The sequence below is a fragment of the Drosophila grimshawi genome, unplaced genomic scaffold (assembly GCF_018153295.1).
Source record: "Drosophila grimshawi isolate 15287-2541.00 unplaced genomic scaffold, ASM1815329v1 contig_311, whole genome shotgun sequence".
Classification (NCBI taxonomy): domain Eukaryota; kingdom Metazoa; phylum Arthropoda; class Insecta; order Diptera; family Drosophilidae; genus Drosophila; species Drosophila grimshawi.
In genome coordinates, this window is record NW_025063098.1 from 23,194,434 (window position 1) to 23,303,093 (window position 108,660).

The 108,660-nt window shown below is 37.9% G+C and overlaps 15 protein-coding genes and 1 long non-coding RNA gene across 30 annotated transcripts; 10 read left to right on the forward strand and 6 right to left on the reverse strand.

The window, feature by feature from the left end:
- The first annotated feature begins 645 nt into the window (after window positions 1-645).
- Window positions 646-2,191, forward strand: LOC6568410 (kunitz-type protease inhibitor 2). Its single transcript, XM_001994687.3, has 2 exons — window positions 646-957; window positions 1,866-2,191. Exons 1-2 carry the CDS (start codon window positions 831-833, stop codon window positions 2,051-2,053), a joined length of 315 nt encoding a protein of 104 aa, XP_001994723.1. The 5' UTR covers window positions 646-830; the 3' UTR covers window positions 2,054-2,191.
- Window positions 2,192-24,917: 22,726 nt separating this feature from the next.
- On the forward strand, window positions 24,918-26,037 carry LOC6568409 (low molecular weight phosphotyrosine protein phosphatase). Its single transcript, XM_001994686.3, has 4 exons — window positions 24,918-25,001; window positions 25,062-25,243; window positions 25,305-25,472; window positions 25,561-26,037. Exons 1-4 carry the CDS (start codon window positions 24,968-24,970, stop codon window positions 25,879-25,881), a joined length of 705 nt encoding a protein of 234 aa, XP_001994722.1. The 5' UTR covers window positions 24,918-24,967; the 3' UTR covers window positions 25,882-26,037.
- A 59-nt stretch (window positions 26,038-26,096) lies between these two features.
- On the forward strand, window positions 26,097-28,366 carry LOC6568408 (opsin Rh2). The gene is made up of 6 exons (XM_001994685.3): window positions 26,097-26,260; window positions 26,726-27,364; window positions 27,420-27,530; window positions 27,595-27,761; window positions 27,818-27,851; window positions 28,024-28,366. Exons 1-6 carry the CDS (start codon window positions 26,153-26,155, stop codon window positions 28,114-28,116), a joined length of 1,152 nt encoding a protein of 383 aa, XP_001994721.1. The 5' UTR covers window positions 26,097-26,152; the 3' UTR covers window positions 28,117-28,366.
- Window positions 28,367-29,056: 690 nt separating this feature from the next.
- On the reverse strand, window positions 29,057-29,908 carry LOC116805835. Its single transcript, XM_032740554.1, has 3 exons — window positions 29,903-29,908; window positions 29,523-29,587; window positions 29,057-29,457 (listed from the first exon to the last, which is right to left on the reverse strand). The coding sequence occupies exons 2-3, from the start codon at window positions 29,565-29,567 to the stop codon at window positions 29,134-29,136; spliced, it is 369 nt and encodes a 122-aa protein (XP_032596445.1). The 5' UTR covers window positions 29,568-29,587; window positions 29,903-29,908; the 3' UTR covers window positions 29,057-29,133.
- Window positions 29,909-32,013: 2,105 nt separating this feature from the next.
- LOC6568407 lies at window positions 32,014-32,719 on the reverse strand. Its single transcript, XM_001994684.3, has 2 exons — window positions 32,596-32,719; window positions 32,014-32,528 (listed from the first exon to the last, which is right to left on the reverse strand). The coding sequence occupies exons 1-2, from the start codon at window positions 32,647-32,649 to the stop codon at window positions 32,109-32,111; spliced, it is 474 nt and encodes a 157-aa protein (XP_001994720.3). The 5' UTR covers window positions 32,650-32,719; the 3' UTR covers window positions 32,014-32,108.
- A 1,645-nt stretch (window positions 32,720-34,364) lies between these two features.
- LOC6568406 (sorbitol dehydrogenase) lies at window positions 34,365-35,987 on the forward strand. The gene is made up of 6 exons (XM_001994683.3): window positions 34,365-34,512; window positions 34,610-34,643; window positions 34,713-35,182; window positions 35,247-35,465; window positions 35,521-35,642; window positions 35,704-35,987. Exons 1-6 carry the CDS (start codon window positions 34,459-34,461, stop codon window positions 35,885-35,887), a joined length of 1,083 nt encoding a protein of 360 aa, XP_001994719.1. The 5' UTR covers window positions 34,365-34,458; the 3' UTR covers window positions 35,888-35,987.
- A 612-nt stretch (window positions 35,988-36,599) lies between these two features.
- LOC116805825 lies at window positions 36,600-37,839 on the reverse strand. The gene is made up of 2 exons (XR_004365413.2): window positions 36,818-37,839; window positions 36,600-36,758 (listed from the first exon to the last, which is right to left on the reverse strand). It is a non-coding gene; the product is annotated as an uncharacterized LOC116805825 (long non-coding RNA).
- Window positions 37,840-37,843: 4 nt separating this feature from the next.
- On the forward strand, window positions 37,844-40,888 carry LOC116805824 (muscle M-line assembly protein unc-89-like). Its single transcript, XM_032740381.2, has 2 exons — window positions 37,844-39,904; window positions 39,961-40,888. Exons 1-2 carry the CDS (start codon window positions 37,882-37,884, stop codon window positions 40,563-40,565), a joined length of 2,628 nt encoding a protein of 875 aa, XP_032596272.1. The 5' UTR covers window positions 37,844-37,881; the 3' UTR covers window positions 40,566-40,888.
- Window positions 40,889-41,690: 802 nt separating this feature from the next.
- Window positions 41,691-43,024, forward strand: LOC122322542. Its single transcript, XM_043215252.1, has 2 exons — window positions 41,691-41,799; window positions 41,854-43,024. The coding sequence occupies exon 2, from the start codon at window positions 41,875-41,877 to the stop codon at window positions 42,910-42,912; it is 1,038 nt and encodes a 345-aa protein (XP_043071187.1). The 5' UTR covers window positions 41,691-41,799; window positions 41,854-41,874; the 3' UTR covers window positions 42,913-43,024.
- Window positions 42,064-46,034, reverse strand: LOC6568386 (arrestin domain-containing protein 17). Its single transcript, XM_001994682.3, has 4 exons — window positions 45,802-46,034; window positions 44,806-44,961; window positions 43,946-44,743; window positions 42,064-43,874 (listed from the first exon to the last, which is right to left on the reverse strand). Exons 1-4 carry the CDS (start codon window positions 45,914-45,916, stop codon window positions 43,720-43,722), a joined length of 1,224 nt encoding a protein of 407 aa, XP_001994718.1. The 5' UTR covers window positions 45,917-46,034; the 3' UTR covers window positions 42,064-43,719.
- A 457-nt stretch (window positions 46,035-46,491) lies between these two features.
- Window positions 46,492-51,105, forward strand: LOC6568385 (PAX3- and PAX7-binding protein 1). Of its 2 annotated transcripts, XM_001994681.3 has the most exons (9): window positions 46,497-46,830; window positions 46,897-47,240; window positions 47,891-48,125; window positions 48,182-48,364; window positions 48,520-49,188; window positions 49,251-49,799; window positions 49,867-50,059; window positions 50,123-50,446; window positions 50,519-51,105. In XM_001994681.3, the coding sequence occupies exons 1-9, from the start codon at window positions 46,563-46,565 to the stop codon at window positions 50,568-50,570; spliced, it is 2,817 nt and encodes a 938-aa protein (XP_001994717.1). In that variant the 5' UTR covers window positions 46,497-46,562; the 3' UTR covers window positions 50,571-51,105. The 2 variants fall into 2 exon arrangements, with proteins under 2 accessions (XP_032596275.1, XP_001994717.1); XM_032740384.2 differs by lacking the exons at window positions 48,182-48,364; window positions 48,520-49,188; window positions 49,251-49,799; ... (1 more) ...; window positions 50,123-50,446; window positions 50,519-51,105 and having other exon boundaries at window positions 46,492-46,830; window positions 46,897-47,245; window positions 47,891-48,005.
- Window positions 51,013-54,216, reverse strand: LOC6568384 (E3 UFM1-protein ligase 1 homolog). The gene is made up of 6 exons (XM_001994680.2): window positions 54,014-54,216; window positions 52,939-53,939; window positions 52,301-52,772; window positions 51,926-52,236; window positions 51,486-51,833; window positions 51,013-51,418 (listed from the first exon to the last, which is right to left on the reverse strand). Exons 1-6 carry the CDS (start codon window positions 54,088-54,090, stop codon window positions 51,276-51,278), a joined length of 2,352 nt encoding a protein of 783 aa, XP_001994716.1. The 5' UTR covers window positions 54,091-54,216; the 3' UTR covers window positions 51,013-51,275.
- A 272-nt stretch (window positions 54,217-54,488) lies between these two features.
- Window positions 54,489-60,111, forward strand: LOC6568383 (E3 ubiquitin-protein ligase RNF123). 2 transcript variants are annotated; one of them, XM_032740675.1, is made up of 11 exons: window positions 54,489-54,779; window positions 54,844-55,090; window positions 55,323-55,468; window positions 55,588-56,328; window positions 56,428-56,710; window positions 56,774-57,089; window positions 57,139-57,563; window positions 57,882-57,995; window positions 58,054-58,704; window positions 58,771-59,377; window positions 59,438-59,855. In XM_032740675.1, exons 1-11 carry the CDS (start codon window positions 54,622-54,624, stop codon window positions 59,755-59,757), a joined length of 4,008 nt encoding a protein of 1,335 aa, XP_032596566.1. In that variant the 5' UTR covers window positions 54,489-54,621; the 3' UTR covers window positions 59,758-59,855. The 2 variants fall into 2 exon arrangements, with proteins under 2 accessions (XP_032596566.1, XP_001994715.1); XM_001994679.3 differs by having other exon boundaries at window positions 54,587-54,779; window positions 57,154-57,563; window positions 59,438-60,111.
- A 787-nt stretch (window positions 60,112-60,898) lies between these two features.
- LOC6568382 (soluble guanylate cyclase 88E) lies at window positions 60,899-105,514 on the reverse strand. Its single transcript, XM_001994678.3, has 13 exons — window positions 105,303-105,514; window positions 103,795-104,083; window positions 80,122-80,161; window positions 64,982-65,246; window positions 64,425-64,912; window positions 64,230-64,353; window positions 64,020-64,152; window positions 63,586-63,917; window positions 63,215-63,512; window positions 62,100-63,105; window positions 61,785-62,024; window positions 61,392-61,676; window positions 60,899-61,333 (listed from the first exon to the last, which is right to left on the reverse strand). The coding sequence occupies exons 4-13, from the start codon at window positions 65,147-65,149 to the stop codon at window positions 61,156-61,158; spliced, it is 3,252 nt and encodes a 1,083-aa protein (XP_001994714.1). The 5' UTR covers window positions 65,150-65,246; window positions 80,122-80,161; window positions 103,795-104,083; window positions 105,303-105,514; the 3' UTR covers window positions 60,899-61,155.
- LOC6568381 (proteasome subunit beta type-5) lies at window positions 71,439-72,266 on the forward strand. The gene has a single exon (XM_001994677.1). It carries the CDS (start codon window positions 71,439-71,441, stop codon window positions 72,264-72,266), a length of 828 nt encoding a protein of 275 aa, XP_001994713.1.
- Window positions 74,259-83,713, forward strand: LOC6568308. 13 transcript variants are annotated; one of them, XM_032740681.2, is made up of 8 exons: window positions 74,259-74,325; window positions 75,705-75,852; window positions 76,414-76,623; window positions 78,167-78,236; window positions 78,315-78,424; window positions 80,884-81,087; window positions 82,084-82,314; window positions 83,197-83,368. In XM_032740681.2, exons 2-8 carry the CDS (start codon window positions 75,762-75,764, stop codon window positions 83,214-83,216), a joined length of 936 nt encoding a protein of 311 aa, XP_032596572.1. In that variant the 5' UTR covers window positions 74,259-74,325; window positions 75,705-75,761; the 3' UTR covers window positions 83,217-83,368. The 13 variants fall into 13 exon arrangements, with proteins under 13 accessions (XP_032596572.1, XP_032596569.1, XP_032596570.1 ...); XM_032740678.2 differs by having other exon boundaries at window positions 74,310-74,408; window positions 78,173-78,236; window positions 80,884-81,252; window positions 83,197-83,713; XM_032740679.2 differs by having other exon boundaries at window positions 74,315-74,408; window positions 83,197-83,713.
- Window positions 105,515-108,660: the final 3,146 nt, after the last annotated feature.

Here is a 108,660-nt window from a genome sequence, read left to right on the forward strand (position 1 = left end):
TGTCAAATGGGTACTATGTAAAAGGGTGTGACACTGAAAAATATAAAACAAATGCCGCCCAATTGTAATTAGAGACAATGGAAATGAACCCTTGACTGGGTCGACAGTCGACAGTTGACAGTCGACTGAGAGACAGAGAGACCGAGAGACCGGCCGACCCTTTGGCCTTTTCTTATCTTATCAAAATTAATTCAAATGATTGCAAAAAAGAGAGAACACAAATAATTAAAATTAATTATGTGGAATATATTCAATAAGTTGGAAATTATGCAAACGAGCGCAAAGTAAACGCCTCTAGATAACGCTAAGTGCAATTGCCGGGCCCCGCAAAATATATTTGTGGACCGAAAATAGCCGCCCCTTCTTAGCATGTATGGACACAAAGCGCTTGGGCGATTGCACGAGTGGCTAGATTGATGGATGGATTGATGGATGGATGCATGGGTGAATGGATGAATGGCTGGCCAGATGGACAATTGCTCAAAGTATTTTCGAATTTTCGAAGCAACAAAAAAATGTAAACCACAAAAGTATCACGAGAATGGGACCAGCCACATGCTCGTTGTGAGTTCGGGCCAAAATATCGTCAAAATTTCCGGCATTTCGCATATAAACTAAAAGTATGTCCCAGACAGTCTTCAGTTCACTCGACTCGTCGGTCCACGTCGCGGCTATTGTCAAAGTGGCGCAAAGTACTTAAAAATATACGACGAAACCATTGGAATAGCCACCAAAATCCGTATACAGTCAAGTAGATTTCTCTTGTCGATCTTCGTTTGGTTGCATTCTGCTACTTTTCGCTGTGAGGTGTTTGGTGTGAAAAGAAAAAAATGAATTTGAAATTCAATTTGACGTTCCTGTCTCTGGCACTTGTCTGCCTCATCTCTGTCATACTGTTGACTCATACTGTGGAAATTGAGGCAGTTGGATCTGGAGACGCCGCATGCAAAGAGCTAAGTACGTTAAGAACATAATTATTGTCTAAAAATACCATTAAATAGACCCCATGCAAAGTATAATGATTACCGGCAATTTTGAAATTCAACTATAAATTCCAATAATGAGTTTTATGCTGACGTCTATTTGCAAAAAAAAAAATTACATAATTCTATAAATAACATTGACTACTTTGTGGTATGTGGATTAGTCATTAAAATATTCATTCCATTGCGTGGTATTCACAACGAGACCATGTTGATGTTGCCTTTATTGTATTCTATTATCTATTTAGAAATTAGACATTAAGGCAGATGACATTTAAAAGTAATTAATGTACAAAATTGCTCATAAATTCCGTGCATTTAATTTTGAGAAAATACCGTTAAAATATTTGTCAATTATAATTTTTATTATTCTATAATATACGTTCCGTGGAATTTTGTTATCCATTGTAATAACATTTTGTGAGAAATAACAAGAGATTTGAGTTTTATGTTAATTTTGATTTTAATAGCGTTTAATCTAAACACTGCCAAAACTAAAAGTTAAAATAATATTTCAAATCAGCACTCTATTTGCTATAGCTAACGATACGCTGTGAACAATTTTTGGAAATCTTTTGAAAATAAACATTGTTCCACCTAATTTCTGTTACACGCTTAAAATTTTCGACGCAATTGTGGTTAGGAATCACTGCCAAAATTATTGTCAGTTGGCTTTGACTTGTGCACTATTTTGCCAAAATTGTAAGAGCAAATATGTTGCTTATTCCTAGGGAAATCAATTTTAATTGCACCAAATGGGCCCATTTGGTTGGAATAGTCATTGAAGCGTTGAAATAATGCATCATTTATAAGCACTTGAAGGAGTCGATTAACCAATTAATTGCTTAATTAAACAGCAAGTTCCTTTTGCGACATTTGCAGATAATGTCAACTGCTATGTGGGCCGCAACGAGGGAAATTACTGCAGCAGCAAGGACCAGACAAGGACCCTGACCCGCTGGTACTACGACAAGGGCGCCTGCCGCCCATTCACCTACAAGGGTTGCAATGGAAATCGGAATCGCTTCTGCACGCAGAAGAGCTGTGAGTCGCGTTGTGGCGACGAATGAATAACCAAAATCGCACACTCACTTATGCACACAGTTTCAACATTCAGTTACACATCCACTTAGTTCATAAGTTTATATGTACCATACATAAAAATGTATAGGCTAAGTATTGAGCACAAATACAAGCAACAGAGCAAGCCAAAACTGTTTCCCACCTTTGATCGAGGACCAATATGCGGAATGCAGCCGCCAAAATAGACAAATTTGACAAGTACTTGTTGTAAGCTGTTAGTACAGCAAGTGAAAGTGCGGCACTTTGCTGCTGCCACTGGCAACTGCCACTGGCCGAACGAACGAGTTATGAAAAATGTGGAAACTGTCAGCGCATTGACAGCTTGCGTATCAAATAACGCCTTGACATGCCCCCATGACAATGTCGCCAATGGCCCCCGTTGACTTTGATTTTGATTTTGATGCCGATGCCGATGCTGCTGCTGCTGCTGATGCTGATACTGGCTCTTAGTCCACGGACCCGTGGGCTTTTAGCGCTGACGCACTGCCCGAGTATACTGGATGTCAGCCGGGCATTGTCAGTGCAAATGTCAAGACCACATCAAAGGCCTGTCTACGGGTCGATGGCTGCTAGCCATTTCGAGAGCTGATCTTTTTACTGCTAATTAAAATAGTTTAAGCACAACAGCCACATTAACTTAATGCATATATATGTGCCGTTCAACAACAAACTGCTAAACGGATACCTCTTAAATGGCAGACCAGGCAAACTGATCGACCGCAGCAATTGCATGGAGTACTGCGATGGCTTTTGACAGTCGATTGTTTTACCTGTCACCACCAAGCAATGCACACGCACACTTTAAAGGCTTGTGGAGAAAGTGAACGTTGCTGTTCGATAGCTATGCAGAAACAAGTGCCAATCAAGTACATTACGGCATCGCCAGACACGTTGCCGTTGACGGCAGCAGCACATAAATGTGTTAAAGTGACAGCAACAACGGCAATACCACTAACATCCTCATTAAACCACATCACACATACATTAACACAGACACACACACCCACACTTGAGTCATATGGTGCTGATTTTAAAATTGTATGCTAAAAAAAAGAAAAGAAAAAAATTTGCACCACGAATATGATTGGCAGTAGAAAATTCGCACACCTTGGGTAATTTGCATGAAATTAGTTAGTTTTAATTGGAAATTTGAAGCGTTTAAACAGCGACGAGTTGACCGCAATATGGTCCAAGGATGCCTGTCACAAATGCCGGGCATGTGAATGATAATTGAAAACGCAATTGAATTCATTGGCCTGAACCACTCGGGCCACTCTCTCGTATCATTATCCAAATGCCTAACAGGCCTCATAATCGCTTTACCAAAATCAACGCCTGGCCATAAATAATGCGCCTCGTCAGCAGGCGAGCGCACAAAAATGGAAATCCCACCAAATAATCCCAAATTCGTTGGCATAAAAATTCAAAAACGCCAAATCTTGGCAAGCATCAAATGCGTGTAATTTGATTATTTATCACAATTTTTTTATTTAACGACCCAATTGAGTTTTATATGGCCATTGAGCAAAACAGCGCAGAAAAAAAAACACAAGATAAAATGCTCTAGTCGAGTGTGCTTAACTGGAAGATACCCTTTACGAACAATGGTCCAACGAAGTGCACAAAAAATGTGAACTTCCATAATTAAATGTGTATAGAATGTTAAATTGTAAAATTATGTCAATCAATTCAGGTTAGCTAACAAACGTTTCCGCAGTAATTGGCAATCGCACATATATAAAAATAAATTAAACTTAGTCCATAAATTCTTAAGCCCACATTTAAGCCGAGCTTCTTGGGCGCAAAGGACACGCTGACTCTGATCAACAATATATATGAGAATACATAATTTTTTTTACTTGTATTATGCCAATATGTTGATGATGTTTTATGAGTATAGGGTATAAATTGAAAGTAGCCAGAAAACGCAGAGCAGGCACAATGAGAGAGGACAGTTGTGGGCATCATTTGCAAAGAAAGCTCAGTAAGTAGGTGACCTGTGGAAGACGTGGCCATTTTATTTTTTTTTTTTTGTTGCTTTAATATGCCAAAGGTCAATCAGCATGTGCCGCATTTGTCAAAATGCTCTCGCCGGATAGACCTCTGGCGAACATCAGGCCAAAACTGTACTCTATAAAAGTGACACCGTACTTTTTGTCAACCAAAAAAGTTTTCTTCTTGATGTGCCACATAAAGTCATCCAAATGTGTATCTGTGTCTCTCTCTGTGTGTGTGGTGGTGTTTTCTGTCCAGTAGTCTACACCCCGAAAACATTATTTCTGAGAGTTCCCCGGCTGCCCGTCTTGTCTTTGACAAAGTGAACAAAAATGTGAGATGCAAAAATGATTTTCTCAAATGAAAAATGTAAATGGATTTGTAAAATGCCGCTGCTACCGTTTGTTTATATTCTGCAAGCAAGGACATATTGGGTATATTCATTCCATTTATTCTCAAGTGGAAACTCCAACTGTTCTCACAGTTCTAATGGTATTTTCGAATATTATATATCATTTTCAATTTATGTTCTACTTTCACTAAATATTAAATTGGATTTTATTATTTATCTAAGTGCATAACAGATAGTTATTTCATAGTCCAACTATGCTTATGTCAGTATATGTATCTATTGTGCAAAAGAAAATGAGCTTTTGGACTGGGTTAAAGCCATAAACCCAATTTAAGTCTAAAGTAATTCATTGAACGACCCTATTGCTTTTGTTACTGCACACGAATACAGATTTAGTTAAATTTGTGACATGGAGTAAAGGAAAGATGGTGGTTCGAATGCAAGTAGACCATGTGTTCCCATGTGTTCATATAAATTTTGTGTTTATTCGGGTGCATTTCCACTGCGGCGCACATTCAGCCGCAGCCGCAGCCACAGCCACAGCCACAGACGCCGTTGCCGTCACCTTCTATCACATTGAGTGGGCAAACGACCTTGCTCACACACGTACACACCTTGCTCATAAGCACACGCACAGCTGCATTGGTCTGCACACATGCAACTCGCAGGACTTGGCTGTTGCATGCCCCACTGACTTTGGGCTTCATTTATGTGGATCAAATAATGTTAGTCTCTCTGGCCCAAGCCGGTTAACCGTACAGCATTTGAGTGCACCGCACAACAGTATAAGCACACACAAACACACACACACACAGAGAAACTACCACTATATATACATCGGAGAGCTTTAACTATTTTTCCGTTTAAATAATTTTGGAATGCTTTTCTCTGAATGAACCAAAGCTATGTTGCTAGGTTTTTTGTTTGATTCATCTTTTGGTTTTTTTTTTTGTGGGTCAAATTGAATTAAAATTCCTGTGACAAGTTCTTATGGCACAAAAAGTTGGCTGGCAATTTATTACTTTTGACTTTGCAACGATTTAAAAAGTTTGTTTTTGCCAACACCAAACCCTAAACCAGAAACCCCAAATCCAATGCGAACTTAAGGCAAAGTCGGCCGACACCCCTTTGGCCAATTTCATTTCTTCTCTGTTGCCTTTGTATTTTCACACAAATTGGTTTCTCATTCTGCTTGATTTCATGCACAAGCTGAAGTACAGTTTTTGCAAACACACACACACCAACACACACACACACACAAACACACACAAACGAGCACACACCTGGCTCTCAGGCCACTTGAGTTGTTATCTGCACTTACCTGATCAGCCGAGCAGGCAACTTACACTTGTTGGCACTCAAGCTGCTGCTATTGCTTCTGCTGCTGCCACGCTTACATCCCAATGCAGCACTTTATGTCTCTAGCTAAAACTGTGATTTTCGTGCGCATACACCGTCCACTGGTGCGTATACGCAACAGAGTATTGTGTCAACACGAAGAAGCAAAAACTGCAGCATTATTCGAGGTCGACATTGTTGCATTCGCTTCGACATTGTGTCGCCTTACACGCATCCTTACAGAGCTTACAACGAGAGTCACTTTCCACTGGGTCTGTAATGGGAGTGGCACTCTTGGAAGCATGCCTCAAGAGCAGTCAAGTGGATTTACCCGTTGTTGTATGCTGATGTTGTTAGTTTGTTGAAGCTTCTTGCTTGCATACAAATAAATTAAAATACATATGTATTTATGGAAGAAAAACACGGACACAGACACAGACACGCACATACACTACACTCGGAAATTAAATTAAATATAAACCTACGTCGAATAACATCAACATGCTATTCCTATTTAAATTTGAAGACATGGCCAGACATTGCTGCACGTATGAGATAAAAAATATATGCACATACACATACCCGCACACAAACATACATCAGCAAATATTAAGAAAGAGCAGTGGGCTATGGACAGTCGAATAGTGGATACCCTGGCAGACTTACTAATGAATCAATCAAAAATGATTGTTAACTTAACATGAATAATTAACAATATGCAATAATTGATTCGAGCGCTGAATTATTAAACAATCTTAAAAACCAAATAAAAGTTTCAAAATTAAGCACTTATACGTATTGTTATATATACGCACTTGTTATCAGTACAGATGATAATTGATGTAGCGAGTAATCCAAAATAAATGACAAAAAACACGGAAAAAATATGATAAATTCACATTATTGTCACACAGTTGAAATGATAAATAGACAAATATTAAGTCTTTTAATTAAATACCTAAGTTGTCCAACGAAACGTTCAATGACAGCTCAAACTGTGATCCAGTTCGATTCACTTTTCAAAAGTTATTTTAAATCTGAGAAACACATTCTTACCAAACTTTATCTTATTTATATTGTGGAAACTATATAAAATGAGCAAATCAACTTCATCAAAATAATATGCTTAAGAATGTCGAGTATTCCTTAAAATACCCTATGTAAGTATGTAAAGAGGTGTACGTGTGCAGCTGCCAAGGGAGCTGGTGCTTTTGCCGCTGATGCTGGAGCTGATGTGGGCGTGGCAAGCAAACATATTGCAGTCAGTGTTAGGCAACAGCTCAGACGCAGGCAAACGGAAGCCAGAGTGTTTGTATATGAATGAATGAATGAATGAAGGGCTGATGATGCGTGCGTGTGTGTGTGAGTGTGAGTGTGCTTGTGCGTGATTGTGAGTGTCGCCTGTGTGTGTTCGTGTGAGTTAGTGTCAAGTCAGGGACATTTAGTAATTCCGCAGGCATATCAAGGACAACGTACTCATAAATACCAAAGGCAAATGCCGCTCAGCAACAACAAGAACAAGAACAGCTGCAAGCTTGTCTCTCTGTCAGACGCTTAGCCATCTATCTGTCTGTCTGTCTGCCAGTCCCTGCAGTCCGTTCATCTGCCCGCCTGCCTGTCAGTCATTTTGTGTTTGAATGTATGGAATTTTTAACTTCATTATCGAAGCACAGGCTACCATTTGTCGCTACGCATCGCTGCTCATCTTTGTCCTCGCCACTTGATCGTCCTTGTCATTGTCTCTGGGCGCATTGCTCAGACCCATGGCTCTTATTCCGCCAATGCGCAATGGCATGCATACCTAATGCCCAATGATGTGCACGTTAGAGATGACAGCTCGCCGAGTCGCTCATTTGAGCTATCACAGCAGGCCAGGCAGTCCCGAAAGTCCCGACATTACCGACATTACCGACGAGTCCCGCCAGTCGGTTTATAAAACTCCAATACCACCTCATTTAAAGCATCAGCTGCTTAACACATATTTTCATTTGGCTTGTGCCATATGAAGGTGCCTTTAAAAATGTCACTTTCTACCTCCTGGCCATAAATTCAGCGGCTGTCCGCCAATGTTTGTTATTTATTTGACTTAGGCACGTTGTGGCGCGTGGCATTTGGTGCTAGCTCTTGCCCAGCGACAACCTTTAAAATACATGCCACGCCTAGTGAAACCCGTCTGGCCATCGCCCCATCGCATTGCCACACAGCTGTCAGCATTCAAGCGTTCCCAAAACGGCGCCCGAGCGTCACCAAAAACTGAAGCAGCTCGCGATTTATAGCGCTCCTCGGCGAAAGTTTTTTGCATTGTGAGAGTTAACGATATATTTTGGGCACGTTCTGCAGCTCCATAAAAATGTTCTGGGATCTCTATCTATCTATCTGTCTATATTGTATTTGTGCGTATGTCAATGCCAAGTGTCAGAGTGAAGTCCAATACACAACATATCGCGTATGTGTGATATTTTTGTGCAAAAGTGAAATTTAATTAATTATGTGCCGCCGCTGCTTGGAGGAATTTTCTACTCAGTGCGCCACAGCGTATGCAATGATTTATTGCTACCAGTCTAGCAGTTGAGTGGTGCCAGTGGTTCGTGGGTGGGTTGTTGCTGGTTGGATATTCAGTGTCTGTAAATGTGTCTGTTTGGCTCTGGCTTGGCTTGGCTTCCGCTCTGCAATTTTGACGGGCAGCTTCAAAAGCGCAACATGAGAATTTATTTTGCGCGCATTTGTCTTGCCATAGCACAGCACTCACATGCACTCACCCCCACTCAGGCTCCACTCACGCACTCATCGCTCACTCAGCAGCGTCTACGCGTACATTCACATGGTGGCCATTATTAATAGTTCTGGCGGTGGCGGCTGAATCCAGTCAAATTAATTTCAATTTAATTAAATTTTTTCGTTTTGCCCCCGTTGAAATGAGCTAAGCAAAATAAATGAAAATTTCTGTCAAATAAATGTTAAAAAATTGACTCATTGTGGCGCATTCGATGGAAAAATAACGGCATAGAACCAAGTATAACCAAACGCAATACAACCCCCATTTTCCATTTTCTTCTCTATTTATACTTCCCTCATGGCGTTGTGTGAAGGGAAGGGAATCACAGCTGCAGAAATATTTGCAAGCATTTGTTTCTCAACCCGTGTGTCAGGATATATATATATATATGTGTGTGTGTGTGTATGTGTGTACGTGAGTGTATGTGGCTGAGTATATATGTGTGCATATAGCGAACGTTGGAAATTCGCACGCTTGGCACTAAAGTCATTTTTCGCCAACATCGCAGCGACGTTCGCTTCGAGCCATTTGCCATTGAAATAGTTGAATGCTTCGTTGTTGCTGCTTGCCTTATACACCAGCCCCAAAAGGCGCTTCACAAATGCGCTCATTTATCAATATGTCCGTTGTTGTATAACTATTTATGCCAAACGCAGCCCTTATTCCCCTCGTTGCTCTCCGTCGTGTACGTGTCGTCAGCCAAAACTTAACGCCAAACTTAGGAAACGTCAAATGCGATTTAACTAATATTCAGCAATTCATTTTCATCTTCGTATGCATCTAACTGCCAATTGCCGTGCTGCGAAATTAATGCGAAATGCATTAGCCCCAGCCACATGAAAGTTGGCAGTGTTTAATGCTGCCTTCAATACACATTGGCAGCTGCATTCAAATTGAAACCGGGCGGATGAGTGATGTGAATTCAAAAAGTTAAATCAAATAACCATGGTAAAAATCAGTGCCAACTTTGACAGCAACAGATAAATCTACTTCTTAATCACACGCAAAATCAACTATGTATGCTTTTTTCGTATATAAAAATATTCATTGTAGTATATATATAAATATATACTACATATCAACGTAGCTGTCATTTCTGACTCTGTCTGGCATTCCATTGGATTGCAATAAATATTGCATCCAGAAATGCGAGATGCTGATGGTTGCATGTTAATATATGTTTATAAATACCACATTTTCTTGAGCAGTGTAAAAATATCAACGAAAGTGACTAGGTTGACTTGATCATATTTCTTTCTCAGTGCTTTAATGATGTCATCGATCTCAAATAAAATATAATATTTCTTACAGGTAAGCACTTTAGAGTTATTATAAGCTAAGGCTATAGGCCTTGACAATTTTCTAGAAAATATAAGATAATTATTGACTATATATGTAGTTCAAAACTAAAATATCGATGTTTTGTCTTACAGGAATAAATATGTTAACAGAATTAAGGAAACAAATATATGAGTTCGTTACAGGGCATCGTCAAGTGCAGCAATATCGACGACCAACAATTTTTTTGTAATTTTCTTTTGCTCAAAAACATCGCATGCGATTTACTTGTCATGCTCATCTGTTGTAGCACTCACTGGTTGCACGGGTCGTTGAGGGCTGGGACGCAGCTGTCGTTCGTATGACAGCAAAAAAAAAATTACAAATTATGGCAAATGGGCGCAAATTTTAATGAAATTCAACAACAAAAAATCGAATAAAATATGCAGGGTGACAGAGACAAGATAGAACAAGATAGAGCGAGAGACAAATAGAAAGTGAGGACAACACACACGGCGAGATGTCAACAGCGAAATATTAAAAAGGCGCTGACAGGCAAGCGAGGATAGTGCCAGAATGTGCTATTTGCCAAATAACCAGTTGGCACCCCAAGCAACAACTCAGTAAAAAATTCCAATGAGCTGGAAATATTTTATGCAACACAAAATCTTTTTAACCATCAATAAACTAAACATTTTCCGTAATATATCAATGTTAATCTATGGAAAATCCGTTGTTTTTATTAATAAGCGGGCATTGCGCTTGAGGACGGGAAACGAGAAATCAATTGCATGATAAATAAGAGCAACAGCATCTCAACAACAAATACATGAAATATCCGTAACTACGTATCACATTGCAAACGGCGTTAAGCCGCATTAATTCATGAGGTTGCTTGTTTATTACCATTTCCGGTTTACAATATCCGCTTCTGCCGCAGTTTTGGTGACAGCAACCGCATATAAGCACACCACATACCTGCATACAGACACAAACACACACACACACACACATACACACACACACACACGCACACGCATGCATAAATAATTCGCAGTTAATCTGAAATCATTTACCGAGTGGCATAAATTTCTCTATATTTGTACATACGTACTTTTGTATGTGTGTATATATATTTTGAACACTTTTTAATTATAAATACGTATACGTATTTTTTATATCACACTGGCATTGCATCAATTTAAAAACAACATTAACTTGTGTTCTTTTTAAAGCCTACCAATTTAAATGTAAATTTAATTTTCAGCTATCAACATTTATTGAAAAAGAGAGAGGTGGCCAAAGTGTGAATTAGAAATATTTGTTGGCATGGAATTTTGAAAAACATTTTGTGTAGGTGCATATAAATATATAATTTAAAGTGTCTTAAAATTTAAAGCTTTTTGGTTTGCGCTTTTTTTCGTCAAAAATGTAACAGTTGCAAGAAATCAGCAGGAAAATAAATAGCATTAAATATTTAACACATCTTATTTGAACAATGAATATTTAGCTAAATTAGAAACACAACCAACTCATTTCAATGAAATTTTGAAGGTGTATATTAGATATGTGACATTATTTTAGCTAGAGATCAACGTGTGAAAATGAGTTCCTTAAAATACATCTTCGAATATTCAGTTCTAGTTGATGAAAATTTAAATTTCTATTGCATCGTCTAGATGTTGGATAACACCAAAATTGTGTTGCTCGAGAAAAGCTATTACATTAAATGAGTAATTTCGCTGTTATAAAAATGGCGTTTGCCCAACCACTGCAGATATTTTGTTATCGTTATTAAAATGGCTCTGGAAATAACCAGAATTAAAAGTAAACATTTTTTCAACAACGAAAAATTTAATGAAATTCGGTATGTTGAAATACTCTTTACATGAAATACTCTTTCAGACAGGTATATTAGTAGATGCATAAAATGATATATCTTCTTAACTTAAGTCTCTCAAAATTTAATTTAATTTAAAACTAAGATTCTGAAGATCAGTTCTAATTATCTTAAAATTTTCAACTGATCACATGGCCGCTAAGAAGCAGAGGACAGTCTTGAAATATTATGTGGTACAGGGTAAATACAAAATCAACAAGACCAACAACAACACACACATACACGGGGCGCACAGACACACACAGAACTCTTAACATGCAAAAATATTTGCTGAAACGTATATTGACTTGCCAAAAACAAAACCGAACGAAATTGATTGGCAAACAGTGCGAATAAGGGCAACAGGAACAGAAATACAAAAATCGCTTATCGAAATCAATTTTGCATAAACCAGGCGCAGCGTATCCCACTTCCAAATATCATAAAACGCTGCAAACAAATCAAAATTAACAAATACAAGTTAGCGAGGCGGTGCAAGAGTATGAGGCAAGGCATACAACAGTGGCAACGAGGACAACAACAGGCCACTCTTGAAGGTAGATGAGAATCCTTAAGCCTTGAGCTGGGTACAGCTGAAAATTTATCAGCAGTGAAAGAGGAGAGAGAGGAGGGGGGGGATTAGTGTGTCTGTGCCCGCAGTTGTCTAACCCCAATTCGGTGGCGCTGCTCGCGGTGCATAGCCAATTTGCATGCTATGCATTTTAAATGGTCAAAGGGACTTCAAGAATTGCAGAGGGACGTCGACGGTTAGTTGACAAATTGTCGGCGCAAATGCGTTTTAATTACCAGTTGCGACTAGGACAGAACCTGCATTTGCAACCAGGCCAAACAAATCACTTATAAGCTGACCAACGGACAAATTTTGGCCAGTTTCGCCACCTGTAACTCCAACCAACTGGCCGCCAATCCAAATAACTCACCTTAAGCCCCAAACGGGCCCTGTGGTGTCGTTCGTCGAAGGATCTGTTTGTGCAAGTTATCACTTGATGCGTATGTATGTTTGATGCGGTCCCTGTCGTAATTTATGATTTCAACTGGTTAAACCATTCAAGCACACGTGTTGTGGTTAATGTTTGTGTATATGAGTGTGTGTGTGTGTGTGAGATTGTGGCAACATTGCTCAAATGATTTGTGGGTGGGCGTAGCTTTCAGCCCTTTAGGGCCATTAAAGGACTCGGATTTGACAAAACTAATGTGCCCATTAAAATCGCATATTAATGACAGATATTTGCTGACTGCCAAAATACGAAATATAATAGATCAAAGCAAAAAAACGAATAAAGAAACTTTTTTTTTTGAGGGGCGATGAGCCGCATAAGTTATTTTTTTCGAACTCATCGATGAACTGATAAGTGGCAATTGAGGCGACACACGTGTGTCGTTATTGTTGTTGCTCTGGCATATGAAGTGCCAAAGTTGAAAAAGTTATTTGCATGTAAATTTGTTGCGAGGATCGCAAATGTAATACGAGTCACAAGCACAATGGGAAATGAAAGTAAAGCAAAGCAAAGAAAAATCTGGGAAAACTTTAGACAAAAGTCGAATGGGAAAAACGAGAAGATAACGCAAACAAAACACCCACAGCAATGATAAAGCAATAAGAGTAAGGAAAAGGTGGTTTATGCTTGAGGGGTGAAGGGGTAGGGGTGGGGGGAGAGAGGTGGGCAATAAAGGTCGTTGCCTAATGACTGCGATAAACGCTGGCAAATGAGAAAAACCAAAGAGCAAGCAAATGAAAAGTGTTTCAATAAAGACCAACACAATTGAAAACTTTGCAATTGCCACGTAGAAAATCCCAATACACTCACGCACACACACTCAAACAAACACACACACATACACACACTCACGCATACACGCGTATGAAGCGTTTACTGTTTTGTTTAGCTACACATTACGAAATGTTGGCGCATTATATCCGTTTCCGCTCAACTGGCAAAATTCATTAAGCTCTACAAAATGGCGGCGTATTCAGTCAGCAACGAGAGAGTCACTCAATTCGTCAATCCGTCAATCACTCAGCCGTTACTCGAGTGGCTGCCTTGCGCTCAATAAAGTTTCATTAACTTCGTTCATTCATCTGCCATTCAGTCAACCAATCAGCCAGCCAGTCAGACCAGTTTGTTCCGACCTCTGTGCGACTTGTAAGTGTTTTGTAAACATGACTTATAGAAATGGCTGCCAATAATTTTGTGCTCTTGCTGTTGTCGTTGTTGTATGGATTTTGGAGTTACGCCCACAGACATATCACTAAACCTGCAGCACGGGCACCGTTCGAACTGCAGCTGTAAATAATTCATGAGGCAGCGAAATGTTCGAAATTTAACCGATTTGCCAATAAAGTTGCCTGAGCAGCAAATTGTCAAGGAGGTCGCGACGTCAAACCGTTGTCCTTTAGTGGCCAACGGACAAAGGCCAATGCAAAAAATTGGGATTTTCAATCGGCAATCGGCAATCGGCAAACGCCAATACCCAATTACAATTCAATTCCGTTCGTTGGTCGTGGGCTTTGCAGTTCACAAGTTTAATTGAGCATTCAAAGACGCACTGACAAGTGCGAAAGAGACGATGGTGGCGAAAATGCAGAGCAATCCAATTCGCCGGCTAGTGCCATACATGAAATCCAAGCTCAAATTGCTGCTGTCAGATGAGAACGAGAATGTTGCCCATTGCCTGCCAAGATTTAACCCACAGTTTGTGTTTGTCACTACGCTCAGCCCGGTGGGGTAATGGAAAAGGGCAGCTTGTTATCGTGCCTGTCTCCACAAGTCCTGCTTGACTGGCAGTTCAGGTTACCGCTTCCAGTTACACTGCTATCACAAATATCCCAGCTCTCCCATATTTTCGCTCAACGACTATTTTCTCACGTTTTCCTGCCATTTTCCAGACTGTCAGCTTACGCAAAGCGTTGTCAGAATTGTCTCCAAGAAAGATGCAATTGCAATTGCAATTATCTGGAATTGGCGATGAAACCGAATACCATTCACAAAACATAGGTATATATAGGTTTCTTTATGCATAAGTATAGCCGGTCGCATAGTAGCCCATTACCATGCTGCGATCCACCTACCATTAATTAACAAAAGCTTGCCGTCAGTCCAGTTAACTCCAGAATTAGTGCCTAATATCGCTCTAAAAGGGTTAAGAGTATGTTGATTATTAAAAGAAATGTACAAATGCTTCAAATGTCATACACAAGTGATAATAATTATTATTAAGATTTTCATGGGGACTGTTATCTGTCAACTCTGGAGCTGAATAGTTCAAAGGCATCACGTCTTTAACTAATTGTTAGCATAATTAGAAGTCAACGTTACAAATCCCGGAGGGACACTGACTGATTGGCAAATTGGCAATTGGCAAAAATGTTGTGGCTTCTTTTGGAGGCATGGCCAGGCCTCTAATTGAATCACGTGCGTGGGTTGAGAAATTGGCCAGGGCACTGCAAATGGAGCTGGGACTTAAACCGGGCACTGGAGCTTAACTCAATCGCTGACTCTTCCAATAGTTGTATACGGTCACGCCCAAAGGCGTCGCCCACGAGGCGCCATCGATGCGCACCCAATGGGACAACAACTTAATCATCATCACGTCGACATTAGTCACACTCCTGGCGCCTTATCCCTTTACCCACACTCACATTTGCCTATGACACTGGCTATAAGTACGTGTGTGTGTGTGAGTGTATGTGTGTATGTGTGTGAGTAGTTGACTCACTTGTCATTTCAAATGCAATTTACAAGTCTCTTTTGTAGCCACGACAATGGAGACATTTGCCGAGACCACTCGTATTGAATCACTCGCTGATTAGTTGCACCAATCCGATAATTATGCCATATGCCAATGTGCTGATTGTGCGTGGCCAAGGAAGTGGTCATTTGGGTTGTAGTTGAGTGGTTGTCGGGTCAGTGTGGGGTGACTTCCATTTAAATTAGCTGCACCAATGTACCTCGTTCAAATACAAACGTGCAACGTTTGTTTAAGCTTATCTCATCAGCAGCATGAAGCTATTAGGCACGGTATATTTATGTTTGCTTTAGATCTGCGTATGTTACTAAATGGCATTGTACGTGTAGGTATCGAGTTCAAAAATTAAATTGTACACGTTTTCATATCACGTGTCCTGGCGTCTCTCTCTCTCTATTATCTTTTCTAAATGGATAATGTTGATGGTGCGACGCCATTGCTGGTAGTCGGAAATGGGTGGCATGGATGCTGTTGTGTTATTGTTACTGCTCAATGGCATTGCAATTTAATTAAGTCACGCAACATTTCGATTTGGAGCTTTAAATTGAATGTGAGTTTACATTCGGCAGATGGTTACGTATTTTCCTATTGAAGTTGGTCTCGAATTGAACTCACTAATTGCAAATTCGATTGCCATACAAATATATATATATATATATATATATATATATATATATGTGTGTGTGTGTATGTATGTACATCTTACCAGCGTATCACCATCAGTTTCGGTTCGTGGCTTTCTACATTCATGAACTTAGGTTCCAATTTGAAAATAAATCAATGTTTTATAATCACACGTTTTTACGTATATTTTTAGTGGAAAAAGATATTGCGTATTTTTAGGCAGTGCACAAAAACTGCATTTGCTGCTTCATGCAGCATATTTTTTTGGGAAAAGCTGATTTTATTGCTGCTGGGATTATGGAGCCAAATCACTTTAAATATTGAGCGGATAACTAACAAGCATACAGGGCCACCTATTTGAAATGTAAAGCGAACGCTTATGTATTTGTCTAGTTTGCATTGCCTGCTTAGAGCACAACAACAACAACAGCAACAGCAACAACAGCAACAAAAGCAAAGAAAAAGCACAGCAGCAACATTAATACATAGAGTTGGCCTGGAGCACAAATATGCAGGACAAAATTTGACATGGTTCTGGCCAGGTGGCGTGAGCTCAGTGCAACTGCTCGAGACAGTTAGTACCACTTGCCACCCATCTGGGCAGCCACCCAACTTGCTGCTGGCTGTCTTGTTAGCTGACTCAGTCGCTGCGTTGCCGTGTCGCATGTTTGTTAGGCAGCCCAGGGAAGCGTAAGACATTTGCCTGTGTGCCTTTGGCACGTGCATAGACTACGAAAGGGTCGGAGAATGGGAAGCGGTTGGGCTACGGTAGTATCTGTTGGGTTCTGTGTTAGGGTGGACGGGAATAGAAATATGTTTGCATACATGTATTTGTCGTAGTTATATATGTTGTTGTTCTTATCCTTTTCAGCGCATTTGTCGTATTCTCTTATGCAATTTGCTTTGCAGACGACTCGTTATTTTATTGTTTACCTGCGCACACAGCAAAAATAAGTAGAACATAAATTACAGCTCCGCAATCTGGAAAACTGCATTTGCTTTTTGTTGAACAGACGAATTTCCATAGAACACACATATGCCCGAGTCTTTATTGTAAGTAGGTAATATGGCACAACCTGTCGTTTGGGAGCCCAGGTAGGAAGCAGTGACTATATAATTTCAGTTGATTTCGTTTTGCCATTACCATGTAAATAAAAACAATTTCACCCGTCGTTGCCTGTCAAACTTATGACAATTAAAATGCTTCTTGAGTTGACTACAAATTTGGAACGATACTGCATTATGGCAGCAAAAGCCTTTTAACGCCAATCAGCTAAGCACATTTCAATTGGCTTTTTGCCTGCGACACATGTGAGTTGCGATCCGAGGGCAGAACGCTTATATCGATACAAAAAAATAAAAAATAAATAAATACAGGGAAAAGACTCTGTGGATGGGGCAGGGCGGTGCTGTTTGCTAAAGAGCTTAAGTGAAATTACACTTGGAGCGCAGCGATTTCATCCACAAAATGCGCAGTGCGCGGTCCAACGAGAATTCTAGGGAACCGACAAGGGAGAGGGTCGTGGCACTGCTAAAATGCTCGCTAAAAGCTTTTGGCCCACTCAAATGAGGAAAATTTACGAAAATTCTAAAGTGACATTGCGATAATCGCGTAATCGATGAAGTCTGTCATTATCGTGAGCCCTTCGATGTTGCTGCCACTGCATCTGCAGCCCCTGTCTGCCACCACTGTCGGGCTTGACACTGTCAAAAGCGAAGTCAATAAGTAAAAATGTTCAACGGCAAAATGTCGAAGCTGGCAACAGAAAACACTTAAGCGGAAAAAATAAAACGGAACAAAAAAAAGTGTTTACTATAAACGTCGCACGAAGGCCACACTGTTCGTTTAGCCTTTGCCGCTCGGCGTTGTCAAATTTCCTCAAATCCTGCTGAAACAAATAGTCGACGTTGTGTGGATGGGGAAACGGCGGCAGTAGCTTTACCAAAAAGTTGAATCCCTGATTTTATGTTTCAGCAGGAGGGCTAAAAGGCAGATTCAATTTGACAGTTGCAAGAATTCAATTTTCTTGTCATCATGTTGCGGATTAGTTTCGTGCTTGTCCCGTGCATGGCCAGCAAGCAGTCGAGTTGGTATAGTTGGACATCATTTGCAAAAGTGCAACTGCAGCAGTGCAACCAGTAGACAACAGAAAGTAGACAGTAGACAGCAACTTACAAATGCACACGCACAAATGAGAAAAGTTGCAAGTTTCGAAAACTACAAAAAAGTTTACCATCTGCTGTTGCCCCTATTCCAACTGCAGATCTGCCAGAGACCTTCACTATGAACAGGACCAACATACAAACGATGTTCGAGGTGCCTGTCTCGCACAAATAACAAAGTTTGTGGCCACGTCATGTGCGTGTCCTATTGAATTTGATGCACGTGGTAGGACACTAACAGCTGTAGTTACAGAATGGAATCATTTGTGAAACTTTCAACTTGCACCCGGAGATCAGCGCGGGATATGCATTTCGACAGCTTCATGATATCGTCTTAGCCCATTTTTGATGACGATGAAAAGATTGCTTATAGAAATCGGTTTAGTTTTAACAAAGTTATGTTTCCGAATAATGATGTGCTATTATTTTAATGTTCAACTTTTGACAAAGTTATTGTAATGCAAGGCTTTTTGTTCAGAATGCTGATATGCATTTTTACAATTGAATAATGTTAAAGTGTCCAATTAGAAAGCCATATCTTAATAATTGTGGCTTTATTGCTTTCGGTAGTCGATATTTATCGATATTAGCAAACTGACTGAAATGAAATAATCATGATCCATGTGTATTATACGAGTACTTGGAGTCTCTAGAGCGGCTCGATGGTTGATACTGTTTCTTATGGCACCTCTTACATACCTTGAGACAATTATATGATACCCCTTTTACCCGTTTGCAGAGTATGCCCAATAACATAAAAATCCTTCATTGAGTTCATCGCATTCTAGGAACCGGTCTCTGAGATCAGCGCGCTAAAACAGACTGACACACAAACAAACATCTACTTACCCTGTAAAATGTCAAATGTCTGTCTCTCTTTCGCTCTCTATCTCTCTCTATTTAAGTAATTATATTGCTGTCACTACTCTATCCGTTAAAAACATTTTATATTAAACTTTTTCTATCGCCTGACAAGAGAATTGGAGGGTCAATGCCAGGCTGTCAGTCAAATAAAAAGTACATCCATTAGGCCATACTTTTGACCATGTCAGCGACACTCGCTAGCTGTCTCCGGGCCACTTGCATTTTGGCCAGACGCAAGCTGTCCGCAGCAGCAACAACAACAACAACAACAACTAATTAAAGAAGAACTTCAACTAGCAATAGTAGCAGCAGCGGCAGCAGCAGCGGAAGCACCCTTAAACCGGCATTGACTTTGGACTCTAATTTGTCACATCTCCAACATTCCTTTGGCACAAAAGGGCAGACAAGAAAAAATATGAAATGTCAACTGGAATGACTTATAGACTCCACAAAACGAGACGATCCATCTCCGACCAACCGGCTAACTGCTTAAATGCTTAATATAACAACAAAAACAACAACAAGAACAACAATGTGGGGAACAATAACAAGAGCAGAGGAGTAGGAAGAAAAAACAAGCAGGAATAACAACAGACAACAACAGGAATGGCATGACAACAGCCAAAGAGTGGAAAACAATTTGCTGCCTACGGTTAGGCTTTCTGCTTAGCTCCTGTTTACTCATGCTGCTGCCTGCTGCTGACTATTGTTGCCGTTGTTGTAGTGACAGTGGCCCGAATTCTGAACCGAAGCCGCTTGATGGATTACAGCCAAAAGGCGGCAGCTCCTCAACAATTGGGAAGGTGTGGCCCAAACCAGAGAAGGTAGAAGAAGCAGCAGCAGCAGCAGCAGCAGCAGCAGCAGCAGCAGCTGCACGATTAGGCTTTTGTTTGGCTGCTTGTCAAAATTCTATGGCCCCACCCACGGAACGCCTTAGATTTGGCTTTTGTGAGTATCTGCGGCAAAGTGATTTGTGCACCCCAAAGGATTGGAAAATACGTTTAATGAAGTGAAGGGTTAAATTTGGCAAAAGGTTTGCCAAATAGAAGAGGCTTACACCAAACACACGCACACTCACAAAATACGTAGAGTACAAGGCACAACAAATTCAATCGCATCACACACTCTTTCACACTCACTTCAATAGCCAAAATAAAAGTATCGATGAATGGAAAGTTTAAAGCTAGGGACTTGCCCAAGATGGCTTAAAGCAAAAGCCAAAAAGCAGCGCTCTTGCCAATTACTCTCTAATGCCTTTCGCTGACCTTCACAAACGAATCCCGTTTGTGTTTAAAATGCCAATGGGCACCAGGCAACGGGCAGCTGACAACATAATCATTTATCATAACAAATGGCATTTCTCAAGTGGCACATATGATTGTGCCAAAAGAAGCGAAGCCAAAGCAAACCAAAATCAAGGCCAGTTCTCGAACGGAATCTGACCGATCCACAAAAGCCTGCATTCGCCACTCAGTGGCCCATAAATCTGCAGCATGGCCAAAATTTGCGGATATGCGAAACGGCAACAGCAACGGCAACGGCAACGGCAGAGCCAATGGCAACCATTTGTCTAATTTTAATGGGCATGCTAATAGAGCCATTGGCTTGTCGTTCGAGCGAGCGGTAGCCAGTGGATTGGTCAGCTAACACCTGGCCCGCAAACTGGCCCATGACTGTCCGGGTCAGTTTTTTTGGAGGACCCGTCGGACTTTTAATTTATGTGCGGCAAAAACTTTTTGGCTCATTAAATACCTCAAAATGTTAAATGACTTACGAGCTGGCTGCCCCGGAAAGGAGTCAGCAACGAGATGTTGCAGACGATTGACTACCGTCTGGAACGTGCCCCAGCTGTGCCTTCATCTTCCGCTCAATAGCCAGTCCATTCTCCACCACATACCTCTGCAGCATTCATTGCATCATCATTTACCGAATTGCCGTTACGTGCGGCATTATCGGCCAAGGCAAATCGCAGTCGGCCTCGCAATCTCAGCAGGTCAAGTCAATGTTAGCGATATTGATGAACAGGCCAGCCAATGCTTTTAAATGACCTACTGCTTGTTATACTCTTATTTATTATAGCTCATGGGCGCACCTTTCTCAAATCTTACTAAATTTCTTCTATATACATATATAACTTAACTGGAACAATTCGGATCGGGTTACAATATTATAGAATCAGGTTTTAAAGTTAAAGTTAGTTATAAAGTTAAAGCAATTAAATCAATTAATCAAAGAACCGATCAATCAAAGAAAAATATTAACATCAGACAGTTAATTGGTTCTAAAGTAAATTCCTATAAAATGGTCTTTAATAATGTATAGTTATAAGCTTGGAGATTTGAATCAGTTAATGATAGAGTAAGCGTAAGCGCTCAACTTCTTAATTTTTTGTTTAAAATTTGCATTTATTTTGTCTTGCTGATGATTCATTAATGATGCGAATCTAAAGAGTTGGCAGCACAATTCAGTTGAGCTAAATGACAAGCCAACAAAACAGGCTCATTTATTTCCTGCTATCACTTCAACTGACACGAACTACCAACACCGAGCCAATAACGGTTTGTATTTGCCAACAAGGGGACCCAGGTGTCAGACCAGGCGTCAGCGCCTGTGTCGGAGATGGCCAATTCAATCATGGAGCTTAACGCACATAAAGCGACAGCTCTACTCTGGGCCTACCGGCTGACCAACTCTGTCAACTGGCAACCGATTCCCACAAGTGCAAGTGAGATCATAAATATTTATGAGTGTATCCTGGGGCAAGGGACACTAACTCAATTCCTGTTCGCAACGCAATACAGCATATGCATTTTAATTTATTTATTAGACTTGGGCGAACACAAATAAATGCGTTGCACTGGGATTTATTTAGAAGTACAAGAATTGCATAATATGCTGCACTCAAAAGCAGATGTCGAATAGTGTAAGGGAGCAATGGCTTCAACTAGGGTTGCCTGATTTACACACAAACACAGACGTGCACACGCCTCTGGGAAATTTAATTTGGAACGCAAACCCACAAATTCGATGAACCTCAATCAGCAGCGTCGCACTCCAAGCACATCCCGGCAACCCACTTTACCCATTTTTCGCAGTGGCTGCCATTGCCTCTTATATTGTGTACAAATCTGTGAGTGTTTGTGTGTGTGTGTTTGTGCGTGTGTGTGTTTTGGTCAGAGCTATGATGCATTCAACACAATTGAGGCCAATGCCACAACCCCATGCTGGACCTGCACACCACGCCCAATGCCCCGCGGCCACTCGGACTGGTCAGTTAATGCAGTCACTGGCAGTGCTGCTTTTTATTGCTGATGACAAAACAGTTGTTGTTGGTGTTTTGCAGAACAACGGGAACAACAGCTGCAACAAAAACAACTACAACAACTGCAGCAGCAGAAACAAGAGCAACATTTTTTGTGTTTATGTTAGTTTCTTCTTTGGCGTTGCTGCTTTTTGCTTTTGCCACTGATTGTTGCGCTGTAAATTGCATTTGCGGTCAACAAAGTGCAACAACAACAAAATCAACAACAGCAAAACACACGTTGTCAGCCAGGCTTCCCTTTTATTTCTGTTTATTTTAAAATTTTTGGTTGATTTATACTTTCACTTTAATTGTGCTGTTTGCTTAATTTAAATTGCCATTAGTTACGACTTTATGCCAACTTCTGCTTTATCACTGTCTGGCTTTACTTTGGCTTGTGTTTGGCTGAGTGTTGGTGTGTCTGAGTGTGGATGTGAATGTGTGTGTGATTGTGTGTGAGTCGAATTAAATAGCCACAGCACTTGGGTTACGATTGTTCGCACAAATAAACAATCACACACACAATCACAAAGGCGCACTCTATCAGTTTCAGATTTCTGGTTGTCTGGTGACTGGGCTTGCTCCTGTGTTCAGTCATTTTTGTGCTCTAAATATTCAACAATTTTCTTTCTGTCTATATACCGGATTCTACTGGGTGCTCACTTTGGAATATTTCATTTTTTGTTTCCATTTCTGGTGGGGCCAACAACTCTCGGTTTGGTTTTAATTAAAACAACAATGTCGTGCCACACTCAAAGAATTCCTCTTACCTATCCAATAATCGACTCACACCCTCACACACAGCCACTATTATTGTATTGCCTGGGCAGCCAGACAGCAATTGGTGATGTTGTTGTTGTTGCAATGTTTTACTTTTTACAATTTCATTTCATTCGTTTTGTATTCATCCGCTGTGACCGAAGCACCCTCTCTCTCTCTCTCTCTCTGTCGGACTTTCCGCTTTGTTCCTGGTTGTGTTTTGTGTGAAAAGTGATAAGTGAAATATGCTTTGCAGTTTTCAATTTAGCCGTTCAATGCAATTGCAATTGGATATTGGCAAAGGGGAGCAACCAGCCGGGATTCAGTTTCCAGCCGCAGTAAGTTGAAAAGTTCCTGTTTTTTTTTTTTGCCGTTTTTAAAGGGGGAAACATTCGGAAAATGTTGGCAATCAGACAGTCTCTTAATAATAGCCTGTTTGCATAAAAATAACAAAGAGGAATCAAAGTCCATTGCATAGTTGGTGTGCACACAAATTCAGTTAGCACCTTTAAATGCATACATAGCCCGGCAGAGTATATCACTATAATATCAGCGCAGGGGGATAAACTACAGAGCTGTACATTTGCATATTTGGGTCACGGCATAGGTCCAGTGCGGTGAACCCGACGGTTATCCGTCCACCGCCCTCTGGGAGCCAATTTGGAAGTCGCCTCACGTCGCGGGGCGGACATCACGCTGGAAGGTGACACTCCTTGTGGCAAGAGTCGCCCACCTGTCAGTCTAATATTTTTAATGCCTTTGACTTTGCCACACTGCAACACGAATGGGTGAGGCAAGTGGACGGGGAACAAACGTTTGCCAAGTCAACAGACAACGACTTGCAACTAATTCTCCTACTCGCACAGTGCCTTTAAATTATAAAATGTTGCCGCCTGATAATCAATATCAAATGTTATTGAACCAACTAAGTATAAATTCAAAAGGTTAATTCAAAATGAATTTAATTCAGAACTGTTGTTTAATTCGAATTTTCAGCAATTGGTTGAACTTTCAACTCTATATTGTCACTCAAACCTAAAGATTGACACGAATCAGTTAGTACGATTTATCTGTTTCAAACTTAGTTTGTTAATTATTTAAACATTAAACATTTCAACATTAACAATTACCAGATAAATAAAATAAATCTCTTTTTAAATTTCCAAAAAAATAAAATGCACCACAAATATTTATGTTACATCGGCCAATAGATGTGAATGTAACAAAAGACTAACTCTACACAAACTCTACACAGTCACCAAATTTATATCTCAATAGAAACCTCTCAAATATAATCTGGCACACTGTGCGCTTTTTGCTGGGACGGAATGAAGTTGTAGATGGTCCAGAGGGCAACCAGTGAGGCGGACAGCAACAGGCAGAGAAGTGCACTTACACATACTTACTCACACTTTGGTGACACACACACACACACACACACAACCACACACAAACTCAAACTTGGCTACGACAATGGATATCATAGAAAATGGAGTGTACAATTTGGTGCGAGAGGAATGCTTGCACCGAACAGAGCAGAGTTCACGAGGCGGCTCTGGGTGTCTGGGGGTCGCAGTTAGAGTCTTGTTCTACATTATCTGGGACATGGGTCATTTGTGTTAATTTGAAACTGGTGGCAACACCAGTGATACGCCTAATGCAGCACGAATTGAAAGTCGACTCAGTAGCATTTCAACTAAAAAAATTCAGTATACAAAAAAATCGGAATATTTGACATACGTACATAATACTTACTTAAAAGTAAACTCATTACACGAGAGCCAAATTCCCAGTTCCAAGAACAATGTCATTTAAGAAACTACTTTTCGTGTGCATGGGTGAGTATCCCTCTGCTGAATAAACAAAAGTATGTCAATCATTGACCTCTTCCGCTGCAGGCAACTCTTGCAGCTCCCCGATGGCGGAGACCATCATGCAGAATCTAATGGTGAAGACCAGTCTGTACTGGGAGGTCGATAGTGCCGCATTACGCACCTGGAACATCGGAAGACGACCAAATGCACAATGCCTGCGCGTTTTGCGAGAGCACGGACTGCGCTCAGATCACTTTTGCCGGCTGGTAAATATGCACGTTGGGTACACACAAGGTTTTCTCTAAATGAGCGTATTCCTTTTGGCAGTTGTCGATTCAGGATTTTTACTACTTTGATTACATCATAACCATGAACATGCACGTACACAAGGAGTTGCTCGTCTGGATGGATGCCAATCACGTCGACAGATCCTCCCAGGTGCTCATGCTTGACTCTTTCGGGCCGAATGGCAAGTCGCTCATCAGTCTAACGCCGGTAAGTAAGCGCACACATGATGTACATAGTATATATAAATAAATAAATAAAATAAATATAATATATTTGTTTGCATATTACCATCTAGGCACATAAGATGAAATCCTTTCGGAATGCCTACTATCACATCAAGGAGTGTTGCAAGAAGCTCATCATCGATCAGCAAGTAAAAATTGTGCAGTATCATTTGCCCAGCTCCGATGACGAAGATGAGCGTAAATATCAAATGATGAGCCAAACACAAACTGTGGACTCCAGTGAGAGTCCCGAGTCTTTAAATATCGAATGCAAGAAACAGTTTCCCTCAAGGAGCTCCTTCAACATTTCATGTTCATTATGTTCGGTGCCTAAGTCACATCAGAAAAAGCTCTGCCAAAAGTGTGGCCAGAAATTCTTGGCAAAGCTCTAAATAGACGCAAAACACAAATGGTAATACGACATTGAAAGACGAGTACAAATAATAGCCCTATTGCACAAGTTTTGTTAATAAAAAGAAAAACCAAAGCTGACTTTAATCTGACAATTGTCAGATTTTGTTCATAGTTTTGCATATTTTATTGATCTACGCTTAATTGGCTCAAATATTTGCCTATATAAAAGTCACTGTCAACTATTAGCCAGCTCTATTGGCCCGGGTCTCTTAATGTGTGCCTCCAAATCGCAAACAGTTAGAACTGAGCATGGTGCACAGTTTGATGCCAGAGACAATCGCGGTTGCCATGTTTGGCACTCAACTTGGGCCGCGATTCGAGGCCCAGGCGGGCGGTAATGGCTCCGTGCTGGACAATGTGAGTTTGAGTTGAATAATTGGAAAACTTGCTAAAATATTGCAGTGTACGCATATTATTGGCATTTCAGAAATTATATGTTCATTATTTGGGCGCTTGATATTTAAATGATTTCCCTTCAATTAAAATAAAACAAAATGAATAAAATTTATTTTCATAAATATCAACGATTCATCGAGCATGCAAGCTTATCCAGCTTTTCTTATAGAAATTGCAATTTTATGCATACAATTTCACAATAATTTCACAATAATCTCTGCAATCGACTTACAAAAATATTTGGTTCAAAATATGCAGATAAATTCTTCAGTTATTTATTTAATTTAATTTATTTATTATGTTTGTTTGGTACGGTAATTAAAACAATTCAAAAAAAAAAGAACTACAATTAATTATCACCATTATTTTTTAACTTAAATTTTTTAAAGCAAGATGATTCACTTTTGTTTATTAAACCATTCACAGGTGCTGCCGGACATGGCGAGCCTTGTCAATCCATATTGGAGCCGTTTCGCGCCCATGGATCCAACAATGAGCAACATTTTGGGCATGTTCACCTTTATTATCCTAATCATCTCCTGCTGTGGCAATGGTGTAGTTGTCTACATTTTTGGAGGCACCAAATCTTTGCGCACTCCTGCCAATCTCCTCGTTTTGAATCTCGCGTTCTCTGACTTCTGCATGATGGCCTCACAATCCCCGATAATGTTGATTAATTTTTACTATCAAACATGGATTTTGGGGCCATTGTGGTGCGACATTTATGCCGTGTGTGGCTCAATGTTTGGCTGTGTATCGATTTGGTCGATGTGCATGATCGCCTTCGACCGTTACAATGTCATTGTGAAGGGCATTAATGGAACGCCGATGACAATTAAGCTGGCTATCATGAAGATTCTGTTCATTTGGCTGATGGCAACATTTTGGACAATCATGCCGCTAATCGGCTGGAGCAGTTATGTCCCCGAGGGTAATTTGACCGCATGCAGCATTGACTACATGACAAGGCAATGGAATCCACGTTCCTATCTGATAACTTATTCGATTTTCGTTTACTATGTGCCACTATTTCTAATCTGTTTCTCGTACTGGTACATAATTGCTGTAAGCTGCAATCATTAATCAATGTTTGCTATGCAACTAAAACCATAATTCATAGGCCGTTGCTGCTCACGAGAAGGCGATGCGAGAACAGGCCAAGAAGATGAATGTCAAATCGTTGCGCAGCTCCGAGGACTGTGATAAGAGTGCTGAGGGCAAGCTAGCCAAGGTTAAATCATATAATCTGTTTATTAAGTTAACAATTGTAGAATGTTTTTTTATTTACCTTTTAGGTGGCTCTGACAACTATATCGCTTTGGTTTATGGCCTGGACTCCGTATCTGGTCATCTGTTACTTTGGTTTGTTCAAGATCGACGGTCTGACGCCGTTGACAACCATTTGGGGCGCCACATTCGCCAAGACCAGCGCTGTCTACAATCCCATTGTCTATGGCATAAGGTAAGTGCTCAACACTGCTACTTAAAATATTGTTAATATATCTCATTTTTCTTTAGCCATCCCAAGTATCGTCTCGTGCTTAAGGAGAAGGTATCTGTCATTATATACACTCGAAAGAAAAAATACCAAAGAATTTAAAAAATTGGCCTTTTAAAAAACTAAGAATCATGATTATCTAAATTCTGAGTCATATATATATATATATATATATATATATATATATATATCTTATACAATTTTCGGAAACCTTTCTTATTTATAGTGCCCACTGTGTGTTATCGGCAATACTGATGAGCCCAAGCCAGATGCACCCCCTTCAGATACAGAAACCACGGCGGAGGATTCAAAAGCCTAGGCAAATAAATAAATAATTAAGGCAATTGCCCAAAAAGGGCACAAAAATAAGAGATAAAAGAAAACCAAACCAACTTATCCGTAAATGATGCAAAAATTTAAAAAATATATCTATTTCCAACCGAAAATTAAAGTGAGTCAGGTAATATAAAAAAAAGATTGTTATTATTATTGAAAAATAAACCAAATGCAACTATCTGTAAATGATGCAAAAATGTACAAAAAAAATATATATATATGTATGCAACGAAGAACTTCTAAGTCTGGTAAATCTGGTATTAGAAAAAGTAATAATGTTTATTTATCAAAAGGAGTTTTTCGTTCGAGTTGATCGGTTCATTTCAAAGATTTATTTTCGTGTTAAATGAACGGAACGCGTTAAGGCTGAAACAATTGCGTCACCCACACAAACTTTCACTTAAAACTTGAAAAAGTCTGTTCTTGATCCCATATCCGGTTGTTCAACTTGCCTTGCTTTTTTCATCTGCCTTGGCACCCATTTCCACTTCCACAGCGTTAATGTCGCTATTTGCTTTGACTGCTTCGCCTTGTGTTTAATGATGATAATTACTCAGTTATATGCGCCACACGGCGACGCCTCTTTCCCCCAAACATCCCGCACATTGGCTCTAATGAGCAAAAGCAGCATACACACACACACACACACACACACACCTACACAAACACATACACACCCAGAGTGGCGCACACTCAAAGCGTCTAATTAGAATACAACAAAGCAAGGAGCAATGCTAAATTTTTGCCCGTCAGCAATTTGGCCAAAAACTTCATCAGATGCTGCCACCAAAATGCTGATTCTAAAGGCGTCTCTCGACTCGATGGGTTCTTCTCCTTCTTTGTTTCTTTGTTATCGTGGCAACATGATGTATCTTGAATATTTTGATGACGCTAAGCTAAATAAATGAAAGAGTACTACAGCATTATGACCATCACCTCGATTGAGCATTTATTTATGTAGCTGCTTCAATTACTAGTTATATTATTGTAATCTGCATTCCTACCAGAACAGTGTGGGGCGTGATGCTCCAGATTTGGCCCAATGCTGTCCAGCCAATTCGCCTATTGAGGCCATAGCCAGTCCCTGAAGGGAGCTAACGCATGTATTATAAGCATCTAAGCCAACTAACCCGTTGCTTCGCAGTTGCTGGTCACACGTTTTTAGGCCTTGATTCAATGTAGCTAATATCTCTGCCCCCTCCCGGCGAGCCTCTGAACTCGGTGGCAATTTTTTCTCGAGTGCCAGACTCACAGCTTGCTCCGCTTGTTGAGAGCGCTCCAGGAACTTCTCAATGGATCCTTCTTGGCCGAACGCCAGCACATGCTGCAATAACAACAAAAAAAAAACCCTTGTAATAGATGGTTATCCAATTAAACTCGAATTCTTACCAGACACACCAAAACTGAGATCACGAGCAGCATAGAAGGAGACATTCTCTGGCAGCGTTTGATAACTAAATGTGTGGACAATTTATCGACAGAGACATAGAGAAAGCATCTATTTAGCAGTATATCTTATCTCATATTCTATAGATAGTTCAACAAAGATAAAGTTGTGACATTGTTAGCGGCTTTAACCCAATTACATTTTTATAGCCGCTTTACATAACCGTGTTAAGTGAGTTTATTCTTATAATTTGTTTTGTTTTTTTTTTGTTAAGATATGACTACGTGTCGGTGGGGAACTACAAGTGGCAAATCGAGTATAAATTTAGCGCTAAGCTTTAGCAAATATAACAGCTTTGATAACAGGTGAGAAAATAACATACGCCGAGTAGCGAAAACCGGATGTGAGTCACTCGTCAACTCGCATTGGACTGCTGCTCCATTATGGCTAAATTCATTTTGACCAAAACGACAACACGCCCATACAAGCCACACCCACACTCGCAGTTAACAAAGCCTGACATGCCCAAGCCGCAAAAACTGTTGTTGCCTGCTTTTTGGAGCGCAACTCCTGCATACAAATCCACAAGCCCAAACCAATTTACATACATGCGCTTACAGGCGGCGCATGGTCCCTGTTCTCTCTCCAGCTTTCTATACTCTCGCTGGTAGCATTTTAAATTTTTCACTCACGAAACGAAGCATATCCGTACATTTTGGATGGCTATTAATAGAAACAGCCGCATGTCTGTCACTATGCAAGAAAGTGTGTCTATTTTGAAAACATCAAAAATCGTTTGCTGCAGGCTAAAAATACCAATGCCGAATTGAGTGAATTGATGCACAATCAGCGCGATTTTGAGTTTGTGGTTTTATGACATAGATATGTATCAATATGTATGAACGTCTAAAATCTATAATAGATTTAATTATTCTTATCATTATACGATGATAATATTATTGTTTACATTGATCGAAACTGGAGTAATAAGAGCAACGTAGAATATTATATTGGTATTGCTAAAATGCAAATACAAATGAAGTACTTATCTACTTAGGGTATTAAGTCTTCGGCATCAGAAAACCAGCTCTTTCTTCTTTTTCTTTTGCTTTGTTTAACATTTTAGCATATATTTGGCAGAAGGCTGCCAAGTGCGGCCTGGTTTTATTTTGTCCACTTCTCTCTTCAGCACTGGAAATGCGGCAACTTTTGCATTAGCAGAAATACGGGGGAGCTGGTCGGAAATGGGCGTGGTTGGTAGTACCAGAAACCTTAGTAAAGTTCATGCCACACGCACACACACACACTCTTAGACACTGGCATATTTGTTGTATTTGTAATGACACAAACAACGGAACGCAAGTTTCAATCTTGGGGCAAATATTTCAATTAAGTGACAAAACTTTGCACTTGCCCTAATCCTTGTAATTCGCCTTGTCATCGTGCTCTGTATGTGCGCGTTTATGTGTGTATGTGTGTGTGTGTGTGTGTGTGTGTGTGTGTGTGGGAAGCAAGTGCTTCGCTGATATGGCCAGCGGCTGTTTCAAAATTTACATTTAATTACATATTTGAATTTGAATTTGAATTTGAATGTGCTTAGTCGCATTTGGAACGTCAACGAGGCGTATGCGTCATTTGGCTCAATCCTCCATGGACCTTGGTTTTGGTCATTTGCGGCAAATCTTTGGCTCGTTAAGCCAAACCATTTAATCCCCTTAATGCTACCGGTTCGCTCTCTCTCTCTCTCTCTCTCTCTTTCTCTTTTTCTCTCTCTCTGTTTCTACGTGTGTTTGAAAATTTAATTTTCCTGTCGACAGACATGGCATCAAATCAAATTCTGAGCTGCCACACAGAGGAGAAGGATGTATTGAGAGGACAGACGACTAGGACGATGACTATGACGATGACCAGGACAATGATAATTGAAACTGCATTGGCCACATAAATCAACATTGGGGCTTCGACACAACCACAGAGTAGCACTTTGAGTTGAAATGCGTCCAAAATCATGCGCCGAAAACACTTTTTGGCAGGACATAGCCAAGGCAAAAATGATGAATGTATAAAAGGGCTGTCTGTCGCCAGCGGCGTTCCCAACAATTTACACAATGTGTACTCGCACAGAGAGTATAAAGCATTAAGGGGGCGAGGGTGGGGCGTGAATGACAAAGAAATGCCGGAAAGGCGAGCAAATAAAGTGAAGGAATTCAAATATTTGGCAAAAATGCGTCAAGTTTTTTGCTTGGCCTTGCCGAGGACAGTTGTGAACTAAGCTGCCTGATGTCGTGTTTTTGGGAGGGACAACAAAATATTTGCAGCCAATTCCCCTAAAACGTATACGGTGGAGGCTATGCTAAATTTCGTAAAAGCAGCAAATTTAATATAGTACAGCTATGCAAAACGCTTGACCAAACTGAGCCACATCAAAGCGTGTCCTGGCTCAGGTCAAGGATGCCATCGAACCCCACCCCAATATTCGTATCCACTTGAAGCTAAGGTGCTTTCAAAATGTTTATTTAAGCATATCGAATCTATGTTGGTGTATTGCACTTAGTGTTTCATTGGGTGTTCAAATTGGGAAGCTCATCTTAGACAGTTGATGCCGCTGTGGACGCCGCCTGACGTGCCTTCCATTCGTCATCGATGGCCTTCAGCTGGTCCTTGGCAGCGGTCACTGCGGGCTTGACGCAGCGGATTTGCATCCATGGCAAAGTGGCAGTGTCGCAGTTGGCAAAGCCCACCTGGGAATTGTCAAGCACGGTCTGGATACGGTCGGCCAAGTCGGCAGGAAAGTTCACCTGGTTGAGCTGACGGTCGGCCTCCTTTTGCAGCACCACGGACTGAAAGAAGACGGAGACAGAGAAGCCGCCAAAGGATGATGATGGAAGAGCTGGGGCGGCAGCACCTGAGGGTCCTGCGAGTCCTGCAGCGCCTCCACCGAAAACTCCATTCAAATACGGATTATATGCTGCAGCGAAGGGATTACCGCCGGCAAAAGGACCAAAGGCCTGCAATGCAATTGATTTAGCCAAAAAAAAACAATTCTACAGATCACAAGATTAATTTTATTGTTACCTGGGCATTAATGCAGGCAATGCTGGCGACGAGCAAAACAATTGCGAATTTCATTTTAAAGCGATTCGATGTCGTTTTCTTCTGAGTGAATCTCAGTCGTAGTAGTTTCAAAGAGACTAATATCTGGTCAGACATTGGAATGGCTTTTTATACACATAAGAACACAAAATTGCCTATTGTTATCAGCTTGCTGTGTTTTGCTCTGGCAATTGAATTGATTTACATGCTTGTATGTTTATTTTATAAAATGTAGTCGCTTAATCCCCTCTATCGGGCTTATCTTCTACGATAAATAAGAGCAGTTGGCAAAAGCTGCTGACTCATCCAAAGACCACAGGTCTGTTTTTTCAATGAATTCCCATTGTTTTCTTTTTAATTATTTGTCATCTGAATGAAATATTCAAATATTAACAATACGTGATAACTCACACTTGAAAAGAGATCATTTTCAAATGTAAAGTTTGTTTTAAATTTTGCAATAAAAAAAATATACAACATTAAGGCTTTTAGATAAATACCAAAATAAAGTTTTTTTTAGGGTCAAATAATTTTAAAAGTGCCATTTTCATCTCTCACTGTTCAAATTTTCAACGCCAAAATGTCAACAACAGTTCGTTTACATTGGTTTAAAAAATAACCAATTAGCGATTGCGTAAATACTGCAAAATTCACAGAACTCATTAAATAAATAAAGAATTTCGAAATTTTTGTTGGTAAAAACAAAGCTTGTGCTCTGCTGACAAACAGTAAGCATACATATTTTTTTATATTGGAAATTACATCAAATATATACTGAATAAAAACAACATGCTCAGTATTTATTTAACTTATGCAAAATAAATACTTTGTTATTATTGCCGTTTTAATTTGTGCTATTCACACTTACATATTTGTGGTGATAAACCAAAAATCATTATGATTTAATGAAAAACAAGACAAGAAAGAACTACTATTGGCACGGTGAAGATGGACGAGCTCGGATGATGATGCAGATCAAGAATATGTGGCAAATTTATTTATTCAATTCTAATCTAATATAACTAATGCTTTGAAAGCTCGCATATAATTTTAAAAGTGCGTGTTCGTAGCAAGTTTATTAAATTTTAAATGTTTAATATTTAATTTAAGCATCTTTAACAATTAATACATTAGATTATTATATTTAGATACATAAGGAAATTATCTAAACTGTTATTGTATCTGCTACTCATGAAAATAATGTGGGCAAGCAGAAATTCCAGCTCCCTTCAAACTGCGCGCTCAAACAATCTCAAACAGCTGTTCATACAATCCACACAAATTGAGCGAGTGGCAACGCCATGACTTTCATGTGGATTTTATTTTTTCTTTACTGAGTACCGACTTTAGAAATTTCGCTATTAACAATTTCGATAGCTGATTTAAAAAAAAAAAAAATTATGGTATTTTTGCGAACGCATTTTTTTATCTGCGTGGTGACCTTGACATGACAATGGAGATGCCGGTTTTCGCCCCTCGCATCCACACATACACTTAAGAAGTGTAAACAAGCGAAATGAACAGCTGATTTCAAAGACGATGATAAGAAATAAAGCGAAAAACCTTAATTGTTATTGTGCGTATACTATAAACAATCTACTAAAGAGGAGGCAAATTTAATAGATTGCACAAATGCTCGTAGATCTTCCCACTTATGTGTCTATCTATGCATATAGATATTTATTCATGAGCAGAGACAATTTGCTTATAGACAGCACAGTGAGCAACTTTTTATTGAGCACATGGAATCAGTTGCAAATCAGCGTTCGAAGCGTGCGGATTGTTTGCTATAGGAAAGTTAAATTCAACTTAGTACAGTTCCATCCTCAAGTCGAGTAATCGAAAATGGCAAAAGATAACCTGACAGCTGTTTTACATGGCATTAATGACCTGCGTTTGGTAAGCCAAAACAAAAAATAAAAAAAAAATGGAAGCAGAATCAAGCTAAAAGTCAAATTTATTTCATGCGTCATTCTATGTACACATGAATCTGTAGGAGCAACGTCCAATTCCGGAGATATCCGATGAGGGTAAGTCTTAAAAGTGGATAAGAATATCTACAATAACTCTTTAATATATACACAAATTCTGCTGCACAGAGGTTCTTATTGCGATGGATAGCGTTGGTATTTGCGGATCAGATGTGCATTATTTGACAAAGGGTCGCATTGGTCATTTTGTGGTTACCAAGCCCATGGTGATTGGCCACGAAAGTGCTGGTGTTGTGGCCAAAGTGGGCAGCAAGGTTAAGAATCTGGTTGTAGGCGATCGAGTCGCCATCGAGCCGGGTGTGCCGTGCTACAAATGTGATCACTGCAAGCAGGGCAGTTACAATCTCTGTCCAGATATGGCTTTCTGTGCAACGCCACCCTATGATGGCAATCTGACGAGGTATTACAAACATGCAGCGGACTTTTGCTTCAAGTTACCCGATCATGTCAGCATGGAGGAGGGTGCTCTATTGGAGCCGCTGTCGGTGGGTGTGCATGCCTGTAAGCGTGCCGGAGTGACCTTAGGCTCAAAGGTGCTTATCCTGGGTGCAGGACCAATTGGATTGGTTTCTCTTCTCGTAAGTATTAATCTAAATCTTGACCATATCGTATATCTAGTAAACTTTTATTCAATGCTTTAAGGTTGCGCAATCAATGGGTGCCACTGAGATTTTAATTACGGATTTAGTGCAACAGCGTCTGGATGTGGCCAAAGAACTGGGTGCCACACATACGCTTCTCTTAAAGCGTGATGAGACCTCTGAACAAACTTTGGAACGTGTGCGCAAAACAATGAGCGCGCAGCCTGATATTTCAATTGACTGTTGTGGAGCGGAGAGCAGCACTCGTCTATCGATCTTTGTAAGAACTACTGTTAAATTTGAAACCTATGATATGATAATCTTTGATATCGCAGGCTACGCGTTCTGGTGGAGTCGTTGTCATCGTGGGCATGGGTCCCGCAGAAATGAATCTTCCTCTGTTCAATGCATTAGCTCGTGAGGTAGACATACGCGGTATATTTCGTTATTGTAATGAGTAAGTTGCATCTTTTAGGTTGTCTTCAGTTTGTAGCTAACTGATTTCTGTATCTTTTTAGCTATTCTGCGGCGCTGGCGTTGGTTGCTTCCGGCAGGGTAAATGTAAAGCGCCTTGTCACGCATCATTTCGATATTACGGAGACCCAGAAGGCATTTGAAACATCTCGCGATGGTCTGGACGGTGCAATCAAAGTTATGATACACGTACAAGCCAGGAATGCCAACAATCCTATCAAATTTTAACTTTTTATTAACATAGCTCATCTTTTTTTTATAAATCAAAAACAATGTAATTTGATGTGCACAAGCAAAACAGTCTATTAAAGTTACTAAACATTCGGAATGTTATCTGAATTTATATTGTATGTCAAATGCACAAGTGCTCAATATTATAAATTTGCTAGTCTCTCCTGTTGTACCCAGCATGCCAACAAGCAAAAATCCTGGGTTAATTTCTGTAAATTCATAGGACTACTTTCATAGTAAGTAAGGTAAGCCCATTGTATTAGCGATTTGATTAACACTGATAAAGGTACTACTGTACAAAAAAATATAATTATAATAATAGAGCAACACATTATCACTGCACAATGTCATACCGAGGTGAACAACATCTACTAAATTTAGTGCATACTTACACTATATACGTATGTGAGTTGATAACACAAAATACAGCTATGTTGACTTAAATTAGCACCGCTAACACCACAAGCTAATCTAAATACGAGCCCCTTACGTTGTTTGTATTTTTTAATTTACAGTCAGTTTTATATTGATTATAATCAGTTGCTCCATAATCAGTTGCTCCATAATCAGTTGATCCATAATATAATAATTCTAACAAGAAAACAGATTTACTTGGGTTACTAACTCACCAAGACGAAAATCTCAATATTGATTGTTCAGTCGCCAAAACTAATAAGAAATTGTTGCGATATTAAAAAATACATAGTTGTTCAAGTTTAAAACATTTGAAGATTTAATTCATCAGAATAAAGAGTATGATTGAGGTATGTTATGTAATTTAACCGATAGCCACATATCTAACGAATTCGATGTCACTAATCTATCCTATATTTGAAGAGCTTTAATTATGTATGAACAGTTGAGCAGTCTGAAAAATGCATACTTTAATATATATATCATTATTGGGTTTCAATGAATCTCACTTACACATTAATCAACATGTTTAATCCTCAATGCCTTCGATATCGCCTAGCAGCGCTGTTACCCACACGTTCCGATTCCGTTTTATTAAGGTTCAGGTGACCTCGAAAAATATCGAAAGATATTAAAAGCGCTGTGCTCAATTTAAAAAGGTACAAGAATATGTTTCTGATAAACATATACATTCCAGTATTGTTATTTAAGATGTCTTCTGCATATTCCGTTGACACAAAGTACAAGTGAAGCCTTTCACACAGATTCCAAATTGGAGTCCATACACCAAGCATCAATCCTTGGCTGCATATGCAGAATACCACAAGGACAGTTAGGAACTTATCAGTATCTTCTTTGACATCTACATAGTGTATACGGACGTCTTCAAGAATCACGAGAGTGGATAACAAAAATATGGCCGAAGCGAGATCTATCTGGGAATACATTGCATATACGACAAAGTACACACATAAGTTGATCGAAACAGACACAGCCAAAAGCATGTTATCTAATTTATAGGGTGTTGAATCGGCCATTTTTAAATCACTTAATAATCAACGCGCTTAGAATACTTTTTTTTTTATTAAATATTTAAGTGAGTCAAAAATGTATGTGTTTGTACAAATTGTTGTGGCAACTGAATTGAATTGTAGTACGTAGACTGGACTGTAGGCAAATATTCCAGTGCCAACTAGATTAGAAGAGAAATAAACCACAATAAACCACTTCATGCCATAGAATCCCCTTATCCATATTATGCATCATCTCTGCACTTAGTCCGCCACTCAAACTAGGCCGCAACCGTTAGGGTTTCTGTATAGTGTCTTGTCAAGCATCATTTTGGCATTAAAGATACTCAAATGGCCTTTGAGAAATCGCCTGTCAAATTGTTAACTAAATATTACAGCAATCCTTGTATCATAATTCATTGACTCCTAATACATAGTGTGCAAACTTATAATACATCTATTGATTTGGTACACAATTTAGATTTTTCCAAAATTTCATTAGACATTATATTTGTTTACTTTCAGCGTTTGATCTTTGGGCTAACAAAACTGAAACACATTATTAATATGCTCTATTGGCGTTTCCCGCAAAGTGCTTACACATATTTGTCAATCAGGAATGCTGGCTATCGCACACTTCCTGTAATGGTACGAAATTTTCACGATGGAGACGAGATCAAGAAGCGATTGGAGCAAATAATAAAGAATGCGAATAACACTGCTTCCACAAAAGCAGGTCAACAAAAGGCCACAGATAGCGAGTCTAATGCATTCAAAACTTTTAAGGAAATTTATAACATGAGATACAAAGAAAATGCTAATGATGCAACCGATAATAAGAGCGCACATCTTGAAGAAAGCAATATTAAGCTGGAAGCTAGACAAGTGCCAACACAATCTCAAGTTGAAGATATTAACCCTAGTAGGGTCAAATCAAATGAATTGTCTTTGGAAAACAGAGTTAAGGCATTTGTTGCATTGAAAGACGCTGTATCAAAGCCAGTTGAGAGTCAAAGTGATAACAATGATTCAAAAAGCAACGTTGATCAAGACTCACCAAATATATCTGAAAGCACTCGAAACTTAAAGTCACCTATTAAGTCTCCTACCGATAAAGCTGATAGCGCAACAGTAGAATCTTCCCACCCCACACAGGATGCATTCAAAAAGGTTCCTAAAACAACTCACTTAAAAATATCGCCCGCAACACAGGTGAAAGCTGAAACCAAGCAATATTTTTGGAGTCAAGATAAGAAACAGTCACATTCCGATCAAGCTAAAGTTGTATATACAATTCCGTCGCAAGTAGAAAATGAATTGAGCGATCCAAAAGAACTCTTTGTGGTTAGGCGAAAGCAAAGCAAAAACGATATACAGAGTATAAAAGCAAATAAAGCAACGGAAATCAACGACTTAACAGATAATAAAAGCTTCTGGGACAAAAGCAAACTAATGCAAGACCAATCTGAAGTTAGTGCTGCCCATTTTGACACTGAAAGATTTAGTAAAGCTTTGGAAGCAATGATCTTACGTAATTCAAATAAAGTTGAGGAAGTGTCCTCTAAGCCTACGCACTCTCAGCATCACTCAGAGAACAAAAGTGCTGCAATTGAAACTGTTAAAGCTCAAAAAAACGAATTAAATCAAAATACTGTTGGCTCTGTAGTTGAAGAAATAAGATCTTTGATCGAAGCTGATAAAAAACATGATGTTAATACAATAAAGGTTGTATCGAGGGTAATTGACGAATCTTCCCAAGCCTCAGACAAAGTTCTTAGTTCGGACGCCATTGGCAAATATGGCAAAATATCCATAAAGTCTTGGTTAGAAAATGGTGAAGATGATAGGAAATCAGAAGTGTTCCGAGTTGAAAAGCCATCGATTTGGTTAGAAAGTGCAAACAATATAACAACTCAACCACCTTTAAGGGGCTCGATTAAATCGCTTCTGGAACAAGAAGTCACGGAAGTAAATAGCGACAAGAGCAGTGCTAAAGTCACCCTGATCGAACATGCATCAAGTAGCCAGTCACCAACAGCAAGTGCAACAGCATCAATATCTGAAGATCTGTTGATGTCTATGACTTTTAATAAAGCATCCTTATTAAAATCTGAAGAGTATAAATATTTTAACAAAGCCGGTATCCATGTAAAACCTACATTACCGGGTAGGTCTGATAAAAAGAAATCCTCTACATCTAATAATGCAATTGTGACCGATGGTACTCCTGAGGCCCAGATTGCTTCCGATCTCAAAACACCTCAGTTGTTGGATAACTCTGATGAAAAGAAATCTTCAACATCTCATATGGAAGTTGAGACCGGTGGCCCTTCTGAGCCCCAGATCGGTTCCAATGTCAAAACGCCTACATTACTGGCTACCTCTGATGAAAAGAAATCTTCTACATCTCATATTAAGGGTGAGACCAATGGCACACCTGACGCGCAGATTAGTTCCGATGTCAAAAGGCCTACATTACTGGCTAGCTCTGATGGCAAAAAATCTTCTACATCTCATACTAAAAATGAGATCGATGGCACTCCTCAGACCCAGATTAGTTTCGATCTCAAAACGAATGTAGATCGATCAGGTAAATTTAATAACAATTTCCAAATAGATTTTTAATATAAAGTATCAATTCAACAGAATTATCTAGTCCATCGGGCAAGGCTTTCAAAGTGAAGGATAATTCGGCTGAAATAAAAATCAAATCTGAAAGTAATTTAACTCCTGGTGATCTTTATAGTTCTTCTTCAGAGTGTGAATCCCGTTATGAAAATGAAACGCCGAAGACAAAATACAATCAAGAATATACGAAGAAAAAGAGTTTAATGATCAAAAAGAAGGACAAATCGAGTGAAAAGGAAATTAAATCTAAAAAGGCAAAGAGAAATCCAGCGAGAAAACCTATTGAATTAAAACAGGCGGCACGAAAATCGGCCGAATCGAAATTTCAAGGTGATTTAAAATCTCATAACAATAGAATTTCCACATCAGAGAGGGAAGATCAAACGCGGCTGACAAGTTATCCAGAAAAAACAAAAGCACCAACATTTAAGACAAAAGAAAATGAAATTCACTTGAAAAAGCAAGCCACTTCTTCTGTACGTAAAGAAGTAATCCGAAAACCATCCACGCTCCTCGACTATCTCTACAATTTTTTTAGGGGTCATAGAAGCATGACCACCTACTCTTTATCGCCGAATTTGGAAAAGCGAGAACCAGATGCAGAAGCCAATCATAAGGAATAAAGTACTAAGCTCGGAGATTATGGGATCATTGCTGGTGATAAAGTGTTACACTTGCGATTTGATGATCAAATTAAGGAGTTTGTAAATAGTATGTCAATTAGTAAGCCTGATAAACCGATCAGTGTGGATATGACAAAATCTGGGAATCATATTGTTAACTTGGCTGCTGTTGATAACTGTGCTAAAATTCTGAGATATAATTCCAAGAAGTGCAAGGAAGAAAGAAAAGCCAAGAAAACGAATTAAAAATCAAAAGTGCTCGGAAGGGACTTATGATTAAGGCAAGAAAAGTTTCACCAGTCGTCAATTGTGCCAGATTCTGTGTAAGTACAAATAGGGATATTACTAAACGGTAGGATTTTGTAAAGTTATAGAAGATGCCACCAATCAAAATAGATAATTATAATAACAGTGCACCACATTATAATTGTATAATTACTGGGCAACCGACGTCATACCAAGCTGAACAAACGCAACTATATTAATATTATTTTACTATATAAATGCAAATGATAGTTATACATGTATATACTAAGAGTGTTCTATGATAAGACCTCGTAGGTCAGCACTAACTTAAATACGTGTCATCAATATAAAATTTCTAACAAATTTGGGAATTATATTCTTTATTTCCAGAATCAAAAAATCTCATGTCTCATCAAAGAATTTGTGCACATAAGTCAAAGTCCACTCAAAGCACAATTTGGTATCCAGTCTGGATGAAATTAAAATGCTAAGGAATATATATAAATCGACTGAAACATATTACAAAAAAATTTCAAGCTAGTCAAGTCAATTTTAATAAATTGCCAATAAATAAATCAACAGGCTTTACTTTTGGAGGCGAAATCTATCTAGTAATACATTGAATATCCAGGTACAAACACAAGTTTGTCGAACCCGACATGTTCAATAGCATGTAATCAAATTTAAAGAGTGGGTACACATCCATTTATAAATAACTCAATGGCATAAAAATCGGACAAATTTATTAGGATTATGGCTGTATTCATATGGTATGCTAGAAAATTATTGTCATTTCGAACTTGTTTAGCTATGAAGTAAAGTTTATATTTTATTCAACTTTTTTCGGGGCCACAATTCTAAATCATCTGTAAAAACTAGATTAGTCTAAAAATGTTTGCTCAAAATGCTTTAAGCTGGAACAAACAAGCCTATTTAGGAGCATGTAGTTTCTGCAAACAAGTGATCGCATTGAGTATAAAAAAGGGACGTAAGTATGAATTAATTGATTTTTAAATTTATGAAAATACCCACGATTGCTTAGACAGATTTCCATTCCGCAAAAATGAATTTCTCAAGCGAGAAACGCATATCTGACCAAAATGAAACCAAATCCATTTCAGAAGGTAAACTTAAAGTTCAAGAGATGGCGATTACCAAAAACAACCCAGAATTGCGTTTGCAAGGAAATGAGAACAAACGGGCTAATTTAAAAAACAAAGGAGATTATTCCGGAAATATTGAGGAAGATCGGCATCAAAAAATGGCTAAGCTTAAAAGACTAAAAAAAATGGAAAAAGCACTAACAAAGCTATGCAAAGAATGGTATGCCGAAAGGCTTGAGTGCGATAAAATGTACAATTCTCAAGATTACTTACCAACTAATTGTGTATTAAGAGATGAAAATATACCAGCAACTAGTCAACAACAAGCGAAAGTGGAGAGTTCCAATACCGAAGCGAAAGAAAACGGAGGTCCCTTAAGCCAAATCAAATACAAAGACAATTCAACAGTCCGTGACATTAATAATTCCACTTTGGATGGTGAAGATCAATTTGCAAGTAAAATCTTAAGCCAGATAAGACAAGCGTCGGTTAGACTTAATAACGAAGTCATAGCGCAGCTAAATCATTCATCAACATCGTCTCCAAAAAATATAAAAAATGGTATCCTTTATAATTCGACTTCAGAAGGAGACAAACGAGTTGCAAGTGAAACACCACTGATGATAAGTAATCAAGATCAAACTGAAAATAAATCGATTGAAGATGAATGGCCCAAAAGGAAAAATAACAATAGTGATAGCAGACGTGAGGCAATAAAACGTAAGAGAGTATACCCAAAACCATCGAATTTCACCGAATATCTCTACGAAATTCTTAAGGGTCGTAGAGGCATCTCCACCTCCTACAACGCCCGTAGCTCTGAAAAACCGCACAATAATAGACGTAAAGTTAATAAATCTAGTAGAAAAGAGTTAGGAGGAGATGTTTATATTTCGCCGGATTTGCCTAAGCGAGGACTAGGTGCAAATGCTATACGTAAGGAACGAAGGATTGAGTCCGAGAAATATAAAAGCACTCACAACAAAAAATCAGACTGAACAGGCTTAAATACAAGTGCAGATGAATCAAGAAATCGACATAAAATTCCAAAATGAGAACCAAATCGAACAATTTTAAACATAATTAATAAAATCAATCAAATGCAGGAAATTCACATGTGTTTTGGTAATTGAGAGGATATTATAATTTCCCATCACTGTGTATCATATTGATGCTGACAAGCCTATAAAGTATATATATGTCATTATTATTTATTTATTTCATTTCGCATTTCCCAAAAAATTGTATCATTGGACTTCTAAATCATATACGCAGTTACAAACTGAGACTGAAAAAATATAAATACAACTTTATTAAAAGAAAAAAAAAATTGCATATATTTACAGATAACCATGTATTAAATGAAATCTGCTTCGTCAATCCATCCATGCCAAGACTCATTATAAATGACGTCAAAAGTGTAAGGGCAACTGAAGTGATTATTACTAAAAGTCAAGATTACGATGCTTGAAGAAAAGAGGAGCAATGCAAAAATTAAAATGAGATTTTATTTTAGATACAATGCTGTATATATTTTATCACGAGATTATTTTTGTTTTTCATTTGTGCTATATAGCTAACGCAAAGGCAAACACACACATACATAAGTATATGGGGCTTACAGAATTGAGATTACAAAATTGAATTGATATTTTTGTGCTGGCGAATATGTTTATGCTTCCTTTTGGACGGAAAGCTTGCAAATATATGCAAAAATAATATAACCGCAATATAAACAACGAATAGCGAAAACGAATCAAACAAATTTGAAGCACACTTGGATTTAAAGTTATTCTAAGATTGAATTAGGGACTCATTGCTGGGGCTGAAGCGTTGTTGAACTGAAAGGTTGGATAACGCGGAGCAAACGTGTTGCCCCCAATGATTTGTGTATGGTCCGAGTCGTCGCCTTTGGTTTTGATTGGTGCACGGTATTCTGTTTCCACAAACTCCGGTGGCACTGTAAGTAAAGCAGGAAGTAGTTTTAGTAAATAGGTGTCATCAAATAACAGGCATTGCATTTTAGCTCACGTATATTTGGATAAAGTGCACCGCCAGCACTATCTGCAACATTCCAGCCGAGAGCACCACCACCGCCACGTGGACTGACTGGACTAACCGGCTGTGTTGGAGCCAGCGATGGGTCATCTGACAGTGGCTGTACGGAAGCCAGTGGTATTGTGCCAAGTGTAATTGGCACTTTACCGGTGAGATTACTATGTGGTCCACTAACAACGCACTCCACGTGCAAGTCATAGTCCAAAGAAATGATGCCGCAATTGAGTAAATTGGTTGGGGGCAGAGCAGGTATTGTAATTTGCTGCCTATACGAATTCGATTGTCCGGCCTCAACGGGTCCAACGCTCAGCTGGGCAATTATCACTTTTGCCTCGCGCTTCTCACTGCGCGGCTGATTCGTACGGAACGTGACGAGTTTGCGCAGCTCAAATTTAACAGAGGTCAGATTCACATTGCTGGCATTGTCCACCTCGCAGGTGATGGGCAACATTTGACCCGAAACGTAGCCAGTTTGTGGTATGCTTGTGATGACGGCCAACGGACCAGAGCGGCAGCAAAAGCAACAAAATGATTTTTCCAAATCGAGCTTAGACGGTTCCTTTACACGCGGATTGAGATTCAAGTCGACTGGCGCAATAACAGTAAATGCCATTTTCATATTTTGATCAAATTTCCATGGTCTATCAAGCGTTACTTTAATGGTATACCGCACATGTCCGAATTCACCCTCAAACGAGGATGGCAAATTTTGCGGCAGAGCGCATGTAAACGGATAAGTGTGAGTGCCTGCAGGCAGTTCGGTTTCTGGGCCTATAAATAAAGATAAATAACAGTCAGCAATTGACTGAGATTGTGCGAAATTCATTGCTTACTGTTTTTGCCGCCCAGCAAATAATATTGTATTTTAAAGTACTCCTCATGTCCCGTCAGATTCGTGGTCTCTGTTTCAGTCTTGTTTTCGCTCGTTGTTACATTTTTCTCCTCGGTCCACTCTGTGTTGGCTTCCCCCAAGAATCGAATGATAATGCCTGCAAATAAGGATTAATAAGTAAATGTGTGTCGGCAAACTTTCGAGAACCAACCAAAGATATGTCGATCTTGGTGGACATAAGGCAAAAAAAAGATTAAATTATGTTACTCCTCCAGACAATGACGAGAAAAATAAGTAACGCTGATTAAAAACAAATGGAAGAATATCAACAAGCTTATGGCTTAATTAAGTAAATAAAGTTATTCCAAGATTGAAATAAGAATTGATTGCCGTGGAATGTAGCATTATTGAACTAAAAAGTTGTGAGGTATTTTTGTTTTTGATTTTTTTGTTAAGAATTTAGTGTCGTTCACATTCTGCATGTCTCTCGCCAAAAGGCTATAAATAACCAGCTACTTCAAGTCTGTCCCTCTCTATGACTACTGCCGTAGTGGTGACATCATCGTCAGCAGCATCATGCCACTGTTGCGTAGCAATGAATTTGACCTCAATCCAACTTGAATTGCTAATTATGGCTAATAATTAGGGAAAATTAAGTTTAAAACGTTTTCGACATTATTAAATGTTTGCCTTTAATATCATGTTCTATTTAATGCGGGCCATACCTTAAGAAAAACAATAAACAAACAGAATAAAACCAGATTCATCCAAAAATAATATGCGCATATAAATAACGAGACCGGCTATTGCCGAGAGATTATTAGGGGAATGTTAGAGAAGCCGCTGTCTCAAAAACTATATGAAAATATATCTATATTTAATATAGAAAATCACTAGCCTTGCTCTTGGTAGATGCCGTCACTTTTATGAGTAATGCGAGCTCAATTAAATATATGTATATAATATATATTTTTTATATATATAATTTAACTCTTACCTCGTACTTTTTTTGTCGAGTCAAAGGTGAAGTTGACTTGTCCATTGACAGTTTGTCCAGCGTAGTACGTATTCCATGGATTGTCCAATAACACTTCGCAACCTTTGAGACCCATTGTTGTTTTTGTATTATTGTAACGTACAAATAAGTAAACCTTGTTTAGACTAACAAAATTCTGCCAAGCCCAACACAAGAGCTTTGTTCGATCGAACGACTCAGTATGCCGCACCTATGAACTGGCTCATTTATTGTCGTTTGTATAGTTCATAATAAAAATAAATACTTTTTCGTTACTTTGTGGCACTTCATATAACAAATATTTTTAAACTGTTAATCACGCTTTTGTTGGGAACACTGCAATATAATCCAGTTGATATTTATTATAAGTTACCAGCAAATCTGCTGTACAGCTGCATAAGTGAGTCTAAATTATTTACTCATTAAATATTAGTATGTATTATTAAATGTCATCAACAATACGCAATTGATTTCTTTGTATTGCGATAGCTTCGTCTCTTTTACTCAGTTTGTGGGAATATCCTAACTATGTCTATTAAGTAAATGAGAAATCTATCGATAGGTGCGATTTCAACTCTTTCCGACATTCGATTAGTTTCATTTATATCGAACCGGTGATATCGACTAGAAAAGCAAAGAAGACTATTTTTTTTGCGAGAACGTTTTGTGTGCTATATTTGTCCTTTAGTTATTGTTAACTATTGTCATTTACGATAAACTTATTAGGCAAGCAAGTGTAGCAAATGTCGCTCTTTCGCAAGCCCAAGAAAATACAGCGGCGCGTCTTCTCCAGCAATGCAGACGAGGACGACGACACCTCCTCAATGGACATCGATGGGGACATGTTGGTAACGCCTCCACCACCCCCGCCCATAATATCCATGTCCGGCAAACGTGATAAAGATAAAATCAAGAAAACGATACGACAAACCGATGAAAGCGGAGCCCCTGGCGCTGCTCCTGGCGCTGTGCAGCACAAGTCAAAAGCCCTACTAAGTTTTGCCGACGACGGTGAGTGTGAATTGCATTAGATTGAGGATATTGATTAATTAATTCGAGTCGATTCGTTTTGAGCAGAGGACGATGGTGAGGTGTTTCAAGTGCGCAAATCTTCGCACAGCAAGAAAGTTATGCGAATGCTGGACAAGGAGCGACGCAAGAAGAAGCGCGAGGAGCGATCGGATCATGCAACGGGCACCATTCCCACCGGACAACCGGGCACCTATGAGAATGGTAGTACAACAACAACTACGCAGCATTTAGAGTCGTCCAGTGCGAATGCTCCTGGCGCTGCTGCTGCCAATTCTAGTAGATATATGAAATGTGCGTCGATAGCAAGCGACAATGCGAGCGTACAGAGTAAAAGTAAAAAGTGTGATAATCATATGATCCAAACCGAAATACGCACAGACGACTTTGTGGTAAGGTTATTATTATTCAATTTTTTCTACAAAAAAAAAAAAAAATTAAAAAAACAAGCATATATTACGATTTACCTACAAAAATATTAAAACAATATGGAGCTGTCTTAATTTCCAATGGGAAAAATAATCTTGGATATGTCTTTGGCTTAATGGTTTAGCTTCCAAAATTGGCGATATTCGTACACAAATTGCTTCAGAAACAATGCAACCAGCCACAAGATACATCCTTTTCCGAAACTAAATATTATAACAATTTTTTGTAAATACGTTGGAGGTTCATATAGGTGTTAATTTTTTATTTATTTTTCTTCTTTCTTATTATTATTAAATGCTTTGTAACTGATCAATGCACGTTGCCTTTCTAAAGCTAGTACACAGCTCAAGATGAACACGATTGAGAAATCATAATTCTTTAAAATATAATTTAAACTTGCTTATATATTGGAGCACTACTCTTTCAGAGCTGACTCTCATTTGGCAATCAATTTAATTCAAATGCACAAAAGTGAAATTTGTAAACATGAATATTGAATTTCATGCAAAAGTCAGTGTTTATCTTGGACTGTGTACAATATGTATCTAAATGTCTTTAATCCGCTTAAAAATTCGTACAATAATATTTGTTTTACTCTTGCTCCCAAAACCAGCTTGTGGTCAAGAACTCGGAGACTCCTGAAGTGGTTTTAAATGGTCGTGCCGCGCTCTGCGTTGGTCGCGATGACATGAGCGACGAGGACCAGTTGGATGATGGGGACAACGATAAGACGCGGCATCGTTTCTCAAAGCCCGAACACTTGAAGCAAATGCTTGAAAGCGGTTCCATACCAGATGCCGCCATGATACACGCGGCACGCAAACGCAGACAGCGGGCAAGAGAACAAGGTAAGACCACAGCTTAGTTAATCCAAGGCAAATCTTAGAAAATGTATATTTTACAGGCGCTGGTGATTATATACCCGTTGAAGAGCCCAAGGAGATGCCCAAGCTGAGCACGCGATTGGCGCGTGAAGATGTCGAGGGCGATCAATCGGACGATGAGGAGCGCGTGGATATGAGCGACATAACGGGTCGCAAGGAGCGTGAAGAGCGTCGCGAACAGTTCTATGCCGTTGAGAATGATTGTATGTAGTAATATAGTTGTCTAGCTAAATAGCTATTACGTTGTGTGTATGTCCCAGACCAGACAGACGGCAACTGCACGTCACATTTTTGTAGCACTTCAGTTTTGGTTGTTGGAAATTTGACTAATATTTTGAATTTGAATTTTGCACTTTAGTAACCGAGGAAGATTCCGATCGCGAGATGCACGAGTGGGAGAATCAGCAGATACGCAAGGGCGTTACGGGCGCCCAACTGGTGCATGCTCAGCATGAAACTGTGCTCTCCCGCTTCATGATCAAACCGGCAGCGGTCAACGGCGAGGGCGCCATGCAACTGGAAGATCTTGAGCGACAGGCGCCGCCCTCAACGGCAACGCTGCTGGAGCAGGCGTATGCCAAGACTGCCGCCATTGACAAAAACAGCGCAATGGCATCCGTGCTGCGCTCGAGCTACGTCAAGCCTAAAAAGGAGAAGGCCAAGCCGACGTCATTGCGCACGCCGCAGGAGATGCGCGCTGGCATTTTGGCGCGTCTCACAGAACTGCGGGAGCGGAACGAGGAACACAATTCCAGGATTGCGCGCATTGCAGCCGAGTTGAAGTCACTGAAATTGAAGCAGTTTGAGTGTCAACAGAATGCGCCCACAGCGGCAGCCAAGTACAAATTCTATCAGGAGGTCAAGTGTTATGTCAACGATTTGGTCGATTGCCTGGCCGCCAAGTCGCCGCTCATCAATGAGCTGGAGAAGCGTACCATGCAGCTATATGGCAAGAATCAGCGTTATCTGGTGAATCGGCGGCGGCAGGATGTTCGCGATCAGGCCAAAGAAATGTCCGAGGCGTCAAGTAAGTCAACTAAAGCTCTAAACAATTATTTATTTGTATTCATATTTGCTGTCATTTAACAGAGCCCGTGTCAGCTGCAGTACGTCGAACCCCGGAATACGAGGAGCAAGTACGTCGTGCCGCCGAGCGTGAAGGTCGTCGAACGCGTCGACGCTGCGAGCGTGAACGCAACGATATGCTTGCCTCCCATTTGGATGGCATGTCCAGTGACGATGAGATTGCCGATCAGCAGCAGGAGCAGTGCCTGGCGTCCACGGGGCTAATCGAAACCCAAGCAGCGGAGGCTTTCGATGATGTCACTGATGATTTTTGCAAAGTTGATCTAATACTTGTGAAATTCTATGCCTGGCGCAAAACGGATATGAGCTCTTATCAGGATGCGTTTGTTAGCCTCTGTCTGCCCAAACTGTTGGCACCGCTGGTGCGTCACGAGCTGTTGCTCTGGTCCCCGCTGCTCGAGGAGTACACAGACATTGAGACAATGCACTGGTATCAAGCGTGCATGTTGTATGCCTGTCAGCCAGATGAGACCGTGGATCGCCTGAAACAGGATCCCGATTTTAATCTGGTGCCCTCGCTTATGGAAAAAATTGTGCTGCCCAAAGTAAACGGTAAGTTGACTTTGATATATTTAAAGCAACTTTATGTTCATTCCATATTGTTATTACTTACTTTCAGCCTTGGTCACAGAATGCTGGGATCCACTATCCACCACACAAACGTTGCGTCTGGTGGGTTTCATCAATCGCTTGGGTCGCGAATTTCCACTCAACAGCAGCAACAAGCAATTGAAAAAGCTCTTTGAGTCCATTTTGGAACGAATGCGTCTCGCTCTCGAAAATGATGTGTTTATACCCATCTTTCCCAAGCAGTAAGTAAAAGTCAATCATTTGCAACGACATTGATAATAACAGAGTTGTTTTGTGTACTTTAGGGTGCAGGAAGCCAAAGGCTCGTTCTTCCAGCGTCAGTTTTGCAGTGGTCTGAAACTATTTCGCAATTTTCTCAGTTGGCAGGGTATTCTGGCGGATAAGCCGCTGAGGGAGCTGGCCATTGGAGCGCTGCTTAATCGCTATTTGCTGCTGGCCATGCGCGTCTGCACGCCAAATGATGCAATAAATAAGGCCTATATTATTGTAAATACCCTGCCAACAGTTTGGTTGCTGCCCAACAGTGACACGTTGAAGAACCTTGAGCTATTTATTAGTTACATTCGTCAAACACTGGAAAACTGCGATGCAAACAATCCACTATTTATGTACGTATATAAAACGAGGATTTTAAAATCGAAATTACATTCATATATATATATACATATTTCTTTCCATAGGCAATCCTGTGACAAGGCCAAGCAGATACTACAAAGACTACATAGCTTATAAAGTGCGAAGAACCTACAAAAATACCAAACAAATCTTTAACACAATTTAATCGTAGCTCAATGATGGGTTTCTGCTTTTGAAATATCAACAACAATCAAATACTCTCCCGATGGTTAAATTAGCAATAACTAAAGTCCTTAATAATTGGGTGTTCCATAAATCGTTGCTCAAAATGCTGTCAAAAACTATTCGAGAATATGTCTTTATAAATCTAAAAACGAATACTGTATATACTTCGCCTATGATAATTGTAATATTTTGATTATTTGATTTGTTTGTTGATCGAAAGCGAAGACAACCGAAATGCAATTTAAAAAGCGTCTTTAGTCTTTAATATTACTCGTCTCGATGGGGACACAATCCTGTTTCGATCGTCTTTCGTAGATAAGTACTACATACTTGAAAACCTATATCTAAAAAGTGATACAAATTCAGACACTCTTTTATATAACTTTATTGATTGTAATTAGGAGACTTGCGTGCATAGCAATAATAAAAACAATTTTTTAAATTATGTACAGAATACATTAACAATTCCAGAATATATTTATATTTTACTTTTACTTTTAGTGCAGACCATAACCAATTTAAAAGTGAGCTTAAAGAGAGCGCTTAGCTGGACTGTTTTCAAATCTCAAATATTAACATCTTAATCAAAACAGTTTTTAGTGTTATTTGGAAGCTCAACTGTTGCTTAAGTGTAGCTTAGTCAGCCTTGGAGACGGAGGCACGTGAATAGTTTTGGGCCAGATCCATAACTTCGCCTTGCAGCGCTTGCAGTTGTTCGTTGACAGACTTGGATTCGGCGCTATCAGGTGATGTTTGCTGCAGCACTTGCAACACAAGATCTACGCAAATATACATATAAATTTAGTTAACAATATACTTTAACGTTTTAAAGTGCTACAATCATACCATGATAACGCAGGAGAAGCGCATTTTGCGGTTCATTTAGCGTGCTACGAATATGCTGCAATATGGAAGACACAAATTTGCCCGATGCATGTAGGATGCAGCCAGTGATGGTCGTGAAGAGTATCAGAGCCGCCAGATGAAGTAAGAGCGCCGGCTCCTGGCACTCCAGCAGCTGTTGCAGCAGCTTCTCCTTGTGGCCGACAATCAGTTGGCGATCCTTTTTCTTGTCAACCTTCTTGATAATCATGCTGCAGGCTTTGAGCACTGCCTCCGTGGCCACCTCAAACTCCTCGATGCTTTTGTTCAGGGCCTTGTTTTGTTCCAGTAACGCGTTGCGATATTGTGCATCTGTTAAGGGATTTAACAGATATATTTAATATATCCATATATATACATATGGATTATTAAATGCATATCTGGAGAGGATGGGCAGGACTTACCGCACTCTTGCACCAGTTTGACGCGTTGATCGACATTCAGATTCGTGGACTTCACCATCAGACTGCACTCGGCTGCCACATAAAGCGTGAGTTCGTTGCAAATGTCATTGCCCAGGGATTTTAGCAGATATTTGACCAGCTGCGTTTGTGTATCGCCATTGAACAACTTCAGACCCTTCTCGTACAGACGGATGTCCACGAGCAGCGTGTTCACGCGCTCTTGAATCGCAGCATGCGTTTGTCGCCGATTCGTTTGAGGCGCTGCCTCATACAGCTCCTGGGCCTTAGCCAGCGCCATCTGATTTAATTGGCTTTAGTTGGAGAGCAAAATCAATGAGATAAGAGTTTTATGATCTGAATTAATAAACAATTTACTTTAAGTAGAGCGACGCAACGGGTTTGGCCAGATGCTCTAGTCCCTCCTCTTCTAGCGTGCCTTTGATTAGATTTGTAATGTCCGAAATTTTAACCAGCTCCAGCGATTTTACGGATTTCCGCGAGCTGTTGGCAGACTGCTGCACTGCGTCCTCCTCATCATCGCTGTCATGATTGTGGGCCGCACGGCCGCGTTGATGCTTCTTGGTTGACTTCGTTTTCGTTTCGCGTCCCTGAGAACCGCCACCCGCTTTGCCAGAGGTAGCCTTTTTGCGTCGCTCGTCCCGTTTGTCCAGCTTGCTGTCCTCGTCAGCATCGTGCGTGGTGCCCAGAGTGTTGCCAGCCTTCTGCGCGAGAGTTTTCTCTACAATATATTGCTGATAGACTCCATTGTCGATGGCTGTTTTGGCCAGTGACTGAGCCATTTCCTGACAGGGTTGCACCAATTGTGTGAGATATGCCTGGGAAAAGACTACAGCAGAGGCTTGTGAGTATTTATGCCACCTCATTTGGAATCAAAGATGGGAACTCTCAAACAGATAAATGGATTGAGATTAGTAGATTGGAATTATTTCCCTCAGCCTGTTACACAAGGTATATAAAATAATTACAATCTTTTATATAAATAAATCATTTACCTATGCTCTCCAGATACACAAACTGACTAGGATTGCAGTGTTTTTGAGCCATGACAGCGTTGAAGGCCTCCTCAATGTCCTCCTCCGACAAATTGGATGGTAGAATAGTAGATAAGTCTAGATATTGTTTAGTGGCACTGCACTCATTTAACGATGCCACCACAGTCAGTTCGATGAGACGAGCGCCCAACGCAACACGCTTGAGGAAGAGGAACTCCTCGTTGGGAAACTGTTTACGTATGTATGACTTGGCATCAGAGATGCCCAGCTTGTTAATGGCATCGTATTCCAGGAAGCTATTCTGCTTGTAGAAGGAGTTCACCCAATCGGCCTGAGTCTTGGCATAGATGTGTGGCACATATTGAGCGTTCGCCTGCTTGGAGGTCACATGTCCAGCCGGATTAATTTCGTCCAGCAGCGAGTGAAAGATCTTCTCTTGCACACTTATCTGCTGCAAGATGACGGACACATTAGTCGGTTTCGTGATGGCCGCCAGAGCACCACGGATTTTCGCCTTGCAGCGCTGAATGTAGGCCTGGGTGAAGAAGACGCGTGGATTGCTGGCATCCTGCCGTCCCTTGATCAGCTTGCCCAAATGCTTCTCCACCACCTGGTGCTGCAGAAAGTCCGACGGCAAATCAAATTGTGACGTCAGGTCGGAAATGGAAATTTCGCCACGTTGCGACAATTTCTCATTTATCTCCTGCGCAATGTGCGTGATGTACTCCTCATCGATGAGCTGCCCCAGCATTAGATGTATCTGCGGATCATCAGCTGCAATACGTTCCGCCAGCTTCTCAATCCTCGACAGATCCACATTCAATGTTTTGCTGACCTCCACCAGATTCGCTCGCCCCCCGTTGGCATACAGCTCATCTTGGATTTCGCGCTCCAAATGCTCGGGGGTAATATACTCTTTGCCATCGTTGGTGAAAACCACATCCAGCAGTTGCTTCTCCAGCAACAGAGTAACGATTTCAATGCAATTCCGTTCAGAGAGCCTTTGAGAAAAATGGAAGCCGTTAATTATTTGAGACAGCTGTTTAATCAACATTATTAACAGCTATGTACTCACTTTTGCAACGTGGATGTCAGCTGCGCCTTTTGGAAATCGGCGGCCAAGCGTTTAATCTCATCCCAGTCGCTGCTCATATTTATTTTATTTTAATTAATTCGATTATGTTCAATTTAATCCCAATCAGAAATGTGACGCGTCAACAAATGTGAATTACTGTCGCTCAATCATCGATAATTTGTTAGACATCAGCTGACTGATTTTGAGCAGTGCTGCCACTATATCGATTACCAAGAACGAGCAGTAAACAAGATAAACCTTGAATTTATGAGGCTAAATTCTTTTGTTACAAAATTAATATTAATTAAAAATCAAATAATAAATAATTATATACCCAGCTGGAATATGAGAAGTTTTTATGAATTGATAATAACAATATTATAAAATTTGCAAGAAAAGTACAGATGTTCGAAACAAGGCTAAATTGTCAGCACTGCTGTATAGTAATTTTGGTATTTCTGCAAAACCCTAGATACGGTCACACTTCATTTCTAGTTTATTATTTTTAAATCAAATTTAGATTAAAAATCGAAAGAGAAAAAATGTAAATAGATTTTTATGTACGTGTGTATAAAGCAAGCGATGTATTACTAACGAGTCGTGCCAAGATGTCAATATCCAAATTATTTGTGAAAGTATTTAATGAAGACATTTTTGAGCACCTAGACCAGGATAACTCCGACTTGGAAGATGATTTGGAGGGAGCCAATTGCTCCACGGTGCCGGATTCCCGGGCACCAAAGATCAGCGAACTCTCCGTTACAAAGTGCGTAATATGAACCATTGCGGCGAACCACCTTAACAACAAGAACATCTTAAATCCCTTGCAGACAAATGGCCATTGTGAGGAACTGGCTGGATGACAAATTCCAGCAGATACAAACGGACAGCAATGAGGAGATACGCAAACTCTACATTGAGACGGAGGCGCGAATCGGACCCGATCTGGCCATCTTCGATGTGGACTATACGACAACGGTGCGAGTGTCCACAGATAGGCTGACTCTGCGCTCCCAAGGCAGCTTCAACACGGTGCGCGCAAATTGTTGCGTCTATGGAGGTCGTTGGATGTATGAGGTAATCATCGCTGGAAAGGGTTGGGGTTGAGTTGGGTGGTTGGTTGTGTTTGGTTTGGTTTCGTTTCGTTTGGTGGTTGCTTGGCCAACGGTCAATGACATTGAACTATCTGAAACGGTTTATTTGGGGAGTGTGAGTTGCACGTGCGCGTCATGTTATCGTGAAGAAAAAGAACAAAAACAACTAATGACCTTTGCTTTTGCTCTTATTCCTCCTTCTCCTCCTTAATTAGATTCAACTGCACACCAAGGGGGTCATGCAAATCGGCTGGTCTTCGGGCAATTGTAGTTTCAATGAGAACAGCGGCGTGGGCGACACCAGCTATAGCTACGGCTATGATGGCAGCAAGCAACAGGTCTGGCACATCTCCACCAGAAAGTAAGTGCAACAATTTTTACATTAAGAAAAAACTTAGGCCGCAAAAAGTCTAGTTTTTGGCTATAGAAACAAAATTGTTGTTTTAATATCTGGAAGTAACAACTTTCAATCGATTACAGATACGGCGACAAGTGGCAAATTGGTGATATCATCGGCGTCACCATCGATGTGGACCGCGAGATTATTGAATTCTATCGCAATGGACGCTCCATGGGCATTGCCTTTGAGAAGATACAGAAGGGACCGGGCATCACATTTTTTCCATCCATCTCGCTAGGCTACACCCAGGGCGTGCAGGCCAATTTTGGCAATCGTCCATTCGTATATCCGCTGGTTGGATATCAGCCTCTGATGGCACGTCCCATCCTCAAGCTGCGTCGCGCCAACCTACTCATGGACTATCTGATCAATCTGGCGGGCATATTCTCGCACTATAACGCACAGACCAGATCGAGCACCCAAATGGCTGGCGAAGTGCGTGTATCGACGAAGAAGACAGTTTACTGCATATTTGCAACGTTGCTCATTGAACGCTTTACGAATGGGGTCTTCGATCCGTATATCATCGAGGATGTGTTGCTGGCGCGCATCGCAAGTATGACAACACTGTCCGCAGAGAAGGAAAACCCGCATAGCGTCCTAAATGGTCTGTTGTCATTGTTCTGGAACTTCATGGAGGATGATGAAATAAAGTTTGTACTACGCAAGATGGTCAATGCTCTATTGGCCACATACACGCACACAGTTCAGGGCATGGACTATTCAAAGCATCGGCATGTGTTGAACGTACTCCACTGTCTCTGTTTGCACGAGCAGACGCGCAAGTATCTGCTCGATAGCAAACTGTTCAAAAAGCACTGGTAAGCTGAGATCATCGGTTTGTCTGATGTGCATATATAAATGGAGTAAACGAATTTAAAGGATCATTAATTAACTGTTTGTTTTAAACTGCTTTTTAGCCTGGCCTTCTTTTTGTACATCAGTCCGTTGGAGTTTTATATAATGGAGGAGCTGCTACCCGATCACATGGCCTGGACAGAGGGCATTGACGGACCCAAGGATAAATATGCGAATGTTGTTGAAAAAGTGCGCAAGAGCACAGAATCGTTGTATGCAGCTGAAAAGGACTTTCTGAACACGCTGATGATAAACTCAGATGGCAACGCGGAGACACCCTCCACTCGCAAGCTGTTCCTCAACAAAATGCGACGCTATGTCATGGATCTGAGCATGGAGCAGCGAGTTAGTGATTGCGATTAACAGAAAAATTATAGTTGTATTAATCAATTATTTTTTGTTTTGCAGCCCTTTCATGCCTTTTTCTTTATGCAGTCCAGCATACAGCATCCGTTGGACTCGTCAGTGGCGCTTGCCTTTGTTTCCATACTCATCGATCAGGTGCGATCGCTGTTCAAGGATGAACTACCGAGTCATATAATGGAAGTGGGCATTGATTACTTTCTGGATGGCACTTTTGATTATATGCATTTTGATCGCGTTGGCGGAGTCTTGTCGCATCTGCGCAAGGTGCACAGAGGTGACATCGATGCGTATTTGGGTGCAGAGCGTACCCAGGCAATCTACGATGAGGACCATAATTCCGTACGCGTAAGTGAAGTGGGTGAGTATGCGTAATAACAAAACTGTTTACGTTCGTTTAATTGTTTTAGTTACATCGCTTCCAGATACCACACTATACCTGCTGGGCGAGAACATTAACAATGTAGCCGTGGTTGGACACACTCAAGGCGCTAACAACTCAACCTTTACACACTTCCTCAATCCGCGCATGCCACAAAATCCCGACACAGCCCCAGGCAACTCCAGCATGGAGTCAAGTGTCTGCGAACTGTTGGATATTTGTGTACTGTTTTACTACTCGGCCGGGCACAAGTATATAGTGAAAATTGCATCGGTGCGGGATGAGATCGCCATGCTCAATGAGGTGCTCAAGGAGACGAAATACTATCGCGAGGACATCGAACGCAAACTGTTGACTCTCGAACAGCATGCGAATGTCTGCATGAATGATAATCATCAGCATATCATGTCCGAATTGCGTACCAAGTTCAGTCAGCGACAAAATGTTTTTGCGGTGAGTGAAATTCATGTTCAACTTGATAACATTATTATTATTGATGTAATATTGAGATCTTAATAGTTTGATAGACTAGTTTATCAATATTTAGTGGCTTAAATAAAATACACTTTTGTTAACTTTTGGCAATTAATTATAATCATGGTTGAAATAGATTAGTAAATCATTTTGAACAATTCAATTTAATTGTTATAATTTAATATTTGAATATTATTTCATTACTGACAAAAAATAATAGACTAAATCCTAATATCCTAAAAGAGTATAATATATAAATACTGCTCGACTCCTTTTAACATAATTTACGGTCCGCAGACACGTTCCATATCGCTGGCGAGAAAACAAGTCTGGCTGCGTGCTGTCGCCTTGAATACGCACCGCCGATCCTTGTTGATATGGCTGATGGAGCGCATTCTACGCTCATTAACGGTAAGCAAAAGTTGACATGAATATCGTAAATACAAACTAATATTCGGAATATTTACAGAGTGCCTCTGGTTCCGGTCCACTTTTTGCATTTGTACCCGAAATCTACATAAATACGACGCCCATTTTGCTGGACACTGTGATGGACTTTAGTCATCACGATATGCGCGCTCAGTTCGACATTGGAGATGCGGAGTGTGGCATTAATGCTGCCGCCGAGTTTCTAGCCATGCATTCGGCGGATTCGCGTATTGTGCTTGCCTCCTGCAAAGATTCGCTTTTGCAGGCTCTGGGTACTCTTACCTGCCACAAATCCGGAGTGCGTGCGCTAGAGCGTTCCTCGAAGCGCGCTCAGACGGCGTTGGTGCGGGCACTACTGCGACCCTATGAGAATCGTGCTTGGGGCCAAAGCAATTGGCTGCTGTTGCGCTTCTGGCTGGGCGAGGGCTTTGCATTTAAGGATGCACGCCAGCCGAGTGTGTGGCAAGGTGGATCACAGCCGTTGCACCATGGCTTGTGTCGCAGTCGCTCGAGAAATGAGACGCACACGGGACTACTGCACAATGTGGCGCCCGCCAATCCGTCCAAGCATTTTCAGCGCTTGATTGGCACCAAGCTGTACGAAGACGAACCATTAGCGACCACGTTCCTCAACTCCGTGCTGAGTCAGTTAAATTGGGCATTTTCAGAGTTTATACTGCTGCTGCAGGAGGTGAGTTGCACCAACTGACACAGTGTTTCCATAATTTACATTTTCTCTTTATATCTTTGTTCTCAGATACAAAACACGGCTCAACGTCAGGAGAATACGCTGTTTGAGCCAAAGCAGCTGAAGATCTGCTCGATGTGCTTTGAGCTAACTGTTTCGCTGATGCGTTGCCTGGAAATGATCATAACTGTTGCACCTGATGTTGTCGGCGATGAGTCGCGTGGAAATAGCGACCTGATTTTGAATCGCATTTGCCAGCTGATCAGTCAGGTGCTGTCACGCGTCACAGTGCCGCCGGGCTGCTTTCAGTTTGTGGTTGATATGTGTTCCGCGGATCTGAATGCCGTTACCCATTTTCCCATCATCTCTGCGGCACTAGGCATATTGATGGCATTGCTTCGCAACGAAGTCGAGCATGATATCACGCCGCAGAAGGTGACGCGTATATCGCGTGCATTTCTCACCGATCCCAGTTTTCAGTTTGCCACGCTGGAGTTTGCACTGGGCGAGGTACGCACACCGCTGCTGGAGCAGAAAGAGATACCACGGGGCAATTTTGATCCGTCGTCCCGACCGCACATTGATCCACTGACCAATGATGTGCGCGTGCCGCATCTCAACAATTCCAAGCGCATACGCGCTGATCCGCCCATCATTAAATTTGCACTGATCGATTGTGAGTTAATTGGATGATTTACATTATTTTCAATATTAGTAAGTCCATTGTCTTACACAGATCCAACGCATGTGTCCCTTGAGGAAATCGAAGATGTGCGTCATTTGATCGAAAATTTACGCATCAAACAGGCCCTTCTCTCAGACATAACGCTGCCATCGGAGGACTCGTTGTGTCCCATTTGCTGTGCCAAGCCAATCACTGCCGTTTTTACGCCCTGCAAACATCAGTCTTGCAGTGACTGCATCATGCAGCACATGATGAACTCCAAACTGTGCTTCTACTGCAAGACCACCATACAGACCATCGAGACGCTGGATGGTACGCTCATCTACTCCAACGAGGAGGCGATACAGCCAACACTTACCGACTGTGTTTGATTTATCCCACCAAGAATCCAACCAAAAATCTAGTCACCTTTGAAGATTAAATTGCTACGCTTAACATGTGGTTTTTACACATACACACTATATACATAGATATATATATATATATTTTAATCTTTAGTTTATTCTTTTTGTTTGCCTTATGCTTGCAATTATTTCCGATGTGATATGCTAAAGTGCAATTTAGAACCAGAAAACAAAATACAGACCCAACAAATGTAATAGGTAATGTAATGTATAATATGTATAATCTATATTATGATCTCTCGGTTTTTTCAAAATACTTTAGGCAAATTAATTATGATGAGCACAAAAATACAAATGCATTTATGTAAGTTCCACAAAAACAAAAACCATTTTATTTAAACAGTTTACATTTTATACTCAACAATTAAGTTATCTCAATGTCATAGAATTCAACAGCTATAGAAACTTTTGTTTTTAAAAATTAAGTTGAGGCGATTTTCAAGTTTACTATAAAATATAAGAAGGCATTCGATTGAATTATATAGATTCGAAATTATCAAAAAAATGTTAAAAGTTTCTATGCTTTCAATTATCTCGCTAAAGCCTGAATACCAACTAAAGTTAAATAAGACAAAATTTAGACAATTTTTCTAATACGATTAGCGTTGCGCTCACTTCGACCTAGCTCTCTTTTATCCTATATATATATATATATATTTATTTGAAAGTGAAACTTGTGGCTGCGCCAATGTTTCAGCTATAAACTTTTCAAAATTGTTGCTTGTACTGGTGCCGACATTTCATTCGCATTTTACAAAAATAATTAAGTATTTTGAGATGTTTAATGCTTTTGCTATGTGAAGTATATATTATATTGATATTATAAGTACATAAACATACATAAATAAGTAGTATACAGTGTATTTGAGCACATCTATGTCTACATATATACTTCAGGTGGTATCAGGATGTGTGATGCCCTAATTTTCAAAATTTGATTTATAATTTTGTCCGTTTATTTAATTTCCTTCGTATTGTCATTGTAGTTTTGAGAGGTCAAGAAATTTGTATCTTGCGTTTAACATTAAACTAGGTACATTTACAAACATATATGCAGATATATAGTATAACTATTTGAAATATAACAGGTTATACAGTTTGTATTTTTTGATTTTTATAGACATTGGCATTAACAATGCCAACAACGGTAAAGCCTTTCAACTAGCTACAGCTATACACCTAAAACTATACAGTTGCACATACTACATATACATCAGATCAACAACTAACTACAATTTAAGATCTAATAATTGCTGAGCTACAGTCTAATAACAAGCGCGCGCGGAATATTGAGATATAGGCGATATGACTTGGTTAGGCATTCAATTAATTAATCATGCCCGTTTTGGGTGCATATTGCGATCTCTACAGTATGCTGCAAGCGTTCGAGTGCATGCGATGCGAGTGTCGTCCATTGCCGTGTCCAAAGCCGCTGCAGCATTGATGTGTTATAGGGCCGGAGCTGCGCGTATGCTGGAAACTCTGGCTATTGCTCATCTTGGGATCGTGCAGAGCATAATGGCAGCTGGGCGCATGACTGTGCCTATGGAAATTGTCTTAGTTGCTAAAATGAACTCTGATTATGTTGAGTCGATTCTTACCCATGATTACAAATGCTCGAATCGGATATGGAGCTGGGCATGGCACGGCTGACTGCCTGTGGGGCTGGTGGTGGCAAAAATAGCGGGCAACCACCTGCTGCCAGATCATCGCCGCCACCACCACCATCATCTCCGAATACAGCCAGACGCATATTAGCTGCCTTGACTGCCGATTGCGATTCCATGTCATGCGCTTCTTCTATCATCTTGTCCAGCTTCTCCATGGCCTTTGTTTGCTTGGCGGCCAGAAAGGCCTTGCGTGCCGCCTTTGACATGGAATGGGGTCTAAAGTAAGTGAGATTATCATAAGATTAGATTATGCATATAAAATATGGTACACAAAGTTGGTTCATTTCTGCAGTTGCAGTTTGCAGTTTTAGGATTAGTTCTGACCTGGCAGGCGCCGAGCTTGTTCGATGCGGCGGAGGTGAATGCAATGAAACGGATGTCATGGAATCGTTAGTGCCGGGTCGGCTAGTGCTGCTGTTCGCCTGCACCACGGCTGGTGCTGTGCTCATGGGACAGACGCGAGGAGCCGGCACAGCAGCTAGAGTCGCACTGGCCACCTTGGACGTTGTTGCGATTGCGGCGACTGGTGGCTTGGGTGGTGTATTAACGGCCTCCAGCGTGGTGCTGGTAGAGAAAGTGATTTTTCTAATTAGAGCGGAGATAATGGAAATAGCAGTCGAACCCAAACTCAGGACTTACTTCGACTTGAGGGATTTATCCCGATCGAGTGAGACATTCGATATGGATGCTTTCAAGCTGGCGCTGCTGCAGGTTGATGTCTCGCGTGGCGGTGCCGTTGCTGGTGGCGTCATCTGATCCATAGCGGCCAGTTCCTCGGGCGTAAACTGGTCAGGATTACTGACACGGGGCTTGTGCGGAGCACTGCCAATGCGAAAGGTTGGACTAAACTCGGAAGGTGATTCCCGATTATTGTTGGCGCTGCTGCTGTTCACCAACGAACCGCGCGAGATTTGCAAGTCCTCCAAAAACTCCTCAGTGTCCAGAATGAGCGAACCGAAGATGTCGCTGGGCGAGCGCATAAAAACGTGTCCAGTGGAATTGGAGCGCGATTCTCGTCGTCTATTTTGCTCTAAATATGGGCCACCACCAGCGCCGCTGCGCACTGGCGAGTTCGCGATACTCCGCCGTGCCACATCCTTGAAGGTAACCGGCGAATAGATGCGACTGTTGCGCTCATCGCTGGCTGACGCGGCAGATGCAGTTGTTACAGCAAGTGCTCCAGGTGCATGATGTGCCAATGTCGTTGCCGCAACCAGGGCACCACTGGCACCAAGCACCACACCCGACATGGCCGCCGGCGGCGTTGGCTGCTCCGCTGTTGATGGTGCTGTGGGCGGTTGTGACTTGGGCGTTGGTAAAGTGGCCTTTGGCATGGGTGTCAGCGTCGGTCCAGCGGACATAGGATGCAGACTGCCTGTTAGCTGCAGTGGCAAGCGATTCTCACGCTCCTCCAACCAGTAGGTCTTCATGGTGCCTTTGCCCTTGACGTCGATCTCGCCACGCTCGATTATTCGATAGTTGGGTCCAATTAGCACCTTAGTCGACTCAGATATGTGCACTTTCATGGCAATGCTAGTGGACTCCATTCTGGAGGCGGTATTTACGCTATCGCCAAACAGGCAATAACGCGGCATCTTCAGACCCACAATGCCAGCAACAACCGCGCCCGAATGAACGCCGACACCTGCCCCAAAAATAATTTAATTTAATTTTTTTTAATATATATGGTTTTTGTTCACAGTTAGGAGCGATTCATTATTATATGAATTATAAATTTTAAATTTCTGACTTACGCATTCGCAAATGTTGTCCCGTGGAGGGATCTTTTAAATCGGTTATGGCATCAATCATATCCAGCGCCATATCACAGACTCTCTCGGCATGATTCGCATCCTTGTCGGGTGCGCCAGCCACCACCATGTAGGCATCGCCAATTGTTTCCACTTTATAGACGGAATTTCGCTCGGTGAGTGTATCAAATATGGAGTACATTGCATTCAGCATGGATACCACCTCCATTGGGGTAATTCTACTACAAATCTCAGTAAACGTGACAATGTCCGAAAATAAAATTGAGACACTGTCGAACATCTGTGAGGTAATTGCAGAAAATATACATTAGACAGATGTATATGACAGATGACTTTTCAAATTTAACACCCACCTCACAGGTGTCTATTGGATTTTCTCCGCGTCTCAAACGGTCCGCAACCTGCTTGGGTATCATCTGATACAGGAGCTCATCAGTGCGTCTCATTTCCTCGTCTAGCTTACGCATAGACTCCTCGAGTTTCTTTGATTTTTGTTGCTCCTGATCCAGCGCAAGTTTCAGCTCCACGGATTGTTGTGTGCCCGCCAGCATGAGATCTCTGCTAAAATCGTGCATGGACAGATCGTTGATGTAGAGACCAGTTGTGATCAGTGACGTCAAATCGGGCATAACTGGAGTGCCCAGGAACATGATCATGCGCCAGTTTTCCATGTATACCATTTGACCTAAACAATAATTGATTGAAATGTAAATACAATATAATAAAATGTAATCTAGCATTGTTCGAATAATTGATATATTGTTGCATTTGAAATGTTATATTTTACCTTTCAACCTGAGGGACTTCTCCGGTTCGCTGCCATCGTCGTGCAGCAGCAAGTCCTCATTTTGTGCATCAATACGCTCTGTTACCGGATCGACGGTGACCAGCTCGAATATGTTGTTGGTACGATTAAGTATCTAATGCATAGATTTCATTAGTAAAACATAATTATACAAAATACAAGAACATGTCAAATCAAGAACAGAGCACGTACAGTTTGAAACTTGAATGCAATTAGCGGGCGCACCAAATCAAACCAGGCTGTTATCCTCTTGCCTAATAGCTCCGGCAATATGACCATCAAAGAGTTGCCAATGCTCCGCACCACCATATCAGCACTGCAAATAAGGGAGGGCAGATGTAACTAAGGCCCCAGGCATTAAGGCATTAATAATGTTCACTCGCTTACCCAAACACTATGCAAAATGGGAATATTTCGAATAGGACGTGCGCACTGATGGGCAAATGTTTCTCCTCACGTGTCATGGCCAGCGAGGCGAGGGTGAAGGCACGGTTATCGAATGTCAGCTGAAAGGTCACGTGCACAGTATCGAATAGAATCTCCTCGCGTACCAGCTCAATGTGCATCTCCTTGTGATAGAAGTAGCGTGCCACCTCACGTATCTGTCCCATTGTGTAGTACACAAAGCCACGCCTCTTGGACCGATAGTGCAGCGTCAGGCCCTGCTTCGTCTCGTTCTCACAAATGAAACTGGGGGCACGCATACGGGGATATGAGAACTTCAGATACTCATGCAGATTATCCAGACCGTTCAGAAAATCACGCATATGCCGACCCAGTACAGAGAGGACGCGATCGTAGCCATACTGACCCACAAAGCCAACAAAGTAGACCCCCAAGCGATCCATAAACTCACGTTCCGAGACGCCCAGCACCTGTTAAAATTAAGAAGAAGAAGAAGCATACAATCATATTTATTTATTCAGAAACGAAATTTCACTCACCGTTTGAGACTTCTTGGCCAGCTTTTGCAGCAGATTCTCGGGATACACCTGATGCACACTAAATGATGGCGCATCGATGCCCGCCTGACGTCTGATATCCTCCCATTTCTCCTCGCCGTAGACGGACTTGATATACTCCGATAGATTCTCCAACAGCAGCCCATACATGTTGCCAATGATTTGGATTTATCTATCGTATGAAGTTCTTAGCTTCGATTAAATGGGTATATTGTGTAACATTGCTGTGTATTGCAATGATTTTCACCTGTTCAATAAATGTTGAAGTAAAACAAATCATGTAACACGTGTTATTTTAATAATAAATATTTATATATATATTTTATTATATATAATTTTAAAAAATGTAAAATTTTGTATAAATACAATACACACCACATTCATACGAGAACATAAATTATTAAACTGAACCACAACTGATCGCAAAGTCCTCCAAATAGTCTTATTCAATTCCCAACCCACTGTTTAGCAGCAACACCAACAAAGATTCCTAAGAATTTTTACGCTTTGTATGTTTCATTGATTTGTTTTATCTTATTTAACATACTTTTTACATATGATTTATTTATTGCTTCGCTTTCGATGAGTCTGTTAGTATATTATATACATATAATTCGAAATTCAATTTATGGTCAGCACCGTGTGGCTTTAATTTTCATGGATAACTGTGCTCATTTCGGCCAAACCCCCAAAGGCAAACTGGCAATGGCAATGTTGACATTTGTGCAATGCGCCAGACATTAATCGCCTAGCCTGGCGCACAATAGCGCGTGCGACGAGGCGTTAATCCAACCCAAAGCTAAATCAGTTCAATTTTTATTTTGTTGCCTTTGGGAAAAAAATGTCAATAGATTGGCTTGCCTTTTGATGCGAACTTTTCATCAGTCCCCATCATCACCACTTTTGGTTTAAATCAACACTGGGGATGCCAATCTTTAGAAAATTTTTGATTATTTGACAACAAATGTGAACTTTTCAATTGGAATGGCGCGTTTTCAATTATAGTACATTTTAATATATTTTAATGCTTTATATTGAAAATAGAAAAAATTGCTTAAAGATTTAATAAGTTTGATTAGCATATTAACAATTTTTGCTTCTATTAAGTTTAAAAAAATTACCCATATTCTTGCCAGAAAATTAAATGAATATTGCGTATTATAATAGAAGTTAACACAAAATAAAGAAGTTAACTGTAAATTATATTTTGCTGGTGCAGAATTTTTCCACAAAATAAAAATTAAAAATAAAAACAGATTTTAAGTATTTTATGTATTGCGTTGCCTGGTTAGTTCATTTTATTTATATGTTTGTGCCATATTGTCCATATGTCTTTTACATGACATTGAGCAACACATGACCTTCATTTAATAATATTTGTTTACCTTCTGTTTAGAAGATACATTAAGGTTTATTGTCATATAAGAGGGCTGCAAGATAATTGTGTTTTATTAGGTTTTAACTCTTCACTCTCACACAGAGTGCATCTGGCATTCTACTAAGAGCCGCTATGAGTTACTAGCATATTGAATTATGAAAGCTGCAGTAGATAACGAAGTTAGCATGCATAAAATGCAATTAAATGACTTCAAGTTTAATTCTACTGGGCGAGAGTCTAGCTACTGAGAATATAAGGCATACGCAGCGTATGCCGATGAATTTTATGTCGTTTGACAGAAGAAGAACAATTCCACAAGTTGTGGAATGGTTTTTAGCAGCAAACCATTTTAAGTTAATTTGAGCTTAGGTCGGACAGACGGCTTGCTCCAGTTTCCATGCACTTTTTATTGCCTGTGTAAGTGTCTGTTAATTGAGCCAAGTCAATTTATCTATACATAGCCAACAATTAAATGTAAATGCGCAGGACAATTGCTATTTATACTGTGGCATGCTTTGGCAATCTGTGCCATACCTTGCCCTCAAATCAACGCTAATTCAATTGCATTCAAAGGCACCTGCACCCGTAGCGAGTACCCAAGTAATTGAGAGGCATTCAAAGTGGCACTGCCTTAGGGAATTCTTGGATCAAACATGCATAATAAACAGCTGCGACTGCATCGCGACATATGTTGTTATTCCTGTTGCAATCAGTTACATATGGTCGTGTCAATTGGAAGTCATATGTAAGCCATTCTAAGCTGTAAATTGAGTTAGATGTGGCCCTAGCTAGCTGTTCAAGGCTGCTGTTGCTTACAATCAGCTGTAAATTACGTTGCCTCGAAGTGCATTCTCGCATAAATGATGAGGCTAAAGTTAAATTGAAAGTGTCATGCTGAAGGTGAATTCAGAACTAACGCAAATTGAACGTCACTTGCATAACGAGCTACACATCAATATTTTGATTAAATGAAAACAATTTCGCAACAGAAAAATATTTTTACTGACCAAGGAAAATAAGAAAAAATAAGTAAATGCTTTCCGCAATATGCTGAGCAGCTTTTAAAACTCGAAGCTCAAACAGCAAATACTAATATGGCAAATGAATCCATTACTCTCACTTTGCGTGGATTTATTTACGGTTTATTGCCATTTGTTTTGTCATAAACATATTTCATTGTATTCTTAATGGTTATCCGCACTCACACCACCAACTTTTCCATTCATAAATTTGTCGCATAAAAAATGCCATGCCAAATATGCCGAATGTAAGTCTGAAAGATCCTAAATCATAAATTTATGGAAAATCAAGCATTTGCATTTTTCTCGCGCGTTTTACTTCATTGCATTTTGCTTGAATTGGTTGGGAATTATGTTAAATAAAGCTGAACTTTAGGATTAAATTGATATGCTTTGAACTCTGTGATATGGCGTGGTGCGTTTGCTCTTTTCTTCTAAAAACATTTTGTATTTATATTAAATTAAATTTTTTTCCGCCTTAAATTTAATTGCCCATAAGATTTCATATAAACAAAAACACAAACCCTTGACGTCAGCCAGATAAAAAAATAAGAACAACTTTTTCGTTTTCATGTTTTCGAAAATGTATTTGGGATACTAGATAAAAAGAGGCTAGCCTTGAATATTCGTGATATTAGATAATAGAAAGAAAAGAAAGAAAAAATGAAATACAACGTATTTATAAAACAATGATGTTCGAACTACTATATAAGAGAGAGACAATATGAAAAATTCAAATGCTTATTTAGACGTTGTACAAGCAAAAATTAGACAAAGTTGTCAACACAACATTGTACAGCTCTAAAGACAATATAAATTAAACAACAACTTTCAGTTTCGACCGCCCCACCATTTGGCCTTCAGCACACAAAAACCCTCAAAATAAATAATAATAATAACACTTGTCCCAAACAGATCAAAATATTGTCCAAAATGGTGTCCTCTGCTTCAGCTCTACAGCATTAATAGTATATTTTTATTTCATTTTTGATGTCTCGTTTTTATCGGCCAATTACGTCGGGGCGTTTCTTCATGAATGGAATGCTCATCGGATATACATTCGCATACCATAAACATAGCTGTGTGCATGTGTATTTATTTTTTACTTTTTGCGCGTTTAAATCGCCAAAATAATAAACAGGATGTGATGTGCGCTGTTTAGTGACGTCAGTACCCTATTGATAGGGTGATGATAGGGTGCTTATAGCAATAACTGTTGCAGGAAGTGGTCGCAGGCGAAAGGAAGTGCACTTGCTCTCATGTGGAGAGCTCTATTTGATAATTTCTATAGATATTAAAATTTCCAGTGTGTTTGTTCAAATGTCTAACAACAATTAAAATCTGAACTTATTTTTCGCTATACTTTTTGCCAAAATACTTAAGCTAATATGGAAAATAATAAGCTATAATCCCCATAGAGGCTAAACAAGCCGCAACAAGCTGTCAGCAACAGTGTTTCAAAACCAATAAAAAATTACGATGAACACCGCAAAATTCTTAGCGAAATGCCAAAATGGATTTTTGAAAATGTAAACGAAATGCCAAAATATCAAAAGAGATGTTAACCAATAAAATGTTCTTGTCTGAATTATTGCGCTGCGTGTTATCATCAATCATCTCGTTCTGACTACATATATCAAAAGGGTGCTCGGCAACTGCAGTCTGCATTCAAAGTGGGCTTCTAGTTTTGGGCGCTGCACAATGTGACCTTAATGTCCTTGACCGTTGTGTAAATCGCTAGAATAATGTGCAAATCTGTCATGTCCATCGACATTGAGTGATGAAGTGCTAAGAGGTGTAAATTGTTTTACAGATTTTGACAGGTCCGTCTAAAGATAAAGATAAAGATAGTCAAGGGTTACTTCGTTGAAGACACTCTGGTTGATAATTCAAGCTTAAAAAATTACAGCTTACGCTGTTGTTTACATTTACTGGTGTATTTGTCTCATCCAACATGTTTTCCAGCATCCAAAAAAGTTCACGTCATATGCAAAATTAAGGCGAAAACATTCCCGGCTGCCGTAAATTCGAAATGAATTTATAAACAAATGGAAAAAACAACGAAATGACTGAAACACAAATAAATTATTGAAGCCAACACCTACTGGCAATGAGAAAATATACTTATGTACAAGATAGCTTATGTACCGCCTTATGTACACTGTTTCACGCATTTGTCTTATTATGAGGCAAATAATTAATTTTCAAGTTCATTTGCGTGGGTAACGCCGAGAGCTTAGCGCAATGATATACCATTTGCAATGTCCCTAGCAGGGCATTGGATATATATATATATATATATATATATATATATATATATATATATATACATATATATTTGTGTATGTATGCCGCTCGAGTAGATACTGAGAGAAACACATACGAACCGAGAGTTGAGAATACATACATGCATATATTTATTTTTATATTTTGAGAAAATGTATTTGAACACTTTTGCGCTTTGAAGGTGGATGCTATATGTTAAGGTTAAGTATACATATATGAGCGATGCTATATGAACAAGCATAGCATATAGGCTATATGGAGCGACGAGAGCTTTTTGTATTTGCGGAACGGGCAAATTATTTAAATCTATTTATTTTTTATCTAATATTTGTTTGCTCTTATTTTTGAATCGCCTTAATATAATGGCCATAACCAGGCATTAGCATGAGCTGCCAAATGTATGACTCAAAATATTTATTTTATTTGTACTGATTTTTTTTTCTAGACAAGTAAAAGAACGTAATATTGAAAATTGCTCATACGCTGCGTTGTCTTTGTGTGATTTTGATTTGCAGTCTTGTTGCTTTTCATTTTGCTTGACACTCAAATAAATACGTAAAATTTATTTAGCGATTAATTAAAACTCAAGTGTTGCAAATCTAAAAGCATATAAATGGAAATTGTTGCTTACATTACTGCATAGTATGCACCAATATAATTAATATAAATGTTTAATACTATATAATTGCTGCTGTCTGTTTAGCTGCCAGTGTGGCATATTTTCGATATTTAATGGCAGCATCAACATGCAGATAGAGAGAGAAAAAATAATTACCTTAATAATTGACCCCATTTCTTAAGATGCCACACAACTTTTGCATGAGTACCTCACATGCGTATATATATAATTTATGATACATTTTCGTATTTGGACTGCTTACAATATTGTCTGGCACTGGGTGCAAATATTTAAAATTTTAATACCCTGAATCCATTTAAAATGGGTAAAAGGGTATATTGAAGTTTTGCAAAAGTACATAAAAACTAAAAGGAAGCATCTCTGATTCCATAAAGCATTTATTATGTATCAGAATTAGCTTTTCTGTAGACATATTTCACAATTTTTTTTTTTAAATATCGAAAACTTATTATATGCAAAGTATTTGGTTCAGAGTATTTCATAGTCGATATTTGTCTCTAAGTCATTTTTACTTATTATATATATATATATTATATTATATATATATATCTCATGCCTTAAGTTAAGCTTAGCTAAATCATGCCTGTGAAATTTTCGTAAACGTTCCTAAATTAATAATTTTTGCTAATGACTTCAGGGCCACGCCTGCCGGTCAACCACTTGGGAATTGTAACTGCAAGCTCATCTTAGCAGAATCTTGGCATGCGACTTGCCTTTTAACAGCATTAAGTAAATAAAGATTGTGTGGCAGATAGCTTAAATAAGATGAAAGAGGATTGTGTTGGAGGTAGCTTCATTAAATTGTTTAATTAAAATGTGGTTTTTTATGTAAACTGCCAACTATGTTAAGAAATGTTTCAGGAATGTTCGGTTTTTCACATCTTATTTAACAGAAAAAGATTTTTAAGTGATTTCAAAAGAAGACCAAGCATTCATTGATACATCGTAAGGAACAAAAGTGCTTGAATCAAGTAGGCTATACTACAATAAGATTTTTTAAATTTAGAATTTTCTAAATAGCAGAAAAGGTTTCCAATACGACAACAAAAACTTCAACCATTAATTCATAATTTTATAAAGGAGCTACATATTTCGCCAGACATTTTCAGAAGGGATATGGCTCTTGAAGAAATTTGCGGCCTACATAGAATACTCAAGGGGGACAATGCGAATGAATCATATGAAGTAAGTGTCCTGAATAAGGAGAACAACATCTTCCAAAATCCGTATTCACATAATGCACCACGCAACCCGAATTTTGAGAAACGTATTAGGAATCACGGGACTACCACATTGGGATTTAAATACCAGGGTGGCATCATTCTGAGCGCTGAGTCACGTGTCACAAATGAAGAAAGCATTTCTTCGACGAGCATGGAGAAAATCATAGTGGTGCACAAGAATATATTGGGCACCTTTGCCGGATGTGCCGGCGACTGCGCCTTCTGGTGTCGAGCCCTAACCAGAGAGTGCCGCCTTTTCGAACTCAACTATGGACATTGCATGCCGGTGATTATTGCCTCGAAGATGATGAGTAATATGATGTACAGATTCAGGGACCTCGAACTCTACATGGGCATGATGTTAGCTGGCTACGATCCCGTTGATGGGGCTAAGCTTATCTATGTTGATTCCGAGGGCTCCCACGAAGAGGTTAATTGCCATGTTGTTGGCAGTGGCGAAGTGTATGCTTCGGGGCTCATCAAGAGATTCTACAAATGGGATTTGGGAAATGATGAGGCGTACAATCTGGCCCTAAATGTCATTCATAATGCTTCCCAAATGGATTGGCACACGGGTGGACCAATTAGTCTTTATCATATGCGGCAGGATGGCTGGTCATGTGTGACCAAAAAAACTCCCCAGGAACTGAATGAGATATTTGCTGATCAGGCTAACTATCCTTATAGTGGTTTTAAATCTGAAAATCTGGTTCAGCTATGATTTACAAGGGGTACAAAGTGTATCATCATGTTACCCAATTGTAAATAACAGTTTGCAATCGTCATATTTTTAAATAAAAGCAGCTATAATGCCATTTAAAGACTTTGTTCTAAGCCATTCACACTTGGCAATTAAATGAACATCAAAGTAATTAAATTACTTTCAGTTTTACATTTTTCGTTGCTGTTTTCCTTTTTTCGGTAATGCAATGAAAAAAAAAACAAAACCAAATTGATTTGCCAATGCTCAGAAAATGTGCCAGAAAGTAAAAGTTTAAGCGATTTTTAGGTTCATTTAGGTGAACTTAATTCGATTTGCCAAAAGAAATCTCTGCCAGGTATTTCCCAATAGTTCTTTGTGATTTGCTCTGCACTTGCAGACATTGTCAAGTTCAAGACCAAAAATTACGTCTAGCCAATTTGTACTTTTTTTTTTAAGGGTAAACAAGTTTTTTCGTCTTATGTAAGATAAACAAACAAAGTCAAATGAGCGTCCGTTGCAGTTGCAACAACGAAAATTGATTTTTGTTTAGAACATAAACAGGACAGAATATATATTTGGTAAAGTTTCTAACGAAAAATAAACAAATTTCGCGATGTAAATTTAAAAGGTAAAATTGCATTTGCGCAGCTCAGATAACAACAATTTAAATAAAATCATTTGTTGGCCTTCAACGCGCACACCAATGGATGTAGCCATAATAGTGATCTGCCCTCTAGCACAGATTATCCATCCACCCACGTTCAATTTCCCTACCGCCATGTTGATTTTAAATTGTGTACATTTTCCGGAATCTGTTTATCTTTTATGTTAAAATTATGGCTTTAGTTTATGCATGAGTGCTATTTGTTTATTTATCATTGACCAATGCACACGTAGCCATCGGTTTGGGCGTTCAAATCTGGTTTTTAATTCACACGAACAGGTGCAAATTGGATTTACAAATCATATGCACTCATGCAAATATTACAGAAATAATATTAAATTGGAATAGCATAAATTTGCAAGGAATTCCATTTAAGACAATCTGAACGTCATTAGCCAATCCATCTCTACTATTTCCGGTTTAAAGTTTAATGCTTTCATTAGGAAAAGAGTTATCAAATTTATCAATAACATCAATTATACCCACTAATTCAATATATTTACATTTAAACAGGTAAATCATTAAATAAATATATACTGGCTATATTATTAGCACATAAATATATTTCAGTATGCAATCAACGTTTGTAAATACTTTTTATAGCAAACTAATGGGAGTAATGCCTACTGTCAAATGTTCTACCGAAAAGATTTCTCTCATCTCTCTTGTAGATATGAAAAAATGTAACTTCGCTTTATGAATTAAGTTGACTCATGCATGATAACAGCCCCATTGCATTTACTTTTGTGTATCTCATCAGAATTTTCAATATCATGCATGAGTTAATTTAATTCATCAAATTGGTCGAATATATTATACATCTACTTATATTTTTTGTAGTCTGTAAATTATTCCGAGTTGAAATTAAAAATGATTTATAATTTAAAAGATAGAAGGTCAATGCACAATTCAATACCACAATTGACGCATTCAGATAATGTATGTCTTAAATGAGTTGGTAACATTAATTGTCCAGAGGCCAAAAAAAAAGTATGAATAAATATGAATGGGACAGAGTTTTAAAAACAAGAATATATATCACGAAACCAGAATAAATTTGTACAAAAAAAAAACAAAAAACAATTTGGATTTGGTGGTGTGTGTGTGCGGGTTAATTTCTGGCTTTCTTTTTATGATCATCGCCGTCACCGCTTTCATTGAAATCCACAACAATGAGTGGGCGCCGGCAACCGAGCAATTTACCAGATGCCGTCCTCAACTTCCCACAGATTCGTCGAAAGCTATAACTTGCTGAGCTTTTGGCTACACACACACTCACACACACACACATTCAAACACATTTACATGCATAGGTATATAGTAGATGTAGAGATCGGCTACCTACGCCGTAAAGGAATATCGTGCTTTTGTCGGCTATGAAACAAATGGCAAATTCTGAAACGAGTAAAATTGGTGAGGCGAATATCGAATCGTTGGCAGTTTGAAAAAATTCTTCGTTGAGGATAGATCGCTATTTTTTAGGAGTAAAGCAAATTGTAAGCCAAGCAACAAATAGAATATGGACACCCATACTTATAAATAATATGAACTGAATTTCTATGGGACAATTAAATAATTATTAAATAAATGTGTTGCCGTTATTGAACAATCACAAAGTGAATAAAACAAAATTTTTGTAAAAGTGCTCAGGTCGCTTTCCAATCTGGGTACTTTGATATGGAATTATGACAAAATATGATTCCAAATGGCTGATTATATAATAGCCAAAGACATTTGACACCAAGTGAATATTGAATAAGTTTTATGAAAATTAGTAAAGCGATTGTGAAGTGTTCAACTTTCTACGAATATTTGCAAAATGCAATTTAAACATTGTTTTCACAAACATTATTAAAACAAAACAATTAAAAGGAAATTGTTTACGAAAAGTACATACATATTTTATTTTAAAGGCGAAAACTTAAAGAATTCGAACAAAACTTGACAGCAATATATAAAAAAAAATTCGATGAAATTAAATTGAGAATTTTGGCGTCGTCTTTTTAACCTGACGCCCGCCAGGAAAAAAATTCAACTCAAGGACATTTAAAAATAACGCAAAACTAGCTGCACTCGTCGCCGATTGTCTTCACATCCACACAGACACACACACACACACACGCACACAAACGGTCACACAGATTATTCATACAAGCAGCAGATCGACTTGATATATATATATATAATTTTGCTAGTTTCACTTATACATATTGAGAGTGTGAAAAATTCAGTGTGCCGTTTCATATAGGTTTTAATATGTAGTATATATATACATACATGCGTATATATTTTTTGTATGCGTATACTGACGATATTATTTCAAAAATAAATTTATTTTTAGTGATTGATCTTGCTGAATATATGTATATATTTATATATATAATATATATATATTTATATATATTGTATATAAACAAGTAGACAAGTATTTTATACGAATTTTTGTAAACTTTGCTCTGCTCTAAAGTGGCACACAGTCTGTTTATTTTCGAACTGAACAAAAGCGCCGAGTCAGCCAAGATTTGGACATCCACGTCGACAACTATAGCAACACATCTCTGGGCTGTGCGCTGTCCCAATCTCGTGCGTGCTGACATTTGAACAATAGAACACTACTCACAATCAGAGCCAAAACGTGAGATAAAATTTAAGAGTTGCAAATTTTAGCGTTGACAGAAAAACATTTGAAATTGGTGCAAAGTGCAAACAAATACAACTTGAATAAAAAATAAATAAAAATCAAATTAAAAGAACAAAAATAACGAAATAAATAATACTTTTTGGTATTGCAGCGAACGAGTTCAACGAAAATTTCTTGTGCTTGAAAGACACAAAACAAATCGATCAAAATGTTCAAAAACCATTTGGAAATGATTGGGCGCAATGAGAGCCCCAGCAAGAAGGCCAAATTCTGGCAATCCTACATCAGATCCCTGAAGGGTAAGCAATAACCACATAATATACCTTACTTAATACTTATTAAATTAAAATTGTAGACTAGTATGCAATTAGTCAGCCACGAAAAATAAGCATCAATTATGAATAGCTCGTTTAGTTTCTTTTATTTTAAGAGCGCTATCAAAATCAGAAGTATTTGAGATTTGAGAACTACAGAAATAGCACAGCAGAGTATAGAATTGTGGTCTATTTTTTGGCAGGTGTCATTTTAGGCGTAATCACCAAAAAAAAAAAGCTCACATAAATGTGAAAAGCTCTCTTTCAAATTGAAATATGTATATATTAGACAAATACATATACATATTGAAAATATTTTAACTATGTGCTCATGAGCCAAACAAAGCGAAAAAATGTGGCTGCTGCGCCAAGGCAAAATAGCTAGGCGCTCATATAAAACTACAAAATTCAAAATACGAAAATGAAATCAATTTTTTGGCAATGAGCCAAATAGCTGAAATAGCGCAAAACCTAATGAAGTAAGACAATCCCCATAGTAAGTCCGTCAATTTGATACAATATGTTGTTTGTATTGTCACTCCACAGGTTCCGAAGATATTCGCGCCCATGAGACCCCAAGAGCCTCTCGCCCATACAGCTCGTACCTGGATACGCCCACATACAGGAGCATCTATGATGAGCCCGCCACGGCCAACGAGCGCGTTCAGTCATCTGGCTACAGATATTTGCCAGTGAGCCGTGACACCTACGGTTACTCGCCACGTGCGATTTACGATCATCATTACAGCAGAACAAGTAAGTTGGCCAAGTTAAATTAACTATTGTACTAAGTACAACCAATAAGTATCCTACAGCAACAGTAACCCGCACAATTCTAATGCCTAAGCGTTTTAAATTTATTACTTTAATTTAGCTTAATGGCTCAGTCAATCAGTCCGTCAATCAGTCAGTCAGCGCATTTCAATCATTGCATCTGTCAATCATGCATTTTGAATGCCTTGCATCACACCTTGAGTTGCTAACGCGTTGCTAAAATAACTTTTTATATTTCTCTATGATTTCATAATTATATAAATAATAAGAAAGCAGAGAAAAAAGATCAGCATAGCGCCAAAATAGAATTACGTCAATGATTTTCAGTGTGCTCGAAGAATGTTTTTGGCAAAGGCCCACAAAGTTTAAACAAAATATACACATGTTCATAAGCTTTGTGCTGGTAAACACACACACAGTCACATGCATATATTTATTTATTTTTATACATATGCATATTTATACATATGTATATTTGCAGGTACATAAGGCATGGGAGAACATTTTCAATTTGCTCATGCGTGTTTCGGATCAAATAACTGAGGCATACAATTTTAGATACATTTTTTTATATAATTTTCTTGATTGTTGATAAAATCTGTTCCCTGCTTATCCCTATAACAAAGCTCTATTCAGTTTTTACCCCACACACAGACGCACACCCCTAACTGGTGCCCCTTAGTCAAATTTACTTTTTGTTTTCGAAACTAACCAATTTTTTCTCTCTCTTTTTTTCTCATAAATGTTTCAGAAAATACATAAATGTTTATCGACAAAAACAATTTTTTTTCATGTATAAAGAATGAAATATATTTGATATATAAGGAAAGAAATATATATATATATATACATATATATATATATATATCAACGCAGCGCACAACAAAAGTTTTCTCTCTAGGCAAAATCAACATTATAGTTATATATATATTTAATAAATACCAAGCAAAGCAAATCTGTAGTAATAGCTTCTATATGTGTGTATTAGCAGTGTGTAGTACGATAATATGACTTATAACACTTTTTCTTATGTAGTTCTGTTGTTTGAATATCAATAAAAGTTTTTTTAAACAATTTCTCGTGCTGTGGAAACTCAAACTTTCAAACTCATGACATTCATAAGGTATTTTGTATCGCATTTCGAATTTGAACATGATTTGCATTTTCATTTACATTTTGTGCACTTGATATTTTCATACCAAAGGCTTAAATACTTTGAATGCAACTTTTAAAATATATATTAAATTTTATTTTTTTTCTTTCCTGCTGCATATTAATTCTATTTACCGCTTTTTGTTGGATAAATATCGTACGTATATCCAATTGCTTTTTTTGACATATGGGAATAAAACGCATACGCTATGAGCCCTAGTTTAACAGCGTCTTATTAATGTTTCTTTCGCCTTCAAATGTAAGCATATGATTTTTGTTGAGTTTTTGGTTTCCATTTGAATTTTTTTGGAATGCTTTTATACATTTTCGTACAGAATTATGTATATAATATTGGATAATTTTTTCTTCACAGTTCCAGCAAACTACGATGCAGAGAAGGCCTGGAATGATCATTTGAAGCGCATGCAAGAAATTGAGCGCAGGTGTGTAGAATTGCTATTTGCAATATTATGATATCGAAAGGATTCACCATTGTCTGATGTATTATTTATGCGTTGCAGATATCCATCTCGCTATGGTCTCTACTTGAGAGACAAGCCACTCACACCAAACTCTTTGGTGCCTTTGGAATACGAGCCAGAGGATAAGCTGTTGACAGAACTCAACAAGGGTAAGGATATTAAAGACATTTTCTAAATACGTCCAAAAAAACACAAGAACATCAGCAAAAAAGTAAACAATACAACAACAACTGCAACATTTAAATAAAAATCTACGAAATTTGATATTTTATGATAAACGAAAACAAAATTTAAATTTACTTATAAAAAAATGCCAAGAAATTACAAAATGTAAGCACGAAAAAATAGCAAAACAACATCAATTCGAAGGAAAAAAACAACAACAAAAACTCAACAGAATTTTTTCAAATTCAGTAAACAAATTTACAGACAAAACAAAAAACACCAACGCGAAACTTGACGAGCAAATTTTTAAGCACTAGAAATTTACATCGTTCAAGTTTTCATTTGAAAATATTTTAAAATATTTGAACGAACTGTATCTTTAACACTGTATCGTATACTATATATTGCAGCCCTAAAAGTTTGAAGCGCTGAGCGTTTACATTCGAAAAAAGCTAACTGGTTAAAAACATTTGTTTTCGGCTTAGCTTTAGTAAATTGTAAAATTATGCAACAATTGTTAAACAAAAGCACAGCAAGTAATGATAAAATAATTTAAAATTAATTTGTCTGTAAAAAAAATCCAGCCCCCAATATAGTAAATGGAAAAAAAAAAACAATTTCGTTAAATGTTTCATTGTATGATATGATGCTTTACTTAATTTTTATTTTTAACTTATTTATACAACAAACAAACAACAACATAAAAAAACGAAAGTAATAAAATCAAACAAAACATATATAAAATCTAATTTTAATTTAGACATATTCAGAAGATATCATATAAACATTGATTAAAATTATTTATATATGAATTAAACATTTTAACCACCCATTTTTCATTCACGCGATGCGCCAGCTCATCAGCTCATTATAGAACCATTATAAAAAGAACATCAATCTCCCAACTACTTTAAGCCTTACCCATTTTTTCTAACAGCTGTACTATACAAACTTTGACCGCAATAATCTAGCCCTGACAGCCTGTATGATAAATACTATACCGCTCTCGAGCCGAACTGGCTTGTCCCGATTCTGAGTAATTTTTAGATTAATACAAAAGGAATTAATAAAAACTATTAAATATAAAAAACTGTGTTTTGCATATCTATACTCTTTTTGAAAATTAATTCAAGTTTTGTCCTCTTTCGTACTCGTTTTTAAATATACCATCATATATCAAAATATGTATTTTTTATTTGTTATACATATTTGTTTTTGTGTTTAATACTGCAAAGTTATTTTTATTTGAATTAATCATTTTTACTTTCCCACGCCCATTTATGTGATTGTTTATCATCTCTTCGTCGCTCCCCAGCTCACAACTACTAAAAAAGAACATAGATACTACATACACTGTGCGGTGCCTGTAAATAAACTGCCAATACTTAAAAAACTAAACATTTAAATCAAATGAAATATTTAACGAATATTATGTTCAATGTGTTTCACATTCAATTTCTATGTTATTATTATTATTTAAATTTTGTTTATTTATTTTTGGCAGTATTTATTTATTCGATAAAAAAAATGATTGTGTGAAAGTTTCGTAACTTGTTTCGTGCCCACAGTTTTGTAATTTTGTACTATGTATTTTGTTTAGTGTGTTGTTACTAGACTAGATATTAGATATGAACATCGTTGGGTTATTGTGTTTTTGGAAAATACTTCGGTAAGTACCTACCTTATATTAAAAGATCGGAACAAAAGGAATACCATTATATCTGCAAAAGAGAACATTTCATTTTATTAAAGTCTCTCTAATGTACAATTTTACAAAGTGAATTTAAAATCATGTTTTATTCTGAGAACTCCAAAGGCCATTATATTGAGTATTAGCTTTAGAAACTCAAAAGCATTGAAATGTAAAACAAAAAATATAAAGATTTGCGAATAAGAAATGCACACGTACATATAAAAATAATGGAAGAAAAGTCAGTGCCTTATCAATTTAAGACGATTTATTCACATATATATGCAAATTCAAAGACCGTTGCCTATCTTTTCAATAGGAGCTCAAGTATTCAACTGTCGCATAACGATTTAAATTCACTTTTTCCCACTTCAATAGAGAAGGTAAATATTTTTTACGATAGCAATTTTGTTTGCAGAATTAAATGAAATAGATTTGTTCTGTAAATCTTAGTACTTCTTTAGATACACAGTATTCTGTATAAGTAATAATAGAATTGTGCAAGTAATCTGATTTAAAATATATATAATGTGCACTGCGCTTTATATTTAAGTATGTAAATAATTTGCGAGCACATCATTGAAATATGGAGCTCAATAAGAACGTATCTCATTAGGGAGCAAGTTCAATACAATAGGATTAATTGTACTAGGGACATTTGGTACTTTACAAATTGGTAATAATATTCTTGCAATTATAAGCGTTGTCTGCTGCTATAGCTACTATGTATTTGTATCTTATTCACTATTGCAGCACGCCGCTCGGCCTCGCCGTTCCGTCCCAGCCGCTCCACTCGCGCTGGCAGCGAACCCTATGTGCCACCACCGTCGTACTGGAATCGCGATGCTAGCGTGCCACGTGGACCATCTGTGTTTGATCGTGCCACTAGCCTGGCCCCGTTCACGCGGCCAATCTTCCGCGCCAGCTCGCTGGAACCATTGGATGAACTCTTTGAAAGTAAGTTGCCAGCAATTGCTGAGGCTGAGGCAGCCGGTGCAACCGGAGCAGCCAATGCAGCTGCTAGGCCAAGCTTTTTTGAGCGCGCCGGCTCGCCCAGTCCCACTCCTGTCAAAGCCGGTCGCTGGGGACCACGTCCCACTGAAGTCGCCTATGATGCTGAGGGTAAAAATCTAAATTTCTCTTATCCGTTATTCTTTATACAAGAAGAGACGAAATTTCTCGTTGTTGTTTTAATGGCTTCTTTTGCCCAAATGCGACGTAAAATGATTATGCCGACAATAATGATGATGAACGTGTTGAAAAATGGCTGCCATATTTTTCGCAATGCGTTCATATCTGTTTCAGTCGCTGTGTGTGTCACTAGATCTTGTCAAAATTTCAGTTTATTATATACTTTGGCTTTTACCCAACAGCATTTTTATCTGTTCTTTATGTTGAGTGTACTACCAACAGCATCAGCAAACAAATAAGGCAAAACAAAAAAAAAAAAGAAAACAAAAACAATGTTAGCCCAAAATTAAGCGCCGTGCTTAAAGTCTACAATATATTATTCACTTAAACGCTATTTTCCACCCACATTGCTTTTTGAATTGCTTCGCGTAGCGCCTGGCATCTACCCCATCCACATATTCTCTCCTATCGTCATGAAAATCTCCTTTAGATTTTTGGTAAATTTTTCCACTTCGAAACCTCACATACGCATGGAAAATATCAAAATACTGTTGATGTTAAAGCGTTGTCTTTTCTTGTTTTTTTTTTTATATAATTCTTATATTTTAGTTTAAAAGCAAAGCAAAAAATATTTTTCTTTCTGCTCTTCTTGTATACATTGCAATACAACCAAACACAACAAAAATCTACAAATTTAATTGTATACCCCACCAAACGCACTTCATCTACAACAACAACAACAACAACAACACAACTATCATTACCGATGATTTTGCTACTTGACAATAAACACATGCCAACAACTATGTCCAACCAAAATAGGACTTCCAATCTTCCATCCACGTAACCGCTTCAGGGATATGTTGAGCCCCAGCCCCAACTTGCCGGTCTCATCGATTGTGCGCGATCCCTTCTGGTGGGATGTGGATGATCTGGTGCCCTTCCGTGCCACCTCGGTGCCCCGTGCCTCGAGCCCCGTGGCTCGCGATTCGTACTTGTCGCCGGTGAAGAATCGTTATCTCTGGTCCAGGCATCCAGCCAGGCCTCTGACACGTAAGTAGTCGCAAGACAATTTCTATTTCCATAATTGTAAATACGATGCAAGGCCTGCACCCTGTATATAGTATCTTATGCTGTCTACTGGCAAAATTCCCATAAAAAAGAAAAAATTTAATATTTAAAAAAATCCATAAATTCATTTTATGCATTTTAAACGATCGCACAAAGCATGAGAGAGATTCATATTATAGAGAACGATAGTTTAATTTAATTCTCATGTAACAGTTTGCCAGTTAAAAGCTGACTCCAAATTCAATTCCAATAGTTAAAATCAATACTCATGTAACAGTGTGCCAGTTAAAAACTTCAATTAGTCTACATACATAAATATGAATACTTTAACATTTTTAATTTTTATTTTATTTACATTTATTTGCCATACACAGCTGAGGCAGAGGAATATTTCTAAAAATAAATTTAAAAAAGCCAAATCACAACTCAAAATCGTTAGCTATAATAACAAGCGATGCTATATCAAATAGCAATTCTGTAATTTTTTTGTACTTTAATTTACATAAATTACATGTAACGAAATGCAATACAAACAAATTGGTAAGAATTTTATATGGAAAAAAATTTCCTACCGCAGCATGTGAAAAATTTGTTCATGCAAAACTACATAGCTGACGCGTAGTACCGTATAGTGTATCCCGTAGTATCCCTTGAATTGCATAGTCGTAGAGCATCCGTACTGTAACTACCTTGTAGAAGTAACCATTCGAAAAACTATTTAAATTGTAAATAACCTTTTTAAAAAATATTTAGAAAATTGCACGCATATTTAAAAAAAAAAAAAACAAATTATAGTTTTCTATTTGTTAAACTGATATATAATTTCATTGTTATTAATATAAATATTACTATCACTTTTGACAGCACACCGCTCAATTTTGTAAACGAACGAAAACGAACTTTAAAGCAACAACAATTACAACAACGAATGCATCAATGGGGTCCCCAAAACAACGACAAGCTTTGATTTCCACAACAAGAACCGGAATTCAATGAAAGTAGCAAACTTATCTGTAGATTTACAATCCTCAACAACGATTGAATTTTTTCAAAACTGCCAGCCCCACAACCACCGGGGCTGCCTCCAACTCAATATTGCCATCAAGTGCGTACTTCCCGTAGTAACAATAATAATAATAATAATAAATACAAGAAAAATATATAAAAAAAAATACAACAACATAAAAGAAAACATAATCAACAACAACAACTCTCAAAAAAGTTTTTATTTTCAATTTTTTAGCTCATGTCTTAGTAATAAGTGCAAGTATATAAAAAACCAAAAATTCGATTTACATTTATTATAATAAAAAACAAATCAGTTATGTGCTGCTCCAGAACATCGTGAGCGCCATAAATTGTTCCTTTTTTGTATATTTTAGATGCTATATTTATAAATACACACTTGTATTGATAACAAAACTCGATTTTCAAGTATAAACCGTTTGAATTTTAGAGTTCACAATCAAATTAATGCTGTAAGGATACATGAACGTTTCACTGCATATGAGAAAATATATCTGCCATAGTAAATATATATGGACACAACAACAACAATAATGTGGCTTAGCATATTTTCAATTTGTAATAAAAACTAAAACAAAAAATACAAAATTCTTTACAAAAAAAAATAATAAAAACTTCTAAAAGCCCACAAAGTTTTTCAACTACACTTATTAGTTTAAGTTGACATCAAAGTTGAGTTGTTGCCATTCAATCAAGGTAATCAACACAAAAAGAGAACAAGGTTGTGAAAAATTCTTATTTGCATAAGAATTTACATTTCTAAGCTGGCATTTCAGGTATCTGGTGAGACTTTGTCGCCAAATACAACATTTTATCAACTTGAGTAACTTTGTACAGGACCATAAGTAAACAAGTAAGATATAATATTCTTTTGTTGCATGGGACTTTGTGTTGGGGCAAATTAGGAACACTATCAACAGAAGAGGGGTGAATTGTGTTACAATTCCCATGTCTTAGGTGAACATCAGCAAATATGAATGAAATTGTTTTGTACACGCAGCGCGCGCTGGCTTGTGACCTTAATTAATTTAAAACATCTAGAGCTTAGTCAACTAATGGACGGTGTTGGAAACATCAAATGCCAAAAGAACTGTCCCTGGTTCCATTTCTTTTGTTGCGATGTCATTTATCTTTTCATTTACAGCTAGAAGCTGTCTATGTTTTTTTGTTTTGCTAGCAATTGTTTTTTTGACTTTGACGTTTTTGGCGTTTAGCACGCAATTGTTTAGCAGTTTTTGCCGCCTGCTGTTTGTCTATGCGCTGTTGCTGTGCTGAGTCTGCAACGAGTCCTTGGGAAGTCCCTTGGATATGCACACGCTCCATTGTGTTCGAACGCCTTAATTTTCTTTTCTTTATTGTTGCCGGTCATTTGCCACTTTTTTTTTTTGACGTGGCTCAATTCGGGTTTTTCTTCTATTTAATTATTGATTCACACCATTTCAATTGGCAAAGGTCAGCCAATGTCAATTATATTTGCTGCTGCGGCTTGCTCATTGGAGATTTGATGTTCATGGCATTTTGTACAGCATTTCGATTGCTTTTTAACTGTTGTTTTGATGCTTCCCTCGATGATTTGCAAGCCGTACTCTGTGGTTCGTTCCGTTGATCCTTTGTGCTCCCAAAACGTTTGCCAAGTCATGTGGAGAGTCTTCATGCCAATGCGTGCCTAAAGCATTTCATTAAAAATTTCATATTCATGACAAATTGCCCGCTTCTCGAATTCATTGGCCGTATCACGTTTTTCTGGTCGAACAGGTAAAAACATTTTGCGGCTGTTTTATTTTCTCAGGTGTAATAATTGTGCATAAAAAACAAAACATTAATTATGCACATACTTAGGCCATGTACCTAAGCTTCCGTAAGGCCACACACACTTTATCCAAATTAACTCGTTTTTCATTCACTCATTTTCGCAGCATTAGTAAAGTTTCAACATTTAAAAGACAAGGCATAATTATAGCAAAAAATGGAAAGATTTAAAGAAGCTCAGCATATTTAATATGATAACAGAAAGCTTATCGAAAGTCATTTTATGTCTAATAAGGCAGTAAATTATGTTGGCGGAGTTAAATTTGTGCAATACTAGTTTCTTCATTCTCTAATATTAAATTTATGTTCACCAATAAGTTTATAAAGTGTTGTTTCTAATTTTATTTCGATTATTTACTTTGATTATTTTCAAGCGCCTGGCTTTGACATCTTTAGATTTTTGTGGCAAGTTCAACTTAAAGTCTTAGATCAGATGTCGCCCTCACAACTGACTAACACAATTGCGGTTTGTTAACTGTCAAATGTTGGATTTGTTAAGGGCAGGGTATACAAACGTGGACTGGCGTTTAGGCTAAAGAAAATAATTACTTTGCTAACAGATAAAGCTTAAATATATAAATATTATTTAAGTTTTGTTAATTTTATTTATTGAAAATATTTTAAGTAAATTTGGTTAGATAAGTCCTAAAATCTACATTATCTACACACTTTTGCGAGGGTATGCGAAATTCGGTGTGGCAATGATTTTCGCCTTTGCGGTTTGTGTTTATTTTTATTTTTTTGAGCCTGTTGCTGACGGCATTTTGGATAGCCTAAGATTTATACTTATTTTTGCCCAAAAGTTTCGACCACGCCAACTTTGACCATCAAATGCACGTGCCTGCGACTCGGCCAGTGCTGACAGTCACTGTTCTGCTAATTGGTAAGGGCGTGATATATTCCAGGGATGGGGTAGTGGCTGCTTGACATGCCTGTCACATATGAAAGAGCAGAAACATTGCGTGCTTTTAGGGGCGCGCTATTCGTATCCGTTTCAGTTCAAAGGTTTTAATTGCTTCATGTTGTTAAAGTGGAAAGAATTGTAAGTCTAAATCAGTCATGGTTTGAATCTTGTTCGCCTCACTGAGTTTTGGGTTCACAGGACAAAAAGAAAACAGAGCTAAAATTAAATCAACATTGGGCAAAATCTGAATATCCACACGCGAAAGGGGAAAACCCGAAATGTCTGACATTCGAATTATTCTCAATTAAAAGTCTCTAATCGAGACAAAGACGAAATGTTTCTTGAATTGGCTGCTTGTAGGATATTTCAATTGACGAGCACTACGGGATATTTTTGGGTGTGGATCCCCTTCACTCTACTTGAACTGTCAGCAATATAATTTCGATTTGGTTAAACGATGATTCAGCTTTAATTATATCTCTGGACGCTCACTCTTAACATTTGCGTCTGGCTGGGTGTTAAGTATTTTATTGAAGGTTAAATTAAAGTTAATGACCAAAAAGTCGATGCTGATAAACTGTTTCTTATTTAAGTGGGTTGTGTTTGAGTGAGTCAAACAGCTAAGGTTTCAGATTCAGATTCTGTGTGCACAATGAGCTTGAAGTGCTCTACCGAGGGTTGTTTACTTTTCGCCAAAAGGTTTGAGCTCTCGAATGCACATTTTGTGTAAGGGACTTCACTCTGTATACTTTATTTCTTACATCAACAATTTTCTTTAATTAATAACAATATGATAATTGATAAAGGTGTTTATTAATTATTGAAAAACTCAATCGTGAACTCAAAACCCTATTTATTTAATTACTTATTTTGTTTTAAGTTAATAAGTTAATAAAAATCATAAAATTAAACATTGAATTATTATGTTATTATTATTATTTTGAACACTTTCGCTGAGTGTACTTATTTAGCTTCGTCTTACAACTACTAAACACTAAACACTAAAGGCTCTTTCATTTAGAAATAATAACTTGCTTGTGCTTATAATCCAGTTTAAGTATCTTATTTAACATAACTACTACTCTTTCTTGTTTAGTTTACGTGTTCCTGCTGATTTTGCAACATTGCAGCAGCTGCGTTTACAGCAGTTAAAAAAAAGGATTTTGTTCCCTTCTAAGCTTTGTTAGACCCACAAAGCAGATTTGGCAACCTTTGAGACAGCTATCTAATGGCCAACAAAACAATGGCAAACAGCACTCACATTATCCTTGGCACACCTGTAGCTATGCGTAAGACGCAAGCTTCCGTTGACTTAAAAAAGTCAGAGAATGTTGCTTACTTGGTCTGCATTGTTGTTATCTCCCAGCTTAGTCAGTAAGTACTTTCCTTGTTCATGTTGCTAAAACTTTGACGTAGTTTTTCAATGTTCACAAGGAATAAAGAAAATCATCACAAATTTAATTTACTTAAGATGCTTTAGTTTTTTGTTTTTTTGTTTTCGGATACGATTTGATTGATTTGCCATAAGCTGATTAATGTGCGAGTCGGCGAAAAAGCAACATTGTGAGTGATTAGCAGTAGTGTATTTGACCTGATTTCGTTAAGTGAAACACGCCGCTTTAAGCAGCCAATTGTCCAACTTTTGCTGCCCATCTATCTTACGTACTTTATTATACAATTGGCCAAGACATTACTAGTTAATTTATGCGCAGATCCAACAGCAACTGGCTAGATGCCTGCGGCTTACATTGTCACAGCTGCCAAATCTGCATGAAACGAAGGTCAACTTTGATTGCCTGTTCACCATTTCGAGCATTTTCTGCGCCAGGCCAAGGCTGCAGAAAGGTTTACGGATGCGGAAATGATTACTATCAGGACGCAATGTTAAAGGCAACGACATAGGCGCCATTTTCTTTTCAGCTTTGAGGAAAAATCTCTGGTGCCACGTGAATTATGAGTATGCTTCTCACATACGCATTCCTCGTTCACCTATCTCCGGCTTTGCAAACTTGTTTGTGTGTGTAAAGATTTTAAATTCTGCATTTGCCAACGCCTTTCTTATACGAATGAAAATTGGCATTTGTCCCAAGCAATAGTAGAAATATAAATAAGCCTAGAATATGAAAGAACGCTTACCGAACTTATCAAGCACGTTAATTATGCGAAATGAACTTAAGTGAAGGATATTTTTGCAGATATAAATATTATTCTGTGTAGTTCAAACCATTTGCTGCCCATAAGATAAAACAACCATGAATAATCAAAAGTACTAATTATATATTATGGTACATTATACTTAATTCATATACAAAAATTATTATTTTAAGCATAGCTATTTATTTTTATTTATTTACAGCTTTCCAGCTTTTTGCGGCTATTTAGGCGTATCATAATTATTAAAAATATCACAATTATCACAACCATAACGTTTCTCATTTTGTCATACTTAATGTAAATATGAACTCCAATTAGTATTACTTAGTCAAAACGCACATTTTCACATTATATATATACATATATATATATATATGTATTTGCATGTTGAAAGTTACCAGCTAGGTAAAACGAAAATATTTTATGGGCATGCCAACAGGGGGATTTGTTTACATTTGTCTGCCACAGAGAATTTTGTGTAAAATTTATTGTACAACTGATAATTTGAATATGAGAGTAACTTTCGCTTGAATATCATAACCATAAATTGGTTCACACTAAAGAAATTCCAAGCAAATGAACATCAAGTAATATACATATACAAACATCTATGGTTTATTTTAGCTTATTTGTTTGAACAACACGTAACATTTTCTAAAGGCTTACTGGTAAATATGGCAACAGCTGCCATTGCTTGTGGAACTATGTACAAATGTCTCTATATCGTTTTCAAACAAATGACCCACAAAAGGAGTCAATTTGCATGCGCCCTTCAAAAACAAACACATAATGAAGTTACAACACCATGGTGACGAAGATTTAACACACTCGCAAGTTTATTAAATTAGACACTTTAAATAATTTGTACAATTTTTGTGAATTTGTTTATTTAAAAAAATCAGCTTACATGTGTGTAAGTCAAATTAAATAATAACAATTTGCTAAAAATTTTAACTTTGAGTACTGAATCGACTCAGTATGTCCCTTTTATATATATTCCAAATATGGGTTCAAAGACGTTTTCTCTGCCAGGGTATAAGCATGCGCATATAGATATAATTATATGCAAATTGTTTGCATACCCTTGCCAACTGACATATGCTCAAAATTGGTTCGTAGAAAGTTTTGGGGTGTTGGATCTCAATGTTGCTGCCACCCTTAAGCACATTCCGAGGACGACATTTTTTTTTTTTTGGGTTTACTTTTCCGTATGACGTCAGGTATTTTCAATATGAATGCCGTCGGCTCGTAACTGCATGCTATTTGCAAGCAAGAACACTTTTTTTATATTGTAATAAATGTGATTCTCCTCCATCAAGTACAATCTGTCATGTTCCATGTTACATGATGAATTTTCCGTTTAGGCAAGCGTAAAAATTGAAAATCAATTCACACAAATGTGCACAAAAAGCCAAAAAGAGACAAAGTAAAAGATAGCGAGTCAGGGATTGAGAAAGAGTGCGGAAAGCTGGGAACTACACATTGAAAGAGAAATAGGGTGGCCTTTTTTTGTGTGGAACAAACAGACTCTCACTTATGAGGCTGCTCTTCCTTTCACTTTTAGCAGCTATTTTCATAAACTCAAAATGCGCTCTGCGGTTTTTTGTGGTTTTGAATTTTTGTTCAAGAACAACTAGATATTAAAATTAAAAAATTAAAAAAAGTCTATTTATGTGGTAAAATGATTTATTTAACTGCTAGGAGGATAGTGAATTTCAATTTGAACGACTTACAGCTAAATGCATTATTAATTCAACTGATTCAATTACTTGGCTGGTGTATTCCATCAGTTGACAGCCATAATTGATTATGGGTGGTAATTATTTGTAAATTACAGCGGGCCTTGAAGTAGTTATAAATCATTGCGTCAGCTGCAATGACATCACGAACATAAAAGACATTGGAGTACTAATAAGGATATACTGGATGAGAATTGAGATATTTCATGGTTCTTTAATATTTTTTAAAACGTTACGACCATTAATATATATAGTTAACTAATATGATTCCTAATTTAAACTAAAATGAGAATATATGCTATAATTGTGTAGACTGAGTTTTGCTAAAGCAAAAGTATTTTTGTTATAATGTAAAAACATCGACATCAATGATATTGAAATCAGTCCCTTATCAATGAAGGTCACATTTAATTTATTTATAAATTTAAATTTGATTTGTATAACTGTCACTATAGAATAATATAGATAAGTAGATCAGCATCAGAAGGGTATTTAATCTTTGCCTTAAGTATGCCAAAAGTGATTCCAATTTGGTTATATTTGTTGTGTTTCTTAAAGCATAATTTTGGTCTTGGAAAGAGCAAATGTCCTAAGAGAACTTCAGATGGTTTCCGTATAAAAGTCCAATTCGGATTCATACAATATTACAATTGACCTCATGCTGAGTGCCTGGTGTAATTCTGTGTGTGTTGTTTATCTTTAAAGTTGACTTTCGTGTCATGTATTTTGTGTTGCACCTAAAGCGTTTCATATCCTTGGGCACAAAAATCTCGTAGCTAACCGTCAATGAGTGCATATGTGGGTCAAAAGCATCACGAACTCGACCCTCCTTAAATAAAATCACACCATGACATACACACACATAGAGCCGCTCGCAGCCCAAAGTAAGTTTATTTATATTGTGCTTAAGCATATTTACTCGCATTTGCTTGTATTGAACCGACTATTGTATAGCACTTAGACTTTTATCTTCTTTCTGATGTCTGAGATGTCCTTTGTTGTTGTGCACCATAGATTTGTTGACTGACAAGCCGTGAATAGCAGCGCCATTCTCCGTATGTTAATGAACAAGGGTAAGCGAGAAGAGTCACTTCAAAGTCCTCAGCACTGACAATGAAACAAATCAAATCTGTGAATACGCACCAATTGGCCAAGTAAACAAATAACAAAACAGACTCACACTTATTGACATAGCAATCGACAATAACCCAGAGGGTAAACAAATATAGCTCACTTGTTTTCGCTTACAAGCTATCTAAGCAAAAGTTATGAGTCAATCACAATTCTTTAATGGGTCGAAATACTCGAGTAATGAGACGTAAGATATAACAAAAAGGCTCAACAACCGAACACCTCTTTATATTTAGCTTAAGACATTATTTTGTTAATGCTTGTTCAAGTCTCTACTTGACCAAGTCATTGATGCGAGTGAATAGCGAGGAATCACATCTGAAGCTAGATGTGAGCGATTTGATAACACAATCAGCAGTCAGTTTCTAGTTCAAGTAGCTTGAATCGACAGGTGGGAGTACACAAAAAGCTGCATAAGCAAAATGAGACCATCAAAAGTAAAAGCTATTACATTATCTCGTACAATTCTCGAATGAGAACAGAAAAACTGAGCTTGCAACTGTCATTGAAATATTCAGTCACATATACGTCAAATAATCTTGAAGCAAATCTTTTTGTAATATATCCAGAACTCAAGTTACACGTCGACTCGTTTTCAAACCGTTAAACCTCACGTTCTCAAGCTCAGAGAATTTTTTGATAATTCGTAAAGCAGTTTGGCAGCGCCAAACTCATTCGTAAGACCTATACAAAAGTTCATATTGTATTTTCTTCAATTTCAGCTGTCTATTTGCATATGGTTTCTGCCCGATTAAACATATCCAATACACGCACATGAAAACAGATACAGACTAAGGATTCATCTGCAAAGCCTAAAAGTATGCAACGCACAACGTTAACTTTTCGAAAAGCTATCAAATATTTGACTGCCTTTTACCCTGCGGCTTTTTTTTGTGGGTGGCATATCAATAAAACTGTCAAAGTTAAGACAACCGACAATCGTGCTGGGGACTTGAACTTGGCTTTCGTTGCGGCAAACAGTTTTCAATTTTATTTTCCCCAGCGAAGTGTGGTTCACTGGCAAAAGTGAGAGCGAATCAAGACAAAAGCGAGACTCGAATTTATTTATTTTTACCACTTTCTCTCGCTTTTCACTCTGCCCTCTCTCTCTCTCTCTCCCTCTTCGAAACGCCCATTTAATGTCAAGAAATGCAGCACAGCAATTTTGTCTCCTTTTTGATAAAGATGACCTGACTTAAAGATGACCTGTACAACGATTGAAATAAAACATTAAAATAAGACACAGATGGAAAACATACTAACATACAAATAATTTCTGTGGTTGCTTTATGATTGTTAAAAATATATACACCTGGAAAAAATGAGACAAAATAAACAAAATAAAATATAATAATTGTGAAATAAAAGTCAACTCAATAAAATGTTCGATAAAATCTCTACACTTGGATATAATTAGAATAATTGAATATTTAACTTAATTTTGTTATACTCTTTGCTATGTTTAGCGAATATACAGGGTATAATAATTTTAATTAAATCCAGCAGCAACAAAACTACTGGCAGTAATAAACGAAAAAGCGCACAAATTTTAATTATCACTTGACTGCAATTAAAACGAAAATTCCTTGTCGGCAGCAGGAAAATCCAATAAAATTGCAAACTGTAAAATATGTCAGATGATATAAGTATTTGCCAAAGAAGTTATGGTGCTAGCCTTAAAGACACCCTAATGTATTTTGCTTACTTTAATTTGGCCAATGATTAGTTTAACTTCGAGTGCAGGAAATAATTCTGAGCAACAAATATTATTCCATGTTATCCAATTTAAAATTCAAATTGTGCATGCGTCTTTGTATTTATTTTGCTTTTTATTTGTTTGCTATTCAGTTGTGAATTAAGCATGAAGACCTTATTGAAAAACATAAATTTTTTGTACATTTATATTTGCTTTTATTTGTTATTTTGTTATTTAGATAAATTTGTTTTACAAATTGTTAAGTTAAACAGGCTTGTGGTATTTTCCCAGTCCCTGGTTGTCCCTGGCAATAATTCTAGCAATAAGTGAATCAATACAACAAAATGATAAGCCAAAACTCATCATTTGCCATTTCGACAAAAATTCTTATTTCTATCTTACTAAAGAGCTCTGACATCCAATTTACCTGACACTTTCTTTTTTTGGGGCTAAAATCAAAATAACTTTATTTTACAAATAATTTGATCATATCTGCTAATACCTACCTGTCAAAATGTCAAACTAACGCACTGAGTTGACAAGCATCAAAATGTAGTTCGTTAGCAGATGCGGAGGTGTCACCTGCTCTTTACACGGACTCTGCTCACGAATGAGCACTTTATTTTTATGATAAATTAAGTATAATAAGGCACAGGGAACAAATTCAATGCGGTGCACACGACGTATGCGCAATGTCGGAGAATCGTATAATCGGCTTTCCGCTTCTTTCTTTGCGGCTCATAAAAGCACATCTTCATATGTGCAGATGCGCATTATTTGCCCGTTGACAGTTGGCATTTGAATGAACGCAATAAATATTATAAGCAGCTTCCAGCTTCTATTTTCGCCTGTTTCTCAGCGTGACAGACAGCAGCTTAGGGCATATTTTTTGTACACATAATAAATTTGTGCAAATAAACATTGTATATGTTTGGCAAGCAGAAAGAAGATGAAAAACACAGACGCGAAATGTGAAAGAGCAGAAAGTTGCGGGATATCTCCTTGTCAGGCAGGCTCACATTTTTTTGTTGCTATGCTATCATTTTTAAATATGTTGCCCTCGGCACTTGAAATTTTTTCCATACTGACTGCTTGTGTTGGCGTTTTGCGGTTTATTTTTGTTGCTTTGAAGCATAACATATGTATAGCATCATTACCCTTTTTTCTGCCCTAGGCCTCAAATTTGTTTTATTTTGTGTAACTTATACTGATTTATTTGTATTGAGCGTAAATTATATTTATAAACAAAACATTATCAACAGCGACTTAAAATAAAGAAAGAAAGATTAAACTATATCTATAAATTATTTCAGCGATTATTAGTAAAATTTTTGGCACGTTTTAATTAAATCATATATTACTGTAATCTTAAAACTGTCTATCAGATGGTGCTACGAGTCGTTTAGTGGATTTAAGGGCAGCATCTTACAATTTAACTTTAACATAAGGAGAATGAAGATTTGGCGAAGGCGTTAATCCTTTGAAAACAGCGCATCTTCATTAAATAAACAACCACAAAACAAAAAACCGAAGCCCAACTCAATCTGAACAGTCGACCTCAACTAATTTATGGGGTGCAATTTACTTAAATTTTAGTTCGAGCAAACACAACTAAAGTGGTCGCCTATGAAATGCGCAGCCTTTCGTCACATTTGCTCAACATTGTGTGGTTGTTTACTTTATCCTATTACCCGTATAGGGTATACGATAAAAAATTGATCATCCGAATTTGTGTACATTGGCAGCTGAATATAAGAAACAAAACTTTCTGATATGTATATATATATATATATTTTAATTTTCTAAGATATCCGGAGTAATATTCTAATATTCTAATATTCTATCATTTAGAATAAAAAAAATTACCAAAATTTAATTTAGTAGTCATATATATAATAAATATTTATAATTAATTTTTATAGCGCTAATATTTTTTAAAGTTTTTTAAAAGAAGAAAAAGAGCGAGTAGAGTATTCAATTAATACTATGTCATTTGAATTTTTGTTAAATTCATGTAAATTCACTGAGAGTGGAATTGTGGGAAACCGCATGCTTAAATTTTTGACAAAAACTTTAGTCGCATGTGATGCTGGAAATTTTTTTTTTTTTTTTCTTTTGTTGTTGTTATTTTGTTGCTTTTTGGCTTTTATTGTAATTGTTTTGTGTGTGTTTTTGTTATTTTTGTGACTGCATAAATATTTCACTTAGCCAAGCCGTTTAAAAGATAAGTGCAACAAAGAGAGATATAGCGAGACAATGAGAGGAACAGAGAGAAAGAGATAAAGACGTGAGAACCAACTCGTGGCGCCTCTGTTTATAAATCTGTTTCGTTTATTTGCACTTTACCACATCAACTTGAATTAAAACCGAAGCAGGGCAAAAACTAAGCACGCAGCTGCTATAAAATGGTTTGCTTGTCTGCTCTGCGTATGTGTGTGTGTGCGGTGTGTGTGTGTGTGTGCGGTGTGTGTGTCAGTGTCAATGTATGTGCGACTGAGCGTGCATCATATAAGCCAGCCCCTTTTATGAGCTTCGAAATTGCCCAATGTCCTGTGTCGAATGTCCAGTTCACAGTTCGCTTTGCGCCATGTCTTTTGTACGTTTTACTGTCAACGGTGATTAGTTTGCATTAGTTTGTGTCTCCTGTGGATACTGTGTGTCCTGTCTGTGTGCGTGAGCGCTACTTATGCATTTTATTTGATAAATGGACACAGCAAATGAAAAATTTAAATCAAGTCCAGTCGCCTAAATGTATTTAATGCATTTTGTTGTATTTTAGATTGGGTCTACTCTGGATTTGGTTTATTATCTTTGTCCCAAACAAACTTTTGCTGGAAGCTGGTAGTAGATAAACAAATAACTGTGGGCGTTGTCAGCAAATTTAATGTAGTGTCAAGTGAGTTGTCAAAATATATTCCCATCACTTTTTTATTTAATGTATTGAAAACGGAAATGTAATTTTACTTATCAGATAGCTCATAAGTCCACCATATCTTAAAACTCAAGCAAGAAATTCATTATAAGCGAAAATTACTTGTAATTGAAATTAAGCAGCTAATTTGCATTTTGAGTAGAATCGGGTGTTTACAAAAATTTTTAAAGTCTGAAGTTGCGCTTCTGTCGACGTTGATGATGATAAATTTAACAAACGTTGGGTTAACTTTTCGGCTTAGCATTAATTATGGCCTGCTCAAAATGTGTCTGAGTGCGTGTTGGCCCTGGCAAGCACTCATCTTCATTAAAAACATACACACTGCAAATTAATGAGTGTTAAACGTGGCAAAAGTCGGTCCAAGCAGCCACCATTTCCATTTCTGCTCCAAGGCACATTGACAATAAGAAACGCGCCGACAAATGCATATGAGTTTTGAGGCTTTTAATGGGATTCACAGCTATTAATGTGGCAAACAGGAAGACAAAAAGATAGACATGCATCTTCGTTCAATATTTAGTTAATCAGTGTGAACCTTTTTTGCTGCGTTTGTAAAATATTTTAAATATAGTCTCAGAATGAGTAATTTATATTGTCGAGCGCAGTCACAATTTAAGCAACTTTTAATAGCCAACATTCAAGAGTACAATGTACTGAATGCCGAAGCAAAAGTTTATCACAACTCTTTGCTTTTACTTTAACTTTTGTATGGACTGCCAATTAAAGTTTTAAGCAAGATGGGAGAAATAACTTTGAAGTGCTAATTTTCGAAGTTTATAAGCTCAGAAAATGCACATTGCTTAACAAATTAAACCTTTGCTGTACATTGAAGCTGAAAGCATTTAGATTACTTGAAAAATTTTGTGCTTACACAGATTTAATAAAATTAAAAAGTCAAATAACACAGTTCAGAATCCTGAAATTAGAAAATTATAGGCTAAATTCAAAATAAAATGTTGGGCTCAATTTGCGGCCATTGAGTAAATAGTCTCAGTAATAATAAAAAAAAAATGAGAAGAACTCAACAAGATAATTGTAGCTGAAGCTCAAAATGATATTTTAGCCTCAATCTGTGTCCATTGTGTAAATAGTCAAAGAATTTATTTAATAAAATTCAATTTATTACGTAACATTTGTATGAGATGGGGTTGCTTATAAAATGAAGAGTTGAAACTTTGAAAATCTATTCTAAATTATTTACATGCTATATTATTGTGTAACATTTAAAGCGATTAATTGTTAAAAAAAAAATCTAACTATTTATGATAAATACCTATTGCTTATTTACATAAGTATTTAGTTTATGTTGTTATTAGACGAGCATCGACATCTAAGGTTTTCTTTATTTAGGACAAAGTTGTTGTCGAGTTGCTGTATCCCACCCTCTAATTCAACAAGTTCGCCTCATTTAGCGCAAGTACGTTTTTCAAATTACTTGTAATCCTTATGAATGATGGCAAAATGTTTGCCATAACAACACACAAGTTGACAAGTGCGCTCCTAACAACCCAAAGTCCTCCTCATATGCTTATGGGCATAACGCTGAATTTCAGCGCCTTTATTTCCGTTTAGGCCTGTGGCAGAAGCCTTGGCAATTTAATTTCGTGCCACTGATTGGCTTTCCTGCCCGATGTATGCCTGCCTGGAAGGATGCGAGCGAGTAACAGGTGTGCTGCGTTGCCAAAGTAATCAACGTCAAGAGGAAATGGCTAAGACAAGAACAAGAACGCAGCACGCAGCAACAAATTGAAAATGTTTGCAATGCGTGTAGAAGTAAGTTTCGATTTAGCACCTTGGTAATGGGAAGCTCAACCTAATTCTCATGCAGAAACAGGCCTCGTCTCCTCGATAGCCTTTTAATTATACGAAAGCTGATTATGCAAATGGGCGCACATGAATGTGTAAACATGTGAAATATGATATCGATTGGATTGGGGCAAACCAACTAATGGACTTGGCAAACTTAAACAAGACACACTCAAGCCACAGCCAAGAATATAATGGCATCCACATACATAAGTACTTCTTGCTCACGAGCACGATTGGGTGCTCAAGGGTAAGGCCTATGCAATTTTAATGATATTACCATGAAAAGTGCCAATGGCGCTTGGTTAAACAATTTTCGTCAAGGTCAGACGGTGGCAGACGGGAAAGTAATACACAATAAAAACTCATTGCGTAACAAGTATGTCGGAAGTGTAACCATAAAAGTGTACGAGTCTTAAAATAGGTGTATTAAAATGATAAAAGTAAATTTCATTGCTTGTTAGAAGCATAAATATTACATTGATTTAATATTACTTATTATTAATTATTATTATTCTTATTCCTAAAAAAAACATATACATTTTTCATCAAATTTCAACTTTAGTCATATTTAATAAACAAGTCCTTACAGAAAGCAATTCCTTTATTATTTATCGTGCAACAGCTGGCATGCATTTTTACAAGCTTATCTACTAGTAGTTCCATTTCTATGCAACCTAACCTTGCCACATTTACAGCAACAGCAAACTTATAATTGGTTTATGAAGCACACCGTATTTCGTAAGATTATTACAATATTTATGGCTAGCCAAGTGCACCACATTTTCTTCTTTAGCCATTACAACACTTATGAGCTTATTTAATTGTTGGGGGAAATACAAACTCACTGAGCCAACCTCGCATACGTAGAAGTCTGTAGAAAATTGCGGATTTCGCACTGTCACACGCTCTCTGGCCATCTGATTACAATGCTAGCGCTTATGTGGCTCGTGATTTATGTTTATTTAATAATTCAGACTTTTATCACATACAGCAGCCAAGCACACACGGACGACTCTCTCCGGGCACTCGGGTCTATCTACAAGTCAGACAGTCAGAAAGTCGATAAGTCGGTCGGGCGGATGTGGAAGGATTCGTTTGCTGGGCGAAAATTAAATTCATTTCTGCTCGACTACATGCTGTGGTGGGCCGAACAGCTTGATGGTTGGCATTTTGCCCTAGCAAGCTTCCACGTCTACTACAAATGACAGTGCGAGAGGCTGCCGGAGATATCGCTTATAGACATAAAATGCAAATTAGGTAGAGAGGCAGACAGTCAGCTGGACTGGAAATCGTTTGGCAGCATAACACCAAAAACGGCAAATAACTTTGGCCACATAGGCAATAACACTGAGACGGGCCAATTCACGAGCCACTTGGGGGCACCATTCAAAATCAGATTATAATCTATTATTACTCCTATAAGGTCAAATTTGTTGCACAGACTGTTGCTAAGAGTTTGGTAATTACAACGTAAAATCAACATAGCCTGGCTCATATTTAGCACATGCCATTGATTTATGCCAAATAATTTGAATAATTAATTCGTTCAGCTTGAACCACATTCACATTCAGCCGTGTAAGTTATCCTCCATCTAGTCGCTGTCGGTGCCGTTGAGTGGATCAGCATCAAATGCGACTAATGATATGCAGAGCCACAGGCACGTGAACTGAAGTTTCTGATGGGCACACACTTACCCACTTACACGCTCACACATATACACACACATACAACTTCAAATTACATCCTCTAATGTATGTTTGAGCCCCAAGACTAGATGTGTGGGTATTCAGTTCTTAGTGGCAAAAACCATTTGTGAAAAAGTTTTGGGAGATAAAAACAATACTCAAAATACCTTAAAGTTGAGACAAAGCTAATACATAAGATAATTGGCAAAAGAAGTCTCATTACTCTTAAGAATTTTGTATCTTTAAATTCTCTTTGCATTCGAATATCTCATTTTATTTAATGCCTAATCATTTATTTTATTTTTATTTTTATTTTTGCTACTTTTCTGATTTTTATTCATATTTGGAATACTATCTCTACTGAAAACTTAAGTAAATTGTTGGCTCATGGCTATTTCAGCAAACTTTCCTACCGAATATCGCTGAAAATTGGAAATATCAAAGTACCACTCTCTATTTTAATTAATTCAAAATTTAAGAACAATCCATTTAGTTAAATTATTTTTGCTAAGACTTTGTCACTTTTCCTTTTTCCCCTATGCTCTAATTTGCCACACTTATTAATTGGGTAATTAGTTAGAATACTAAAGTCAACACGCAACAAATCTGATAATCTTATATAAGGTGACAAGGAGAAAACTTTCTACCTAAAAGTAAAAAGCATTCAGTCACCCAATATCGTAAGTTAAGCAAACTTCAAAACAATTTAAAGCCTGCAATGCTGTGAAGCGAATCCGGTGTTGTAACAATGCTTACTAAATTCAAAGAAGGACGTGCTGGTCCTGCGCCAAGACTTTGATATTTGCCCGCACAATTTCGCAATTTCAGGGACAGACAAAGCGCAGCTAAGCGAAACTTTAATCAACTGTCAATAATTGATGATAATCACGGCGCAGCGTAATATTGCTTATCAACAGATACAACACCAACATCCGCAACAGCCAACAACGACAAACGGCAGCGGCAAAGACAGAACCACCAGTGATTAACTTAATAAACGGTGGAATGTGGGCGGGACACGGAGTGCAAAAAACACAGGCAACCAAAACAAATCGAGAGACGAGCAAACAAACAAATCAAACGACAAGTGGAAAACATACACAACGTGAAATGCGTAATATAAACACAGAGATTATACGACTGTGATATACCCCATCTGAGAAATGAATTAATGTCACTTAACGTTCAGGTACAGCTAATTTACTTATCATTAAAAGACACCGAAGTCTGTAAGTATTTAAGGTAACAACTAACACTGTCAATGCATATTACTTTTGAGGAACATAAAACTAATTGGGAATTGCATGCATCGATGCAGTAGAGCTATTAAAAATGGTTGTTCATATTAGATTAGAACTACCAGTTAACAACAGCTACTATCCAATAAGCATACCCAATTGGAACAACAAAATAATAATAAAATAAAATAAAAATAATAATATTAGAACAAAATTAATGTAATAGCATACGGGCCAGACGCAGAGGTCTGGTATTTGGTAGGATTTCGATGGCTTATCATAGGGGTCACGGATGCAACCAGCGATTATTATCGCACTTGTCTTATCAATATAATTTTTGTCTATAAATAAACAGAAATCAACACAACAAGGTATATTTAGTAACAGGCCACTGACTTGTTTTTTTTTATATATATTTACATTTCTATTTTTTTTTTTTGTTTTTGTTTAGCTTATAACGCAGCAAGGCAATAAACGTAATATGAGCTGTATAAGACCGCAACAAATAATGATGATGCTGCTCCTCCTCCTCTTCAGCGGACGTGTCCTGCAACCGTGATCCGTGAGGCGTTATTAAAACGGCAGCGTCAGCCCTTTTTTAGCTCCCTGGTGTAGATTATAATGATAAGCACTAAGCCACTGGCATGCAAATTGCTTGTAGGCGGCATTAAATTTAACAGCGACGTGTGCACACATATACGCATCAACACATATGAAACAAACAAGCAGACACTTACACACACACACACACACCCGCACACACACCCGCACACACACTCGAAAAGCTTATGCAAAACTGTTCTGAGGCTAATTCAATTTTCAAGCTGACTCCATCAAATTGTTTTTGTTCCCTCTCTATATTTATCAACTTTTTTAGTTCATGACATTGACACAATAGCCAACAATTCTACCTTTCCCCAGACTCTCGTTGGATGTGTTAACGTGTGTGCGTTTGTATGTGTATATGTATGTGTGTGTATGTGTGTGTGTGTGTGTGCCACTTGATTGCTCGGCGAGCCGTTAAGCAGCTGACATGGCCCTTCAACCGCACCTTGTTCGACTTGAACTACGGCTTTAGGCTCTTGGCAACAGGTGGCAAGTTGTTGCTGTTGTTTTTTGTTTTTGCCATTTTCTGCTGCCACTTGATAAAATGTTTATTTGTATTTTCTTATTGAAATGTTTTTCTATTTTATGCAAAATTTTCAATTTCATTTTTGACACTTTGATCTGTCACAGATCGAATTTGAAACAGCCGTGCAAAATTGGCTACAAAATTGTCTGCTTTAACTGTGTAAAATGTGAATAACTTTGTAACGATTTGTAAAACGTATTGGCTTACTTGAATAATAAATAATAGGCTAAATAAATTCTAACCACTCCATTTTATTTTAAACACTATATGTAAATAAAATTAGAAAAGTTTAATATTTAAGAGGGTTTATTTAAATCATAACATATTAAGGCACTCTTTCATACGCTCGCAAAAAAACGGAAAATGTAGAAACTGTTAATTATTTGTTATTGAATCGTAAAACTTTTGGTATCCACAAACTAGAGAAATATGTTAAATATTATTTTCGCTGGCTTTTTTTTCTTATTTTTTAAATAGAATACTTCGAAATATATTTCCAATCCGGTCTGTATTCATCATTAGTGAAATATTCACAGCTGACTAGAAAAGCTTTGCAGTTTGAACAAAAATGAATATAAAATTCATTCGAATTGAAAAGATACTTGTAATTGTTTGGTTTAGATTTAAAAAAAAAAGGTTATGCTTCTCACAAATAATCTAATTATCCATCATAATCAACTTAATTTTCAAGTTTGAATATTGTTTTCAGATTGAAATGCAAAACAGGAATGAATATTTGAATTTTCAATAGAATTACCTCCTTGCATACATCCAAATTTTGTTAATACAATAGTCGCATCGTTAGCTGGGCAATGACCGGAAACGTGATATATCTGAGCCTACATTGATTAATTTTGAATGTCACGGGAGCCGTTTCTTTTTCGCTTTTGCGCCTAAATAACCTACTTTAACTTTTACGAGGCGATTGGCCAAACTTTTGCAGTGCTCGGCACATAAAACAGCTTGGAGCAGGCCATCTATCAGACATAAAAATGTGGCTGAAACGGGGCTGGGCAAATGCAGCTAACATTCGCATAGACATACAATAAGTGAATGGCATTTCATAAATAGTTTTATGCAGGGCATAAAATAATGCTGCATAAAAGCCGCAATCAGTCGGCCCATAAACTTGCGAGTGTACAGATTTCTGCTCTTTAAAGAGCATTCCGAAAATAATTTCAAACGTTTATATATTTTTTCGTTTGCTGCTGAGCCGCATTCCGTATTATTTATGCAAATGAGGACATGCCATGGAAGTCCTTTCATTTTTATTGTTTTCACCACACCAAAAAGCGTTTCAGCATTGATTTTTCTTCTTTTTTTTTTAAAGCAGCAGCAGCAAAACAAAACAAATAACACAGGAACAGCAACAACCAAATGAATAAAAAGGATAAATAAAATAAAATAAAATAAAATAAGAAACTGAGCGAACAAAGTGAAACAAATAATAAAAATACGTTGAAAGTTTTATATGATTTTGCCTACACATTTTTTTACGCCTTAGCAGGAATGTAAGTTGGCGTGACAAAGGACGAAAGGGTTCTTGCAGCAAGCTTGACTGAATTTTATATATGCAGGCTTAGGCACGGAATTCAACTTTAACACCATTCCTTTTGCCTGCCAAACAGGATCTGTAAATAATATATGTATATGATGTGGTGAAAATAAGGCGCACCAAATTTATTGCAATTTGTTTGAGTAGAAAATAGTGTGAATACAGAAGAAGTATTTCAGTTAAGGCCAAGGTGCTCGTATGTAATCCCATGAAGGGAACAACATCATCATGTAACTTGCATTTAAATGGAAAGTAGTACAACTCTCGCATTACAGGTAAGTTTTTCTTTTTCAAGATTAGCAAAAACCTAATTCGATATACGCATTTTCTATCCGTTAATCTTCTGTAAAATTGGTATACTTCGATTCCAAAAGCATATGTTAATTTTCTAATTTAATATAAATAAAATAATATTTTTGTATAATCAAATGAAATTATACAGTTTTTACACAGCTAGATGTTAAGTTTGATAACAATTTTCAACCAAACCCGCATTAGAGAAAGGTTTTAAATGCCACAATGGCATAGAATGTTCAAGTATGCATCTAATATGAATAATCCGATTGAGGGACACTGCAGAAGGATATGTGCATCCACAAAGTATTTAGAGCTCACATGTGTAAGCCATCAAAATGTTTTCAAAATACTCACCTCCACAATTGCGATGAAAACTTGTTGATGAGGGGCGGATGGGGAAAGCAGGCGACAACAATGGTTCACAGGTATTTTTTCTGTTTTGGGCTGCTTTAAGGTTTTTTAATGTTTAATATGTGTCACGCTTGGAAAATTCGATATCATCCGCCGCATGTCACATGGGACACATGAAGATGCATATAAGCGACTTTAATGTATATTTGGTTTTTTATTTATGACATTTAATTTTATTTTTATGTACTTTGATTTCCATTACGCAAAGGAGATTTGCCGCCGTGTTGTAAAACTGCTGGGAATTGGTCGTAAGCAATATATACATATATATATATATACATATGTAAAAGCCTTGTACAATAAATGTATTAAAACGACCCGTCGTCGCTTATATGTAATTTTATTTCATTTGATTTGATTTCGTTTCGTTTTTGGTTTCGGCTTTGGGTTTACTTTGTGTTTTTTATTCGCTTCGCTCAATTTGCACGTGTGCTTCGTTATAATTTTTGTAGGCGTGACGCCAAAGTTACTCAGCATAACGAATAAATAAAATGAATCGCGGCAGACGAGGCATCTCTCGCGTATAAAGAAATTTTGGTTTTTATTTGCTGTTTAATGCCGCACCGTGCGACTTGAATCAAAAATTCTCGAGCGCTCTTCAATTAAATTGCGTGAAAAATTGATGCGCTCGACGTCGTCCCGGCCGCTGCCCCTATTGGGCACCATTTATGTCCTTTGCCACTTGCTTGTGTCTGCTGCCAGTTTGTAATGAATTTAAATGAGCCACCGTCGGCTGCTGAGGTATTTTCATTATTTTCAATATTTTATTTACTTGTGACGTTTCTAACGCGCTGTAATTAATTATTTTAACTGGTCGGCAATCAAATTATGATTATGGTTTCAGACGCTTTCAATGTTTCAACACCCAAAAATTTTCAAATCCAATTTAAATTCGTTATCTAAGCAGATTAGTGGGTGCAAATTGTCAAGCAAAATATATCAAATCAAAATACGAGTATTCTATTGAAACTTGAACAAAATTAAAGCGTTATATATTTTTTATTTAAGCGATATGTCAAAGATATATTTATTGTAATTATTTACTTTTTTTATTGATTGAGTCTATTAAAGGGTTTAGACTTTAAATATTTTAATTTTTTTTTATGAGTATTAATTTTTAAATTTTAAATAATGTTGAGTTATTTAATGCTCTTATTAAAATGTTGTCCTCTTTGTATTATAATATTTGTTAATCATTTTGAAAAATTAAATATATCGTTATGATTTGTGCTTCAGCAAGCCACAATATTTTATTTAGTTAAATAACAGAACTTTTTAAAGCTTTTAGTAAAAGCAAAAAAAAGCAAATTTGAATTATATTGGAAACTATTTGTATTTTTTACACAAATAAGTAAGTCATCATTTTGTTTACTTAATTGAAATGAGTTCAAATTTGCCCAATTAACAAATATATGAAAATCTTTGTATCTGAAACATTCAATTTACAATACTTTTTGTCACTTTTGTTAAGAGTAAATTGCCGTTAGAAAATCCGCGAGGACGACCACACGCCGCGAACTGCGACTAGTAAATGACAACGCTGCCACTTGTAATAGTTTAGTTTGTGTCTAGATATTCTAACGGTATTAATGGTGACGGTGACTGCGACTACGACGCACACTTTCAATATTGTCGAGCTCGAAATGAAACGAAAACGTAAAATGACAAATAAGGATGTGGCAGCACCACCAGGAGCAGCACAAGGAGCAAAAGCGAAACCGCACGCGACGTGCAACAGCCGCCTACTGATGGGTTTATATCTGCCAAAAGCAGTAGCAAGTGCTCACCCATACAACCACAAACACAGCCGCACACACAGATACACACACCCAAACACACACAAGCGTTGCCTCTTTGTTGATAACAGTTTTCGAAATTCGAAATTCGCCGTCAGCTGCTGCTGTTGCTGCGCCTGCTGAAGATGAAGGCGGGCCATGCTGTGTGACCCACAACAGAGGCAGAGCATAAAACAACAACAACAACAGGAACAGGAACAGTAGTAAGGGACTAGTTTTAGCATGTTGCATATGCCACACAATTCTCAGTGCTCGTCCATGTCCTCGTCCTCAACCTCGGTACTCTTATTCGGTAGCCGCCTGAGAACAGTTGACGCATGCGCCGATAAGTAGGCAACAATTCATAATGACAACGTCGCTATCAACGACTCGCAAGTTGGCGCCTCTTTTGGGCCCTGTGTTCAGGTTTACTGTTTTCATTCCCTGTAATCCTGTATGGCTCATTGGGCATTTCAGAACTTAAGCAAATATGTAATCATATAGTATATAAGTAATATGTACTTTCAAATATTTATTAATAAATTTGATTATGGATTATTAATATTTAAGATTTGTTTTTATGTTTATTCAAGTTGATTTACTTATTGCGGAATGCACTTTAACTTATACAAGTTATAATATATTGTGCAGATTATAATAATCTTTTCATCTTATTTCATTGTATAAAACTAATTAAACAGTCATGTTTCATTTCAAATCGCTTCACGCTTTTAATAACTTTTTAAATGTACTTTGACCCTGTACTTTTATAATTTCTTAGAGGGTATTTCTATGTCAAACGTTAACATATTTGTCGAACTCTTGGCTGTTTCTTATGGTTTTTCTTTTTTTTTGCCACCACATTGGCTTATTATCTTTATTGTCGTACAATATTCGGATGCCTGTGAATGAAATTAGTCAGCCAGCCAGGCAGCACTTGACTTTGCCACCGGTCTCAAGTTCACGTGCCGCTGGGCCACTAATGAATTATGGCAAAGTTATTAATGAAGCTCTTAGTGGCGTGGCAATGTCATAGACCGCTTCAGCTGACCCAGTTGTAGAGTGAATTCAAATATAGCACAGCGATTAGATAGGCCTGAAGTATGAATGGTGCTTTTGATGCTATAAATAATAACATTTGGAGAGCATGGCCATAGATTTTGGCATCAGAAAATATAAAAATATGTATATAAATATATCAAAAATACTTTTAATAATAATAATTTTAAATAGAGTATATATAATATTAACTAACAAAATATTTAAAAGTCTTTAAAGAAGTATTAATGTTTGACATATATTCGTAAGCTATTAATTTGCTGAGTACTCTAAAAAAAACTCTGAAAAAAATTAGATCATTCAAATAATTCAATTCTAAAAAGTATAAAATGTTAAAAATGTTATTTTTTAATAGCCTAATTAATCTTAGCTTCATTTTATTCATAGTTTTTTTTCGATTTGTTACTTGACTGCGCATTTTAATTCTGGGAATTATTCTTAAATTTAGCTGAGTGAAAATTTAAGGCAAAACAAAGTTGCGAAAATGATGCAACGGATGTTTATTGTGTGTGTGTGTGTGTGTTGACCATTTGGTGAGGGTTTTAATGTATGCATAACGACCATTGCGATAACCACAAATGTTTCAACGCAAATGCCACAACTTGGATAAGCAGTGAAATTTTGAGAAAATCGGAAATTGAAAAACCAAAAGCAACACTAAAAACTAAAAACGCATGTGACCTAAATACAATTCACAAAAATAGCAGCCCTCACCCTAAAAGCGGGTTTAGTTCTATTGAGTCTGTTATCAATTGCCTTGGCAAGGACACAACAAAACAGCATCCGCAGCAGCAGTCGCATCAAGCACACACACACACATAAATATATATGGATCTATGCTGAAACATTAAAAGCAGTTACGGAAAAGCGCGCGAAAAATGGCATTTGACCTTGTGTGTCGTCCAGAATGTCAATTATATATGCTTGTATAGAGTTATTAGGGCTGATCTTGTGATACTCCTGTAAATTTCGGTATTAGTTTAAAATATGATATTTTTTGCATCTGTCATCTCTTAATCGTTTGTTATTTTGCGAGCTGTTAGATATAGTTTCAGATCGGTCTTACTTTCTGCAGTAAATATACAAATATAAATGCAAATATCATCAAGAAAGCTACAAAATTTGACTTTGTAGAAGCAGATAGACGTAATGTAATAACAGACCATGGTTATAAAGCTGAGATCATAAAAGATTAATCTATATAGCCATGCATTAATCCAAAGAGAATAAAGATAATAATTGTACAAGGTATAAAAATGTTAATGATTATTCATTTTTGTACAATGTACTTGTACAAGGTACAAAAATGTTAATGATTATTCATTTTCAAGAAATTTAAAAAATTCAAATCTAAAGGACTTCGAATTTGCATGTGTGCTTCACATTTGCGAGTCGTGTTCTGTGAGAAAATGAATGAGACGTGAACATCTCTAATTGTGACTGATGCAGGGGTGGTGGCAGATTTCAGTTTCGACCTGGCCGCCGGCTGGCAGGACAACAAATTGAGTGATGCATTTTAATAATGACTGTGCGGAATTCCAAGCTGCTGTCACTCAGGTAACAATTGACAAATTGTTTTGGCGCAAATTGAATGAATGCAGGCAGCATGAATCAAATACATACAAAAAAGTGAAGAAAATGCATCTGAATGTAATGAACTAAGATGGAAGCATTTAAAAGTGACAATATTACTGACCTATTTATCAAGTTTCACTTCTACTCACGCTTTTCCCATTAAGCACTCAAGTTGCAAATCAATTGGAGTCTTTTGTCTTTTTGTTTCCCATTAATGAAAAAATGGACCAGAGCTCAGCTTAAATTGAGAATTGCGTGTTTGTCCTGGTACTTAATTGAGGTTAATAGACGGAGCGCCACAAATGACATTAAATTGTTTTTATAGAGCAAGGTTATTATGGACACTTTTGAATTATGAGCTCTTATGCGAAACTGCAAGGTGAAATGTGACGCAATCAAT

Bases quoted from the DNA above. Each gene is read 5' to 3' on its own strand.
- LOC6568410 (XM_001994687.3), top strand. From the start codon at position 831: ATGAATTTGAAATTCAATTTGACGTTCCTGTCTCTGGCACTTGTCTGC. The intron at 958-1,865 runs GTACGTTAAGAA...CGACATTTGCAG, and splicing joins CGCCGCATGCAAAGAGCTAA to ATAATGTCAACTGCTATGTG.
- LOC6568409 (XM_001994686.3), top strand. From the start codon at position 24,968: ATGTCATTTAAGAAACTACTTTTCGTGTGCATGG. The intron at 25,002-25,061 runs GTGAGTATCCCT...CTTCCGCTGCAG, and splicing joins ACTACTTTTCGTGTGCATGG to GCAACTCTTGCAGCTCCCCG. The intron at 25,473-25,560 runs GTAAGTAAGCGC...ATTACCATCTAG, and splicing joins CGCTCATCAGTCTAACGCCG to GCACATAAGATGAAATCCTT.
- LOC6568408 (XM_001994685.3), top strand. From the start codon at position 26,153: ATGGTGCACAGTTTGATGCCAGAGACAATCGCGGTTGCCATGTTTGGC. The intron at 26,261-26,725 runs GTGAGTTTGAGT...AACCATTCACAG, and splicing joins ATGGCTCCGTGCTGGACAAT to GTGCTGCCGGACATGGCGAG. The intron at 27,531-27,594 runs GTTAAATCATAT...TTTACCTTTTAG, and splicing joins CTGAGGGCAAGCTAGCCAAG to GTGGCTCTGACAACTATATC.
- LOC116805835 (XM_032740554.1), bottom strand. From the start codon at position 29,567: ATGTCTCCTTCTATGCTGCTCGTGATCTCAGTTTTGGTGTGTCTG. The intron at 29,458-29,522 runs GTAAGAATTCGA...TTGTTATTGCAG, and splicing joins TCTCAGTTTTGGTGTGTCTG to CATGTGCTGGCGTTCGGCCA.
- LOC6568407 (XM_001994684.3), bottom strand. From the start codon at position 32,649: ATGAAATTCGCAATTGTTTTGCTCGTCGCCAGCATTGCCTGCATTAAT. The intron at 32,529-32,595 runs GTAACAATAAAA...ATTGCATTGCAG, and splicing joins TTGCCTGCATTAATGCCCAG to GCCTTTGGTCCTTTTGCCGG.
- LOC6568406 (XM_001994683.3), top strand. From the start codon at position 34,459: ATGGCAAAAGATAACCTGACAGCTGTTTTACATGGCATTAATGACCTG. The intron at 34,513-34,609 runs GTAAGCCAAAAC...ATGAATCTGTAG, and splicing joins GCATTAATGACCTGCGTTTG to GAGCAACGTCCAATTCCGGA. The intron at 35,643-35,703 runs GTAAGTTGCATC...GTATCTTTTTAG, and splicing joins ATATTTCGTTATTGTAATGA to CTATTCTGCGGCGCTGGCGT.
- LOC116805824 (XM_032740381.2), top strand. From the start codon at position 37,882: ATGCTCTATTGGCGTTTCCCGCAAAGTGCTTACACATATTTGTCAATC. The intron at 39,905-39,960 runs GTAAATTTAATA...TCAATTCAACAG, and splicing joins AACGAATGTAGATCGATCAG to AATTATCTAGTCCATCGGGC.
- LOC122322542 (XM_043215252.1), top strand. From the start codon at position 41,875: ATGAATTTCTCAAGCGAGAAACGCATATCTGACCAAAATGAAACCAAA.
- LOC6568386 (XM_001994682.3), bottom strand. From the start codon at position 45,916: ATGGGTCTCAAAGGTTGCGAAGTGTTATTGGACAATCCATGGAATACG. The intron at 44,962-45,801 runs GTAAGAGTTAAA...CCTTATTTGCAG, and splicing joins CTCGACAAAAAAAGTACGAG to GCATTATCATTCGATTCTTG. The intron at 44,744-44,805 runs GTAAGCAATGAA...CTTTATTTATAG, and splicing joins TTTGCTGGGCGGCAAAAACA to GCCCAGAAACCGAACTGCCT.
- LOC6568385 (XM_001994681.3), top strand. From the start codon at position 46,563: ATGTCGCTCTTTCGCAAGCCCAAGAAAATACAGCGGCGCGTCTTCTCC. The intron at 46,831-46,896 runs GTGAGTGTGAAT...CGTTTTGAGCAG, and splicing joins ACTAAGTTTTGCCGACGACG to AGGACGATGGTGAGGTGTTT. The intron at 48,126-48,181 runs GTAAGACCACAG...TATATTTTACAG, and splicing joins ACAGCGGGCAAGAGAACAAG to GCGCTGGTGATTATATACCC.
- LOC6568384 (XM_001994680.2), bottom strand. From the start codon at position 54,090: ATGAGCAGCGACTGGGATGAGATTAAACGCTTGGCCGCCGATTTCCAA. The intron at 52,237-52,300 runs GTAAATTGTTTA...CTCCAACTAAAG, and splicing joins GTTGCGTCGCTCTACTTAAA to CCAATTAAATCAGATGGCGC. The intron at 51,419-51,485 runs GTATGATTGTAG...ATATTTGCGTAG, and splicing joins GCTTCTCCTGCGTTATCATG to ATCTTGTGTTGCAAGTGCTG.
- LOC6568383 (XM_032740675.1), top strand. From the start codon at position 54,622: ATGTCAATATCCAAATTATTTGTGAAAGTATTTAATGAAGACATTTTT. The intron at 56,329-56,427 runs GTAAGCTGAGAT...ACTGCTTTTTAG, and splicing joins AAACTGTTCAAAAAGCACTG to CCTGGCCTTCTTTTTGTACA. The intron at 57,090-57,138 runs GTGAGTATGCGT...TAATTGTTTTAG, and splicing joins CGTACGCGTAAGTGAAGTGG to TTACATCGCTTCCAGATACC.
- LOC6568382 (XM_001994678.3), bottom strand. From the start codon at position 65,149: ATGTATGGGCTGCTGTTGGAGAATCTATCGGAGTATATCAAGTCCGTC. The intron at 64,354-64,424 runs GTAAGCGAGTGA...CCTTATTTGCAG, and splicing joins CCATTTTGCATAGTGTTTGG to TGCTGATATGGTGGTGCGGA. The intron at 62,025-62,099 runs GTAAGTCCTGAG...TTTCTCTACCAG, and splicing joins GATAAATCCCTCAAGTCGAA to CACCACGCTGGAGGCCGTTA.
- LOC6568381 (XM_001994677.1), top strand. From the start codon at position 71,439: ATGGCTCTTGAAGAAATTTGCGGCCTACATAGAATACTCAAGGGGGAC.
- LOC6568308 (XM_043214859.1), top strand. From the start codon at position 75,762: ATGTTCAAAAACCATTTGGAAATGATTGGGCGCAATGAGAGCCCCAGC. The intron at 76,624-78,166 runs GTAAGTTGGCCA...TTTTCTTCACAG, and splicing joins TCATCATTACAGCAGAACAA to TTCCAGCAAACTACGATGCA. The intron at 78,425-80,883 runs GTAAGGATATTA...TCACTATTGCAG, and splicing joins GTTGACAGAACTCAACAAGG to CACGCCGCTCGGCCTCGCCG.